Source organism: Mobula birostris, chromosome 7, assembly GCF_030028105.1.
Source record: "Mobula birostris isolate sMobBir1 chromosome 7, sMobBir1.hap1, whole genome shotgun sequence".
In the NCBI taxonomy this organism is placed as follows: Eukaryota; Metazoa; Chordata; class Chondrichthyes; order Myliobatiformes; family Myliobatidae; genus Mobula; species Mobula birostris.
Genome location: NC_092376.1, coordinates 177,015,668 through 177,118,798, shown reverse-complemented (window position 1 = coordinate 177,118,798; position 103,131 = coordinate 177,015,668). Strand labels below are relative to the sequence as shown.

Sequence of the window (103,131 nt, the reverse complement as noted above, 5' to 3'; positions counted from 1 at the left end):
AACCCGAGCCTTCCAGTGCTGGCAAAGTCTTTGCGAATCTCCTCGGCATCCTCTCTAGCATCATCACATCCGGAACCCAGGAGGAGACGCATTTATCCTGGAATCTGGGACAGACTGTCTTAAAGGGTAACAACCCCTTCAGTCCCAGTATCAACCTCACGAGGATGAGGGAAGTGGAGGGGGGTACCTGAGAGGCAAGCTCTTTACACAGAGAGTGGTGGGTGCATGGAACATGCTGCCGGGGGGGAGTGGTAGAGGCAGATACATTAGGGACATTTCAGACTCTGTCACAAGATGGCAGCACATACAGTCACGGTGGCCACTCCAGCTCCAAGCAACAGTGAGACTTCTTCTGCTGTTCACTTTCCGACAACCAAAGAATATTGCTGATCAGAAAGCTGCTTCGAGTGCTGTGTGATAGGGGTTTTGTGGGTGCTGTCGCAGCTGGCTAGGTAACTTCCCTCGCACAGAATAGTGGTGAACCCAATTACAGAGAAAAGTCACACAAAATTAGAGGGAAAAAAATCCAACGAGGCTTTATTGGATTCCTTAGCATGCAAGGTACAGAGGGTCCAAACACTCAGGTAAAATCAAAATCCAAAAAACATTAACTAGAGTTTCAGAAACTTGAGATTCCTACCAACAAAGGCAAAGCTTCACTTACAAAAGATGATGCCAAGACTGAGCAAAGGAACTTATATAGGTCTACAAGCAAGGCACAGGTAATAACAATGAATTAATAACACAAAATACTCTGCAGATGCTGGGGTCAAAAAAACACTCACAACACACTGGAGGAACTCAGCAGGTCGGGCAGCATCTGTGGAAAAGATCGGTCAACGTTTTGGGCCGGAACTGACGAAGGGTTCCGGCCCGAAACATTGACTGATCATTTCCACGGATGCTGCCCGACCTGCTGAGTTCCTCCAGCGTGTTGTGAGTGTTACAATGAATGAATAATTAGTCTAATAGGCGGGGTTGGCCTTGTCATCTCTGCTTCCCTCTGGTGGCCGGTTGGAGGTATGACAGGTGCCCCACAGTCTGGAGGAGCCGTTTTTGGTTGTATATATTTTATTTTATTGACGTACAGTGTGGAACAGGCCCTTCCGGCTCTTCGAGCCACGCCACAAGTCATCCCCCTGATTTTAATCCTAGCCTAATCACGGGATAATTTACAATGACCAATTAACCTGCTAAATGGTACGTCTTTGGACTGTGGGAGGAAACCAGAGCACCCGGAGGAAACCCAAGGGGAGAATATGTACAAACTCCTTACAGGCAGCAGCGGGAATTGAACCTGGGTCCCTGGCACTGTAAAATGTTGTGCTAACCACGACACTACTGTGCCGTACGGTCCGTTGACAATAAACTTGAATTTGAACTTGGATGGTCGAAAAACAGCGAGTGGAGATCACCCCAGCTTTCTGGTTGGCCAGGATCCAGTGGAGTCTAGCGGCCAGCTTGATAGCCAAACAATCAAAATGAGTCGGGCCAATATGAACGCGAGCACTCGGCAGAAACGTCACTCAGTTGTGCACTGATGATGTCACCTCGACTGGTGACAAAATGTTTGTGTCCTAACCTCCAGGTTCAGTGAACAACCCTACAACTTATTGTCTGCCCCCACTGTACTTTCTCTGTAACTGTGACACTTTATTCTGTGTTCTGTTATTGTTTTCCCTTGTTCTACCTCAACACGCTGTTTAATGATCTGATCTGTATGAATGCTCTATATTCTATATTTAAATCTTTTTCCACCCTCTCCAGATCCTAAAAAGAAGCATTTTTTTAATATAAATGGGAACAAATCTATTCTGACGTCAGGAGGAAGAGCCACTGCACAGGACCAGAAGAAGCTGCAGAGAGTTGTAAACCCAGCCAGCTCCATCATGGACACTGGACTCTCCAGCATCCAGGACATGAACTTTGAGGCGATGCCTCAAAAAGGCAGCATCTGGCATTGAGGACCCCCATCACACAGGACATGCCCTTTCCTCAGCAGGGGGGAGGTACAGGAGCCTGAACACACACACTCAACAGTTTCTTCCCCTCCACCATCAGATTTCCGAAAGGACAATGAACCCATGGATATCACCTCAGTATTTTTACACTATTTACTTATTTAATTTTTTTTACTTCTGGCTGTAATTTATATTTTTTATCATTATGTACTGCTGCCGCAAAGCAACAAATTTCACGACTTATGCCAGTGATATTAAACCTGATTCTGATTCTGATTTTGAGAGGAGAGCCCATGAATAATGTTTTGAAAACCACATACCTACTGGAAAGCTTTTTATATCACCCATGCCTCATCTCCCTACAATTTAAAGCTTATAGTCGAAGCTTAGAAGGATTTAATCTCCGATGCTTTAATTAATCCTTCAGTGCTCTGACTTTTAAGTCTGATTCTGACCTCAATACAAATCTTAGTCATCTTTCTTTATATTGTGCTTGAATCACAAAGAACTTTTGCAATTAATTTGGAACGGATGGCAACAAATCTTTCCCACTGCCAGAAGATTAGTTCAGAGTTAATAACCCATCTTTATAAAGCTTTCATTAATGCAAGGTATGTCTCCAAAAACCTTAAAGCGAGCACTTATCTCATGAATCAAAGGGGCAATGTTTTCTCCCTGACGGTGGTTTGCATATTGAACGAGCTGGCAGACAAATTGGTTGAGGCAGGTACATTAACGATATTTAAAAGGTACTTGTATGGCGTCAGAATCAGAATCAGCTTTGCTATCACTGACAGATGTCGATTTGTGACAGCAGTACGGTCACCATCACTATGCGCCGTGTCGTATGAAGTGCGCGATTATATTCTCCCGACCATGGCTGTTCTTAACAAGTTTTTTCTACAGAAGTGGTTTGCCATTGCCTTCTTCTGGGCAGTGTCTTTACAAGACGGGTGACCCCAGCCATTATCAATAATCTTCAGAGATTGTCTACCTGGGATCAGTGGTCGCATAAGCAGGACTTGTGATGCGCACCAGCTGCTCGTACGACCATCCACCACCTGCTCCCACGGCTTCATGTGACCCTGGTCAGGGGCTAACCAGGTGCTACACCTTGTCCAAGGGTGACCTGCAGGCTAGCGGAGGGAAGGAGCACCTTACACCTCCTGGGGTAGAGACATATCTCCACACTGCCGCCCAAATAAAATACAATAAAAAATGTGTATATATATAAATAAATAGTGCAAAAAGAGAAAAAAAAAAGTAGTGAGGTCATGTTCATGGGTTTGTTGTCTGTTCAGAAATCCGATGGCCAAGGTGTTGAAGCTGTTTCTGGAACAGTGTGAGTCTTCAGGCTCCTGTGCCTCCTCCTTGATGGTAGCAATGAGAAGAGGACATGTCCTGGGTGGTGAGGGTCCTTGCAGATTGACGCCACCTTCTTGAGGCATCGCCTTTTGGAGATGTCCTGGATGCTGGGGAGGCTGGTGCCCATGATGGAGCTGGCTGAGTTTGCAACTCTCTGCAGCTTTTTCTGATCCTGTGTGGTGGCCCCTCCACACCAGATGACGATGATGCAACCAGTTAGAATGTTCTCCACAGTACATTTGCTAGAGGTATATGGATAGGAAAGGTTTGGAAGGTTATGGGCCAAATGCAGGCAAATGGGACCGGGTGAAATAGGCATCTTAGCTTGCATGAGGCATTTGGGCAGAAGGGCCTGATCTGCTCTGCTTGGTTCTATAACTGTTCCCCTAAGTGGGGACATGCAGCTGAAACATGGCCCAGCTTGGCTACAAGGGCATTGCTCTGTCCTCACGTAGTCTGTGTCTTCCCTTTGGACTTGCAGGCAATTCGACTTGGCAGAACTGAGACCAGGCAAGGCCAGGCAGTGGGCCCGTTGCTAAGAACATGGAAGACCCGAAGTTCGATCGATTTAAGCTCTGGGCGGAATCGGAAAGGTCGTGCACAGACTGAATCGAGTTCCCAGAGCGTTACTGAACCTGATGTTTGGACGATGATGATTTAAGCACCAGGCCTAATTGGAAAGGTCAGGCACAGGCTGAATTGAGGCAGTGGGGTCCAGGCCCCACAGTATATGAGAGCGACTGAACCCAACGTTTGGACGATAATGATTTAGGTGCCAAGTCGAACTGCAAAGGTCGGGCACAGGTTGAATCGAGGCAGTGGGATCCAGGCCCCAGAGTATATCAGAGCGACTGGGCCCAACGTTTGGACGATGATCTTGGCGCGGGTCAGATTGAAAAGGTCAGGGTGTCAAGGCCTGAGGCGAGGGAGAGGCCAATTCAGCTCGCTGTTCTACACTGCTCTGAACTCGGGGTTTGTGGACGGACTCTCTTTGTGGACCAGTTCTGAATGCTATTCGCTTGTGTTTATTGTTTGCACGATTTGTTTTTTTTCTCTCTGCACACTGGGCGTACGATGGTCTTCTTTTAAATGGGTTCTTTTGGGTTTCTTTGTTTCGTGGCTGCCTGTTAGGAGACAAATCTCAAGTTCTCTAATGTATACGTACTGTGATAATAAATGTTCTTTGAAAACTGGGAAGAAAGGCAGAGGAGGCTGCTCAGCAGGTTGGAGAAGCAAGGATTCAAGATCTCAAGGCGACCAGACCAAGGTTCAGGGATCATTCAGAGCCTCTGTGAAAAACCTCTTTAATTATGAGATGTTGAATTACAACAATGCAGGCTGCTTAATTTCTCTGGCAAGATCCCCAGTCCCATCAGAAGCACTCTGTGGTTAGCTCAGTAGCCATTAAAGTGGATGAGCAGCTTTCTAACTGCTGCATTGTTTGTGCACGGTCAGCAACTTCGACCTCAAAGCGCAGTAATGTAGAGGAACTCTCTAAACCGTAGGAGCAGTGGTCGAACAGACTATCTACAGAGGCCACAGTGGGAGAGGGGGCAGACAGAGACAAGGTCTCTATTTCCTCACCTGGCTGAAGAAATTTGGTGTGTCCTTGATGACCCTCACTCGTTTTTACTGATGGACCAGAGAAAGCGTTCAGGACGCAGGGGCCCGATGAAGGGTCTCGGCCCGAAACATCGGCTCTTTATCCCTCTCCATAGATGCTGCCTGGCCTGCTGAGTTCCAGCAGCGTTTTGTGTGCGTTGCTCTGGATTTCCAACATCTGCAGAAGCTCTTGTCTTTCTGATTTGCAGAGTAGTGAAGTGTTGTTCATGGGGTCATGAATAAATTTCATGACATACGTCAGTGACAATAAGCCTGGTTCTGATTCACCCCCTTGGTGCCCCAGGAGAGTGACAGCCCAGGCAAAAGAGCAGGACTTGAAACATAAGGGCAGAATCAGGCCATCCGGCCCATCGAGTCCATCGAGTCTGCCCTGCCATTCCATCATGGCTGATTTATTATCCCTCTCCTGCCTTCTCCGCGTTACCTTTGACACCCTGAATCATCAAGAGAGGCTGGCTAAACTTGAGTTATTTTCTCGGGACTGCCGGAGGCTGAGGGGAGACCTGATAGAGGTTTACAAGATTATGAGAGGCATAGATAGAGTGGACAGAGAGTACCTGTTTCCCAGGGTTGATCTGTCTCACACCAGAGGGCATGCATTGAAGGTGTGAGGGGGTAAGGTTTTTTACACAGAGTGATGGGTGCCTGGTATGGTGGTGGAGGCAGATAAATTAGAGAATTTTAGGATACGTTTAGATAGGCGCATGGATATGAGGAAGATGGAGGGATATGGACCTTGTGTAGGTAGGAGGGATTAGTGTTTGGGTGCTTTGATTTGCTTTGTAGCTGGTTCAGCACAACATTGTGGGCCGAGTGGCCTGTTCTCATGCTGTTCCACAGAACTTATCAGCCTTCCCTTTAAATACATTCAATGACTTGGCTTGCACAGCCGTCTGTGGCAATGAATTCCACAGATTCACTCACTCTCTGGCTAAAGAAATTCTTCCTCATCTCTGTTTTAAAGGGATGTCTTTCTATTCTGAGGCTGTGTCCTCTGGCTCTAGACTCTCCCTCCATAGGAAACAGCCTCTCCACATCCACTCTATCTAGGGCTTTCAATATTCAATAGGTTTCAATGAGATCTAATGACTCTTATATAAGACCATAAATACAGCCCTGTGGAAAAGTGTTAGGCACATATACATAGCTAGGGTGCCTAAGACTTTTGCACAGTACTGCACTTGTCAAGGTGGAGCAGAAAGCTAGTTTGTAAATCTGGCAGCAGCAAAGGATGTTGGGGATGGCGAGGGTGGGCCGCAGCGGGATGGGTGTGAGACAGGTGGCAGAGAAGGAGTGCCAGGGGTGGGGTGGGTGTGGGTGCAGACACACCCAGTCCTGAAACACTGTTAAGGTTATTTTAATTGAAACAATTTGATTATTCATTATCACACAATGTCTCCCTGGTGCTTCCCACTTCCTCCCCTCTCCCTTCCCCTTTTCCCAACCATGATTCCCCTCTCCCTGCCCCCTTCTCACTCTCAGTCCACAAAAGAGACCCATATCAGAATCAGGTTTATCATCACTCACATATGTCATGAAATTTGTTTTTTTTGTGGCAGCAGTACAGTGCAATACATAAAATTACTACAGTACTGTGCAGAAGTCTGAGACACCCTAGCTATATACTGTATATGTGCCTACGATTTTGCAGAGTTCTGCAGGTGCAGAATTAGATTCACCATCCTCTGGCTAAAGAACACTCAACCTTCAGCCCCAGGATCAGGAGACCCACCTACTGGGCTACAACTGGCACAGTCTGGTTACCAACTTGAATTACCTAGCAACAGTTTAACAGTTAGGACACAAGATGTTTATTTTGTGCTTTTGCTAAGTTTATTCAATGAAATAAAAGCTGTGGAGACAGAAGAACTGAAAGACAATGCAGGTTTTTCTTTTAGCACAGATAAGCCACAGAGGATTGGAAATCTATTACACCAACAATTATTTCTTTGCAGTAATACTATCAGAGTATAGATCTAATTCTATTTTTAGTACCAGCTTTCTGGCCTAATGCTGATTCATTCAAATCTGTTCACATTATCTGATCCACTCACTTTAGGGAACACCGTGAAATCGTAGGCCCGACGTCTGTGAGTCCGCGAGTCCACTGGAGACCCAGAGGCGGCCTGCCCGGGGGTTAGAGGTGTGAGTGTGAGTGTGAGAGTGAGTGAGTGTGTGTGCGTGAGAGTGTGAGTGTGTGTGTGTGTGTGAGAGTGTGTGTGTGTGAGAGAGAGTGTGTGTGTGTGTGCGTGTGTGTGCGCGTGCGCGTGTGTGTGAGTGAGAGTGTGAGTGTGTGTGTGTGAGAGTGTGAAAGTGAGTGTGACAGTGTGAGTGAGAGTGTGTGAGTGAGACTGTGAGTATGAGAGTGAGTGTGAGTGTGTGTGAGTGTGAGAGTGAGTGTGAGTGTGTGTGTGAGTGTGAGAGTGAGTGTGCGTGAGTGAGAGTGTGAGTGTGTGTGAGTGAGAGTGTGAGTGTGTGTGAGAGTGTGAGTGTGTGTGTGTGTGGGATGTGGAGTGGGAAGGAAGGAAGTTGCTGTTTTGATGTTTTTGTTGTCCGTGCCGAGCGTTGTGGGTATGCGATGTTGGGGCTGGGATGTATGGTGACACTTGCACATCCTTAGGTTGAGATGGTTGATAACACAAACGATGGATTTCACTAACACAAGAAAGTCTGCAGATACTAGAAATCCAGAGCAACACCCACAAAATGCTGGAGGAGCTCATCAGATCGGGCAGCGTCCATGGAGACCACTGCCCCCACCTCTTGCTCTGACTCCTCATAATCTTTCCAGTCCTGATGAGGGGTTTTGGCTCGAAACATTGACTGTTTACTCTCTTCCACAGATGCTGCCTGGCCTGCTGAGTTCCTTGATGATGGTTGCTGCTTCTTTCCTTTCCATTTGAGAGCACTATCTGATATACCGTAGCTCCTGTGTCTTGCACCTTGGTCCAGAGGAACATTGTTTCGTTTACCTGTCTACGTGTGTACAGTGGAAAGACAATGAACTTGAACTCGATCTCGACCCGCTGAGGCTAGTGGTGGACGCAGACAAAGTCCTCCCCACCTCTGAGCACATTTACAAGGAGCACTGCCGCAGGAAAACAGCATCCCCATCATCCTGGCCATTCCATACCGTCATATTGATCCCCAGGATCTTCGGAAGTCAAGGATGAGGCACGGAGCCTGGTGGCTACGGATGTTTTATTGAGCCTGAGAGCGTGTCGGGGCAGCAGTGCTCGGGTCTGAGGGCGGGGAACGACCTGGAGTTTGGATGATTTAAAGTGCCAGGCCACATTGGAAAGGTCAGGGTGTCGGGGTTGGACAGGCCAGTGCCCAGCCCACAGCTCCAGGAGGTTTACTGGTCTCTGTGATGAACTGAGGCTGTGCAATGAAGTTAACGGGCTCCTGGATCGGCTGCAGTGACGACCGGCATCTTGGCTCTGGCCTCACTTTTGGGAACTTCAGTTCGGAATGTTATTTGCTTTCTTTTATCGTTCGTACAAGTTGTTTTTTTTTCTGCACTTTGGATGTTTGATGGCCTCCTTGCTTTAATGGGTTCTGTTGGGTCTCTTCACTTTGTGGCTGCCTGTAAGGAGGCGAATCTCAAGCCTGTATGTGGTATGCATACTTTGAACTGTGAACTTCGTGTTACGAGAGCAAACAATGGACAGAGAAGAATAGCAAGTGAAAGCAGTCATGGTCGCCTCATGCTCAGACTGAAGAGAACGACATTCTGGTATTAAAAATTCACCTATGAAACAGGCAGGTTTAAATGACACGACACTTTCCACAGCAAAACAGAGAAACTTCTAGAAAGTATGGAATCAGCTGCCTGACAATTACTTGAAAATTCACTGAAAAATTACGTGTATTATGTCGTCTGTCTCGGTACCGTATCCGATGCGGACTTTAGTGACCATGGTTTTCCATATAGATCTATCCCTCGTTCTTTGGATGACTTCCATTTCCTCGATGTGTAGCCACCTGGCTATGCTTTTGCTGTACATAAGCCGATGTCTTCCTCTGGGTTTGCTCCCCTCAATCTTTCCAGAGAGTGTGAGTTTTTCTAGTTCACCTTTCCGCATGATGTGTCCTAGGAATCTGAGTTGTCTTTCTCTTATTGTTGGTATGAGTGATCGAACTGCTTGGGCCCTTCTGAGAACTTCTTCATTTGATGTGTGTGTGGTCCATGATATTTTTAACATTCTCCTGTAGAACCATAATTCAGCTGCTTCTAGTCTCTTTTCCATTGCTGGGGAAATGGTCCAGCATTCACTTCCATAAGTCAGGATAGAATAAATGTAGCACTGCAGTGTTCTGTTTTTAGTGTACGTGCTCACTTTTCTGTCTGTTAATATGCTCTTCATTTTTTGGAAAGCTTCTTTCGCCATTGCTGTTCTGTATTTGATATCTGTGTCACACCTGCCATCACTTGTTATTAGGCTGCCAAGATATCTGAATTTGATGTTTGTATTTCCGATCTTGATCACGCATTGTGGGATGTTTGTCTTTCTGGAGATGACCATGCTTTCTGTCTTCTTGATGTTGATTGAGAGGCCTCTGCGATTATTTTCTGCAGCCACTATAGTGAGTAGTTCCTGAAGTTTTGTTTCTGAGTCAGCTATTAGTACGATGTCATCAGCATATCCAATGTTATTTATATTATGGCCTCCAATTGTGAATCCTTTGATGTCTTTGATACTTTTCGAGGTATATATATAATACAAAAATTAAAAGCAAGCATAGGAAAGGTAAACTACAAGGAAAAGTACACCTAATCCAACACCCTCTTCTCACTACTACCATCAGCTGCAGGAGGCACAGGTCCCACACCACCAGGTTCAGAAACAGTGATTTATTTATTGAAGTACAGTAGGGAGTAGATTCCGCACCATCCAGCAACCCCACAATTTAATTCCAGCCTAATCACCGGATAACTTACAATGACCAGATGGTGCATCTTTGGAATATCGGAGGAAACCCGAACACCCGGAACAAACCCACAGGCAGCGCCGGGAAGCGAACCTGCGTACCGTAAATCATTGTGCTAACCACTAGGCTACCGTGCCACCGTCAACCATCAGGCTCCTGAACCAGCGTGGATAACTTCAATCAGTGCCACTCTGAACCGGTTCTACTATGCCCACAGACTCGCTCTTTACAATTCCCATTCTCACTATCATTTATTTTGTATTTGTACGGTTTGCTTGGTTGTTTGTCAGTCTTTGTTTATATATAGTTTTCCATAAATTCTACTTTATTTCCTTATTTTCCTGTAAATGCCTGAAATAAAATGAATCTCAAGGTAGCATACGATAACATAGAAATACAGCAGTACAGCCATTACAGGCTATTTGTCCCATGATATTGTGCTGATCTTCTAACCAACTCCAAAATCAATCTAACCCTTCCCTCCCACATAACACTTCATTTTTCTATCATCCATGTGCCTATCTAAAAGTTCCTTAAATCTCCCGAAAGTATCCGCCTCCACCACCACGCCGACAGCAAGTTCCACGCACACACACACACACACACACACACACACACACACACACACACACACACACACACACGTCACCACTCTGTGTAAAAACCCTGCCTCCAACATTCCTCCTATACCTGCTTTCCTCCAATCACCTTGAAATTATGCCCACTCGTATTAGCCATTTCCACCCTGGGAGAAAGTCTCCAGCTGTCCGCTCGATCTTTGCCTCTTACACCTTGTACACCTCTGTCAATTTACCACTCATCCTCATTCATTCCAAACAGAAAAACCTATGCGTACTTCAATAATCAGTTTACTTTGAACGTTGAACTTTGATTCCCAGAGCCATTGCCTTTTTGCAAAACATTTTCGATCATAAGTTTGATTCAGATACGTGCAAGGTGTTGTATTTTGGTAAAACAACTTGGGGTGGACTTTCACAGTGAACAGTCGGGTCCGGGGAGTGTTGTAGGATGTTCACAGTGAACGGTCGGGGCCGGGGGGTGTTGTAGGATGTTCACAGTGAACAGTCGGGTCCGGGGAGTGTTGTAGGATGTTCACAGTGAACGGTCGGGTCCGGGGAGTGTTGTAGGATGTTCACAGTGAACGGTCGGGGCCGGGGGGTGTTGTAGGATGTTCACAGTGAACGGTCGGGTCCGGGGGGTGTTGTAGGATGTTCACAGTGAACGGTCGGGTGCGGGGAGTGTTGTAGGATGTTCACAGTGAACGGTCGGGGCCGGGGAGTGTTGTAGGATGTTCACAGTGAACAGTCGGGGCCGGGGGGTGTTGTAGGATGTTCACAGTGAACGGTCGGGTGCGGGGAGTGTTGTAGGATGTTCACAGTGAACGGTCGGGTGCGGGGAGTGTTGTAGGATGTTCACAGTGAACAGTCGGGGCCGGGGGGTGTTGTAGGATGTTCACAGTGAACAGTCGGGTCCGGGGAGTGTTGTAGGATGTTCACAGTGAACGGTCGGGGCCGGGGGGTGTTGTAGGATGTTCACAGTGAACAGTCGGGTCCGGGGAGTGTTGTAGGATGTTCACAGTGAACGGTCGGGGCCGGGGGGTGTTGTAGGATGTTCACAGTGAACAGTCGGGTCCGGGGAGTGTTGTAGGATGTTCACAGTGAACGGTCGGGGCCGGGGGGTGTTGTAGGATGTTCACAGTGAACAGTCGGGGCCGGGGGGTGTTGTAGGATGTTCACAGTGAACAGTCGGGTCCGGGGAGTGTTGTAGGATGTTCACAGTGAATGGTCGGGGCCGGGGGGTGTTGTAGGATGTTCACAGTGAACAGTCGGGGCCGGGGGGTGTTGTAGGATGTTCACAGTGAACAGTCGGGTCCGGGGAGTGATGTAGGATGTTCACAGTGAACAGTCGGGGCCGGGGGGTGTTGTAGGATGTTCACAGTGAACGGTCGGGTCCGGGGAGTGTTGTAGGATGTTCACAGTGAACAGTCGGGTCCGGGGAGTGTTGTAGGATGTTCACAGTGAACGGTCGGGGCCGGGGAGTGTTGTAGGATGTTCACAGTGAACAGTCGGGTCCGGGGAGTGTTGTAGGATGTTCACAGTGAACGGTCGGGGCCGGGGGGTGTTGTAGGATGTTCACAGTGAACGGTCGGGTCCGGGGAGTGTTGTAGGATGTTCACAGTGAACGGTCGGGTCCGGGGAGTGTTGTAGGATGTTCACAGTGAACGGTCGGGGCCGGGGGGTGTTGTAGGATGTTCACAGTGAACGGTCGGGTGCGGGGAGTGTTGTAGGATGTTCACAGTGAACGGTCGGGGCCGGGGAGTGTTGTAGGATGTTCACAGTGAACGGTCGGGTCCGGGGAGTGTTGTAGGATGTTCACAGTGAACGGTCGGGGCCGGGGGGTGTTGTAGGATGTTCACAGTGAACAGTCGGGTCCGGGGAGTGTTGTAGGATGTTCACAGTGAACGGTCGGGTCCGGGGAGTGTTGTAGGATGTTCACAGTGAACGGTCGGGGCCGGGGGGTGTTGTAGGATGTTCACAGTGAACGGTCGGGTCCGGGGAGTGTTGTAGGATGTTCACAGTGAACGGTCGGGTGCGGGGAGTGTTGTAGGATGTTCACAGTGAACGGTCGGGTGCGGGGAGTGTTGTAGGATGTTCACAGTGAACGGTCGGGTGCGGGGAGTGTTGTAGGATGTTCACAGTGAACGGTCGGGTGCGGGGAGTGTTGTAGGATGTTCACAGTGAACGGTCGGGTGCGGGGAGTGTTGTAGGATGTTCACAGTGAACAGTCGAGGCCGGGGAGTGTTGTAGGATGTTCACAGTGAACGGTCGGGGCCGGGGGGTGTTGTAGGATGTTCACAGTGAACAGTCGGGTCCGGGGAGTGTTGTAGGATGTTCACAGTGAACAGTCGGGGCCGGGGAGTGTTGTAGGATGTTCACAGTGAACGGTCGGGTCCGGGGAGTGTTGTAGGATGTTCACAGTGAACGGTCGGGTCCGGGGAGTGTTGTAGGATGTTCACAGTGAACGGTCGGGTCCGGGGAGTGTTGTAGGATGTTCACAGTGAACAGTCAGGTCCGGGGAGTGTTGTAGGATGTTCACAGTGAACAGTCGGGGCCGGGGAGTGCTTTAGAACAGTGGGACGTTGGAGCACAATGACATGGTTCACTGGAAGTGGACTCAATGGGAGACATGGTGCTGAAAAAGTCTTTTGACACACTGGTCTTCGTCAGTCACAGTATCGAGTACAGAAGCTGCTGCGCAGGTTGACTCTATGGTTAAGAAGGCATACGGTGTATTGGCCTTCATCAATCATGCAGTTGAATTTAGGAGCCGAGAGGTAATATTGCAGCTATATAGGACCCTGGTCAGACCCCACTTGGAGTACTGTGCTCAGTTCTGGTCACCTCACTACAGGAAGGATGTGGAAACCATGGAAAGGGTGCAGAGGACATTTACAAGGATGTTGCCTGGATTGGGGAGCATGCCTTCTGAGAATATGTTGAATGAACTCGGCCTTTTTTTCTCCTTGGAGCGACGGAGCGTGAGAGGTGACCTGATAGAGGTGTATGAGATGATGAGAGGCATTGATCGTGTGGATAGTCAGTGGCTCTTTCCCAGGGCGGAAGTGGCTCGCATGAGAGGGCACAGTTTTAATGTGCTTGGAAGTAGGTACAGAGGAGATGTCAGGGGTAAGTTTTTAACGCAGAGAGTGGTGAGTGTGTGGAATGGGTTGCCGGCAACGCTGGTGGAGGCAGATATGATAGGATCTTTTAAGAGACTCCCGGATAGGTACATGGAGCTCAGAAAAATAGAGGGCTATGGGTAACCCTAGGTCATTTCTAAAGTAAGGACATGTTCGGCACAGTTTTGTGGGCCAAAGGACCTGTATTGTGCTGTCGGTTTTCTATGTTTCTATGTTTCTAATAAATCAGCCATGATGGAATGGAAGAGCCGACTCAATGGGCCGAATGGCCTCATTCTACTCCTATGTTCAATGGTTTTATAAAAAATTTACCTGCAGCAGCATCTCGGGCACAGAGCATCAGATAACAGTGGTCACAAGGTAAATATGAATTAAAAAACAGTTTTGAGAGAAAAAGAACATTATTAGAACAGAAACCAAATTCATTTAGAGGGGTTAAGAAGGCAGACATCCCACCTCTCCCGGAAGTTTCGGGAGTCTCCCGCATATGAATAGTGGCTTCCTGATGCCCGCAAATTATACACGATCAATGCCTCTCATTTTTTTGAGGCCAAGCGAGCGAGAGAGAGCATGTGCACGAGAGGGAGAGAGCGCGAGAGAGCGCGAGAGAACAAGAGAGAAAGCAAGCGAGAGCGTGCGAGCGACCACGAGATAGAGAGAGAGAGAGAGAGAGAGAGAGAGAGTGCCATGGCAGAGTGTTCCAAAAAAAAGAAAATATGAAACGTACGTCACCCCAGACTACACTGAAGTGTACCCCTGCCTAATAGGGGTCAAAATAATGACAGCGTTGCTCGCTGCACTGTTTGCAACAGTGACTTTTCTATTGCCCATGGTGGGTTAAGACTGTAAAAGACATGTTGAGGTGAGTTTAACAGGTGTCATTCATTCATTAGCATAGCTAACGTTATTTAAACTAGCTGGCTAGCTGCTAAGGAGCTACTCTATTGCAGACATCCCACCTCTCCCGAAAGTTCCGGGAGTCTCCCGCAAATTGATGGTGCTACCTCCCTGAAATGAGTTTTTGCAGGGTGGGATGTCTGAGGAGGGGTCATAGTGTTACTGGACAGTGGTGACTAGGATGGTGCTGGTTGGCTCAAGAACCGAATGGTTGAAGGAAAGTTGCTGTTCTTACTCATTTACTTGGAGATGCAGTGTGACACGGGCCCTTCTCAGCTCCACTCAGCAACTCAAAAGGCCCTTCTGAATGACAACTTAACCTCCTAACCAGTCCATCTTTGGACTGTGGGAGGAAAAAGGAGCATCCACAGTCACGGGAGGACATACAAACTTTTACAGCGGACACCAGCATTGAACTCTGAACTCTGATGCCCCTGAGCTGTAATAGTGTCATATTAACCGCTCCGCTACTGTGTGCCCCTTGAACCTGGAGGTGTGGGACTTCAGGCCTCTGTACCTCCTGCCCGTAAGAGGGAAGTACACAGTAAAATACAGGAGCCTGGAAAGATTGACATGCAGGGGGATCTTGGTATGCAAATCCGCGGCTTCCTGAGGGTGGCAACATAAGCAGATAAGAGGCTTGCATTCATCGGTTGGTGCGCTGTCTATAAACATTGGAAGGTCATGTTACAGCTAAAGGTTCAATGGTTCAAAAATTCATCTTATTATTAAACTACATATGCAGAATACAACTCTGAGATTTGTCTTCTCCAGATAGCCATAGAAATCAGAAAACCATTGAAGTGGCTGAAAGAAAGACATCAACCTCCCCCCCCACATGAAAAGAAAAAGAAACAAAAACTTGCAAACCACAAACAGCCCCCCCCAACCCCTCCCTCCCTCCCTCACACAAAAGCTAACAGTTCACCCACATGGAGAAGCAACAAGAACATTGGACAGCAAACCCTCAGCCGCCAATCGGCAACAAGAAAGAATGGGCGAGAACATGAAATAAAAACATAGAACGGAAAGAGGCCATTATGAGCTACAGTCCAATCCATGAATTTCAGAATTTCGATAATATCTCCAAGAGCATTGGGACCCAGCAGTCCCTCCAAGGGCAACGGTTCAAAGCAACGGCCTCTCCGAGGGAAGTAACTTGAACCAGCGTCCCCTCCAAGGGCAGTGACATGAACCAGTGGCCCCTCAGAGGGAAGCAACTGGAACCAGCAGCTCCCTTTGGGGCAGTGACTCGAACCAGCAGCCCCTCCGCGGGAAGCAACTGGAACCAGTGCCTCTCTGAGAATCGCTCTCTCCCCTCTGCATTTGCCACAGTGTTTCTGCCTTCCTCGAAGCTTCAATGGGTGAGACTGTAGCTGTATAAAACTCTAGTTAATCCACATTGGGAGCATTGTGTGTAGTTCTGGTCACCGCATTACGGGAAGGATGTGGAGGTGTTGGAGAGTGTGCAGAAGAGATTCGCCAGCATGATGCCTGCATTTGAAAGTAATAGCTATAAGAAGAGGTTCAAACAGTTAGAAACACAAGAACATCTGATCTAGGATCGGGAGTCGGCCATTTGAGTAACTGTCACCTTCCCGTCAGCTTTGGCTCACCTGGCTATTCTCCTCTGACCTCTCTCATTAACAAGGCACCCTTCGAGCAGTGCCACAGCAGCCCCAGATTTAACCCTTGCCTAAATCACAGGATAGTTTACAATGACCAATCAATTTAACCGGTACACCTTTGGACTGTGGGAGTAAACCACAGCACCCAGTGAAGGCCCTGGTATCCACGGGGAGAACGTACAGAAGACATCAGGATTAAACTCTAAACGTCAACGCCCCGGGCTGAAGCTAGAAGAAAAAGCGGGGTGGAGGGAAAAGAGAATAAGCAAGAAGATGATAGGTGAAGTCGGGTGGGTGGGAAAGGTAAAGGGCTGGAGTGGAAGGAATCTGATAGGAGTGAAGAGTGGACCATGGGAGAAAGGGAAGGAGGAGGGGCAGGTGAGGAGAAGAGGTAAGAGGCCAGATTGGGGAATAAAAGAGAATGGAAGGGTGAGGGGGAGAAGAAGAGAGAAGTTACCAGAAGGAGGAATTGATGTTCTTGTCATCAGGTTGGAGGCTACCTAGACGGAATATGAGGTGTTGCTCCTCCGCCCTGAGAGTGGCCTCATCATGGCCTCAGAGACCGTGTTAGGGATCTGGAGCTGCAGCTTGATGACCTACTGCTTATCAGGGAACGTGAAGAGGTGATAGACAGGAGCTACAGGGAGGTAGTCATCCCTAGGCTACAGGGGTCAGAAAACTGGGTCACTGTCAAGCAAGGGAAGGGAAATGCCCGGATAGTGGAGAGCACCCCTGTGGCTGTCCCCCTCAGCAACAAATATCTTGTTCTGGATGCTGTTGAGGGGGATGGCTTGACGGGGGACGCCCACGGTGACCGGGTCTCTGGCACTGAGCCTGGCGCTGTTGTGCAGGAGAGAAGGAGGGAGAAGGGAAATGCAGTAGTCGTGGGGGATTCCATAGTCAGGGGAACAGACAGGAGATTCTGTGAGCCTGACAGAGATACCCGCATGGTGTGTTGCCTCCCAGGTGCCAGGGTACGGGATGTCTCGGATCGGGTCCTGAATATTCTAAAGGGGGAGGGTGAGCAGCCAGTTGTCTTGGTGCATGTTGGTACCAATGACATAGATAGGACAAAGGAGGAGGTCCTGAAGAGAGATTTCCAGGAGTTAGGAAGGAAGCTGAGAAGCAGGACCTCCAGGGTAGTAATCTCAGGATTGCTACCTGTGCCACGTGCTAACGAGGGCAAGAGTAGTCGGATCAGGCAGATAAATGCGTGGCTGAGAGACTGGTGTAGAGGGCAGGGCTTCAGATTCTTGGATCATTGGGATCTCTTCTGGGGGAAGTATGACCTGTTCAAAAATGACAGTTTACACCTGAACCCGAAGGGGACCAATATCCTGGCGGGAAAGTTTAATAGAGCTGTTAGGGAGGGTTTAAGCTAATTTGGCAGGGGGATGGGAACTGGAATGATAGAGCGGAGGAAGGGGAAAACAGAAATAAATCTAAGATAGTGAGCAGTAAAGATGTCAGGAAAGACAGGCAGGTGATGGGGCAAATTTGCAGCCGTTGGGATGAGTTGCAGTGCAATAAAGTTGCAGTGAAATCAAAGCAAAAAGTATCAAATACTGGACTTAAGGTGTTGTACTTAAATGCACGCAGCATAAGGAATAAGGTGGATGATCTTGTCGTACAGCTACAGATTGGCAGGTATGATATTGTGGCCATCACTGAGACCTGGCTAAAGGATGCATGCCTCTGGGAGCTGAACGTCCAAGGATACACGGTATATCGGAAGGATAGGAAAGTAGGCAGAGGGGGAGGCATGGCTTTATTGGTAAGAAATGATATTAAATCATTAGAAAGAGGTGATATAGGATCAGAAGGTGCAGAATCGTTATGGGTTGAGCTAAGAAATCACAGGGGGTAAAAGGACCCTGATGGCAGTTATTTATAGGCCTCCAAACAGCTGCAGTGATGTGGACTACAAATTACAACAGGAAATTGAAAAGGCTTGTCAGAAGGGCAGTGTTATGATAATTGTGGGGGATTTTAACATGCGAGTAGATTGGCAAAATCAGGTCGGCACTGGATCTCGAGAGAGAGGATTTGTAGAATGTCTGCGAGATGGCTTTTTAGAACAGCTTGTTGTTGAGCCCACTAGGGGATCGGCTGTACCGGATTGGGTATTGTGTAATGAACCGGAGGTGATTGGAGAGATTGAGGTGAAGGAACCCTTAGGAGGCAGTGATCATAACATGATTGAGTTCACTGTGAAATTAGAAAAAGAGAAGCCGAAATCTGATGTGTCGGTATTTCAGTGGAGTAAAGGAAATTACAGTAGCATGAGAGAGGAACTGGCCAAAGTTGACTGGAAAGAGACACTGGTGGGAAAGATGGCAGAGCAGCAGTGGCTGGAGTTTATGTGAGAAATGAGGAATGTGCAAGACAGGTATATTCCAAAAAAGAAGACATTTTCGAGTGGAAAAAGGATGCAACCGTGGTTGACAAGAGAAGTCAAAGCCAAAGTTAAAGCAAAAGAGAGGGCATACAAGGAAGCAAAAATTAGTGGGAAGAGAGAGGATTGGGAAGTTTTTAAAACCTTACAAAAGGAAACCAAGAAGGTCATTAAGAGAGAAAAGATTAACTATGAAAGGAAGCTAGCAAATAATATCGAAGAGGATACTAGAAGCTTCTTCAAGTATATAAAGAGAAAAGGACGGCTGAGAGTAGGTATAGGACCGATAGAAAATGATACTGGAGAAATTGTAATGGGAGATGAGGAGATGGCAGAGGAACTGAACAAGTATTTTGCATCAGTCTTTACTGAGGAAGACAGCAGGATACTGGACACTCAAGGGCGGCAGGGAAGAGAAGTGTGCGCAGTCACAATTATGACAGAGAAAGTACTCAGGAAGCTGAATAGTCTAAAGGTAGATAAATCTCCTGGATCAGATGGAATGCACCCTCGTGTTCTGAAGGAAGTAGCTGTGGAGATTGCGGAGGCATTAGCGATGATCTTTCAAAAGTCGATAGATTCTGGCATGGTTCCAGAGGACTGGAAGATTGCAAATGTCACTCCGCTATTTAAGAAGGGGGCAAGGAAGCAAAAAGGAAATTATAGGTCTGTTAGCTTGACATCCGTGGTTGGGAGGTTGTTGGAGTCGATTGTCAAGGATGAGGTTACAGAGTACCTGGAGGCATATGACAAGATAGGCAGAACTCAGCATGGATTCCTTAAAGGAAAATCCTGCCTGACAAACCTATTACAATTTTTTGAGAAAATTACCAGTAGGCTAGACAAGGGAGATGCAGTGGATGTTGTATATTTGGATTTTCAGAAGGCCTTTGACAAGGTGCCACACATGAGGCTACTTAACAAGATAAGAGTCCATGGAATTACGGGAAAGTTACATACGTGGATAGAGCGTTGGCTGATTGGCAGGAAACAGAGAGTGGGAATAAAGGGATCCTATTCTGGTTGGCTGCCGGTTACCAGTGGTGCTCCACAGGGATCAGTGTTGGGGCCGCTTCTTTTTACATTTTACATCAACGATTTGGATTATGGAATAGATGGCTTTGTGGCTAAGTTTGCTGACGATACGAAGATAGGTGGAGGGGCCGGTAGTGTTGAGGAAACGGAGAGTCTGCAGAGATAGATTGGAAGAATGGGCAGAGAAGTGGCAAATGAAGTACAATGTTGGAAAGTGTATGGTTATGCACTTTGGCAGAAAAAATAAACGGGCAGACTATTATTTAAAAGGGGAAAGAATTCAAAGTTCTGAGATGCAACGGGACTTGGGAGTCCTCGTACAGGATACCTTTAAAGTTAACCTCCAGGTTGAGTCAGCAGTGAAGAAGGTGAATGCAATGTTGGCATTCATTTCTAGAGGAATAGAGTATAGGAGCAGGGATGTGATGTTGAGGCTCTATAAGGCGCTGGTGAGACCTCACCTGGAGTACTGTGGGCAGTTTTGGTCTCCTTACTTAAGAAAGGATGTGCTGACGTTGGAGAGGGTACAGAGAAGATTCACTAGAATGATTCCGGGAATGAGAGGATTAACATATGAGGAACGTTTGTCCGCTCTTGGACTGTATTCCTTGGAGTTTAGAAGAATGAGGGGAGACCTCATAGAAACATTTCGAATGTTAAAAGGCATGGACAGATTGTTTCCCATGATGGGGGAGTCTAGTACGAGAGGGCATGACTTAAGGATTGAAGGGCGCCCTTTCGGGACAGAAATGCGAAGAAATTTTTTTAGTCAGAGGGTTGTGAATCTATGGAATTTGTTGCCACGGGCAGCAGTGGAGGCCAAGTCATTGGGTGTATTTAAGGCAGAGATTGATAGGTATCTGAGTAGCCAGGTCATCAAAGGTTATGGTGAGAAGGCAGGGGAGTGGGACTAAATAGGAGAAAATGGATCAGCTCATGATAAAATGGCGGAGCAGACTCAATGGGCCGAATGGCCTACTTCTGCTCCTTTGTCTTATGGTCTTATGGTCTAAGATGAGGCCACTGACCGACATGACAGAACAGGAATAGGATAGGAATTAAAATGATTGCCCACCGGGAAATTCTGTACTTGGCAGATGGAACGGAGAAACCTGATCAAGCTTGACCCCCCCCTCCCCACCCACCGGTTTATGCTGGGTCTCACCAATATAGACAAGGCTGCCTTGGGAATATTCAGGCAGACTGATAAATGGTCCGAGAACTGAGGGTATGCACCATGTGCGGACAGATGGAATTGGTTTAAATTGGCACCACGATTCAGAATCAGATCTGGTTTAATATCACTGGTATATGTCGTGAAATTTGTTGTTTTGCAGCAGCAGTACATAATAATAATAACTACAAATTACTATAAGGAATATATATATGCAAAAAGAAAAAAAGTAGTGAGGTCCTGTTCATGCGTTCATGGTCCATTCAGAAATCAGATGGCAGAGAGGAAGAACCTGTTCCTAAAATGTTGAGTGTGTGTCTTCAGGCTCCCAGACCGTAGCGATGAGAAGAGGCCATGTCCTGGGTGGTGGGGGTCTGTAATGATGGATGCCCCCTTTTTGAGGCATTTCCTTTTCATGATGTCCTTGAAGCTGGAGAGATCAGTGGAGCTGGCTGAATCAGCAACTTTCTGCAGCTTTTTCTGATCCTGTGCAGTGGCCCCTCCGTACCAGACGGTGATGAAATTAGTTAGAATACTCTCCAAGTTATATCTATAGAAATCTGCGAGAGTCTTTGGTGACATACCAGTTCTCCACAAACTCCAAATGAAATATAGGCCACTGCTGTACTTCCTTTGTAATTGTGTCAATAAGAGGGGTGATTGATAAGTTCGTAGCCTAAGGTAGAAGGAGTCAATTTCAGAAAACCTAGCACATTTATTTTTCAACATTGTCTCCTCCTACGTTTACACACTTAGTCCAGCGGTCGTGGAGCATACAGGATCTTGGACCTCCAGAAAGTGTCCACAGCAGGGGTGATTGATAAGTTTGTGGCCTAAGGTAGAAGGAGATGAGTTATACAGCTCTCGTTACATGCACATGCAGTTCAACTCTTTGAGTGATTATGCAGAAAGTTTGAAGTTAATAACTCATCTCCTTCTACCTTAGGCCACAAACTTATCAATCACCCCTGCTGTGGACCACTTCTACAAAGAAGGGATCAGTATGCTCCACGACCGCTGGACTAAGCGTGTACATGTAGGAGGGGACAATGTTGAAAATTAAATGTACTAGGTTTTCTAAAATTGACTCTTTCTACCTTAGGCCACGAACTTATCAGTCACCCCTCATATGAATTATACATGATTGTCATTTATTGTTATAGGTTATAATAATGGTGTTGTATTATGAATGAGTGCAGAGTGGAATGGGTGTACGCTTTAATGACTTGGGTAGCAATGAAAAGGAAGAGCGTTTTTATGAATGGTTGGGAAGAGGAATGGGGTGTGTTTTGATGAATGGGGTAGAAATGGAAAAGAAGGCTGTTTTTATGACTGAGCGGGGAGTTGGGAGGGGGCGTTTATATGAATGAGTAGATGACATGAAAGTTGATGGTGTTGTGGATAGTGCAGAAGGTTGTGGTAGGTCACAATGGGTGATAGGTAGGATGCGAAGCTGGGCCAGGAAGAGCCTGATGGAGTTCAATTCAGAAAAGTGTGAAGTGATTCACCTTGGAAGATCGAACTAGAGGGCAGAGCACAGGGATAATGGCAGGATTCTTAGCAGTGATGAGGAACAAAGGGAATTAGGGGCTCACGTCCACAGATCCCTCATAGATACCGCACAGGTTGATAGGGTGGTTAGAAAGGTGTATATTCTGTTAGTCGTCATTAGTCATGGAAGTGATTTCGGGAGCCACAAGGTAATGCTGCAGCTCTATAAAGTCCTGGTTAGACCACACAGGGAATTGTGTTCAGATCTAGTTGCCTCATTATAGGAAGGATGTGGAAGCTTTAAAGAGGCTGCGGAGGAGATTTACCAGGGTGCTGCCTGGATTAGAGAGCATGTCTCATGAGGACGGGTTGAGCAAGCTCGGACTTTTCTCTCTGGAGCAAGGAGACTGAGAGGTGACTTGATGGAAGTGCACAAGATGATAAGAGGCACAGATCGAGTGGGTAGTCAGAGTGTTTTTCCTTTGGTTTATATAAGGGGGCACAATTTTAATGTGATTGGAGGAAAGTATTGGGTTTTTTTTTACACAGAGGGTGGTGGGTGTGTGGAATGAGCTGCCTGGGGCGATGGTATAGGCAGATACATTGAGGACTTCCAAGAAACTCTTAGATAGGGGCAGGGATCACAGAAAAATGGAGGGCTACGTGGGAGGGAAGGATGATACATCTTGGAGTAGCACAACGTTGTGGGCCAAAGGGCCTGTACTGTGCTTTAGTGTATTATGTTCTATAGCCATGCAGGGAAAAGGGGTGCTGGCTGGATCTATGCTTCTCCTAGCTTACACTGTTCTATCATCTGCATCCATCATCACGGACCACCTGCACCATCCCATACTCCCTTCTCACTACTTCCATCGGCCTCACGCCCCACACCACCAAGTTCAGGAACAGTTATCACCCTACAACCATCAGGCTCCTGAGCAAGCGTAGGTAACTTCACTCACCCCAACCCTGAACTGATTCCACAACCTGCACACTCACTTTCCAGGCCTCTACAACCCACGTTCTCAGTGTTATTATTTTATATTTGCACCATTTGACTTCTTTCTGTAAATTGGTTGTACATCAGCTTTTGTTTATTTACAGTTTATCATAAATTCTAATGTATTTCTTTACTTTCCTATAAATGCCTGTAAGAAAATTGATCCCGTTGGTACAGTATGTGGTAACATAGATGTGTCCTTTGACAATAAATTGACTTTGACTTTGCAGAAGATTATGAGGTACAGCACATAGATAGAATGGACATTTTTGCTGTACGTTTTTATAATTTGATTATTTTAAACCACGTATACGCCCTCATCCAAGGTGATGAACTTGGAATCGATTAATTAGCCCTGGGAGATCGAGTTGACCTTGGATTGTTTCACTGGCTTGTGCCTTGGCCTCATAGATTTATTGCTTACTCAGAAAAAGGATTTCCAGGAATGGAGTAACTTGAAGACGGATTCACGGGCCGCTGGGCCAGAGAATGTTTGGAACATTATCCAGGCAGAATCCAGGTCACAGGTCACAGGACTGCACCAGCAAAGTTCAAGTTCATATTCATTGTCGGGCAAACAAACAATGCCATGAAAATTAGCTTTTTGCTGCAGCAACAGAGAACATTACAAATGTAAATTAACATTAACTTAAATTATACCTAAACACTTGAGATTCTGCAGATGCTGGAAATCCAGGGTAACACACACAAAATGCTGGAGGAACTCAGCAGGTCGGGTAGTATCTATGGAAATGAATGCACAGTTGAACTTTCAGGTCGAAACCTTTCATCAGAACTGGAAAGGACGGGGGAAGACGACAGAATAAAAAGGTGGGGGGAAGGGGTAGGAGAACTAGCTGGAAGGTGAGAGGTGAGAGGGAAGGTGGGTGGATGGGTGGGGGGAGAATGAAGTGAGGATGGGTAGAAGGTGATATGTAAGGCCAGGTGAGTGGGAAAGGTAAAGAGCTGGAGAAGACGGAATCTGATGAGAGAGGAGAGTGGACCATGGGAGAAAGGGAAGGAGGAAGCGACCCAGGGCGAGGATGCTAATTTACAGGATGAAATGATTCAATTCCTCAAGACCCTGTATCAAAATTGGTTCAATCAACATTCACTATTTCAGGTGAAGGGCCTCAACCCAGACATGGACTGACAATTTCCCTTCACAGATGCTGCCTGCCCTGCTGAGTTCCTTCAGCACTTTAGAGTATTGCTTGAGATTCCGGCATCTGCGGTGCTCTGTGTCTCTTAAAATTTCACTGAACCAGTTGCTGGTTTCATTTGTGTTAACTTTACTTTTGTGAACCGATTATTTATTTAAACATATCTTCAAAAATACTTGGTAGTTCTTGTTCCCCTTAACAGCCCGGTACAGATTTCTACAGACGTCCCGTGGAGAGCATTCCAACCGATTGCATGGGGTGAGGTGGGGGTGCCCGGTTGGCACTGCACAGGATCGGTAAAAGCTGCAGAAAGTTGTAAACTCAGCCGGCTCCATCGTGGACGCTGAGGACATCTTCAAAAGGCGATGCCTCAAAAAGGTGGCATCCATCATTAAGGACCCCATCACACAGGACATGCCCTCTTCTCGTTGCTACCATCAAGAGGAGCCTGAAGGTACACACTCAATATTTCAGGAACAGCCTCTTCCCCTCTGCCATCAGATTTCTGCACAGTCCATTAACACTACCTTGTTCTCTTTTGCACAACTTATTTATTTTAATATATATTTATAATAATTTATAGTTTTTGATGTATTACACTGTATTGCCACAAATTTCACATTTGTCAATGCTAATAACCTTTATCCTGGTCTCTCTCTCTCTGTTCTGGCAAAGAGCCTCAGACAAAAAAACATATCTATCCATCTATCCCTCTTCCTCCCCCTTTCACTCTCTCTTGCCCCCTCTTCCTCTCCCTCCGTCTCTCCCCCTCCTCAGACGCTGCACGACCTTCATCTTCAGCGTCCGCACCTCCACCGGGTGCAGATTCTGTTGTTTTTAAAGATGTTTCTGAAGGCGGGTTAGAGTCATGTCCCGCAGGAGTAAGAGTGGGGGAGGACTGGCTACGGAGATCCTGTCTCACACTCCGGGGCTGTGAAAGGGTTAAGGACTCCGTGCGTCGGTCGGATCAGCGAGCGAGGGGGCTTTCCCGAGAGAGCGAATCGCGCCGCTCCGTTCTCGTTGAGATCAACCTGCGCCGAGGGGGTTAATGGTTTCCGAGGCTGGCGTGCGGTTTGCAATCTCAATCTCCGGGTAACGCGTCTCTCCAGGTTCCAGTGCGGTGGGATTCGTGGCTGTGGATGCGGAGCGAGGAAGCCATCAGTGGGAACGGCGTAGTTTGCAAGGACAGGCGGTGCGAGCGGCTAACCGGGACCCCCTCCCTGTTTATGGAAGAGGCGGCGAGCCCCCCTCTCGCCGGGAGCCATGCTGGGGAAGGACTACATGCTCGCCATCATCATTGTCAACTGCGAGGGTGCGTCGAGATCCCTGGTGACTTGCAACACCAGGAACGCGGCACGGTTTGTGTCGGGTACCTTGCAATGAAGTCCCCCTCGCCCTCCGGTCTCCTCCAAACCCAGCGCCGTTTGCAATCAATCCAGCCCCAGAAGGGGAGGTGTGTCCAGGTAGGAGCCGAACCCCGGAGCGACGGCAGCGGGTTAACCCTGCACACCCCGGCCTGCTTCACCAGCCCGCTGCCCCGCGCCCGGCGCCGAAACGGTTAAGGTTAAGCGGCGTTTTTGGGGCCTGTCTGGGGTCTTGGAAGGGGGAGGGGTTGAACGATGCGGGGGTGGACGAGTGGCGGTGGGTGGGGGAGAGAGGCTGTTTACCCCTGGTCTGACTCAAAGGCTGGCACGTAAAGTGAGGGGCGTCGGGGTGGAGCCATCTACTGGGGCCGGAGTCTGAACATAGAACAGTATAGCAGCGGACAGGCTGTTCGGCCCACGGATGCTGTGCTGATTTTAGCCAGTTCATACTGAATGTCCTCCAGTCTATTGTCCATACCACCCTCCTCCCTCCCTTCATAAAAACGTGTCTGTCTAAACGCCTCGAACTGCCTTTTTCCAGCACCAGCTCTGGTAGACCATTCCGGGTACCTACCCCTCGTGTGAAATAACCTACTTCTCACATCCTCTCTAAACTTCCTGCAATGCACACCAGAACATGAATTTAAGGATTGTATCTGGTGACATACAGTGATAGTGTAGCAACACAAAATGCTGGAGAGATACAGTGGGTCAGGCAGCATCTATGGAAGAGAGTGAACAGTCGATGTTTCTGGTCCTGAAGAAGGGTCTTGGCCCGAAAGGTCGACTGTTTATTCATTTCCACAGATGCTGCCTGACCTGCTGAGTTCCTCCAGCATTCTGTGAGTTTTGCTCTGGATTTCCAGCATCTGCAGATTTTGTAGTGTTTGACATATGTATACTGTATGTACTTTAATAATAAATTTACTTTGAACCCCCTCTAACCTTAGAAGTATGTCCTCTGAAATTTGACAATTTTGACCCTGGGGGAAATGATTCTGACTGTCCACCCTCTAGGTCTGGGTGGTGGTGTAGAGATCCGTCTCTCCCAAAGGAGGTGTAAGGTGCTCCTTCCCTCCGCTAGCCTGTAGGTCACCCTTGGGCAAGGTGTAGCACCTGCTTAGCCCCCCGATCAGGGTCAGGTCAAGTCATGGGAGCAGGTGGTGGATGGTTGTATGAGACGCTGGTTCAGATCACAAGTCCTGATTATGTGACCACTGACACCAGGCAGACAATCTCTGAAGAGTATTGATAATGGCTGGGGTCACCCATCTTGTGAAGGCAATGGCAAAACGCTTCTGCAGAAAAACTTGCCAAGAACAATCGTGGTCATGAGACCATGATCACCCATGCAGTATGAGATGGCCCTTAATGATGATGTCATACAACATGGCACATAATGATGATGTCATGCAACACAGCACATAACAGTGATGATGATAATGACCCTATATGTGCCTCTCAGGTGTCACCTCAACCTCGGACACCTTAGTGAGAACAAGGTAAGCTTTTTGAACCACTCCTTTTAGCTCATGGCTTCTAATCCAGGCAGCATCCTGGTGAACTTCTCCACAGTCCATAAGACCAGAGTTAGGCCATTTGGTCTATCGAGTCTGCTTCGCCTTTCCATCGTTGCTGATTTATTATCCCTCTCAACCCCATTCTTCGACCTTCTCCACATCCTTCCTATAACATAGATGACCAGAATGGCGCACAATAGTCCAAGTGTGGTCTAACTGAAGTTTTATGGACCTGCAACGTGACTTCCTCACTCTCATACAGTACTTAACATGCTTACTAATGCAGCCGAGCATGACATACAATGCATTTACCACTTTCAACAAACTATGGCCCTAGATCCCAAGGTCCCTCTGTACCGCAGTGCTATTGAGGGGTCAACCATTAAATGCAACCTTTCTCCTTTCATTTGAACTCCCAAAGTGCACACCTCACACCTGCCTGGATGAAGGTGAGAGGAGAAGGATTTGCAAAGTGGCTTGAGGAGAATCTTCTTCACATAGAAGGTAGTGGCTGGATGGAACAAGCTGCCAGAGGAGTTGGTTAAGGCAGGTACAATAATGACATTTGAAATATACTGGGAGAGGTAGGAAGGGTTTGGAGGGAAGTGGGCAAAATGCAAGCAAGTAGGACTGGCTTCATTGAGCCTCGGTCGGCATGGAGTAGTTGGGCTGAAAGCTGTGTTTCCGTAATTTCTTTACTGACATACAGTGAGGAATGGGCCCTTCTGGCCCGTCCAGCCCTTTGAGCCACGCTGCCCAGCAATCCCTCTGATTTAATCCTAGCCTAGTCCTGGGACAATTTACACTGTCCAATTAACCCACCAACTGGTATGTCTTTGGACTGTGGGAGGAAACTGGAGCACCTGGAGGAAACCTACTGGTCATGGGAATAATGTACAAACTCCTTATAGGCAGCTGCGGGAATTGAACCCAAGTCACTGGAGCTGTAATGCGTTGTGCTGACCACTACACTACTGTGCTGCCCAATGTAGAATGTAGGACTCTAAGACCACTTGAGGTCTTAGAGTGATGTGATTGTTTGTGGGACAGTGCGACTGGGATAGAAGGGAGGATGTGATCAGCACGGACCAGTTGGGCATGAGGACCTGCTTCACTGTTGTACGACACTGGGACTCTAAGAGAGTTCCAGAAACTCCTGAGAGGGACATTGTGAACTGAGTGACCCCTTATTTTTAAACAGTGACTCCAAGCTCAAGATTCTCTCACAATGGAGGAAACATCCTGTCCACACCTGCCCCTCAGGACTTTGCATTTCAATTTTTGAAAGATTGGAGTGACTGGGGTTGTAAACACTGGAATTTAGAAGGATGAGAGGGGATCTGATTGAAACATATAAGATTATTAAGGGATTGGACACGCTGGAGGCAGGAAACATGTTCCCAATGTTGGGGGAGTCCAGAACCAGAGGCCACAGTTTAAGAATAAGGGGTAGGCTATTTAGAACAGAGTTGAGGAAAAACTTTTTCACACAGAGGATTGTGGTTCTGTGGAATGCTCTGCCTCAGAAGGCAGTGGAGGCCAATTCTCTGAATTCTTTCAAAAAAGAGTTAGATAGAGCTCTTAAAGATAGCGGAGTGAAGGGATATGGGGAGGGGGCAGGAAAAGGGTACTGATTGTGGATGATCAGCCATGATCACAGTGAATGGTGGTGCTATCTCGAAGGGCTGAATGGCGTACTCCTGCACCTATTGTCTATAATCGAATCCCCTCTGCCTCTTCTAAGCTAAGGTGCTGCAAACCCAGGTTATCCAGTCCCTTCTTAAGACAACTTGTGCATTTGGGTATAAGTATTCTTTGTTCGTGGACATCTGGAGAAGGCAAATCTCAGAGTTGTATACTGCTTACATACTTTGATGATCAATGAACCTTCGTACTTTTGAAGTAAAGGTTGCCCTCTTTGAACTGGTTTCAATACCTTAGCAACCATCCTGAAATAACTCTAGCAATACTGTCCACAGCAGTCTAAGTGGGACCTCATTAGTGTTCTGTGACTTTCTGAAGATAACTTCTCCCTGTTTATGTTCAATTCACCTCCCACTTAGCAATAACAATCTGTTTGCTTGTCTAATTACCAACATTCTTGTGCAAATTGTGCCCGAGGACACCCAGATTCATTTTATAAACTCTAACCAAATCAAGCTTTGATAGCCTTCACTGCTGTCCGCTACGCCCCCAAACTTGGTGTCAAGTTGTTATAAATTACTATTATCTGCAACTTGATATTAACCCTTTCACAGCCGGGAGTGAGAGGGAAGGTTTGGGTTTCTGTAACCTCTCCCGTTGCAGAAGGACATGACTCCTCTGCTTGTGAGAAAAACTAAAAACAGAATCTGAACTTGGTGGAGATGTGAATGTTGGAGATACACAGTAGGTCATGCAGCGTCTGAGGAGAGAGAGTCTGTGAGAGAGAAAGAGAGAGAGAGAGAGTTACACTTCATGTCTGAGGTTCTTTGTCAGACTGAGAAAAAGAGAAAATAGTATCAGAATTGGAATCTGAATCAGGTTTATTATCACTGACACAGTATTTTGCAAAAGCCTTAACCACATACAATATATATAGCTGAGACTTTTGCACGGTACTATATTTGTGAGGTGGAGAGAGAGTTTGTAAATCTGGAGGGAGCAGGATGTTGGGGGTGGTGAGGGTGGAGCGCTGTGGGAGGAGTGTGGGACAGGTGGTAGAGAAGGAGTGCCAGGGGCAGAGATTTGTGTGGATGCAGACACACCCAGCCCTGAGACACCAGGCAAGATCATTGATTCCAAACAATTGGTTTATTGATCATTACAGAATGTCCCTCTGGTGCTTCCTGCTCCCTCCCCTCTCCCTTCCCTTTTCCCAAACATGAGTCCCCTGTCTCTGACCCCCTTCCTACTCTCAGTCCACAATAGAGACCCGTATCAGAAACAGGTTTATCATCACTCACATATCACAGATTTTTTCTGCGGCAGCAGTACAGAGCAATACATAAAATTACCACAGTACTGTGCAAAAGTCTTAGGCACCCGAGCTATATACATGTGCCTCAGGCTTTTGCACAGTACTGTAAGACACAAGCCAGTGAAACAATCCAAGGTCAACTCGATCTCCCAGGGCTAATTAATCGATTCCAAGTCCATCACCTTGGATGAGGGCGTATACGTGGTTTAAAATCATCAAGTTATAAAAACGTACAGCAAAAATGTCCTTTCTATCCATGTGCTGTACCTCATAATCTTCTGCAAAGTCAAAGTCAATTTATTGTCAAAGGACATATCTACACGTTTGTATGTTACCATATACTGTACCAACGTGTTCAATTTTCTTGCAGGCATTTATAGGAAAATAAAACATAAAAATTGTCTGAAGTTACAAATATAAAGTAGTGCTCATGGGCTTGTGAACCATTCAGAAATCTGATGGCAGATGGGAAGAAATGGTTCCTGAATCACTGAGTGTGGGTCTTCAGGCTCCTGTACCTCCACCCTGACGGTAGTGGTAATTAGAGGGAAGTCCTGGTTTGTGAGGAAGCTTAGTGATGGGTATCACCTTGTTGCGACACTGCCTTTGAAGATGTCCTCAATGGTGGGAGGGTTGTCCCCATGAGTCTACAATCTTTGAAGCATCTTGTGATCCTGATTTGGAGCCTCCAGACCAGGCGTGATTCAACCAGTCAGAACGATCTCCATCGTACACTATAGAGATTAGAACCAGTTCGGTATCACCGAACTATGCAGAATCTGCCGAGCAGTTGGGGATTGTGTCACCACATTGTGCTCCCTTTGCCAGGGTACAGATACGCATCCTCTGAAGGAGGCAGCATAAGGTCGTGGAATGCTACAACACAGAATCAGGCCCTTCAGCCCATCTAGTCCATACCGAGCTGTTCGGTTACCTATAGGGTAGACAGTCAGAATCTTTTCCCCAGGATCAAAAATGTCAAACCTCAGAGAATACGCTTCTAAGGTTAGAGGGAGTTCAAAGTAAATTTATTATTAAAGTACATACTCACACCTGGACCATAACTCTTCATACTCCTGCCATCCATGAACTTCTTCCCTTAAGTGATGAATCTGAACCACTTCCCCGGCAGCTCGTTCAGCACTCTCACCACCCTCCGAGTGCAGATCACGCTCAGGTTCCCCTTAAACATTTCACCTTTCACCCTTAACCCATGACCTCTGGTTGTTTGCATTTACCCTATCAATACCCCTCATAATTTTGTATACCTCTGTCAAGTCTCCCCTCATTCTCTGACACTCCAGGGGATAAAATCCGAACATTCACCCTTTCTCTATAATATGGACATTGTGTAGGCAGAAGAGAGATTTTTTTAAGAGATTAGCTATCACATATATATTGAAAAATACAGTACTTTGCTAAAGTCTTGGCTATGGTGCAATAGATGTTTGCGCAGTATTCTACATGTCAACATGGAGCGGAGCGTGAGTTTGTAAATCTGGTGGAACAAAAAGAGGTTGGGAATGGTGAGGGTGGATCGCCACAGGAGGGGTGTGGGACAGGAGGGGTGGCAGAGGAGTGCCAGGGGCGGGGGATGGTGTCAGTGCAGACACACCCAGCCCTGAGACATGAGGCAGTGTCATTTGATTCCAAGCAATTGCTCTATTGATCATTACAGGATGTCTCTCTGGTGCTTCCCGTTCCGTCCCCTCGCCCTTCCCCTTTTCCCAGCCATGATTCTCCTCTACCTGCCCCCTTCCACTCACATAAAATTACTACAATACTGTGCTAATGTCTTAGGCACCGTAGTTACATTACAGTATATGTATTTGTAGCTCAGACTTTTGCACAGTGAAATGTATCCTTTGAGTCAGCGACCATCACAGCTCAAGGGCAGCTGGCAAGTATCACCGTTGCTTCCGGTGCCAATGTAGCGTGCTCATAATTTACTAATCCTCATTTAGTTAGGCTTTTAATTATCAGTTTAATTTGTTCAGCACCACATTTTTCTTTTATTGATCTGCCTGTATAAGAGTCTCTAAATATCTCTAATGTGTCTGTCTCTACCACCCCTGGCAATGTGTTCCACGTACACACCACTTCGTTTGTAAAATAAAAACCTCTGACGTCACCCAAGTGTTTCCCTCCAATCACCTTAAAATTATACCCCCTCGTATTAGCCATTTCCGTCCTGGGAGAAAGTCTCTGGCTGTGCTCTCGATCTATGCCTCTTATCGGATTGTACACCTCATTCAAGTCATCTCTCACCCTCCTTCGTTCCAAAGAGAAAATCCCTAGCTCACTCATCCTATCCTCGTAAGACACACTCTCCAACTCAGGCAGCATCCTGGTAAATCTCCTCTGCACCCTCTCTAAAGCTTCCACATCCTTCCTATAATGAGGCGACCAGAACTGAACGCAATTCTCCAAGTGTGGTCTAATCAGGGTTTTATAGAGCTGTAACATTACCTCATGGATCGTGAACTTAATCCCCCGACTAACGCTGAGGTCTTAAGGCATTGGTCAGACCTCACTGAGCAGTTTTGGGCCCCTTATCTGAGAAAGGATGTGCTGGCATTGGTGAGGGTCCAGAGGAGCCTTACAAGAATGATCCTGTGAATGAAAGGGTTTATGTATGAGGAGCATTTGATGGCTCTGGGCCTGTACTCACTGGAGTTCAGAAAAATGAGGGGGAGGATCTCATTCAAACCTATTGAATTTTGAAAGGCTTAGATAAGGTGTATGTGGAGAGGATGTTTCCTGTGGAGGGGAGGGGGTCTGGGGCCAGAGAGCACAGTCTCAGAATAAAAGGACATCTTTTTAGAACAGAGGTGAGGAGGAATTTCTTTAACCAGAAGGTGGTGAATCTGTGCAATTTATTGCCACAGACGGCTGTGGCCAAGTTATTGAATATATTTAAAGCAGAGGTTGATAGGTTCTGGATTAGTAAGGGTGTCAAATGTTACGGGGAGAATAGGGTTGAAAGGGATAGCAGATCAGCCATGATGAAATTGTGGAGCAGACTTGATGGGCCAAATGGCCTAATTCTGCTCCTATGTCATACGGACCTACGGTCTTAACGCAGGCCAACATATCAAATACAAGAGTTTCTGCAGATGATTGAAACCCAGAACAACACACATAAAATGCTGGAGGAACTCAGCATGCCAGGCGGTAACTATGGAAATAAATAAACAGTCGATGTTTCGGGCCGAGACTGTATTCATTTCCATAGATGCTGCAAGACCTGCTGAGTTCCTCCAACATTTTGTGCGTGTTACCCAGCAGATCAGATTTTCTGTTTCAATCTCATCCAATTTCTTTGAACAGATCTCCGCGCACGGCCGCTGAGACGGAGAGTTCAGGGTGAAAGCCATGGCAGTTAATTTTCCTTCCTGTGGTCCCTCTTGCCGCCCACAGCCATTTAATTGTTTGAGTGGTTGTCTGGCTCTGGCTCAGTGCAGCTGGAGTTAATTATAGACATGACATTGTGTGAGGGAGAGAGAGGGAGAGACAGGGAGAGAGGGAGGGAGAGGGGAGAAGGAGGGAGGGAAGGAGAAGTGGCATTAAGCTAGATTACTGCTGTGCTTGCAGTTGGAATGAAGAGTAGTTTCTTCACTGGGGCATATACAGAGGCTGAATAAGCTAGAGGGACAGATTGGCCTCTTGAAGATTTAAGGATTAGGAAAGAGTTATAGACAGGCAAGAGACACAGCAACAGACTCCAGGGTTTAAAGTACTGTGGTGTTTGGAAATGTTAATTTAGCAAAAACATTATAACAGTGACTGCAGCATACAAAATACACTGGAGAGTTTTGTAAAGATAAAAATAATACTGAGAACATGAGCTGTAGAGTCATTCAAAGTGAGTCTGTAGGTTGTGGGATCAGTTGAGAGTTGAGGTGAGTGAAATTATCCTCGCTGGTTCAGGAGCCTGATGGTTGAGGATTCACTCGTTCATTCTGTCCCGTGTTGTATGACGTGGTGGGTGATCATGGTCTTTCCATCACCATGATTGTCCTTGGCAATTTTTTCTGCAGAAGTGGCTTGTCTTTGCTTTCTCCTGGGTGGTGTCTCTACAAGACAGGTGACCCCAGCCATAATTCATACTGTTCAGAGATTGTCTGCCTGGGATCAGTGGTCGCACAACCAGGACTTGTGACTTGCACCAGCTGCTCCAATGGCTTCGCATGGCCCTGATCAGGGAGGGGGGGGACTAAGCAGGTGCTACACCTTTCCCAAGGGTACCCGCAGGCTAGCGGAGTGAAGGAGCACTTTACACCTCCCCTGGTAGAGATGTATCTCCACCCCACAACCCTTGAAAGGTAGTAACTGTCCCTGAACCTGGTGGTGTGGAATCGAAGGGCCCTGTACCTCCTTCCAGATATTACTATTGAGAAGAGGGCGTGGCTCGAATGTGGGGGTCTTTTTGTGCTTTGCCTGTAATGGATTGAGCTTTCCGCAGGGGAATTGAACCTGGGATGACACAGTTGAGATGTCATTTGGAAAAACCTCCTAATGATGGACAAAGATTAGCCTTATTCATTAGATGTACATCAAAACGTATGGTGAAACATTTTTGTTTATGTAAATGGCCAACACTGTGACACTGTGAGGATGTGCTGGGGGCAGCCCATAAGTGTTGCCCCCCTTCCATAGCATGCCCGCAACTCACTAACCCCAACCCGTACGGCTCTGGACGGTTGGAGCACCTGGAGGTCACACGGAGAGCACACAGACTCCTTACAGACAGTGGCAGGAATCGAACCCGGGTCGCTGATGCATTACACTTGCCATTACGGCACCGAACTGCCCCTGAGTTGAGGAACCTGTCCTCCAGGTCCCCTTTAAATCTTGTCCTTCTCACCGTGACTTCTGCTTTCTAGTTTAGACTCTTGCACCCTGAGGGAAAGACTCTGGTCACCCTCCTTATCTCTGTTCCTTATTTATATATAAACCTCAATGAGGTCACTCCCCACCCCCAAACATTTTCCATTCCAGGTTAAACGGTCCCAGTCTATCCAATCTCTCCTCAGACGCAAGTGATTCTGCAGATACTGGAAATCCAGAGTAAAACACACAAAATGAATGGAGAAACTCAGCAGGTCAGGTAGCATCTGTGGAGGGGAATAAACAGCCCAAAACATCTACCATCCATTCCTCTCCAGCCGAGTCCCTCTGTTTGCTGCTCCAGATTTCCAGCACCTGCGGAATCTCCTGTGTCTACTCTAATGCCATGGTCCAATCCCGGATCCTCACCTGCAGCAGGGGCAAGACTGCAGGTTGCCCTGCAAGACTCAGGCCCCAGTGACCCCGGCACTTGTCACTGCCCCTTCCTTCATCGTTGCTGGGTTTAAGTGGGGGAACTCTCACCCCAGCGCCACTCTCCCGAAAGGCTGCAGAAGACCAAGGTTAAGAAAGCTTATGGGGTGTTAGCTTTCATAAATCGAGGAATAGAGTTTAAGAGACACGAGGTAATGATGCTGCTCTATAAAACTCTGGTTAGGCCACACTTGGAGTACTGTGTCCAGTTCTGGTCACCTCACTATAGGAAGGATGTGGAAGCATTGGGAAGGGTACAGAGGAGATTTACCAGGATGCTGCCTGGTTTAGAAAGTATGCATTATGATCAGAGATTAAGGAAGCTAGGGCTTTACTCTTTGGAGAGAAGGAGGATGAGAGGAGACATGATAGAGGTGTACAAGATAATAAGAGGAATAGATAGAGTGGATAGCCAGCACCTCTTCCCCAGGGCACCACTGCTCAATACAAGAGGACAGAGAGTGGTTTGTGCGTGGAATGCACTGCCTGAGTCAGTGGTGGAGGCAGATACACTAGTGAAGTTTAAGAGACTACTAGACAGGTATATGGAGGAATTTAAAGTGGGGGGTTAAATGGGAGGCAGGGTTTGAGGGTCGGCACAACAATGTGGGCTGAAGGGCCTGTACTGTACTATTCTATGTTCTATAAATGCTGCGCATCCCCTTCAGGGGTACTTGTGACTGGCCAGTAAATGCCAGCCATGTCAGTGTCCCCTCTCCCAGACAGAAGCCTGAAACCATGTCCCACCAGGCTCATGGACAGCTTCCTTCCACAGCTATATGACAGAGCATAGCACTGGCGCCCTGGTAATGTCGTGTTAACGCAACACTATTACAGCTCAGGGCGGCGGAGTTCAGCGTTCAGTTCTGGGATCATCTGTAAGGAGTTCGTACGTTCTCCCCATGACCATGTGGGTCTGCTCTGAGTGCTCTGGTTTCCTTCGAAAGTCCAAAGATATAATGGTTAGTAGGTTAATTGGTCATTGTAAATTGCCCTGTGACTAGGCCCGGGTTAAATCAGTGGGTTGCTGGGCAACGTGGCTTGTCGGGCCGGAAGGGCCTGTTCCGCCCTGTATCTCTAAAAAAAAATAAAATAAATGTCCAAGACCATTTCCTTGACCTTCATTACAGCCCTTGTACTTCACTGTCTTCCTGCGCTCTCTCTGTAACTGTGACACTCTATTCTGCATTCTGTTATTGTTTTACCTTGTACTACCTCAATGCACCGTGTAATGATCTGATCTGTATGAACAGTGTACGAGACAAGTTTTTCACTGTACCTCGCTACGGGTGACAATAACAGACCAATTTACCAATTCTGCAGTTCTCAAAACCTTTGTTCTACCAACCAGCAGGCTGAGAAACTGGGGCTTGCACCCAACACCAGGTCAGTAACAATAGTTCAAGGGAAAAGCCAGGGTCCTAACTGATGCCTGGGATTCCCCCCACCACCAACCCGAGAAACCCATTTACCACCCACAATGCTACCTGCGACTTGGCTAATGTAATCAATTAGTTAATTTATTTAGAGATACAGCGCAGAACGTCTTTCTGGCTCACCAAGCTGCACCACTCAACAATACATCTATGGAAATGAATATTTTGGCCCAAAATGTTGCAAACCAGTTAAATTAGTAATCAAATGGCCAACTAAACTAATCCCTTCTGCCTATGCAATGTCCATGTCCTTCCACTTTCCTCACGTTCGTGTGCTGATCTAAAAGTCCCTAAAGATTCTGCCTCTACCACCACCCCAGGCAGCACTTCCCAGACAGCCACCACTGTCTGTGTGTTAAAAAAAACTTGCCCCTCGCACCTGCTTTGAAATTACCCCTCTCGCATTAAATGCATGCCCTCCGGTATTAGACATTTTAACCCTGGCAAAAAGATACTGTCTGTCTACTCTATGCCAATCATAATCTTATAAACCCCTATCAGATCTCCCCCCAGAGAAAACTGCCCGATATTGTCCACCCTCTCGTTATAGCACATGGCCTCTAATCCAGGCAGCGTCCTAGTAAACTGCCTCTGAGCCCTCTCATGTGATCATATTGAAAAGTACAGCAGGCTTGGAGGGCTGAATGGCCTACTCATACACTCTTCTAACAATGACCAGTGGTCAGAAGGTATTGCAGAGTGCAGGTGTAACCAGTGTCACCACGATACAGCGAGACTGAGACAATCTGTCAGTAAGAGGCAGCAAGAAGCTGCAGGGTGTGAGATGATTCATTTGGCAGGGATAGTAAAGAAGTTGCCTAGCTCTTGGAAGTGTCCATTATTTTTAGCTGTCGTTGAAAGTACTGCCGTTTATTCCATTCCAAACCCAAAGACTCAGCTGTCGCAGGGGAACAAGGTAAACTGAAGCAGATACACAAATCACTCCACTGTAACAGAAGGTGAGAAACCCAGCTAATGAAATGTCTTGGCTTGTGAGAAAGATCCCTGTCCAAAACCACATTCAGCAGTTCCCTGTACTGCAGAGATCTCACTCACAATGTGCAGCGAAGAAATCGCAGAATTCAGATTTCCACAACTTGTTTGATGGGGTCTGGGAACATTTGATCTTTCCATAAGCCCATGGCATCTACAGGCTCAGGTTACTTTGATTTTCCAAATTAAAAACCAGAACGCGCAGGGTCAACCCTGCTGGACCAGACAATATTCCTGGCAGAGTGCAGACCAGCTGGCAGAGATTCTCACTGACATCATCAACATCTCCCTGAGCAGCGCCGTCGTTCCTACGTGCTTCAAGGCCACCACCATCGTCCCCGTGCCGAAGAGGTCTTCAGTGCCCTGCCTCAATGATTACTGTCCCGTCGCACTGACATCCATCATCATGAAGTGTTTCGAGAGGCTCGTCATGAGGCACATCAAGACCCTGCTGCCCCCCTCACTGGACCCCCTGTAGTTCACGTACCGTCCCATCCGTTCAACATTCGACGACATTGCCATCACCCTCCACCTGGCCTTAACCCACCTGGACATTCGAATGCTGTTCATAGACTTCAGTTCAGCATTCAACACAATCATTCCTCAGAAACTGATTGGAAAGCTGATCCTACTGGGCCTGAACACCTCCCTCTGCAACTGGATCCTAGACTTCCTGTCTGGGAGACCTCAATCAGTCCGGATTGGAAGCAGCATCTCCAACGCCATCACGCTGAGCACGGGGGCCCCCCAGGGCTGTGTGCTCAGTCCGCTGCTGTTCACCCTGCTGACCCACGACTGTGCTGCAACACACAGCTCGAACCACATCATCAAGTTCGCCGATGACACGACCGTGGTGGGTCTCATCAGCAAGAACGATGAGTCTGTTTACAGAGAGGAGGTGCAGCGGCTAACGGACTGGTGCAGAGCCAACAACCTGTCTCTGAATGTGAACAAAACAAAAGAGATGGTTGTTGACCTCAGGAGGACACGGAGCGACCACTCTCCGCTGAACATCGATGACTCCTCCGTAGAGATCGTTAAGAGCACCAAATTTCTTAGTGTTCACCTGGCAGAGAATCTCACCTGGTCCCTCAACACCAGCTCCATAGCAAAGAAAGCCCAGCTGCATCTCTACTTTCTGTGAAGGCTGAGAAAAGTCCATCTCCCACCCCCCATCCTCACCACATTCTATAGAGGATATATCGAGAGCATCCTGAGCAGCTGCATCACGGCCTGGTTCGGAAATTGCACCATCTCGGATCGCAAGACCCTGCAGCGGATAGTGAGGTCAGCTGAGAAGATCATCAGGGTCTCTCTTCCCGCCATCACAGACATTTACACCCGACGCTGCATCCGCAAAGCAAACAGCATTATTAAGGACCCCATGCACACCTCATACGAACTCTTCTCCCTCCTGCCATCTGGCAAAAGGCACCGAGGTATTCGGGCTCTCACGACCAGACTATGTAACAGTTTCTTCCCCCAAGTCATCAGACTCCTCAATACCCAGAGCCTGGACTGACACCAACCTACTGCCCTCTACTGTGCCTACTGTCTTGTTTATTATTTATTGTAATGCCTGCACTGTTTTGTGCACTTTATGCAGTCCTGGGTAGGTCTGTAGCCTAGTATAGTTTTTGTGTTGTTTTACGTAGTTCAGTGTAGTTTTTGTATTGTTTCATGTAGCACCATGGTCCTGAAAAACATTGTCTCATTTTTACTGTGTACTGTACCAGCAGTTATGGTCGAAATGAGAATAAAAAGTGACCTGACTTGACTTGACTGTGAAATAGGTTGTTTTGCAGCAGCAGACTATAAATGCGTATATATAAAATTAAATTAAGCAGTACAAAAAAAAAGGTAGTGTTCGTGGGTTCATTGTCCATTCAGAAATCCGGTGGCGGAGGGGAAGAAGCTGTTCCTAAAACATTGAGTGTGTGTCTTCAGGCTGCTGTTCCTCCTCCCTGGTGGCAGCAATGGGAAGAGGACATAACCTGAGTGATGGGGATCCTCAGTGATGAATGCTGCCTTTTTGGGGCATCACCTTTTGAAGATGTCCAGGATGCTGGGGAGGCTGGTGGCCATGATGGAGCCGGATGAGTCTGCAACCTTCTGGAGCTTTTTCTGATCCTGTATGGTGGCCCCTCCATACCAGACAGTGATGCAACCAGTCAGAGGACCCTCCACGGTAAATTAAATCACTTACTAAATCATTTACCTGGCCCCCACTGCTTTATTTTCACCATGGATGTGCAGTCCCTATATACTTCCTTCCCCCACCAGGAAGGTCTCAAAGCTCTCCACTTCTTTTTGGATTCCAGACCTAACCAGTTCCCCCTACCACCACTCTGCTCCGTCTAGCGGAATTAGTCCTTACTGTTAATAATTTCTCCTTCGGCTCCTCCCACTTCCTCCAAACTAAAGGTGTAGCCATGGGCACCCGTATGGGTCCTAGCTATGCCTGCCTTTTTGTTGGCTTTGTAGAACAGTCCATGTTCCAAGCTTATTCTGGTATCTGTCCCCCACTTTTCCTTCGCTACATCGACGACTGCATTGGCGCTGCTTCCTGCACGCATGCTGAGCTCGTTGACTTCATCAACTTTGCCTCCAACTTTCACCATGGCCTCAAGTTTACCTGGTCCATTTCCGACACCTCCCTCCCCTTTTTGGATCTTTCTGTTTCTGTCTCTGTCTCTGGAGACAGCTTATCTACTGATGTCTACTATAAGCCTAAGACTCTCACAGCTACCTGGACTATTCCTCTTCTCACGCTGTCTCTTACAAAAATGCCATCCCCTTCTCGCAATTCCTCTGTCTCTGCTGCATCTGCTCTCAGGATGAGGCTTTTCATTCCAGGACGTGGGAGATGTCCTCCTGTATTAAAGAAAGGGACTTCCCTTCCTCCACCATCAACTCTGCTCTCAAACGCACCTCCCCCATTTCACACACATCTGCTCTCACTCCATCCTCCTGCCACCCCACTAGGAATAGGGTTCCCCTTGTCCTCACCTACCACCCCACCAGCCTCCGGGTCCAACATATTATTCTCCGTAACTTCCGCCACCTCCAACGGGATCCCACCACTAAGCACATCTTTCCCTCCCCCCTCCCCCCCCCCCCACTTTCTGCAGGGATTGCTCCCTACGCGGCTCCCTTGTCCATTCGTCCCCCCCATCCCTCCCCACCGATCTCCCTCCTGGCACTTATCCTTGTAAGCGGAACAAGTGCTACACATGCCCTTACACTTCCTCCCTTACCACCATTCAGGACCCCAGACAGTCCCTCCAGGTGAGGAGACACTTCACCTGTGAGTCGGCTGGGGTGATATACTGCGTCCGGTGCTCCCGATGTGGCCTTTTATATATTGGCGAGACCCGACGCAGACTGGGAGATCGTTTTGCTGAACACCTACGCTCTGTCCGCCAGAGAAAGCAGGATCTCCCAGTGGCCACACATTTTAATTCCAGGTCCCATTCCCATTCTGATATGTCTATCCACGGCCTCCTCTACTGTAAAGATGAAGCCACACTCAGGTTGGAGGAACAACACCTTATATTCCGTCTGGGTAGCCTCCAACCTGATGGCATGAACATCGACTTCTCTAACTTCCGCTAATGCCCCACCTCCCCCTTGTACCCCATCCGTTATTTATTTATTTATTTATTTGTTAATATATATTTTTTTCTCTCTTTTTCTCCCTCTGTCCCTCCCACTATACCCCTTGCCCATCCTCTGGGTTTTTCCCCCCTCCCCCTTTTCCTTCTCCCTGGGCCTCCCATCCCATGATCCTCTCATATCCCTTTTGCCTATCACCTGTCCAGCTCTTGGCTCCATCCCTCCCCCTGCTGTCTTCTCCTATCATTTTTGATCTCCCCCTCCCCTCCAACTTTCAAATCCCTTACTCACTCTTCCTTCAGTTAGTCCTGACGAAGGGTCTTGGCCTGAAACGTCGACTGTACCTCTTCCTAGAGGCGCTGCCTGGCCTGCTGCGTTCACCAGCAACTTTGATGTGTGTTGATTTACTAGGTTGGAATTGGTTTCTTATTGTCACATGTACTTAGTTACAGTGAAAAGCTTGTCTTGCACACCGTTTACACAGATCAGATCATTATTCGGTGCATTGAGGCAGAACAAGGTAAAGCAACAACAGAATGCAGAATAAAGTGTCACAGTTACAGAGAAATAAGGTGGAAGGCAGACAATAAGGTGGAAGTTCAAAACGAGGTAGATTGTGAGGTCAAGAGTCCATTTTAGCATTCCCAGGAACCATTCAAAAGTCTTATAACTGTGGGATAGAAGCTGTTCTTGACCCCGTAGTATGTTCTTTCAGGCTTTTTTATCTTCTGCCCAATGGTTGGCATTTACTGACCATTCCCAAATAGCCTTCAAGATGGTGGTGAGCAGTTACCTCAATCTTCTACAGTCTTTCTGGTGCGAGGTACTCCCACAGTGCTAGGGCGAGACCCAGCAGCAATGAAGGAAGGGATGGTGATGTGTGCCGCTCTCTACATATTAAGCATTGCCGCCCTGGGAAGAAGTCTCCGCTTGTCTTCTCCAGCAATGCCTCTTATCATTGTGTATACCTCTATCAAGTCACCTCTCATTTTCCTTCTCTCCGAAGAGCAAAACCCCAGCTTGCCAAACCTTCCCTCATAAGACACACTCTCTAATCCAGGCAGCATGCTGGCGAATCTCCTCTGCACCCTCTCTGAAGCTTCCACATCCTTCCTATAATGAGGTGACCAAACTGAACACAATACTCTGTGTGGTCAACCCAGGGTTTTATGGAGCTGCAACATTATCTCATGGCTCTTGATCTCAATTGCTGACTAATGAAAGCCAACAAACCGTAGATCTTCTTAACCATCCTATTGATTTGTGCAGTTACTTGGAGTGGCCTGACTTACCTATCCTGGGAAAAGACACTGGCTGCCTCCCCTATCTTGTCTCATGATGGTGAGGAGGTAAAGCCCTCCCCACCATTGAGCACATCTACTCGGAGCGCTGTCACACAGAAGCAGCGTCCATCTTCAGGGACCCCCACCACCCAGGACATGCTCTCTTCCCTCAGCTACCATTAGGAGGGAGGTACAGGAACCTCAGCACTCACATCACCAAGTTCAGGGACAATTATTACCCCTCACCCATCAGGCTCCTGAACGAGAGAGGATAACTTCACCCACCCCAGCACTGCACTGATTCCACAACCTATGGAATCACTTTTGACAACTTGTACAGTTCCTTTTTATTTTTTTCTCTCTACTTGCACAATTTGTTGTCTTTTGCACTTTAGTTGTCTGTCTATCCTACCGAGTGTGGTCTTTCATTCATTCTATTCCGTTTCTTGTATTTACTGTGAATGCCTGCAAGAAAATGACTCCCAGGATTGTGTATGGTGACATATATCTACTTTGATAATAAATTTACTTTGAACTTTATGAACTTCCACCAGGTCTTATAGACATCCAATAACTTGTATTCTGATGTTGTGTTTCTAGACAACTTGTGGAATGACCAGTCCCTGGAGATGGACCATGACCTGCCTCCGGGCTGGAGAACCATCCGAGACTCCAGTGGGACCTACTATTGGCACGTGCCAACGGGCACCACCCAGTGGCAGCACCCAGCCTGTGGCTCAGATGTTGGCCTGGCCTCTGGCAAGCTTCCGCCCGTGGTGCTGCCTGCCCTGGGGAACGAGGTGAGAGAGAGCGGGGACAGCCGTGCATGTTTGGAGTGAAGTGTGTGAGGGCTTTGTTCATGAGTAGGTGATTGGTAGAAATCTAAGGCCACTTTCAGGGTGTGGGAGCAACACCTTATGTTCCATCTCGGTACCCTCCAATCTGATGGCATGAACATCGACTTCTCCATTTTTTGGTTCTCCCTCCCCCTTCCCTCTTCTTCATTCCCCCACTCTGTCCCCCTCCCCATACCTCTTCTCCCCATCTGCCCATCACCTCCCCCTGGTGCCCCTCCTTCCCTTCTTTATAACTGCATCAATATGTTGGGACCAGGTTAGATCCTCAGAGATCTTGACACCCAGGAACTTGAAGCTGCTCACTCTCTCCACTTCTGATCCCTCTATGAGGATTGGTATGTGTTCCTTCATCTTACCCTTCCTGATGTCCACAATCAGCTCTATCGTCTTACTGACGTTAAGTGCCAGGTTGTTGCTGTGACACCACTCCTGTACGCCCTCTTGTCACCACCTGAGATTCTACCAACAATGGTTGTATCATCAGAAAATTTATAGATGGTATTTGAGTTATGCCTAACCACGCAGTCATGGGTATAGAGAGAGTAGAACATTTGGGTATGCACACACCCCTGAGGTGTGCCAGTGTTGATTGTCAGCGAGGAGGATATGTTATCACTAATCCGTACAGACTGTGGTCTTCCAGTTAGGAAGTCGAGGATCCAATTGCAGAGGGCGGTACAGAGGCCCAGGTTCTGTATCTCCTCAATCTGAATTGTGGGAATGACGGTGTTAAAATGCTGAGCTATAGTCAATGAACAGCATCCTGATGTAGGTGTTTGTGTTGTTCAGGTGGTCTAAAACCACGTGGAGAACAGTTGCCAAACCAATCTGTGGTGCATCCAGATTGGATAGTTGATGGTGTATCATTTAAAATTGTTGAGTGTCAATGGGAACATATGTATTGGTTTACAGAACATAACTGGAGTGTTTTCAGAAATCTTTTCCCATTTTGACCTGGTTTAACAGTGAAACTGGCTGTTTCCCTGACGTACCTCTTCCTAGAAATGCTGCCTGGCCTGCTGCGTTCGCCAGCAACTTTTATGTGTGTTGCTTGAAATTCCAGCATCTGCAGAATTCCTCATGTTTCCACTTTGTTCAGTATGTTCATCATCTTCCGTTTTTTGTTTTGGATTTCCAGTAACAAAGTTTGTTTTGTTGATTTTGCATTTACCACTTAATTCCCAATCTCTGCTGTAATTTACAGTCTGTAATTACAAAATGGCAGGATACTTGGTAGTGTGGAGGAGCAGAGGGATCTGGGGGTACATGTCCACAGATCCCTGAAAGTTGCCTCACAGGTGGATAGGGTAGTTAAGAAAGCTTATGGGGTGTTAGCTTATTTATAAGTCAAGGAATAGAGTTTAAGAGTCGCGATGTAATGATGCAGCTCTATAAAACTCTGGTTAGGCCACACTTGGAGTACTGTGTCCAGTTCTGGTCGCCTCACTATAGGAAGGATGTGGAAGCATTGGAAAGGGTACAGAGGAGATTTACCAGGATGCTGCCTGGTTTAGAGAGTATGCATTATGATCAGAGGTTAAGGGAGCTAGGGCTTTACTCTTTGGAGAGAAGGAGGATGAGAGGAGACATGATAGAGGTATACAAGATATTAAGAGGAATAGATAGAGTGGATAGCCAGCGCCTCTTCCCCAGGGCACCACTGCTCAATACAAGAGGACATGGCTTTAAGGTAAGGAGTAGTAAGTTCAAGGAGGATATTAGAGGAAGGTTTTTTACTCAGAGAGTGGTTGGTGCGTGGAATGCACTGCCTGAGTCAGTGGTGGAGGCAGATACACTAGTGAAGTTTAAGAGACTACTAGACAGGTATATGGAGGAATTTAAGGTGGGGGGGGGTATATGGGAGGCAGGGTTTGAGGGTCAGCACAACATTCCTGGCTGAAGGGCCTATAATGTGCTGGACTGTTCTATGTTGTATGTAATCTGTCACCACCCTGAGAGTAGTCCTCCACTGTAATGCCCCAGGCTGCTTACTGATGCTGGAGGGCTTGACTTGCAGGGAGAGACTGGACGGTGGTTGGCTGAGGAATGACCTTATAGAAGTTTATAAGATTGTGAGGAGCATGGATAAGGTGAATGGCCACGGTCTTTTTCCCACTGCAGGGGAGTCTCGAGATTGGCTCTATTTGTCACATGTACCTCCAAACATACAGAGAAATGCTTCACTTGTGTCCGACCAACAGGGTGTCGCCATACTTCCGGTGCCAACGTAGCACGTCCTCAGTTTACTAACCCTCACCGGTACGTCTTCGGACTGTGGGAAGAAACCGGAGTACCCGGAGGAAACCCATGAGGTCATGGGGAGAGTGTACAAACTCCTTACAGACAGTGGCAGGAATTGAACCCGGCCGCCAGTACTGTAAAGCATTATGCTTTCCATTACGGTACCGAACTGTCTGTGGATTGAGAAACCTGTCCTTTAAATCCTGTCCTTCTCACCGGAACTTCTGCTTTCTAGTCTAGTTTCTGGTCACCCTCCTTATCTCTGTCCCTTATTAATATATAAACCTCAATAAAGTCATCCCTCATCCTCCTTCATTCCAGGTTAAACAGTCCTCCCCACCCCCAGTAGATTGTTAACAGAATATAAACCGCACAGAAGTCATATTCAAACCTGAGTTCTGCACCTTTTAGCTGACAATTTAACAACTGCACCCCAAACCCCTCCCTTCCACACCCATGCATGAAACTTGGATGACTGGGTGAAAAATGCTTATTTGGAACACTTCGCATTAAAGTGTGAGAGGGAGACAAGGCAGCACCATCATTTCAGGAGTGACATTCGGAAAGTCTTCGTGCATTTAGTGATCAGCATTTGAAATGGACTGTAAGCAGAGTGAACATGAGTTTTGAACTAATGGGATACAAAAAAATAGTTGTTTTGGTGAAATCTGGGTGGACCTAATGGCCATCTTTCTCAAGGAGCTTTCATTGACAGAGTTATTAGATGGATTCGCGACTAACTGCCTGTATAAATCCCTCTTAATCCAAGTCTAATTGTGGAATCACTTGGAGACCATATCGCTTGCACCCTTTGAAGCAGTATTCTTTGTAAATATGCGTTCATCACTGAAGAAAATGCATAGGATCTAAGATACACAACTATAGATAGTGAATCCTTAATCAAATGAAAAAAAAGTTTTTTGTATGACTCGAGTCAACGTTACAGACAAAGCTCGATGACATAATGTTTTGCTGTGAGACTTGTACATGATAATATCCGTTTTTCAATGTTTATTTGGGAATACGTATACGATGTTGCTAGGATAAGTTAACGGTCGTGGCAATACAGAAGCATTTGGCTGTGGGGCTACCTTACCGTGAAGTTTATAATTTCTTTCTTGGAAGTGTAATCTGAAATGAGAGGTAGACAGAGCCACTTGTTAGAATGATTGCTGAGCCATAGACCAGTTATCACCAAAGTGTTGTTTGTACCCCAAGCCCAGGTCCATGTTTGTTTTAGTGCACTAATCTCCTCTCCTGGGAAATTGTTAGGTACATTATGCTAACTGCTACGCTAACGTCCTGCGAATTTATTTATTTAAATAGAGAAATAAATAATTCAAAAGATGAATAATGAGGAATCATGGACTTTAAGAAATCTGATGTCAGAGGGGAAGAAGTTGTTCGTCCTTCAGGCTCCTGTACGAATACCCAAGTACTAGAAACAGCAGGGACAGGTGAGAGGGGAAAGATTTAAAGTGACCCTTTTCACACAGGGGGTAGTGGGTAGGTGGAATAATTTGCCAGAGGAAATGATAGAGGTGAGTACAGTTACAGTATTAGAGACATTTGGATAGCTTCTTGATTAGAGTGTCAAAGGTCACCAGGAGTAGTTGGGTTGGGAGGGATAATGAATCAGCTATGACGGAATGGTGGAACAGACTCAGTAGGCTGAAAGGTCTCGTTCTGCTCCTGTGTCTTGGAGTCTTATAGGTACAGTACTGTGCAAACGTCCAGGCACATATGCATAGCTAGGCATATAGCATGTATTTGTCAACGTGGAATTAAGAGTGAGTTTGCAAATCCAGCGGAGGTAAAGAATGTTGGGAATGGTGGGGGTGGAGCACCTCAGGGGGGGTGTGGGACGGGTGGCAGAGAAGGAGTGCCAGGGGTGGGTTGGGGTGCGGGTGCAGACACACCCAGTCCTGAGACAGCAGGCAAGGCCATTTGATTATTGATCATTACAGAATGTCTCTGTAGAGCTTCCCACCCACTCCCCTCTCCCCTTCCCCTTTTCCCAACTGTGATTCCCCTCTCCCTGTTCTCTTCCCACTCTCAGTCCACAGTAGAGACCCATATCAGAATCAGGTTTGTTATCACTCACATATGCCATGAAATTTGCAGCAATACATAAAATTACTGCAGTACTGAGCAAAAACCTAGGCGGTCTAGCTGTATATATGTGCCTAACACTTTTGCACAGTTCTATACAGGAACAGGAAAAAATTAGAGGGATATAGGACGGGCTGAGATCGGCACATTGGCTAGCATGGTTGAGTTGGGCCAAAGGGCCTGTCTTCTTGCTCTTTGGCTCTGATCTCCACCTTGTTCACTGTCACAGGCTGCTGATCTGGGTCCTGTCGCTGCTCATCGCACGACCAGAGGTGGGAAGGTCGAGAGCAACATGCCAGAATCTTCTTCATTCGATCTCAGGTGAGACCTCCCTCCTGCTCAGCCGGTATCTGGGCTCCCGACTGCACCGGCTGCACGTTGGCTCAAAGAGACCTCAGGGAAAGCTGGACATATGGTTGGATTCAGATAGAGTGGATGTGGGGAGGATGTTTCCTATAGTGGGGGAATCCAAGACCAGAGGGCACAATCGCAGAAAAGAAAGAGGTTCATATGCAGGATCCCGGAATTAAGGAGCGTTTAATGTCTCTGGAGTTTAGAAAGATGAGCGGGATTCTCATTGAATCCTACTGAATATTGAAAGGCTTGGATAGAGTGGACGTGGAGAGGGTGTTTCCTATAGTGGGGGAGCCTAGGACCGGAGGGCAGAGCCTCGAAATAGAGGGAGGTTCATATGCATGATCCCAGGATTGAGGGGTGTTTGATGTCTCTGGGTCTGTACTGGCTGGAGTTTAGAAGAATGGGGGGGAACCTCATTGAAATCTACTGAATATTGAAAGGCCTGGATAGAGTGGACGTGGCGAGGATGTTTCCTAAAGTGGGGTAGTCTAGGACCAGAGGATACCGTCTCAGGGTACAAGGACGTCCCTTTAGAACCGAAGAGCCAAAAGGAATTAATTTCCACAGGTGGCTGCGGAAGTATGACTATGAGGCCAAGTCATTGGATATATTTCAAGCAGAGGTGATAGGTTCTTGATTAGTCAGGCCATCAGACGTTATGGGGAGGAGGCAGAGGAGTGGGGTTCAGAGGGATAGTAAATCAGCCATGATGGAATGACGGAGAAGACCTGATGGACTGAATGGCCTTATTCTGCTCCTATGTTTTATGGTCTGTCATCTGTCTTTCTGTAGCTCTAAATGAATTTAAAAAAAAAAAAAAAAATTTACAATACGTTCTCACCTGATGTCCACTTTTACAGGGATGAGGTAGCTTGGCAAGACGGCAGCTTTGGTCTCCAGAGGAACTCAGAGTCAAAGGTACAGACAACTTCTGCCTTGATTGTATGTCTTGGAAACAGTGACAAGGTATCAGTTTGATCGAAGCAGCATCACACCAGTATCACTCTCCCCCTCCTGCTCTCCCCAGAAAGACACACAAACACCGTTCTAACCAATTCTTACAGAGGCAGCACTGGGAGTGCCCTGACAGTGCATCACTGTCTGGCACAGAAATTGTCAGGCATCTGATCGCACGTCCCTGCAAAGGATTGTGAGGACTGCCATGAGGATCATCGGAATCTCTCTTCCACCTGTTGGAGGTATTTATCTGGAGAGCAGCAATTGCAGGGCCCTTAGCATGATCCGTCCCAACCATCCAACAATCTCCCTGACCCCCTACCATCAGGCAGGAGGTACTGCAGTGTTAGGACAAGAACTGTTAGGACGGGAAACAGCTTCCTCCCCCAGGCCGTGAGAGCACTGAACTCCCTGCCACCACCCAGGTCTCGTCATCTATGAAGTGCCAGTAGCATTATACTGTTCACCTCTTAACTTGTAGTGTATAAGACCATGAGATATAGGAGCAGAATTAGGCCATTTGGCACATCGAGTCTACTCTGCCATTTCATTGTGGCTGATCCAATTTTCCTCTCAGCCCAATCTCCTGCCTTCTCCCCCGACCAATCAAGAATCTATCAACCTCTGCCTTAAATATACATAAAGATTTGGCCTCCTGGGGCAGCCTGGGGCAAAGAATTCCACAGATTCACCACTCTCTGGCTAAAGAAATTCCTCCTCATCTCCATTCTAAAAGGTTGTCCACTCTATTCTGAGGCTGTGTTCTCTGGTCTTAGATTCTCCCACCAGAGGAAACATCCTCTCCACATCCACTCTATTAAGGCCTTTCACCCCTCAATAGGTTTCAATGAGGTCACCCCTCATTCTTCTGAATTCTAATAAATTCAGACCCAGAGCCATCAAACGCTCTTCATATGACAAGCCATTCAATCCTGGAATCACTTTTGTGAACCTCCTTTGAACCCCCTCCAGTGTCAGCACATCCTTTCTGAGATAAGAGCCTAAAACTGCTCATAATACTCCAAGTGAGGCCTCACCTGTGCTTTATAAGGTCTTTATATGTGCCTTACTATTAATTTATTTGTGGTAATATTGCTTTGCGTGTTGTGTGTGTGTGTGTGTGTGAGCTATATGTACTCTGTTGTGCGCCCTGCTCCAGAAGAACGTTGTTTCGTTTGGCAGTGTACTTGTGTATGGTTGAATGACAATAAACTTGAACTGAAAAGTGTGAAGTGATTCACTTTGGAAGGTCGAACTTGAAGGTGGAGTACAGGGTTAACGGCAGGGTTCTCAGCAGTGTGGAGGAACAGAGGGACCTTGAGGTCCGCATCCATAGATCCCTCATTGATGCAGTGCAATTTGATAGGGTGGTTAAGAAGGTGTATGGTGTGCTGGCCTTCATTATCGGGGGATTGAGTTTAAGTGCCGTGAGGTAATGTTGCAGCTCCATAAAACCCTGGTTAGACCACACTTGGAGTATTGTGCTCAGTTCTGGTCACCTCATTGTAGGAAGGATGTGGAAGCTTTAGAGAGAGTGCGAAGCAGATTTACCAGAATGCCGCCTGGATTAGAGAGCATGTCTTATGAAGATCTTATGAGGATCTTATGAGCGAGCTCGGGCTTTTCTTTTTTGGAGCGAAGGAGAATGAGAGGTGACTTGATAGAGGTGTACAAGACGATGAGGCATAGATTAAGTGGACAGCCAGAGACTTTTTCCCCTGGGTGGAAGTGGTTAATACAAGAGGGCATAATTTTAAGGTGATTGGAGGAAAGTATCAGGGGATGATGGGTGTGTGAAACGCCCTGTCGGAGTGGTGCCAGAGGCAGATACATTGGGGATATTTAAGGGACTGTCAGATAAGCACATGGATGATAGAAGAATGGAGAGATATGTGGGAGGGAAGGGTTAGATTGATCTTAGAGTAGTTTTAAACATTGGCACAACATCGTGGGCTGAAGGACCTGCCTTGTTCTACGTTCTATGTTTAACTCAGCAGATCAGGCAGCATCTAAGGAGAGGAATATTCAGTCGATGTTTTGGGTTGAGATGCTTCATCAGGACTGGAAGGAAGGGAGCAGAAGCCAGAAAAGAGGGTGGGGGTGGGGGGACATAAAGAAATACAAACTGGCAGGTGATTGGTGAGACCAGGTGAGGGGGAAGGTGGGTGGGGGTGGGGATGAAATGAGACACTGGGAGGTGATAGGTGAGACCAGGTGAGGGGGAAGGTGGGTGGGTGGGGGAGGGGGATGAAGTGAGACACTGGGAGGTGACAGGTGAGACCAGGTGAGGGGGAAGGTGGGTGGGTGAGAGAGGGGGATGAAGTGAGACACTGGGAGGTGATAGGTGAGACCAGGTGAGGGGGAAGGTGGGTGGGGGGGAGGGGGATGAAGTGAGACACTGGGAGGTGATAGGTGAGACCAGGTGAGGGGGGAAGGTGGGTGGGTGGGGGAGGGGGGATGAAGTGAGACACTGGGAGGTGATAGGTGAGACTAGGTGAAGGGGAAGGTGGGTGGTTGGGGAGGGGGATGAAGTGAGACACTGGGAGGTGATAGGTGAGACCAGGTGAAGGGGAAGGTGGGTGGTTGGGGAGGGGGATGAAGTGAGACACTGGGAGGTGATAGGTGAGACCAGGTGAAGGGGAAGGTGGGTGGGTGGGGAGGGGGGATGAAGTGAGACACTGGGAGGTGATAGGTGAGACCAGGTGAGGGGGAAGGTGGGTGGGTGGGGGAGGGGGGATGAAGTGAGACATTGGGAGGTGATAGGTGAGACCAGGTGAGGGGGAAGGTGGGTGGGGGAGGGGGATGAAGTGAGACACTGGGAGGTGATAGGTGACACCAGGTGAGGGGGAAGGTGTGTGGGTGGGTGGGGGGATGAAGTGAGACACTGAGAGGTGATAGGTGAGATCAGGTGAGGGGGAAGGTGGGTGGGTGGGGGAGGAGGGGATGAAGTGAGACACTGGGAGGTGATAGGTGAGACCAGGTGAGGGGGAAGGTGGGTGGGGGAGGGGATGAAGTGAGACACTGGGAGGTGATAGGTGAGACCAGGTGAGGGGGAAGGTGTGTGGTGGAGGTGGAGGATGAAGTGAGACACTGGGAGGTGATAGGTGAGACCAGGTGAGGGGGAAGGTGGGGGAAGGGAGGGGAATGAAGTGAGACACTGGGAGGTGATAGGTGAGACCAGGTGAGGGGGAAGGTGGGTGGGTGGGGAGGGGGGATGAAGTGAGACACTGGGAGGTGATAGGTGAGACCAGGTGAGGGGGAAGGTGTGTGGGTGGGTGGGGGGATGAAGTGAGACACTGAGAGGTGATAGGTGAGACCAGGTGAGGGGGAAGTTGGGTGGGTGGGAACAGGGGGGATGAAGTGAGACACTGGGAGGTGATAGGTGAGACCAGGTGAGGGGGAAGGTGGGTGGGTGGGGGAGGGGAATGAAGTGAGACACTGGGAGGTGATAGGTGAGACCAGGTGAGGGGGAAGATGGGTGGGTGGGGGAGGGGAATGAAGTGAGACACTGGGAGGTGACAGGTGGAAGAGGTAAAGTTTTGAATGAGGTTGTATCTGATTGGAGAGGAGATTGGATCATGGAAGAAAGGGAAAGATGAAGGACACCAGAGGGAGACGATGCGTGGATGAGGTGAAGAGAAGGGCTGAGATAGTGACTAGAATGGGGAATGGGAGAGGAGAGAAGGGGAGTGGGGAGTCAATACCGGAAGTTAAACAAATCGATGTTCATGCCATCAGGTTGGAGGCAACCCATTTGGTATGAGGTGTTGATCCTTCAACCTGAAATGGGCCTCATTGCGGCAGTAGAGGAGCCATGGACTGACATGCCGGAATGGGAAGTCAAATTGTTATGGCTGGCCACCAGGGCCACCTGCCTTTTGCGGCAGATAAAGCAAAGGTGCTTGGCAAAAGTGCTTGACAAAGCAGCTCTGCCAACACGGACAGTTTTGTGCACTGTATACTACTCACACGGGGTTTGTAGAGATTTGAGAGAATTTTACGGACCATGAGGAGGTTGGGACTTTTTCATTAGAGTACTGAGGAATGGGAGGTGTACGAAATTCTGAGAGTTTAGATTTATCTCACTCAGAACAGGTCCTCCCAGCCCTTCGAGCCACGCCGCCAACAGCCAACCGATTTAACCCTAGCCTAATCACAGGACAATTTATAATTTACAATTGATCTACTGTGGGAGGAAACCGAAGCACCTGGAGAAAACTCACACGGTCACAGAGAGAATGTACAGACTCCTTACAGAAGGCGTAGGAAGTGAACTCTGAACTCTGATGCTCCAAGCGGTGATAGCATTGCGCTAACCATTACACTACCATGGCCGCCCAATAGAAAGGGTGAATGTACACAGTCTTATTCCCACGGTGGCGGGAAATCAAGAATTAGAGGGCACAAGTTTGGGGTGAGGGGGGAGAGATTTAATAGGGAGCTGAGGGACAACCCTGTCACCCAGAGCTACACACACAAAATGCTGGAGAAACTCAGCAGATCAGGCAGCATCTATGGAAGGGAATAAACAGTCACCATTCTGAGCTGAAACCTTTCGTCAGGACTGGAAAGGAAGGGGGAAAGATGCCAGAATGAGAAATTGGAGGGAGGGGAAGGAGGATAAGTTGGCAGGTGACAGGTGAAGCCAGGTGGGGGTGGGGAGGGGGAAAGTGAGAAGCTGGGAGGGGACAGGTTGAAAAGGTAAAGGGCTGGAGAGGAGAGTGGACCATGGGAGAAAGGGAAGGAGAAAGTGTTGGAGAGGAGAGTGGGCCATGTGAGAAAGGGAAGGAGAAAGGGCTGGAGAGGAGAGTGGACCATGGGAGAAAGGGAAGGTGGGGTGAGGGATGCAGAAGGAGATGATAGGCAGGTGAGGAGAAGAGGAGAGGTGAGTATCTCAGAAACTGCTGATCTCTTAGGATTTTCACATACAACAGTCTGCAGAGTTTATAGAGAATGGTGCAAAAATCCAAAAACAAAAAATCCAGTGAACGGCAGTTTTGTGGGTGAAAATGTCATGTAATGAGAGAGGTCAGAGGAGAAAGGCCAGACTGGTTCAAGCTGACAGGAAGGTGACAGTAACTCAAATAACCACACGTTACAACAGTGGTGTGCAGAATCTCTGAATGCATGACACATTGAATCTTGAAGTAGATGTCCTACTGCGGCAGAAGACCGTGAGCACACTCTCAGTGGCCACTCCATTTTGTTCAGGAGGTTCGTAATAAAGTAGCCACCGAGTGTGTGACCCTTGGCTCTAGTCTAAGGTGACGGCTCTTTCCTCTGCTTCCTTCCAGTGCTTCGCCGTGCGGTCTCTGGGCTGGGTGGAGATTCCAGAGGAGGACCTGACTCCGGGAAAGAGCAGCATCGCGGTGAACAACTGCATCCAACAGCTGTCCTACAGCAAGTCTGAGGAAAGGCAAACAGGATCGTCCTGGGGAGAGGTGGGCGACTCTGTGACGCTCCCTTAGCGACTGGAGTGAGCAGAAACCCTTAGAGAAGTACATCAGTCACTAGAGGAACAGACCCTTCAGCCCACAGTTTCTGTGCTGACCATCTGCCTGTATCTGGCCTTTAGCCCTCCATTCCCTGCCAGTTCACGTGTCTGTCTACATCTTGCTTCCAGGCGCCTACCACTCTCTTTATACCTAAAAATATCTTGTCTTTGTAAAGGTGATATGCCTCAAACATTGATTTCTCCAACTTCTGATGAATTTTTCCCCTCGCCCTTCCATCTTCAATTCCCCACGTTGGCCCCTCTCGCTCCAAAATAGAGGACTATCCTTTTAGAATGCAGATGAGGAGGAACTTCTTCAGCCAGAGAGTGGTGAATCTGTGGAATTCATTGCCACATGCAGCTTTGGAGGCCAAGTCTTTATGTATTTTAAGGCAGAGGTTGCTAGACAGATTGGTCAGGGCATGAAGGGGTACAGGGGGAAGTTAGAAGATTGGGGCTGAGTGGAAAAGTGGATCAGCCATGAATAAAATGGCGGAGCAGACTCAATGGCCTAATTCTGCTCCTGTATCTATGGTCTTGTGGTCTATTACCTTCCCCTGGGTTCCCTCACTCCTATGGTCCAGAGTCCTTTTTCTCCAGCCCTTTATCTTTTCCACCTGCCACCTCCTAATTTCTCACTTCATCCCCTTCCCCACCCACCTTGCTTCACCTGTCAGCTTGTAGTCCTTCCCCTCCCAACCCCCCCCCACCCCACCTTCTCATCCTGGCCTCTTCCCCCTTCCTTTCCAGTCCTGGTGAAAGGTCTTGGCCTGAAATGTCAACTGTTATTCTTCTCTATGGATACTGCCTGACTTGCTGAGTTCCTCTAGCAATTTGTGTGTGTTGTCCAGTGAATCACCTTAAAGCTTTCCCTCCCATGTTAATTTACATCCTCTGGTATTTGACATTGACTTGGGGGGAGGAGGGAGAAATCCTTTTATAATGTTATAAACTTCAATCATGTCTCCCCTCAGCCTCTGATACTACAGCCAAGACAATCCAACTTTATCTAGAGATAGTAGTCGTAGTCATAGTCATACTTTATTGATCCTGGGGGAAATTGGTTTTTGTTACAGTTCCACCATAAATAATAAATAGTAATAGTAATAATAATAGTAATAAAACCATAAATAGTTAAATAGTAATATGTAAATTATGCCAGGAAATTATGAAATAAGTCCAGGACCAGCCTATTGGCTCAGGGTGTCTGAAGTTTGATGGCCACAGGCAGGAATGACTTCCTATGACGCTCTGTGCTGCATCTCGGTGGAATGAGTCTCTGGCTGAATGTACTCCTGTGCCCACCCAGTACATTATGTAGTGGATGGGAGACATTGAGCAAGATGGCATGCAACTTAGGCAGCATCCTCTTTTCAGACACCACCGTCAGAGAGTCCAGTTCCATCCCCACAACATCACTGGCCTTACAAATGAGTTTGTTGATTCTGTTGGTGTCTGCTACCCTCAGCCTGCTGCCCCAGCACACAACAGCAAACATGATAGCACTGGCCACCACAGAGTCGTAGATACAGCACAGTGACGGGTCCTTCCAGCCCAATGAGCCCGCACCACCCAGTTACACCCGTGTGACAAGACAACCTCCTTACCCATGTGTCTTTGGAATGTGCGAGGAAACCAGAGCATCTGGAGGAAACCGATGTAGTCAAGGGGAGAACGTACAAACTCCTGACGGCAGGATCAAAACCCTGCAAAGTGTGACAATATTGGTGTGCACCGTGTCACCCTTACCCTGCCTGAGCGTAGTTGTGACTGAGTGGGAGTCTGTGTGTGTGTGTGTGTGTGTGTGTGTGTCTTGGTGGTTCTGATCTCCGTGTTCCACAGAGAACAGCAAATGGTTGAAACTGTCATTTCACACTCGATGCTCATGATTCCGTGCTCTTGAGCTGAGTACGGGATTTGTGTGGGGTGCTCTGGGTTTGGAGTATTTCCGAGTACGGGATTTGTGTGGAGTGCTCTGGGTTTGGGATGTTTCTGAGTACAGGATTTGTGTGGGGTGCTCTGGGTTTGGGGTATTTCTGAGTACGGGATTTGTGTGGGGTGCTCTGGGTTTGGAGTATTTCCGAGTACGGGATTTGTGTGGAGTGCTCTGGGTTTGGGATGTTTCTGAGTACAGGATTTGTGTGGGGTGCTCTGGGTTTGGGGTATTTCTGAGTACAGGATTTGTGTGGGGTGCTCTGGGTTTGGGGTATTTCTGAGTACAGGATTTGTGTGGGGTGCTCTGGGTTTTGGGGTATTTCTGAGTACGGGATTTGTGTGGGGTGCTCTGGGTTTGGGGTATTTCTGAGTACGGGATTTGTGTGGGGTGCTCTGGGTTTGGGGTATTTCTGAGTACGGGATTTGTGTGGGGTGCTCTGGGTTTGGAGTATTTCCGAGTACGGGATTTGTGTGGAGTACTCTGGGTTTGGGATGTTTCTGAGTACAGGATTTGTGTGGGGTGCTCTGGGTTTGGGGTATTTCTGAGTACAGGATTTGTGTGTGGTGCTCTGGGTTTGGGGTATTTCTGAGTACAGGATTTGTGTGGGGTGCTCTGGGTTTTGGGGTATTTCTGAGTATGGGATTTGTGTGGGGTGCTCTGGGTTTGGGGTATTTCTGAGTACGGGATTTGTGTGGGGTGCTCTGGGTTTGGGGTATTTCTGAGTACGGGATTTGTGTGGGGTGCTCTGGGTTTTGGGCTATTTCTGAGTACAGGGTTTGTGTGGGGTGCTCTGGGTTTGGGGTATTTCTGAGTATGGGATTTGTGTGGGGTGCTCTGGGTTTGGGGTATTTCTGAGTACAGGATTTGTGTGGGGTGCTCTGGGTTTGGGGTATTTCTGAGTACGGGATTTGTGTGGGGTGCTCTGGGTTTTGGGGTATTTCTGAGTACAGGATTTGTGTGGGGTGCTCTGGGTTTGGTGTATTTCTGAGTACGGGATTTGTGTGGGGTGCTCTGGGTTTTGGGGTATTTCTGAGTATGGGATTTGTGTGGGGTGCTCTGGGTTTGGGGTATTTCTGAGTACAGGATTTGTGTGGGGTGCTCTGGGTTTGGGACATTTTTGAGTACTGTACAAGGATTTGCGTGAGGTACTCTGCTCTGGGTTTGGCGGGACGTTTCTGGAATGTTGAACTCTCTGCCTTTCTGCCCTCAGGGTCAGGACATGGTGCTGGTCCTGAGGAAGGACACGCTGAGCTTGGTGGATCCCATCGACCACAGTCTGATCCATTCCCAACCCATCATCAACATCCGTGTGTGGGGTGTTGGTTGTAACCATGGCAGGTCAGTTTACAGTGCGGAATCTCTCTGCTGCCGGGACCAAAGCAGTTGAAAGACACGAGATTCTGCAGAGCAACACACACAAAATGCTGGAGGAACTCAGCAGGTCAGGCAGCATCTGTGGAAATGAATAAACAGTTGAAAATTTGGCCGAGACCTGATCATCGGGACTGACTTCACCTCGTAACATGTAAATTGAGACTGTACAAACAGGTAAAGCACCCGAATTCAGGACAGAGCACTACAGTTATATAGTAGGTCAGTGTAGACAGAGAAATTGCAGGGGCACCATGGTAGCATAGTGGTTAGCGTTACGCTGTTACTGTCTGGGGGTGTCAGAGTCCAGAATTCAATTCTAACCCAGTCTGTGAGAAGTTTGTATGTCCTTCCCTTCCTGTGACCATGTGGGATTCCTCCGGGTGATCCAGTTTCCTCCCATAGTCCAGTAGGTTAGCAGGTTAACTCAGGGGTCCCCAACCTTTTTTACACCGCGGACCAGTTTAATATTGACAATATTCTTGCCGACCAGGTGGGGGGAGGGTTGTTCAAGTAGGGTTAAACTCACCTCAACATGTCTTTTACAGTTAGAGTTGCCAACTTTCTCACTCCCAAATAAGGGACAAAAGTAGCAGTCAAATACGGGACACTTGTGTTTACCCCGAGAAAGACTACCGTGACCATGAAGCCTTGCACGGGCACCTGTGTGTGCATGCGTGACATGCCGATTTTTTTCCCCACAAATCGGTTTTGGTTTAATCTTCCTGACTACACTGTACATACATTATTTCTACTTTATATAGGCTGTGTATTTATCATATCATTCCTGCTTTTACTATATATTAGTGTTATTTTAGTTTTATGTGTTATTTGGTATGATTTGGTAGGTTATTTTTTGGGTCTGGGAATGCTCAAAAATTTTTCTCATATAAATTAATGGTAATTGCTTCTTCGCTTCACGCCATTTCAGCATGAAAGGTTTCATAGGAACGCTCTACCTTAGTGGGGGAAATACAGGACAAGGGCGGTCCCGTATGGGACAAACCAATTTAGCCCAATATACGGGATGTCCCGTATTGTCAATAATATTGTCAATATTAAATACGGGACAGCTGGCAACCCTACGTTCGAGTTCAACAGTGTGTGACGGAATGAGGAAAGGTGCAGCTGACTCATATCGTTTCCTCACGGCCCGGTAGCACATGCTTTGCGGCCCGGTAGTTGGGGACCGCTGGGTTAACTGGTTGTTGTAACTTGTCCCGTGATTAAGCAGAAGTATTGAAGGGTGACATGCCCATCGGGCCAGAAGGGCCTATTCCACGATGTATCTCTCAACAGTAAATACCTTGGGATCAGGATAGAATAAAATAGAACTGAATCCATCTTATTGTACAAGAGATCTGTTCAACACACTGATAATAGCGGGATAGAAGCTGTCCTTGAGCCTGGTGGGACGTGCTTTCAGGCTTTTGTATCTTCTGCCTGATTATGCTGGTTGGCTTACTGAGGCCGTGAGAAGTTTAAAAGGGGAGGCTTGTTCCTGTGATGTCCATAGAACAGGTCCATAGTACAAGAGTCTGATAAACACAAGAGATTCTGCAGATGCGGGAAAGAGTCTGATGACAGTTGGGTAGAGGCTGTCCTTGAGCCTGGTGGGACTTGCTTTCAGGCTTTTGTATCTTCTGCCCGATGGGAGGGGGGGGGGAGAGAGAATGTCTGGGGTGGGTGGGGTCTTTGATTCTGCTGGCTGCTTTACTGAGACAGTGAGGAGTGTAGACAGAGTCCATGGAGGGGAGGCTGGTTTCTGTGGTGTGCTGAGTTGTGTCCACAACTCTCTGCAGTTTCCTGTGGTCACGGGCAGAGCAGTTGCTGTACCGAGCCGGGATGCGTCCCGACAGTAAACTCACGAGATTCTGCTGGTGCTGAAAACCCAGAGTAAAGTGCTGGAGGAACTCAGCAGGTCAGGCAGCGTCTATGGATAAGAACTGTGGTCCATCTGTAAAGATATGAGAGGGTTATCAGATGGGTGTAAGAGGAACGGGGAAGATCAGGACAGGGAAAGGCTTCCGGCATCTCAAGATTCAAGATTGTTTAATGTCATTCCAGTACACAAGTGGAAGGAGAATGAAATAATTGTTACTCCCAAACCGATGCAGCACAAAAAAACACAAAAGATAGAGAACACAACAAAAGGAAGAAAACACAATAAATATAAATACATAAGATAGCTTATATACATTGATTGTATGTCCATAAAGTGACACTAGGCACAGGAGTGTGTGTACAGAAGGTGACTGACAGGAAATGATAAAGTAGTGGTGGTTGGGGGTGTGGGGGGTGGGTTAGTGGGCGGAGGTGTTGATCAGCCTTACTGCTTGGGGAAAGTAACTGTTTTTGAGTCTGGTGGTCCTGGTGTGGATGCTACGTAGCCTCCTTCCTGGAGTGGAACAAACAGTCCATGAGCAGGGTGGGTGGGATCCTTCATTACGTTACTGGCCCTTTTCCAGCACCTTTCTGTATAGATGCACCTGCTTGTGTTTTCTGCTGTCTGGGTTCACAAGCAGAATTTGGGGTTGGCAGACATCCCACCCTGAAAAAACTCGTTTCAGGGAAGTAGCACCCCTGCCCCCTGCAACCTCATATTCCACCCCCTCCCCCGTCGACCTCCAAGGGTGTATGTAATACTTTGTTTAGTGATTTTGTCTAATCTATAAACCAAGTTGGGTATATGCAGCAAATGTGACATTAAAATCTGTACTTATATTATCATGTTTATTCTATTACAACTTTAAGCAAGTCTACAGGGAGTTTGGCCTCATCACGTAGGACATCAATAGTGTAGCTCCTTGGCAGCTGGCCAGCTAGTTTAAATCAGGGGTCCCTAACCTTTTTAGCACAGCGGACCAGTTTAATATTGACAATATTCTTGCGGACCGGCTGACTGGGGCGGGGGGAGGGGGGGGGGAGGATGGTGTTAAACGCGAAATGCGACCGGAATATAGGTGATAAGTCACTTGTAAGTGGCTAATACACTCAATTTCGTTTCTAAAGGGGTTTATCTAATATCACACAGCGCATATTTTCCTCGCATGAATGTAGTGATGTCAATTATAACAGTAGTCCCAAACCTCCAGGCCGCGAAGAATGCAGCGGTACAGCGGTAGCCAGAACGCACCCAGCACATCTTTAAGAAAAAAGCTGAAATAAACAAGCTAATTGATTACATGCCGGGCGGCACCTAATCAATTAGCTTGCTTATTTCAGCTTTTTTCTTAAAGATGTGCTGGGTGCGTTCCGGCCACTGCTGTATTCTTCACGGCTTGGAGGTTGGGGACCACCGAATTATAAGTCGCTTATAAGTCAATAGCATCATAACATTTTAAGTAACGTTAGGACATTAGACACACAGCACATATTTTCCTCGTATGAACATATAAAATCATTGCAACACACCAATATCGCTGAATCAGTGGGAGCCCTGGGCTTGTTTTCCTGCAACAAGACGGTCCTATCGAGGGGTGATGGGAGACAGCGATACTCGTAGGGGGTTCCTGATGTCCAATCTATTCCGCAATGTAGTTTTCATTGCATTCGTTGCAGAAAACTCCGCTTCGCAGAAATATGTTGGAAATGGAAGCAACGTTTTCAGTGCTTTCGTGGCTATCTCAGGATATTCAGCCTTGACTTTGATCCAGAATGCTGGCAGAGATGTTATGTCAAACATGCTTTTCAGCCCGCCGTCATTTACAAGCTCGAGGAGTTGATCTTTTTCCCGCGCTGACATGGATGATTCACCGGGGACATTCACAAATGGGTCACCGACCCATTCCTTTGCACGTCTTGGGTCACTGATGACCTCACGTGTGTTAAAATTCAACAGTGCGTGACAGGGAATGAGGAAAGGTGCAGCTGACTCATATCGTTTCATATCGCCAAATCATATTGTTTCCTCATGGCCCGGTGGTTGGGGACCACTCTTAGCACGAAGAGAGACCAATCAGGATGCTCGCTCTTCCTCTCCCTCTCAAAAAAAATCTATTTCCAGGATATTGTATATAATTTCTGGGCGTCAGGGAGCCACTATCGATATGCGGGAGACTCCCGGAACTTCCGGGAGGGGTGGGATGTCTGGGTTGGGAGAATTGGCTGAGGTTCTGAGACAACAGCAGGCCTGAGGAAGTTGGGGCCTCTGGAATCTTTCACCAACATCTGGTCTATAAACTGAATTTTTAGTTGTGAGTGTTTACTTGCAGTGAACTGAATATCTTGTTTCCCTTCAGCCCTGCCTTGAATTGGAATGCTTACTGGATGTTCTTTATTTAATTATTTCATTTTCTTCGTGCTGCCGTGGAGACAGGGACAGGTAGAATTTTTGACTTTCTATTTCCTTTCTCTGGCTTTAAATTGAAATGCTGTGGGTCACACCATCGCCTGCTTTTTCGTGATCTATTGACTGCTAAACTCTGCATTGGAATGGGATTTCTGGGTTTCCAGTTAATGATGAAACCAACCGTTTAAACCTTTACAAGGGATTTAAGGAAAGACACTGGGACCCAAGGGTCTGAGGTACAGGAAACAGGTTAGGATTTTATTCCCTGGAGGGTGGAGAATGAGGGGAGATTTGATAGAGATACATGATATAGATAGGGTAAATGCAAGCAGGCTTTTTCCAGTGGGGTTGGGTGAGAGTAGAACTGAAGGTCACAGGTTAAGGGTGAAAGGTGAAATATTTAGGGGGAACCTGAGAGGGAACTTCTTCACTCAGAGGGTGTTGAGAGTGTGGAGTGGGTTGCAAGCACAAGGTACCTGCATGGGAGGGTTATGTAGGGCTTTGGTCCAGGTGTGGAGCAATGGGATTAGGCAGAATAACGGCTTGACACAGACAGACTGGGCCAAAGGAGCAACTTCTATGCTGTAGCACTCTGATGAGATATCAGGGATAGAATTTGGGCAAATTAAGAATTGGATAGTTGGGTTAAGAGAGCAATAAAATAAATGCAAAGCTATTTTTAAATTGTCTAACTGTTTGCAACCTGTGGCGGTTTAATTAGCTTCATGATTTGGCTGGTTTCATCTGCAGTTCTTTAATTATCCTGTTGTTTAAAGCGTCACAGCTTTGACACAGCTCTGTCAGCTGTGAGCTCGGGCCCTCTGCAGGGAATTTCATGGGCCAGTGTAGTTTTTACTGATGGATGTGAACAATCTCTCACTCAACTTCAGCAAAACCAAGGAGATGATTATTGACTACAGGAGGAAGAAGCTGGCCATCCATGAGACAATCTTCATTAGGGGATCGGAGGTGGAGAGGGTTAATAACTTGAAATGCCTTGGAGTTATCATATCAGAGGATCTAACCTGCAGCCAGCGCAGAGAAGGCATGAGAACCCCTCTCGTTGTTTAGAAGTTTGTGAAGAATCAACACGTTATCTAAAACTTTGACAAACTACTATAGATGCACAGTGGAGAGTATCCTGACTGGTTGCATCATGGCCTGGTATGGAAACACCAACGTCCAGGAATGGAAAAACTCACAAAAAGTGGTGGATACAGCCCAGTCCATCACAGGCAAAGTCCTCCCTAGCTTTGCAATTGGTCTGTTATTGTCACATGTACCGAGATACAGTGCAGAAACTTGTCTTGCACACTGTTCATACAGGTCAGATCATTACACCGTGCATCGAGGTAGAACAAGGGAAAACAATAACAGAAGGCAGAATAAAGTTACAGAGAAAGCGTGGCGCAGGTAGATATTAAGGTGCAAGGCCATAACGAGGTCAAGAGTCCAGAGTACAATTGTAACAGCAGGGTAGAGACTGTCCTTAAGCCTGGTGGTACATGCTTTCGGGTTTTTGTATCTTACAGATTTATCTGCTGGACGGTGGCATCTCTGGTAAGCTTGGTGCCGCAGATACTTCATCTGGGACTACAAGAATCTGCAGGGCTTTGTGAAAGCAGCTCAGTTTATCACACAAGCCAGTCTCCCCTCCGTACACTTCTCTCCCCCCTCCCTCTCCCCTCTCCCACCTTTCCCCCTCCTCAAAGCTCCAAACCCTCTTATTCTCAACATACTGACAAAACTTGGGAGTGACAACGTTTGTAATTCATGAACAAACAAGATTCTGCAGATGCTGGAAACCTTAAGCGACACACACAAAATGCTGGAGGAACTCAGCAGGTCAGGCAGCATCTATGAAGAGGAATAACCAGTCCTGATGAAGACTCTTGGCTCGAAACGTCGACTGTTTGTTCCTTTATTGCCTGACATGCCGAGTTCCTCCTGCAGTTAAGTTAGTAATTCTTGTTCTCTTTCCTAAATTTACTGTCAATTCATTTTGTAATGTAATCAAAACCAGCTGGGTGAGATCTTTTAGAGAATATGAAGTTATTAAAGCAAGTTGTTCCAAATTATTGAGTAATTCTAGACCTGTGGGGTTACACAGGCCAGTGATTGAAACTTGGCTGTTTGATGCGTGTGTAGTTACCAAGATGATGAGGTCTATTTCATTGAGCACATCAAATGGTGTGCTGTCAGGAAAGTCGCATCCATTATCGAGGGCCACAACCGTCCAGGCCATGTTCTCTTATTGCTGCTGCCATCAGGCAGGAGGTAAGGGAGCTTTAGGACCCACACCACCAGCTTCAGGAACAATTATTACCCCTCAACCATCAGGCTGCTGACATCATGGATAACCTCACTCACCTCAACACTGAACTGATTCCACAACCTACAGACTCTACAACTCATGTTCTCAGTTTTATGTATCCATTTGAATTTACACAGTTTGACTACTTGTGCACATTGGTTGTTTGTCAGTCTTTGTGCATAGCTTTTCATCGATTCTGTTGTCTTTCTTTGTTCTACTGTGAACACCTGCAAGAAAATGCATCCCAGGGTCGCATATGGTGACATACGAGGGGTGATTGATAAGTTTGTGGCCTAAGGTAGAAGGAGATGAGTTATTAACTTCAAACTTTCTGCATTATCACTCAGAGTTCAACTGCATGTGCATGTAATGAGAGCTGTATAACTCATCTCACATTTGAACATTGACTTCTCTAACTTCCGCTAACGCCCCACCTCCCCCTTGTACCCCATCCGTTATTTATTTATATACACACATTCTTTCTCTCTCTCTCTCTCCTTTTTCTCCCTCTGTCCCTCTGACTATAAACCTTGCCCATTATCTGGGTTTTTCCCCCCTCCCCCTTTTCCTTCTCCCTGGGCCTCCTGTCCCATGATCCTCTCGTATCCCTTTTGCCAATCAACTGTCCAGCTCTTGGCTCCATCCCTCCCCCTCCTGTCTTCTCCTATCATTTCGGATCTCCCCCTCCTCCTCCCACTTTCAAATCTCTTACTAGCTCTTCCTTCAGTTAGTCCCAACGAAGGGTTTCGGCCTGAGACGTCGACTGTACCTCTTCCTAGAGATGCTGCCTGGCCTGCTGCATTCACCAGCAACTTTGATGTGTGTAACTCATCTCCTTCTCCCTTAGGCCGCAAACTTATCAATCACCCCTGCCGTGGACCACTTTTACAAAGAAGGGATCCGTATGCTCCACGACCACTGGACTAAGTGTGTACGTGTAGGAGGGGACTATGTTTGAAAAATAAATGTGCTAGGTTTTCTAAAATTGACTCCTACCTTAGGCCACGAACTTATCAATCACCTCTCGTATGTACTTCGATAATAAATATACTTTGAACTTAGAACTCAGCCATTACTTTGCATTTGGTATTACTGGTGTTGAGAAGCATTTGTTCCTGTGCAGGGATGAAGTTCTTTTAAATTGCAGAATGCTTCACAGAAATACTGGAGGTTGATAACTGGTTGCACCCTTTACAGGAGGGATGTGGGGGCTTGGAAGGGGTGCAGAAGAGATTCATCAGGATGCTGCCTGGATTATTTCTTTTCTAAATGGAGAAAAAATTCAAAAATCTGAGGTGCAAAGAGACTTGGGGTTCTCATGCAGGATTCCCTAAAGGTTAATTTGCAGGTTGCATTCATTTTGAGAGGACTAAAATATAAAAGCAAAGATGTGATGTTGAGTCTTTATAAAGCACTGGTGAGGCCTCGCTTGGAGTATTGTGAGCAGTTTTGTGCTGACATTGGAGAAAGTCCAGAGGAGGTTCATGAGGAAGATTGAAAGGCTTGTCATATGAGAAATGCTTGATAGCTCAGAGTCTGTACTCACTGGAATTCAAAAGAATGGCGGAAGGGTGGGGGCAGGCTCTCATTGAAAACCTGTCAAAGGTTGAAAGGCCTCAATAGGGTGGATGTGGGGAGGGTGTTTCCTATGGTGGAGGCACCTTAAGACCAGAGGACACAGCCTCAGAATAGAGGGGCGTCCATTTAGAATGGACATAAGGGGGAATTTCTTTAGCCAGCTTGTTGCCACAGGTGGCTGTGGAGGCCAAGTCACAGGGTAGATTTAAGGCAGAAGTTGATAGGTTCTTGATTAGTCAGGGCAAGAAGGGATATGGGGAAAAGGCAGAAGGTTGAGGTTAAGAAGGAAACGGGTCAGCCATGATGAAATGGTGGAGCAGACTCGATTCTACTCCTAATCTGCTCCTATACCTTATGGCCTTATGGACTTGAGGGCATTTGCTGTAAGGAGAAGCTGGGCAAACATGTTGTTTTCTCTGGAGTGGCACAGGCTGAGGGTAGACCTGATAGAGGTTTATAAGCTGGAGACACGTAGGTAGAGTAGACAGACAGTAAGCTTTTCCCAGGGATTAAATGTCTCAGACCAGAGGGTGTGCATTTAAATTACTGGAATTAATTTTGTTGATTTTGTCTGAAATATTATATTCAGTTCAGGTCACCCCATTAGAGGACGGTTGGGTAGGCTTAGGACAGTGTGCTGTAGAGGATCTCCAGGATTAGAAGGTATGAACTTTCAGGAGTGGTCGGATAAACTTGGTTGTTTTCTCTGGAGAGGCAGAGAAGAGGGGAGATCTGATAAGATTATGAGAGGAACAGACAGGGAAGATGATCAGAATCTTTTCAAGATCGTTTATTGCCAACTAACTGTACATTTACACAACCAAACCAAACAACATTCCTCTGCACCCACAACACATTTATCTCACACAGCACAAAATATTACCATGAATAAGTTAATAAATATACCTTAAAATGCATGTAGTGCGCAGCACAGGTAACAGCAAATACTCACCAGTACAGAATACATTTTACCCCAGGGTGGAAATGTCATATATGGTTGGCACGGTTAGGATGGTCAGAGTCAACCGATAGTAGATATAGATAGCAGGTTCAAGCTGTTTATGGATGGAGGAGATGAACTGCTGACAGACTGGTAAATTGGATTATTATTGTCACACATACTGAGATAACGTGGAGAATTTTCTTGCATGCCATTCATACAGATCAAATCATTACACAGGGCATTGAGGTAGAACAAGGTAAAACAATAACAGAATGCAGAATGAAGTGTCACAGTTACAGAGAAATGTAGTGCAGGTAAAGTGTAAAATCATAAATGAGGTAGATTGTGAGGCCAAGAGTCCATCTTTTCATACTGAGGACTGTTCAAGAGTCTGATAACAGTGGGGTAGAGGCTGTCCTTGAGCCTGGTGGGACGAGCTTTCTGGCTTTTGTATCTTCTGCCCGATGGGAGAGGGGGGAAGAGAGAATGTCTGGGTGGGTGCGGTCTTTGATTCTGCTGGCTGCTTTACTGAGACAGGGAGAGTGTAGACAGAGTCCGTGGAGGAAAGGCTGGTTTCTGTGATGTGCTGAGCTGTGTCCACAACTCTCTGCAGTTTCCTGCGGTCACGGGAAGAGTAGTTGCTACACTGAGCTGTGATACATCAGGGTAGGATGCTCTCTATGGTGCATCGATAATAATGATTTGTATGAACCTGTGATGTGCTGAGCTGTGCCTACAACTCTCTGTAGACACAAAGATCATTTGTGGAACCTTTTTGTTGAGTGTGTTCACCACTGAGTGTGTTTTTCTCTCTCCCCCTCGTAGAGACTTCGCCTACGTGGCCAGCGACAAGGACACCTGCATGCAGAAGTGCCACGTCTTCCACTGCGACACGCCAGCCAAGGCCATTGCCTCGGCCCTACACCAACTGTGCTCCCAGGCAAGTCCACTCCACTGTTAGCCGGGGCCATGCTGCCCTCTGCTTAACGTGGCAACGACTGAGATCCTGGTTCAATGCTGGGAATATCGGTGGTGTGCCTGAACCTCAGTTCCTTGGTCGTGCCGTTGATTCAAGAGCACATTAAAATGGACGGAGAAATACTGTATATATCTCCAAAAGCATAATTTCCAACTCGTTCAAGGGTGTTTTCTTTATCTATAGCAAAATCATTCAATCAAAGAAACATTCAGTATGGAAACAGGCCCTTCAGTCCATCTCATCCATACTGACCGAGATTCCCATCTAAGCCAGTCCCACTTACCTGCTTCCGGCCCATCTCTCTCTCAATCAGTGCCTCCCAAACGTGGTAGACCCCTACCACTAACTGAGGGGTCTGTGGTCCCTAGGTTGGAACGCCTGCTCTAAACCACTCCACTCCGTCGACCTTCTTAAGCCACATCAGTGATGGGGTCCACCATCATTGACCTAACTTAGAGCACTACAGCCAAGAAATAGGCCTTTTAGCCCATCTAGCCAAACTCTTATTCAGCCTAGTCCCATCGACTAGCACCTGATCCACAGGCCTTCATAGCACTCCCATCCATGTACTTATCCAAACATTCAGTACTCCGCAAAAGCCTAAGGCACAGGGTATATGTAGCTTAGGATGCCTAAGACTTTTGCCCAGTACTGTATTTGTCAAGGTGGAGCAGAGAGCTAGTTTGTAAATCTTGCCCTGGGATACCAGGCAAGGTCATTTGATTCCACACAATTGGTTTATTGATCATCACAGAATGTCTCTCTGGTGCTTCCCACTCGCTCCCCTCTCCCTTCCCTTTTCCCAACCATGATTCCCCTCTCCCTGTTCCCCCCCCACCCCACTCTCAGTCCACAACAGAGACCCATATCAGAATCAGGTTTATCATCACTCACATATGTCATGAAATTTGTTTTTTTTTGTGGCAGCAGTACAGCGTGATACATAAAATTACTACAGTACTGTGCAGAAGTCTTAGGCACCCTAGCTATATACTGTATAAGAGCTAAAGAGAGGGCATGTAATATAGCAAAAATTATTGGGAAGTTAGAGGATTGGGAAGTACCAAAGTGTTTTATAGATATATAAAGAGTAAAAGAAAGACGAGAGTAGATTTAGGACTGCTGGAAAATGACGCTGGAGAGGTAGTAATGGGGGACAAGGAAATGGCAGAAGAACTTAATTAGTATTTTGTGTCAGTCTTCTCTGTGGAAGACACTAGCAGAGTGCTAGAAATGCGAAAGTGTCAGGGGGCAGAATTGAGTGTCATTGCCATTACTAAGGAGAAGGTTATTTGGGTAGCTGAAAAGTTTGAAGATAGACAAGTCACATGGACCAGATGGACTACACCCCAGGGTTCTGAAAGAGCTGGCTGAAGAGATTGTGGAGGCATTAGTAGTGATCTTTCAAGAATCACTAGATTCTGGAATGGTTCCAGAGGACTATAAAGTTGCAAATGTTGCTCCACTCTTTAAGGAGAGAGGGAGGCAGAAGAAAGGAAATTAGGTCAGTTAGCCTGACTTCAGTGGTGGGGAAGATGTTGGAGTCTATTATTAAAGATGTGGTTTTGGAGTTCTTGGAGGTACATGATAAAATAGTCAGCAAGGTTTTCTAAAGAGCGAAATCTTGCTTGACAAAGCTATTGGAACTCCTTGAGGAAATAACAGGCATGGTAGACAAGGGAGAGTCAGTGGATGTTGTTTACTTGGATTTCCAGAAGGCCTTTGACAGGGTGTCAGACATGAGGCTGCTTAACAAGGTAAAGGCCCATGGTATTACAGGATGGATACTAGCTTGGTTAAGTAGTTGGCTGATTGGCAGGAGGCAAACAGTGGGAACAAAGGGAGCCTTTTCTGGTTGGCTGCCGGTGACTAGTGGTGTTCCACAGGGGTTGGTGATGGAACGGCTTCTTTTCATGTTGTATGTCAACAATTTGGATGAAGGAATTGATGGATTTGTGGCCAAGTTTGCAGGCAATAGGAAGATGGGTAGAGGGGCAGGTGGCATTGAAGAAGCAGGGAAGCAGCAGATGGACTTAGTCAGATTGGGGGAATGGGTAAGGAAGTGCCGGATGGAATGTAGTGCAGGGAAATGCATGGTCATGCACCTTGGCATAAGGATTAAAGGCATGGACTATTTTCTAAATAGGAAGAAAATTCAAAAATCAGAGGTGCAAACGGACTTGGGAGGATTCCCTACAGATTAAGATTGACTTGGTACCAAGGAAGACAATTGCAATGTTAGCATCCATTTCAAGGGGACTAAGATATAAGCACAAGGATGTGGTGCTGAGGCTTTGATAAGGAATTAGTGAGGCTGCCCCCAAAGTATTGTGAGTAGTTTTGGGCTCCTTATCTAAGGAAAAAAAATTTGCTGGCAATGGAGAAGATCCAAAGAAGGTTCACAAGAGTGAGTCCAGGAATGAAAGGATTAACAAATGAGGAGCGTTTGATGTCCCTGTGCCTGTACTCACTGGAGTTTAGAAGAATGAGGGGGTATCTCAGTGAAAACCTATTGAATATTGAAAAGCTGAGTTAGAGAGGATGTTTCCGACAGCTGGAGTGTCTAGGACCAGAGGCCACAACCTCAGATTAAAAGGGTGTCCCTTCAGAATAGACACGAGGAAGAATTTTTTTCAGCCAGAGGGTGGTGAATCTGTGGAATTCATTGCCACAGATGGCTGTGCAGGTCAGTTCATGGATATATTTAAAGCAAAGTTGATTGGTTCTCTATGAGTCAGGGCATCAAAAGTTAGGAGGAGAAAGCAGGAGGATGGAGTTGAGAGTGATAACAAATCAGCCATGATGGAATGGCAGAGATGATCAATGGGCCGAATGGCCTAATTCTGCCCCTGGGTCTTTATGTTCTTCTGGTCAAATGCCCCCAGATTCTACCATTTACCTACAGATTAAGCACAAAGTGCAGAGACCAACTAACCCACCAACCTGCACGTCTTTAGGATGGGGGTGAAACCTGGAGCACTCAGAGGAAACCCACATGGTCACCAGGAGAACGTACAAATTCCCCACGGACGGCAGCCGCGGTCAAAACCGAACCCTTGTCTTTGGCAACGGCTCTATGAGCAGGTCCTCTATGCCAGCCAAGTCTTTGGATTCCTTCTAAGTAACATATCCTTAGCAGACATCTCACCCGGCAAAAACTCATTTCAGGGAGGTAGCGCCATCGATTTGCGGGAGACTCCCGGAACTTCCGGGAGAGGTGGGATGTCTGCAATAGAGTAGCTCCTTAGCAGCTGGCCAGCTAGTTTAAATAACGTTAGCTACGCTAATGAACGAATGACACCTGTTAAACTCACCTCAACATGTCTTTTACAGTCTTTTTTTTATATTTCAAAATATACTTTATTCAAAAATAAATATATACAATAAACCATTCAATAACTTTTCATCCTTTACATACGTTTCCATTATACTCAGTAAAATACCCGTGTTTATAGCCACCCACGTGGCACTCCAGTAGTTCAGCTTAGCATCTCATTGTTGAGGGGTATACTCCCCGCCCACCGACCCCTCCCACTCCCACGGGTGGAGAAACCTATACTGTGGTCCTTCCCCACCGGGCCCTTGCGATGGCTGCACCGAGTTTCAGTGCGTCCCTCAGCACGTACTCCTGCAGCCGAGAGTGTGCCAGTCGGCAGCATTCTCCCACGGACATCTCCATGTGCTGGTAGATCACCAAGTTTCGGGCTGACCAAAGAGCGTCTTTCACCGAGTTGATGATCTGCCAGCAGCACCGGATGTTGGTCTCCGTGTGCGTCCCCGGGAACAGCCCGTAGATCAGAGAGTCCTCTGTCACGCAGCTGCTGGGGATGAAACGTGACACTAGCCCGTCCATCCTCCTCCACACCCTCTTTGCGAACTGGCAGTGTGCAAAGAGGTGGGTCACAGACTCCTCCTCACTGCAGTCCTCCCGTGGGCAGTGGGGTGCGGAGACGACGTTCCGGGCGTACAGGAGGGCTCTGACTGGGAGGGCCCCTCTCACCGCCAGCCAGGCGAGGTCTTGGTGCCTGTTGGTGAGATCTGGCGATGAGGCATTTTGCCAGATGAACTGGACAGTCTGCTCAGGGAACCACCCCACTGTGTCCATCACGTCCTTCTCCTGCAGTGCCTGCAGGACACTTCGTGCCGACCACTGCCTGATGGCCTTGTGGTCAAAGGCGTTCTCCTGGAAGAACTTTGCTACGTGGGATAGGTATGCCGGCAACGACCAGCTGACTGGGGCGTTGCGCGGGAGTGGGGCCAGACCCATCCTTCGCAGCCAGGGCGACAAGTAGAACCTGGGCACATAGTGGTACTTGGTGCCCACATACCTGGGCTCTACACACAACCTGATGCAGCCACATACGAAGCTGGCCATCAGGGTGAGGGCGACATTGGGGACGTTCTTGCCCCCGTTGTCCAGGGACTTGTGCATGGCGGTCCGTCTCACCCGCTCCATCTTGGATCCCCAGACGAATCTGAAGACAGCCCGGGTGATTTCCGAGCTGTAGGAGCGGGGGACGGGCCAGACCTGCGCCAAGTACAGCAGCCCTGAGAGCACCTCACACCTGATGACCAGGTTCTTGCCCGTTATCGACAGGGAGCGCCCTCCCCACAGTCCCAGTTTCTGTTTCACCTTGGCAGTCCGCTCCTGCCAGTTCTTGTTGCACGCCTCAGCCCTAACCCACCACAGGTCACTGTTGCAAACAGTGCAGCGAGCAACACTGTCATTATTTTTGACCCCTATTAGGCAGGGGTACACTTTAGTGTCGTCTGGGGTGACATACGTTTTATACTTTTTTTGGAACACTCTGCCATCGTGTGCGCGTGCTCTCTCTCTCTCTCGCTTGCTCGCTCTCAAAAGAAATTGAATTCCAGGACATTGTATATAATTTGCGGGCATCAGGGAGCCACTATTAATATGCGGGAGACTCCCGGAACTTCCGGGAGAGGTGGGGTGTCTGCCTTAGGGTCAAATGTGAGTTTATTGTCATCTGCCCAAGTCCAATAAAAAACTGACGCAGCAGTATCACTGGCACAGCGTATCACTGGCACAGCGTATCACTGGCACAGAGTATCACTGGCACAGAGTGTCAGATAAGCAGCGTTCAGAAGGAAAAGCATCAATTTTATAAAACTTTTACAAGGAAACACGAAAGGAACAAAGTTCACTGTCACGCAGAGTGGTCATGGTGTTGCTGTCCTGAGGTAGTGATTGTGGTTGTGCCAGTTGGTTCAAGAGCCAAATGGTAGAAGGGAAGTAGCTGTTCCTGAACCCAGTGGTGTGGGAACTCCTGCCCAACGGGAGCCGCAGGGAGACGGCATGGCCCATATGGCGTATCTGCCTCTACCACCACCTCTGATGGTATGTTCATTGCATCCACTACTCTCTGTGTTTTAAAAAAAAACCTACCTCTGAATCCCCCCTCCCCATACTTTCCTCCAAACACCTTGAAATTATGCCCCCTCGTATTAGCCATTTCTGTCCTGGGGAAAAAATTCTCTGGCCGTCCACTCGATCGATGCCCCTTATCTTGTACAACTTGAACAAATCACCTCTCATCCTCCTTCGATCCAAAGAGAAAAGCTCTATTTCACTCAGTATATCTCATAAGGCATGCTCTCTAATCCAGGGAATCCTGGTGAATCTTCTCTACACCCGCTCTGAAGCTTCCCCATCCTTCCTATAATGAGGCAACCAGAATTGAATACAATACTCCAAGTGTGATCTAACCAGAGTTTTATAGAGAGGCAACATTACCTCACGGCTATGAAGTCAATTCCATGACTATTGAATCTTGCCTGGGTGTTAGTTTGCCCAGAGTTCAGCAGATATGCAAACCGGAAGAGATGAGGGTGTCACTGAGCTATCACACGAAGTCTAGAGCAGGAGTTCCTGTCCCCTTGTGTACGACAGGCCTCTCGTGTTATCTGAGAGGTTTGTGGACCCCAGGTTGGGAACCCCTGGTCCAGAGAAACACCCCCACCCCTCACTTCACCCCAGTCCAGGCAACCCAGAGAAATCGTACAGGACGCCGGTCTCTTTTCTGTCTCAAAGCCTGAAACCTTCCATAACTTATTCCAGATCATGGCAAAACACACGATGAATGACGACTTCGCAAAGGTCCCGGGAGCGGAGAAGGACTTGTGTCAGGACGACCTGCCCCTAAAAGGTACCTGGTCTTTTAATTACTGGGGTCAAATAGCACCAGAGCAGAGACAGGTGTATGATAGTTAGGTAAGTAGATGGATACTTTATTGATCACAAAGGAAATTAGTGTCACAGTAGCATTACAGGTGCACAGACACACAAATATACAAATATTAGAAGAGAAGTAGAAAGAATAAAGAATAAGTTACCACAAACAGTCTTAACGGTTATAGGTTGACTCTTTACAGAACCTAATGGCCGAGGGTAAGAATGACCATCGAGGGTGAGGGCGGTGATGTGGGCAGCCTATATTTGTTGCAGAAGCATGGTAACACTTGTGGGCTGCCCAGCACGATCCTCGTTGATTTGTTGTGACGCAAGTGATGCATTTCCACTATTATAATAATAACAACATTACAGGATCCTGTAGAGGTTTAACTCAATCTGATTACTTAGACAGGCACAATCAACTGGCAAATATCATTCATCAAAATCTTACAAAAGACACCATAGCTTACTATAAATACAAGCCTGATCCAGTTTTAGAATCAGAGTCCTACAAATTATATTATAACTGGTCCATTATTGCAGATAGGACAATCCATGATAACAGTCTGGATATAATATTGCAGGATAAACAAGCAAGAATAACTTACTTAATAGATATAGCCATTCCAAACACACATAACATACAGAAATCAATAACTGATAAACACCAGAAATATGCTAAATTGGAATTGAAAGACGATGGAACATGAACAGGTTATACATTGTCCCAGTAGTAGTAGTAGTAGTAGTAGGCAGCCGTCGATCCCAGGGGATCATGGGTTTACACCTCTGGTGGACTGTGTCCCCTCCAGGGTGCAAGCCTGGGTGGGAAGATTTGAAGAACCGGCTGTTGCCCATGCAACAGGTTCCCCCCCTCCACGTCATTGACGTAGTCCAAGGGAAGGGCAAGCACTGATACAGCTTGGCACCTTGTGTCGTCGCAGAGGTTGCCAGAGTGAAGTTGTAAACAACATCAAACTGCCTGAGGGATCCTGGCTCCAGATTTCTTCCTCAGGGTTTACTCCTGAAACCTTTCCCATTGGTGGGTATGGCCGCAAGGCAGTGGAGGTTTAAAATCAGAGTTTTCCTTCTCCTAGCCGGGCTGCCGTCCAAGGCTGATGAGCCCCACCTGCCTGAAGCAACTGGTTTTGAGGTGCCAGTGGTCCGCCTTTGCCCCTTCTCTTGTCAGTAGAAACTGTTCCACTGGGCCCAGTAGCTAAGCCACAGGTGAAGGCCAAGAATTGGACTTGGTCGTCAGAGGCTGTTAGTGATGCCCACCACTGGCAGCACTTTATAGATAGTGGGAGCTCATCCCCACTCTTCCCCTGTCTAAGACAACCTTAGGAATCGTTCCGGTAGTATCATCCCAGAGTCACAACGTAATAGCATTAAACAAGTCTTTGCCTTGTCCTGCCCTTTACTCTCTACGGATCTCACTGTGGATCTCCTCTTCCCAGTCCACTAGAGCAGACTTGTCACTGAGTGTGAGGCCAGCCAGCTATCCTCACCTGGTTTAGCCCACCTGTTGAAGCGGTGTACCGGGGTGTGACAGCTACTTGGAGCGACAGGGGAGAGCTGAGTGTCTGGTGAGGTTCAAAGGTGACAGTGCTGCCCCAGAATGGACATGATAAGCCCCTTCACCGTTGGGTGGGGGGAGAGTTAGTGATAGGAAGAGTGTCCATGGGCAGTGGGAGGGGATTCAGTGGGGGAGAGGAGAGCTGGTGCTGGGGAAGAGTGTCCGTGGGCTGTGGGAGGTGTTCAGTTGGTTCTGTATTGGCAGGAACATACTGTACATTCCACAAACACTGCCTGCTCTTATTTTCCAGTGGATCTGCTGGAGACTGTGAGGCAGTCGACACAGACATTTCGGGTGCAGTATGTTGGATTCCTGCCTGTGGCCACCTCGAGAGGTGAGTAATTCCCTCCGTGAATCCAAAGTTCAAAGTATATGTACATTATACAACCTTGAGGTTCTTCTCTTTACAGGGAGCCACAGAAAAAGCCCAAGGAACCCATTAAAAAAGGACCGTCAAACACCCAATGTGCAGAAATCTGGGCAGTGACCCAAGAGTCGCAAAGCAACAGTTGGTCACTCTCTCCTTCCCACGTGGACCAGGGACCCCTCACTGAAGCTTTTCAAGAACAGGGGCTTAATTCCAACTCACATTTCCTCTTCAATCCCTGGAGTGTTATTCCTGTCATTGTGGATATGAAAATGAAATAACTGTTCCCAGAACACACTCACTCTTATGACTTAACCACACTTTATTTTACTTGTGCACAAGGAGACCAGCTTGGTCCCTGTCACCCACACGGTTCTGAATTCTGAGCAGAAAACTGCTATTTTCATACAGAATTGGGTTACCGGTTACGGATATTGACCATTTGATAAATTATATATGTTTGAATTCCTTACTTGCAAGATCAATTGTCATTCACAGTAGAGGTGTTCAAACTCAACAGAAACTGTAAGCTGACAACCACTCACACTTCCAAATTAGTAAGGCTTTTGTCCCCTAGTTTTTGGGTGTATTTCACATCCTCCCCATCTCATCTGTCTCCGGAGAGAAATTATGTTCTTCAAAGATCTTTCTAGAGAAGTTCTCACTTCAGGGACCCCACTCGTATAGTTTGAATACACACTCCTGCAGTCTCCCTCTCCTATCTAGTTTGTGGAGAGCAGAGGTGGCTCAGGTGGTCTCACTTCAAAGGTGTCCATTGTCTGGGTTTGAACACACACTGCCATAGTCACCCTCTCCTGCACGTTGTTTTCAGTCCTTGCCTTACTGCAACTCCCACATCCACTCCTTGTCCTTCCCATCATGGTCGCTGGGATAAGGCATGGTTTCATTGTGTTGGGTCTGAGTATTCTCCACCTAACTTTCTGTCCCCAGCTCTGTGAAGTGGTGGGGATATCAAGACCATGAAATGATCTGGAAATGGTGGCATGACCGCCAGGATGCTGATGGAGAGGTACAGTGCTGTGCAAAACTCTCAGGCACACACACATACCTGTATCCAGGGTGCCTAAGACGTTTGCATAGTACTGTATTTGTCAACGTGAAGCGGAGAACGAGTTTGTAAATCTGGCAGGAACAAAGGATGTTGGGAATGGTGAGGGTGTAGTGCCACAGGACGGATATGGAACAGGTGGCAGAGAAGGAGTGCCGGGGCAGGGGGGGATGGCATGGGTGCAGACACACCCAGCTCTGAGACACCAGGCTAGGTCATTTCATTCCAAACAATTGGTTTATGGATCATCACAGAACATCTCTCTGGTGCTTCCTGCTCCCTCCCCTCTCTCTTCCCCTTTTCCCAACCATGTTTCCCCTCTCCCTGCCCCCTTCCCACTCTCAGTCCACAACAAAGACCCATATCAGAATCAGGTTTATCATCACTCACATTATGAAATTTGTCTTTTCTTGCAGCGGCAGTACAGTGTAACACATAAAATTACTACAATACTGGGCAAAAGCCTCACGTACCAGAGCTATATATATATGCCCTCCTCACCACATCTACACGAAATGCTGTCGCAGGAAAACAGTATCCACCGTGTGGACCCGCACCACCCACACCATACTCTCTGCCATCAGGAAGAAGATACAGGCGCCTCAGGGTCCACATCAGAAGGTTCAGGAAACAGTCATTACCCCTCAGTCATCAGACTCTTGAACTAAAGGGATAACTTCACTCAATTTTACTAACCCCATCACTGACCTGTTCCCACAGCCTATGGACTCACTTTCAAGGACTCTTCATCTCATGTTCTTGATATTTATTGTTTATTTATTATTTGTTTTTTAATTCTCTATTTGTATTTGCTGTCTTTTGCACATTAGATGTTTGTCCATCTTGTTCTCTAGAATTTTTCATGGATCTGTTGTGTTTCTTTCTATTTACTGTGATTGCCTGCAAGAAAATTAATCTCAGGGTTATATATGTACATTGATAGTAAATTTACTTTGAACTTTGAAACTTCTGAACTTTGAGAGCATTCTGATTGGTTGTATCACCATCTAGTCTGGAGAAACCTGGATGGCAGGAGGCTACAGTGGGTTGTGAACACAGCCAAATCCATCATAGGCACAACCCTCCCAGCATTGAGGACATCTTCAAAGGGTGATGCATCATTAAGGACCTTCCTCATTACTACCATCGAGGAGGTACAGGAGCCCGAAGACAGACACACACACACACACACCATTTTAGGAACAGCTTCTTCCCCTCCACCATCAGAATTCTGAACGGTCCATGAACCTGTGAACACTACCTCACTATTCCTCTTTTGCACAATTCATTTATTTTGTTTTTATATTTTAATTTAGCTGCAAAATGCAGATTTCATGACAGCAGAGACCATAAACTTGATTCCGATTCAGACTCTTGATTTTCCGAGAAGGTTGTCGTTATTTTTTAGCGGGTAAATTTCCAGCGTGTGTTTAAAGTCCTCGATGTCTCTTGGTTTCCTAGGGATGTCGCTGGTTAACGAAGTGATCCAGAGTCTGTTAGATTCCTCGGATCGGGAAGCGTGGCCATCCGTACAGCTGCGGGTCACTGACACCACGCTGTCCGTCTGTAAGGGAGAGGTGAGTCCCGGTTTGAACCTCCCGATCACATTCTGCAAAGACCTGTGCCACACAGCCACCCATTTCTATGCTGTGTCGCTTTGGTTGTGAACATTTTAAAGACCTTTAGATGGGCACGGTGGGTGTGACGGAAATTATGCTCTGTAGGAGGGAGATCATAAGATACAGGAGCAGAACTAGTCCAATTGGCTCATTGAATCTCCTCCACCATTTCATTATGGTTGATCCTATTTTCTTCTCAGCCCTGAACTCCTGTCTTCTCCCCATATTCCTTCATCCCCGACCAATCAAGAATCTATCAACCTCTGCCTTAAATATACAAATGTTTGTACATAAAGACAGCCTCCCTAGCTGCCTGTAGCAAAGAATTCCACAGATTCATCACTCTTCTGTCTAAAGGAACTCCTCCTCATGTAAAGATGGAATATGAAAGTAAGCTAGCCAATAATATCAAAGAAGATATGAAAAGTTTCTTCAGATACATAAAGTGTAAAAGAGAGGCAAAAGTGGATATTGGATCACTGGAAAATAATGCTGGAGAGGTAGTAACAGGGGACAATGAAATGGTGGATGAACTGAATAAGTATTTTGCATCAGTCTTCACTGTAGAAAACACTAGCAGTATGGTGGAAGTTCCAGGTAGTAGGTCACCATGAGGTGTGTGAAGTTACCATAACTAGGGAGAAAGTTCTTGGGAATCGGAAAGGTCTGAAGATTGATAGGTAAGTCACCTGGATCGAATAGGGTTTTGAAGTGGAGGCATTAGTAATGATCTTTTCAGAATCACTATAGTCTGACCTCACTGGTTGGGAAGATGTTGGAGTCGATTGCTAAAGGATGTGGTTTCAGGGTAATTGGAGGTACATGATAAAATCAGCCATAGTCAGAATGGTTTCCTCAAGGGAAAATCTTACTTGACAAATTTGTTGGTATTCTTTGAAGAAATAACAAGCAGGGTAGGGAAAGGAGAATCGGTTCATGCTGTGGTGGTAGAGGCAGGGCAGATACATTTAATAAACTCCTAGACAGACACATGGAAGATGGCAAAATGGAGGACTATGTGGGAGGGAAAGGTGGTGGGGGGGAGATACATACAAAATGATTAGAGGCATAGATTGAGTGGACAGCTTGACAACTCTTTTACAGAGTGGAAATGGTTAATACGAGAGGGCATAATTTTAAGGTGATTGGTGGAAAGTACAGCAAGGATTTTGGTGTAAATTCTTTCTGCACAGAGTGGTGGGTGTCTGGAACGTGCTGGCGGGGATGGTGATGAAGCTGATACATTACGGAGATCTAAAGACTTTTAGGCAGGCATGTGGATGATAGGAAAATGGAGAGCTCTGTGGGAGGAAGGGTTAAATTGATCACAGAAGAGGCTAAAAGGTTGGCACAACATCATGGACCAAAGCAGCTGTACTGTGCTGTAAAGTTTTATGTTCTAATTCTCCCCTGTTTGGTGATCACATATCTGTCACTGGCTGAGATTAATTTAGTGATTAATAAGGAAGAACACATTAGAACAAGATTAAACGGAGTTCATTGTCATGCAAAGTGGTTGTAACGTTGCTATACTGAGCTCGTGATTAGGGTTCAAGAACCGAATGGTTGAAGGGATGTAGCTGTTCCCGAACCCAGTGGCGAGGGACTTCCGGCTCTGTACCTTCTGCCCGATGGGAGTAGTGAGTAGATGGAGGGGTCCAGATTCTGGGGATGTCTCTTGAGTGACATTCTGTTTGTTATTGTCCAGGAGAGGGAAGATCCGTGGTGGGAATGCCGTGTCCGGTACCTGACCTTCCTGGGAGTGGGGAAGGACCCCCACACCTTCGGCCTCGTGGTGGATACCAGTCAACAGTGCTTTGAGTGCCACGTCTTCTGGTGCGAGCCAGATGCTGGTTATGTCTCCGAGGCTGTTCAGGCTGCCTGCATGGTGAGTCTCCTAGTACACAGTGCATTCGGCCCTTTCCTTGGCGCTAGCTCTGAGCAGTTAGCGTAATGCTATTGCGGCACCAGTGGCAAGGAGGGGCTGAAGTAACGAGCTGGGTAGTTGATTGGTGAAAGAGATAAAGGGAATCTGAAAGGAGAGGGTAGAAGACCATGGAAGAAAAGGAAGGAGGAGGAGCACTAGAGGGAGGAGATGGGCAGCTAAAGAGTTAAGGTGAGAGAGGAACAAGAATGGGGAATTCTGCAAATGCTGGAAATCCAGAGAAACACACACAAAATGCTGGAGGAACCCAGCAGGTCCGGCAGCATCTATGGAGAAGAATAGAGTCGACGTTTTGGGTAGAGACCCTTCATCTGGATTATGAACCGAAACATCGACTCTTTATTCCTCTTATAGATGCTGCTTGACATGCTGAGTTCCTCCAGCATTGTGTGTTTGTTGTTCTTTAGGACCCAGTTGTTTCTGGAAGAGCTAGTAGGGCAGAGCTGGCTGACTGGCCTCGGTTGGTGAACTCGTGTGTGGTTATACTTTGTGGCAGGACGTCAGTACACGGGATCACCTGCGCCCCAAGGTATTCTAGCTGCCGCCTGACACTCCCTCCCTGCTTCTATCCCAACAGCTGCAGTATCAGAAGTGTCTGGTGGCCGCTGCTCCGCTGGCTGGCTCAAGGGGAGCCCTTGGGGCAGAGAGCACCACCGCGGGCCTGAAGAAAAACGCCGCCCCGCCACTGCCGCTCGGCATCACAGAACCAGAGGCCGGAGCCTTGGTCCCCACCCCCAAGCTGTCAGCAGCCTCAAACCTGAAGCGGGGCTTGCTGGCGCTGATCGACACGCTCCGGCAGAAGCCGTCCGTGCTGCAGATGCCCTAGTGTCTGGGGGGAGGCGAGGGAACGGTAGAGGGAGGGAGCACCAGGGGAAGGGAGCTCGAAGCTGAAGGTTTGCGGGGATAGAGAATATCAGTGGCATAGTTGGAGATGCTCCCTCGCAGCTTCCAAGACCCTGGTTCGATCCTGACCACCGCACCGTCTGTCTGTCCGTGGAGTTTGCACATTCTCCCCGTGACCATGTAGGTTTTCTCCCCGGATGCTCCAGTTTCCTCCGAACATAGAACAGTACAGGCCCTTCAGCCTGCAATGTTGTGCCAGCCCTTTAACCTTCTCTACAATCAATCTAACCCTTCCCCTCACATACCCCTCCACTTTTCTTTCATCCATGTGCCTCTCTAAGTTTCTTAAATGTCCCTAATGTACCTGCCTCTGCCCCCACCCCTGGCAGGGTGTTCCACACACCCTCCACTCTCTGTGTAAAACACCTGCCTCTGACATCCCCCGATACTTTCCCTCAATCACCTTAAAATAATGCCCCCTTGTATTAGCCATTGCCAACCTGGGAAAAAGTCTCTGGCTGTCCACTCAATCTATGTCTTTTATCATGTACATCTCTCTTAAGTCTTCCTTTGTTCCACAGAGAAAAGCCTAGCTCACTCAACCTGTCCTCAAAAGACATACTCTCTAATCCAGACAGCATCCTGGTAAATCTCCTCTGCACCCTTTCTACAGCTTCCACATCCTTCCTATAATGAGGTGACCAGCACTGAACACAATACTCCAGGTGTGGCCTATCCAGGGTTTTAATGGAGCTGTAAGATTACCTTGTGGCTCTCAAACTCAATCCCCCAACTAATGAAGGCCAACGCACCAAAGCCTTCTTAACCACCTTATCAACTTGTGTGACAATTTTGAAAGATCTATGGATGTGGACCCCAAGGTCCCTCTGTTCCTCCACACTGCTGAGAACCCTGCCGTTAACCCTGTACTCCGCCTTCAAGTTCGACCTTCCAAAGTGAATCACTTCACTTTCCTGGATGGAACTCCACCTGCCATTTCTCAGCCCAGCTCTGCATCCTGTCAATGTCCCACAACAACCTTCTACACCACCAACCTTTGTGTCATGAAGGGGAATGAAAAAGTGCATAACAACAGGGCAAGCTCCAACTCATCCCTTCCCTGGGCAAATCTTCCATTCCTCCCCCTCCTACAAGCACTTGGGAGCTGCACGAAGAGCTTGTCTTTACTGCAAGTCCCCAGGTTGTTCTCCTTCCCCTCTGCAGTTCCCATTTTTAATGGTTTGTGTGCCAGCCCTTTGAAGGTGTCTGTAATGTCGTTACATTTATGCTTTCTCTCTTGGCAGCGATGTTTGATCGGCCCAATCTTTATTGAATAAATTTCTAAAATATTAAGACAGTGACTTGCTTAATGAATTCCATAAGACATAGGATCAGAATGAGGCCATTCAGCCCATCGGGTCTGCTCCACCATTCCAGCATGGCTCATTTATTATCCCTCTCAACTCCATTCTCCTGCCTTCGCCTCGTAATCTCTAGTGCCGTCTAACCAAGAACCTATCAACCTCCACTTTAAATATAATCACTTGACCTCCACAGCCGTTCATAGCAATTAATTCGACAGATTCGCCATCCTCTGACTAAAGAAATTCTTCCTCATCACTGTTATAACTGGACTGCTCTGAGGCTGTTCCCTCGGGTCCTTGATTCATTCACTGTGGGAAATATCCTCTCCACATCCACTCTAACTAGGTCTTTCAGTATTTGAGATTCCCCCTCATTTTCCTAAACTCCGGTGAGTATAGCCCAGAGCCATTAAACGCTCCAAAAAGCAGCCAAGGGAGTTGCCCAGACCACTGCTCCTTGAAGTCCTCTGTCTGCCTTTCCTTCTCCTGCTCCCTGTTGAAGGGGTGGGGTGGTTAGGGGAAAGACTGCATGGGACAAACTGTGTTTGGGGGCAAGACAGAAGTTGCTGGAGAAACTCAGCGGGTCAGGCAAAATCGTGGAGGGAAATGGACAGACAACCTTTCAGGTCAAGACCCTTCATCAGAGGAAACAGCTTGTATGAAAAGGTTGGGGGTAAGGGGAGGAACAAGAGCTGGTAGCTGATTGGTGGAGGATCCGGATGAGGGAGGAGAGTGAAAGGTACACTTCCTCCACCTTTTTCGGATCTTTAGACCAGAGGTGAGGAGAGACTGATACTAGCTAATTCCCCTTTTTCTAGTCTAGATGAATCATTTTATCTATTTCTCTCTATAGATGCTGCCTGACCTGCTGAGATCCTGAGTGTGTGTTTCTTTAAGATTGTTCTAACCAGGGATAAGCCCCCAATACCTGTAAATGCTCCCAATGGCACGCATAACTGTTTCCAGTGACAGGAGAAGAAACAAAGGCTGGTTACTGGTGCCTTAAAACCAGTCGCTTCGGGCAGATGGGGCTCATCAGCTGGGTTGGTAGCTCATCTGGGAAAAAGAAAACTCTGATCTCAAACCTCTGCTGCCTTGTGGCTATCCACTCATGGAGAAGGCTTAAGAAGTAAACCTCAAAGAAAAATTTAGAGCTGGAGTCCCTAGGGCTGTCCCACGTTGAGTTTCACGCTGACTGGCAACTCCTGCGACACAAGGATGCAACGCCCATGGTCAATCCTGACCAATGGAAGGTCTCGTGTTGTGTATGATGCAGGTAACAGGTGAGGCTAGCTGAGGTGGGTGGGGCAGGAGGTGAACTGAGAAGCTGGGAGGTGATAAGTAAAGGGTTGGAGAAGGAGGAATTTAATGGGGGAGGTAAGTGGGCCATGGAGAAAGGGAAGGAGGAGCACCAGAGGGAGGTGACGGGCAAGTGAGAAGGGATGAGAACTTTTAACCTACTCTAAGGTCTCAGTCTAACCCTTCCCTCCCACATATGGTAACCCTTCATTTTTCTATCATCCATGTGCCCATCTTAAATGTGCACCAACGCAGGCAAGGCGTCGCACCCACCCACCACTCTCCAAGATGAAGTGAGAAGCTGGGAGGTGGTAGGTTGGAAGGGTAAAGGGCAGAAGGAGGAATTTGTTAGGAACGGAGAGTAGACCATGGGAGAAAGGGAAGGCGGGGGGAGACCAGGGGAAGGTGATAGACAGGTGAGGAGAGAAAGGGAAAGAGAAGAGGATCCAGGGGAGAAAAGGTGAGAAGGGAAACAGAAAGAGGAATGGAAGACAAGAGGAGGGAGCTAAACGAGGTAATTGTAAAGGTCAAACACTGGAGAACAGTCTCACAATACGTGCTATTTATTTACAACAGTTATACACACCGATTACAGGCAATGCCTCAAACACAGCTACGCTGGTCCCGCTACAGGGCGTGGATAATGGTTCTGTTGCGTAAACCCTGCACGTACTCTTTGGCCTGGTCCAGTCCGGTGGTCTTCTTCTCGATCGGGGGGCTGCCTTCCACCAGCTTCACAAAGTAGTGACAGTAGACCCTGTCCATAATGCCGAACATGCCCCGACCGTGGTAACGCAGACGTTTCAGGTACTGGCCCTTACTGGAGAAGGACTCGGCTGGTCATAGAGGGGAGAAGCAGACGATGAGAGGGAGCCCAAAGGGACTGTGCTCGAGGGTGGCTACCCTCCCCCTTCCTCAACTTTCACACAGTCCAAAGGTCATGAGTTCCAGACGAGAGACACAGAGTCACAGAAGCACAGAGACAGGTGAAGAGACATGGGAATGGGTGAAGACAGAGTCACAGAAACACGGAAACGGGTGAAAGAGAGTCAAAAAGACACAGGAATGGGTGAAAAGAGAGAGTCGCAAAGACCCGGGAATGGGCGAAGAGAGAGAGAGTATCAAAGATTCAGGGACAGGCAGAGAGGGAGAGTTACAGAGAAATGCAGGACTGGGAAGAAGGAGTGCCACAGAGGCATGTAGAGAGAGTCACAGATGGGCAGATGGAGAGAGAAAAATAAAGAGGTATAGCGAGAAAAGGAGAGAGGAAAACACAGGCATGGAGAACAGAGGGATGGAACGAATCCAGCCATCGCTGAAATTGATGGTTTTATTCCCCAACCAACCAGAGGTGAAACAAAACTGACCCCACTGTGCCTTTGCCAGTTTCGATCCTGCTAACTCCCCATTCCCCTCGACCTCCCCGCCTTTATCAACAGCCCCCACCCTCGCCCGGTAGCACCATTATCCTATAAAACCCAGGCCAGATGAACTGGGCTCTGGCCTCATGCCTTGAGTGAAGGGGGACACAGAGACAGCAGAATTCCCAGAGCAACACCCAGGAGCTGGGGCTTACCAACGTAGAGGTTGGATCTATATTCCAGGTTGTGGTTCCTCACCGCCATTTCCTGAGCTTCTAGAAGGACCTGAGGCAGACAGGAGATGGAGGGAGAGAGTGAGAGGCAATTGCATTATATAACGTAGAACAGTACAGCCCTTCAGCCCACAGTGTTGTGCCTAACCAAATAAATTCATAATCAAATTAATCTCTTCTGCCTACACAGTGTCCATAACCCTCCATTTTCCTCATATTCATGAGTCTATCTAAATGTCTCTTAAACGTCTCCAATGTTTCTCCCAGACAGCACGTTCCAGGCACACACCACCCCCTGTGTAAAAAGAAACCTTTCCCCTCACATCTTTGAAATAACCTCCTCTCACCTTTAACGCATGCCCTCTGGTATTAGATGTCGCAATCCTGGGAAACAGCTATCATCTGCCTACATGACTCTCATAAGCTTATAAATGCCTGTCAGGTCTCTCTGCAGTTTGTGGTAGACAGGAAACAGGCAGACAGAGAGAGAGAGCAGCAACCTGTCACTCAGGACAAACCATTCTTTCTGCTTGGCTAAAAGTTAGCATCACTTTCCAAAGCCCTTGCTCTGAGTTCTGAGAGCATAGACCACAGGAGCAGAATTGGGCCATTCGGTCCATTGAGTCTGCTCCACCATTTCATCATGGCTGATTTATTAACCCTCTCAACCCCATTCTCCTGCCTTCTCCCTGACTTGGACACTTGGACAAATCAAGAACCTATTAACCTACACTTTAAATACATAAATAACTTGGCCTCTCCAGCCATCGAGATTCACCACCCTCTGGCTAAAGAAATTCCTCCTCATGGGCCAATCAAGGCTGGGCTTTAAATCCTGGCCACGTCAGACATGCTCACGTTCCCCAGAAAAAGAAAGCAAAGGATAAATTGGAAGAGTGGAAAGACTTTGGGAAGCTGTCAGAAGCGTTACAAAGCAGCGATGAGTTAATGGTGCTATATAAGTGCGAGCTTTTCTTATGATTTAGAAGTGGGCCAACAGAGAGAATAGGATAATACTGCACAGAAACGGTCCTTCGGCTCATCGAGTCCATACCGTCCCATTTACCTGTGCCTGAATGACAGACTTCCTAACCCCTCCAAACTTCTCTCAAATGTTGAAATTGACCTCACATCTTCACTGGCAGCTTGTTCCAAACTCACATCACCCTCCGAGTGAAGAAGTTCCCCCTCATGCTCCCCTTAAACATTTCACCTTTCACCCTTAACCCATGACCTTGTGTTCTTGTCTCACCCAACCTCAGTTGAAAAATCACAAACAAGAGAAAGTCTGCAGATGCTGGAAATCCAAGCAACACACACAAAATGCTGCAGGAACTGGCCTGAAACATCGACTGTTTACTCTTTTCCACAGATGCTACCTGATCTGCTGAGTTCCTCCAGCATTTTGTGTGTTGCTCCATGGAAAAAGCCTGCTAGCTCTTACCCTATATATACCACTCATGATTATAGCTCAATCAAATCTCCCCACATTCTCCTATGTGCCAGGGAATAAAGGCCTAATGTATTCGATGTTTCCTCATAATATGGACATTGTGTAGTCTTCAGATGTCTCTTACCTCTAACATAACCTTTGCTCCCTTTTTGTCATTGAACTGGAGTTGGGCAATGGCCTGGTCAAAGGTCATCCCTCTTATCTACCAATAAAAACACAGATGTTAAATCTGGTTTACAGACAGGAGGCTCTTTCGATTCCACCTCCCGATACCCAGAACCTCTGCACCATTATGTCCAGGTCTTGCACCACCCTGGCATGGTGTTGGAATTAGGTTATTATTGTCACATAGACCGAGATACAGTGACAAACTTGTCTTGTGCACTGTTCATACAGATCAGATCATTACACAGTGCATCGAGGTAGAACAAGGGAAAACAATAACAGAATACAGAATAAAGTGTCACAGTTACTGAGAAAGTGCAGTGCAGGCAGACAATAAGGTACAAGGTCATAACGAGGGAAACTGTGTCAAGAGTCCATCTTATTGTACCATGGGAACCATTTCAATGGTCTGATAACAGTGGGGTAGAGCCTGGTGGGACCTGCTTTCAGGCTTTTGTATCTTCTGCCTGATGGGAGAGGGAGAAGAGAGAATGTATGGGGTGGGTGGAGGTCTTTGATTCTGCTGGTTGCTTTACTGAGGCAGCAGTCATGGACGGAACAGTTGTTGTGCCAAATTGTCATGTATCGAGGCAGGGCAGAACAGACAGAACAGTTGTACCAAACCTTCACATATTGAGACAGGGCAGTGGTCACAGACAGATCAGTTGTACCAAACCGTCGTGTATTGAGACAGGGCAGTGGTCACAGACAGAACAGTTGTACCACACCGTCGTGTATTGAGATAGGGCAGTGGTCACAGACAGAACAGTTGTACCAAACCTTCACATATTGAGACAGGGCAGTGGTCACAGACAGAACAGTTGTACCACACCGTCGTGTATTGAGATAGGGCAGTGGTCACAGACAGAACAGTTGTACCAAACCGTCGTGTATTGAGATAGGGCAGTGGTCACAGACAGAACAGTTATACCAAACCTTCACGTATTGAGACAGGGCAGTGGTCACAGACAGAACAGTTGTACCACACCGTCGTGTATTGAGATAGGGCAGTGGTCACAGACAGAACAGTTGTACCAAACCTTCACATATTGAGACAGGGCAGTGGTCACAGACAGAACAGTTGTACCACACCGTCGTGTATTGAGATAGGGCAGTGGTCACAGACAGAACAGTTGTACCAAACCGTCGTGTATTGAGATAGGGCAGTGGTCACAGACAGAACAGTTATACCAAACCTTCACATATTGAGACAGGGCAGTGGTCACAGACAGAACAGTTGTACCAAACCGTCGTGAATTGAGACAGGGCAGTGGTCACAGACAGATCAGTTGTACTAAACCGTTGTGAATTGAGACAGGGCAGTGGTCACAGACAGAACAGTTGTACCAAACTGTCATGTATTCAGACAGGGCAGTGGTCACAGACAGAAGTTGTACCAAACCATCGTGTATCGAGACAGGGCAGTGGTCACGGACAGGACACTTGCCGTACCAAGTGGTGATGCATCCAAACAGGTGATTCTATGGTGTATCTGTAAAAATGGGCGAGGGTCAAATTTTACAGAAATCCCATGATGAGATTGCTTGTGAAGTCAAGAGTCTACTTCACTGTACTCTGGGACTGTTTTAATTCCTATCTGAGGACCACTCAGGGTACAATAAGAGATTCTGCAGATCCAGTAAGTCCAGAATGTCACACACAAAATGCTGGAGGATCTCGGCAAGTCAGGCAGCATCTGTGGAAGGTTATAAACTGTTGGCATTTCGGGACAAGACACCGGAAGGTCGCAATTGACCTGTGTAGTTTAATTTCGAACACATTATTGGTGGCTGGAATGGAGAGCTGTAGTTATAACGACAGATTGAATAGGGTGAGTTTTTACACGCTATTCAATCTCTCTTCTTAGGCACACGTACATATAGCTAGAGTGTCTAAGACTTTTGCACTGTACGGTAGTAATTTTATGTATTCCACTGTCGTGCTGTTGCAGAACAAACATATGAGAATGATGATAAATCTGATTCTAGTGTGGTTCTCCATTGGGAACTGAGAATGGGAAGGGAGTAGGGAGAGGGGAATCATGGCTGGGGAAAGGGGAAGGGCGAGGGGAGGGAGCGGGAAGCACCAGAGAGACATCCTGTAACGATAAATAATCAATTATTTGGAATCAAATGACCTTGTCTGGTGTCTCAGGACTGGATGTGTCTGCACCCGCACCCCACCCCACCCCGATACTCCTTCTCTGCCACCTGTCCCACCCCCCTCACAAGGCACTCCACCCTCACCATTCCAAACATCCTTTGCTCCCAATGCATTTACAAACAAATTGACAAATACAATACTGAGCAAAAGTCTCAGGCACTCCAGCTATATATATGTGCCTAAGACTTTTGCCAGTGATAACAATTTTGATTCTGGAAGTCCATAATCAAAGTAATTGGTGCGGAAAGTGACAGGTACAGGTGATACTTCCCTTGATAAGCAAGCACAAAGCACGATCGTCAGCTTGCCACGAGACACATCACCATGGTAACCGTACTTCCCAGACTCACCATCTTTGCCAGGTACCACATCTTGTCCTTGCTATATTTAATCTGTCTTCTGCAGTGATAAACCTCCTGTGGATGGAGAGGAGATTGTGTAAGGTCCAAAACCTTGGCCTCGGCCTTTAGTCTCACCAACCCGCTCCCCGTGCATCACACCGTTCAGAATTCATGGTGGTTTGGTATTTGCCTTCCTCGGTAGTCCGGAATGCAAGCCGGAGGAGCCCAGAGTGTGTGGACAGAACCAGGCTTGCTGCCTGGATTGCCAGAGGTCAGGAACCTAGGGAGGTTCTGACCATGGTCCGGAAATGGAACAGAAAGGGAAATGGACTGCAAGTAGGATTTACAGATATGAAATCCCCACTCCATTTGAACTCACCAGGGCCACGGGAAAATCGATTATAGTGCTATCATGTTTGCTGTTGTGTGCTGGGGCAGCAGGCTGAGGGTAGCAGACACCAACAGAATCAACAAACTCATTCGTAAGGCCAGTGATGTTGTGGGGATGGAACTGGACTCTCTGACGGTGGTGTCTGAAAAGAGGATGCTGTCCAAGTTGCATGCCATCTTGGACAATGTCTCCCATCCACTACATAACGTACTGGATGGGCACAGGAGTACATTCAGCCAGACACTCATTCTACCGAGACGCAGCACAGAGCGTCATAGGAAGTCATTCCTGCCTGTGGCCATCAAACTTTACAACTCCTCCCTTGGAGGGTCAGACACCCTGAGCCAATAGGCTGGTCCTGGACATTTCATAATTTACTGGCATAATTTACATATTACTATTTAACTATTTATGGTGCAACTGTAACCAATTTCCTCTAGGATCAATAAAGTATGACTATGACTATAGAACATGGTGCAGATGCTGTCAAGGGCATCTTTAAGAGGTGATCCTTCAAGAAGGTGGTGTTCATCACTAAGCGCCCTCACAACCCAGGACAACCCTGTTCTCATCGCTACCATCAGCGAGGAGGTACAGGAGGGTGAAGACACACACTCAACAAATCAGGAACAGCTTCTTCACCACCCCCAGGTTTCTGAATGGCCAATGAACCCAGGGGCATTGTGATGTTGCCATAAGAACTAAATGTCCTCCCCACCTTCAGTCTCTTAAAGGATCTTCCTCAAAAGATAATTGTCAGCTTAGCTTTTCTGAACTACATTCTTAAACTGTGGAATTTAAAACAATAAGGGATGCAGACTCAACCACACATAAAAATTGCTGGTGAACGCAGCAGGCCAGGCAGCATCTCTAGGAAGAGGTACAGTTGACGTTTCAGGCTGAGACCCTTCGTCAAGACTAACTCAAAGAAGAGATAGTAAGAGATTTGAAAGTGGGAGGGGGAAGGATGGAGCCAAGAGCTGGACAGTTGATTGGCAAAGGGATATGAGAGGATCATAGGACGGGAGGCCAGGGAGAAAGAAAGGGGGAGGGGGGAATCCCAGAGAATGGGCAAGGGGTATAGTGAGAGGGACAGAGGGAGAAAAAGAGATAAAAATGTATATAATAATAATAATAAATAAATAAATAACGGATGGGGTACGAGGGGGAGGTGGGGCATTAGCGGAAGTTAGAGAAGTCAATGTTCATGCCATCAGGTTGGAGGCTACCCAGATGGAATATAAGGTGTTGTTCCTCCAACCTGACTGTGGCTTCATCTTAGTCATAGTCGTAGACATACTTTATTGATCCCGAGGGAAATTGGTTTTTGTCACAGTTGCACCATAAATAATTAAATAGTAATATGTAAATTATGCCAGGAAGTGTCCAGGACCAGCCTATTGGCTCAGGGTGCCAAAGTCTCCAAGAGAGGAGTTGTAAAGTTTGATGGCCACAGGCAGGAATGACTTTCTATGACACTCTGTGCTGCATCTCGGTGGAATGAGTCTCTGGCTGAATGTACTCCTGTGCCCAACCAGTACATTATGTAGTGGATGGGAGACATTGCCCAAGATGGCATGCAACTTAGACAGCATCCTCTTTTCAGACACCACCGTCAGAGAGTCCAGTTCCATCCCCACAACATCACTGGCCTTACGAATGAGTTTGTTGATTCTGTTGGTGTTTGCCACCCTCAGCCTGCTGCCCCAGCACACAACAGCAAACATGATAGCACTGGCCACCACAGACTCGTAGAACATCCTCAGCATTGTCCGACAGATGTTAAAGGACCTCAGTCTCCTCAGGAAATAGAGACGGCTCTGACCCTTCTGGTAGACAGCCTCAGTGTTCTTTGACCAGTCTAGTTTATTGTCAATTTGTATCCCCAGGTATTTGTAATCCTCCACCTTGACAGTAGAGGAGGCCGTGGATAGACATGTCAGAATGGGAATGGGATGTGGAATTAAAATGTGTGGCCACTGGGAGATCCTGCTTTCTCTGGCGAACAGAGCGTAGGTGTTCAGCAAAACGATCTCCCAGTCTGCGTCGGGTCTCGCCAATATATAGAAGGCCACAACGGGAGCACCGGACGCAGTATATCATCCCAGCCGACTCACAGGTGAAGTGTCGCCTCACCTGGACTCAGTTGACACTTTTAAACTCCAGCTCTAGACCAATTTATTCAACCTCACTTTTCACAAACAATTTTTTGTCTTTAATTATATTTTATCCTTCACATTTATACTTTTATCCCATTGTAAAGCACTTTGAACTACATCATCTGTATGAGGCAAATGAGATGAGGCTACATCATCTCTGTGTGAGCCAGTTGGGTCATCTACTGTATCTGATGCGGCCTCCACTAAATTAGTGAGACCCAACGTAGATTGGGGGATCACTTTGTTGAGCACCTTCGCTTCATCCGCAAAGAGCAGGATTTCCCAGTGGACAGCCATTTTAATTCCTTACCCCATTCCCATTCCGACATGTTGATCCATGGCCTCATCTACAGCCACCATGAGGCTACTCTCAGGATGGAGGAGCAGCACCTCATATTCTGTCTGGTAACCTCCAACGTGATGGCATAAACATTCATTTCTCAAACCTCTGTTATTTCCCCTACCTCCCCTTTCTTCCATTCCCCATTTTGGCTCCCCGGTTATCCCTTCTTTTTTCCTCAACTGCCCATCACCTCCCTCTGCCCCTCCTCCTTCGCTTTCTCCCATGGTCCACTCTCCTCTACCATCAGATTCCTACTTCTTCAGCCCTTTCCACCCGTCCCCCCCGAGGTTATCACTTCATCTCCCCTCCCACACCCACCAACCTCCCCCCTCACCTGGTCTCACCTATCACCTCCCAGTGTCTCACTTCATCCCCCCTCTCCCCCACCCACCAACCTTCCCCCTCACCTGGTCTCACCTATCACCTCCCAGTGTCTCACTTCATCCCCCCTCCCCCACCCACCCACCTTCCCCCTCACCTGGTCTCACCTATCACCTCCCAGTGTCTCACTTCATCCCCCCTCACCTGGTCTCACCTATCACCTCCCAGTGTTTCACTTCATCCCCCCTCCCACACCCACCAACCTCCCCCCTCACCTGGTCTCACCTATCACCTCCCAGTGTTTCACTTCATCCCCCCTCCCACACCCACCAACCTTCCCCCTCATCTGGTCTCACCTATCACCTTGCAGTGTCTCACTTCATCCCCCTCCCCCACCCACCCACCTTCCCCCTCACCTGGTCTCACCTGTCACCTCCCAGCTTGTCCTCCTCCTCCTCCCCCCCACCTCCTTACTCTAGCATCTTTTCACTTCCTTTCCAGCCCTGATGAAGAATTTTGGCCCAAAACTCCAACTTTTTGTTCGGCTGCATAGATGCTGCCTGACCTACAGAGTTTCTGCAGCGTTCTGTGTGTGTGACCACAGATTCGGGCCATCGAGTCTGCTCCGCTGTTCCATCATTGTTGATTTAATATCCCTCTCAACCCCACTCCTGCCTTCTCCCAGTAAGTTCTGGCACCCTGACTAATCAAAAACCTATCAATCTCCACTTTAAATATCCTCAATGACTTGGCCTCCACAGCCATCTGTGGCAGTGAATTCCACAGATTCACCTCCTTCTGGTCCTTGACTCTCCACAATAGGAAACATCCCCTCCACAACCACCATCTAGGACTTTCAATATCTCATTATTCCTCTTTTTCACTATTGATTTTTATTGTAACTTATAGTAATTTTTACATCTTGCACTGTATTGTTGCTGCAAAACAAAACATTTCATATACAACATGCAAAATATGAGAGCTTGGCAGGTGACAGGTCAGACAAGGTGACAGGGAAGGTGGGTGGGTGGGTGGGGAGGGGGATGAAGTGAGACACTGGGAGGTGATAGGTGAGACCAGGTGAGGGGGAAGGTAGGTGGGTGGGTGGGGAGGGGGATGAAGTGAGACACTGGGAGGTGATAGGTGAGACCAGGTGAGGGGGAAGATGGGTGGGTGGGTGGGGAGGGGGATGAAGTGAGACACTGGGAGGTGATAGGTGAGACCAGGTGAGGGGGAAGGTGGGTGGGTGGGGAGGGGGATGAAGTGAGACACTGGGAGGTGATAGGTGAAACCAGGTGAGGGGGTGGGTGGGTGGGGGAGGGGATGAAGTGAGACACTGGGAGGTGATAGGTGAGACCAGGTGAGGGGGAAGGTGGGTGGGTGGGGGAGGGGGATGAAGTGAGACACTGGGAGGTGACGGGTCAGACAAGGTGACGGGGAAGGTGGGTGGGGGAGGGGGATGAAGTGAGACACTGGGAGGTGATAGGTGAGACCAGGTGAGGGGGAAGGTGGGTGGGTGGGGAGGGGGGATGAAGTGAGACACTGGGAGGTGATAGGTGAGACCAGGTGAGGGGGAAGGTGGGTGGGTGGGGGAGGGGGATGAAGTGAGACACTGGGAGGTGATAGGTGAGACCAGGTGAGGGGGAAGGTGGGTGGGTGGGGAGGGGGGATGAAGTGAGACACTGGGAGGTGATAGGTGAGACCAGGTGAGGGGGAAGGTGGGTGTGTGGGGGAGGAGGATGAAGTGAGACACTGGGAGGTGATAGGTGAGACCAGGTGAGGGGGAAGGTGGGTGGGTGGGGAGGGGATGAAGTGAGACACTGGGAGGTGATAGGTGAGACCAGGTGAGGGGGAAGGTGGATGGGGAGGGAGGATGAAGTGAGACACTGGGAGGTGATAGGTGGTAAAAGGCTGAAGAAGAGGAATGTGATCAGACAGGAGAGGGGACCATGGGAGAAAGGGATGGAGGAGAACCACAGGGAGGTGATAGGCAGGTAAGGAGAGAAGAGAAGGGGTGAGAGGGGAACTAGAATGGGAAATGGAAAAGGACTGAACTGGGAGAGGGAGGAAAAGTTGAGAAGTTGGGGAAAATGATGTTCATGCCATCAGGTTGGAGGCTATCCAGGAAAGATGTGAGGTGTTGCCCTTCCAACCTGACAGCGGCCTCACCATGGCAGAAGAGGAGGCCATGGACCGACATTTTGGGATGGGAATGAGAATTAGAATTAAAATGGTTGGCTATCAGGAAATGCTGCTCATTTCATATGCTTGTGATGATGAAGCTGATTCAGAGACCCAGGAAAGGGCCAACTCACCACTGGCCGGCGAGGCTCGTGCGGCAGCTGTGGGGGGTAGACTTTCCGGTTCTTCCTCTCCCAGTTTTTGGCAGGCAGAGCAAGGCTCGAGTGAAAGTTCGAGTGAGGAACGATAGTGCATGATGCCTGTAACCTGAGGGGGCAGATTGGTGCAGTGTTGAACAATGTAGGTAAGCATCGTGGTGAATCTCTTCTGTGCCCTCTCCAAATCCTCAACAGAGAACATCACCGCACAGTACAGGTCCTTCAGCCCACAATGTTGTGCCGACATTTAACTTAGGTGAAGGTCAGTCTCCCCCAAGAAAACCACAACCTTGTTGACGGGAGTCCATGGCCTTGTGCGCTGACTTGTGGTGGGTTCACCCATGCCAAACAGATCAAAGAGTAGAGGCCCGACTAAGAGCAGTCCACTGGTCCTCCAGATTCGGAGGTTCAGCTCAGGGCTAGCAACCTTGACTGGAGAAAAGAATTTGTTTATGGAAGTAGCAAAGAAGAATCCTGTATCTGTGTGTGATAGTATTCCTGAGTCTCGATGAAGCAAGAGTTGAACACCATAAGACCATAAGATATAGGGCAAAAATATGCCATTTGGCCCATCGAGTCTTCTCTGACATTTCATCATGGCTGATCCTATTTTCCTCTCAGCCCCAGTCTCCTGCCTTCTCCTCGTATCCCTTCACGCCCTGGCCAATCAAGGATCTATCAACCTCTGCCTTCAATATACACAAAGACTTGGCCTCTGCAGCTGTCTTTGGCAAAGAATTCCACAGATTCACCACTCCCTGGCTAAAGAAATTCCTCCTCATCTCCATTCTAAAAGGATGCCCCTCTGTTCTGAGGCTGTGTCCTCTGGTCTTGGACTCTCCCACCACAGGAAACATCCTCTCCACATCCACTCTATCAAGGCCTTTCACCATTCCAAGGGTTGCAATTAGTTCACCCCTCATTCTCCTGAACTCTAGTGAATACAGGCCCAGAGCCATCAAACGCTCTTCATATGACAAGCCATTCAACCCTGGAATCATCTTTATGAATCTCCTTTGAAACCTCTCCATTTTCAGCATCCATTCTAAGATCAAGGACACAAAACTGCTCACAATACTCCAAGTGAGGCCTCACCAGTGCTCTATAAAGTCTTAACATTACATCCTTGCTTTTATATTCTCGTTCTCTTGAAATGAATGCTGACATTGCATTTGCCTTCCTCACCACTCAACCTTTAGGGAATCCCGCACAAGGACTCCCAAATCCCTTTCCACCTCACTTTTCTCACTCCATTTGGAAAATGGTCAACCCTTTCATTTCTTCTACCAAAGTTCATGACCATACATTTCCTGACACTGTATTCCATTCGCCACTTCTCTGCCCATTCTTCAAATCTGTCTGTCTTTCTGTAGCCTCTCTACTTCCTCAAACCTACCTGCTACTCCGCCTATATTTGCATCACCTGCGAACTTTGCAATGAAGTCACCAATTCCATCATCTAATAAAACGAATCGGCCCCAACACAGACCCCCGTGGAACACCACTAGTCACCGGCCGTCAACTAACCAAGGGTTCCCTTTATTCCCACTCTTTGCTTCCGGCTAGTCAGCCACTGTTTTCACCATCAGAGAATCTTTCCCGTAAGCAGCCTCATGTGCGGCACCTTGTCAAAGGCCTTCTGAAAACCCAAGTGCACAACCAATTCTTCTTTGTCTATACTGCTTGTTATTCCTTCTAAGAATTTCACAAGATTTGTCAGGCAAGATTTTCCCTGAAGGAAACCGTGCTGACTACAGCCTATTTTATCATGTGCCTCCAAGTACCCTGAGACCTCATTCTTAATAATCAACTCCAACATCTTTCCAGCCACTGAGGTCAGACGAACTGGCCTATCGTTTCCTTTCTTCTGCCTCTCTCCCTTCTTGAAGACTGGAGTGACGCTTGCAGTCAATTTTCCAGTCTTCCGGAACTATTCCAGAATCTAGTGATTCTTGAAAGATCATTACTAATGCCTCCACAGTCTCTTCAGCCACCTGTTTCAAAACTCTGGGGTGTACACCATCTGGTCCAGGTGACTTATCTACCTTCAGGCCTTTCAGTTTCCCCAATAACATTCTCTCTAGTAATGATAACTTCACACACTTCATGTCCCCTGCTACCTGGAACTTCCATCACACTGCTAGAGTCTTCTACCGTGAAGACTGATGTAAAATACTTATTCAGTTCATCTGCCATTTCATTGTCCACCATTATGACCTCTCCAGCATCGTTTTCCAGCAGTCCGAAATCCACTCTCACCTCTCTTTTACACTTTATATATATGAAGAAACATTTGGTATCTTCTTCAATATTATTGGCTAGCTTACTTTTGTATTCTATTTTTACCTTCTTAATGACTATTTTGTTGCCTTCTGTTGGTTTTTAAAAGCTTCCCAATCCTCTGACGTCCCACTATTTTTTTGCTCTGTTATCTGCCCTCTCTTTGGTTTTTATGTTGCCTTTCAATTCTCTTGTCAGCCATAGTTGTGCCATCTTTCCTTTAGAATACTTCTTCCTCTTTGGGATGTATATATCCTGTGCCTTCTGAATTGGTTCCAGAAATCCCAGCCATTGCTGCTCTGCCATCATCCCTGCCAGTGTTCTTTTCCAATCAATCTGGCCAACTCCTCTCTCGTGCATCTGTAATTCCCTTTACTCCACCTTAAGACTGATACATCTGACTTTTGCTTCCCCTTCTTAAATTTCAGGGTCAATTTGATCATATTATGATCACTTGCCCCTAGAAGTTTTTTTTACCTTAAGGTAAAAGAATCTTAAGAACCTAATCAATTCTGGTTCATTGCACAACACCGAATCCAGAATAGCTGATCCCCTAGTGGGCTCAACTATGAGCTGCTCTAAAAAGCCATCGCGTAAGCACTCTTAACAAATCTCCCTCCTGGAATCCAGCACCAACCTGATTTTCCCAATCTACCTGCATATTGAAATCCCCATGACTATTGTAACATTGCTCATTTGGCACGCCTTTTCTATCTCCCGTTGTAATCTGCAGACCACATCCTTACTACTGTTTGGAGGTCTGTATACAACTCCCATCAAGGTCTTTTTACCTTTGCATTCCTTAGCTCTATTCACAATGATTCAACACCTTCCGAGCCTATGTCACCTCTTTCTAGTGGTTTGATTTCATTTCTTACCAACAGAGCAACACCACCCCCTCTGCTTTCCTGCCTGTCCTTTCGATACCATGTTAATCCCTGGACATTAAGCTCCCAGCTATAATCTTCTTTCTGCTATGATTCAGTGATACCTACAACATCTGACAATCTGCAATTGTGCTGCAAGTTCATCTACCTTATTCCATACACTGCACACATTCAAATACATCACCTTCAGTCCTGTATTCACCCTTTTTTGATTTTGTCTGCCTTTTACGTTGCAACTCATCCTGTTGCCTGCAATTTTGCCCTGTCAACAGCCTCCTCTCACCTCACATTGCCTCATCTTCAGCTTCATTATCCACCTTTCCGACGATACCTCTTGCATTGAAATATAGACAGCTCAGGACACTACGTAGCACCATGCTCAACCTTTGGATTCCTGACTTTGTCTGAGATCTTACCAACATCTGCCCCCACAACCTCTCCACTAACTGTCCTGGCACTCTGGTTCCCATCGCCCTGCAACCCTGAACACCACTGTGCAGCATTAACAAACTTCACGCTCAGATATTAGTCCCCTTCCAGTTCAGTTGCAAACCATCCCTTCTGTACAGGTCCCACCTTCCCTGGAAGCCCTGAACACCACCAAGATCAAGACCAAAATTGGTTTTTAGGAATGTACGAACCACGTGCAACACTGGCAAGCTAGCAGAACGTTGGCATGTGACAGAGAACGACTGTGCCAAGCTGTCGTCATTTCACAGCACAAGCCTAAATGTTGGGAGGTGGATTGGGCCCATGAAGAGACAGACCAACTCCATCATCAAGACAGCACTTCATTGGAGCCCTGATGGACAGAGGAAACATGGCAGACCAAATACAACTTGGAGCCGTACCAAAATGAAGTCCCTGAACCACTCCTGGGGCACAGTCGAGAAGATATCCAAGGACAGAGAGAGATGGAGGACCTTCATTGCTGCCCTAACTATCAGCGGCATTATAGGCATTTGATGATGATTAATGCTTTGAAATGAATCTCAAGGTTGTATATGGTACACATAAGAAGCTTACTTTGAACTAGAATGATACTTACTTACTTTTTATGCCCATTACGGCTGCTGGTGTTTCGGATGGTAATGAAGGTCGTTCATCTCTGTCTGTCCTTGGCCACTCAGATGTCGAAAGGTTCTTCATTGCTGCTTCCATAACAGTCTTGTGTGACTAGTCAGGGTTGTTAACCCTGAGCTGAACCCCCAAACCTGGGGGACCGATGGACCACTACCCTTCTGGCCTCTACCCTTTGACCTACCCTACCAAGAGTCAAAGCACAAGGCCGAGACTCCAGTCAGCATAATTTTCCCAGTCCTTGAGGCATGCAAGCCTCCAAATCCTACAACAAGGTTGTGGTCCTCTTGGCGGTTTCTTGAAGACACCCACAGGAAAATAAAGAAATACAATAGATTCCACAAAAAAAAACACACAATACAAAGACCGACAAGCCTCCAATGTGCAAAAGAGGACAAATTGTGTAAATGTGACAGGGTCCTGAATTACCCCTATGAACTGTACTTTTAAAAGAGAGAGAAAGAAAGAGAGAGAGAGGCGAAGACTGCTTTGAGATGGTGTTATGGTTTTTTGGCAGCATGTTTACACTTTCTACAAGGATACTAGTAGCTTCCAAGTTCTTACAGACAGAGAAGGGAGGAGCTGGTTGATGGACAGTTGGTGTTCAGCGCAGTGAGATAAATAGAAGGTCAGATTATAGACACACAGACACATGGTTTTGGACACTGAATGAGCTTTGTTGTGCCCGCAGAAAAGGTGGGTTTTAGAGGATCGATCAGGCGGGAAACACGAGCTGGGGGCTCTGTGACGAGTAGTCAAAACTTTCCAATGTATCAGCAGCCTATCTGTCATAAAGGACTTACAGTACTGTGCAAGTCTTAGGCACGTGTAAAAAATTCTGTAAAGCAAAGATGCTTTCTAAATATCAAAAAAATTACTATAAAGAGCAGTAAACAATAAAAAAATAAATCAAATCAATATTTAGTGTGACCACCCTTTGCCTTTCAAACTGCATCAATTCCCTTAGGCACACTGCAGTGGAGCTTTATAAGATTGGATGGTATGTTGTTCCAAGCATCTTGGAGAACTTGCCACAGTTCTTCTGCAGATTTGGTTGTCTCACTTGCTTCTGTGTCTCCAGGTAATCCCTGACAGCCTCAATAATGTTGCCCACGGTTCTTAGGAGGCTGTACCATCTGTTGCAGAACTCCTTGTTCTTCTTTTCGCTAAAGATAGTTCTTTATGACCTTGGCCGTGTGTTTGGGGTCATTGTCCTGCTTCAGAATGAAGTTAGGACTGATCGGATGTCTCCCTGATGGTATTGCGTGAGGGATGAGAATCTGCTTGTACTTCTCAGCATCGATGATTCCATGAATTCTGACCAGATCACCAACTCCATTTGCAGAAATGCAGCCGGAAACCTGCAGGAACCTCCGCCATGCTTCACTGTTGGCTGCAGACACTCATCCTGTAGAGCTCTGCAGCTCTTCAACAGCCAAACCTCCTCCTGTTTGAGCCAAAAATTTCATACTTTGACTTGTCAGCCCAGCGTACTTGCTGCCATTGTCCAGCACCCCAGTCTTTGTGTTTTTGTGCATAGATGAGTCTCTCGGCATTATTTTCACTTTAAAAGAATGGCTTTTTGGAAGCATCTCTTCAGCCCAACGAGTCTGCTCTGCCATCCAATCAAAGCTGATTTATTATCCCCCTGAACCTCATTCTCCTGCCTTCACCCTTTGATCCCCTGACCAATCAACCTCCGCTTTAAATATACCCAATAACTTGGCCTCCATGGCCGCCTGTGGCAATGAATTCCACAGATTCACTACCTCTGGTGAAAGAAATGTTCCAAATGGAATTTGTCTTCCGAGGCTGTGTCCTCTGGTCCTTGACTCCCCCACTATAGGCAACACCCTCCCTACATCCACTCTATCGAGACCTTTCACTATTCGATAGGTTTCAATGAGATCTCTCCCCACTGTTCTCAACTCGAGCGAGTACAGACCCAGAGGCATCAAACTACAGTCCGGGTGCAGGTCGACGGGAGTAGGAAGTCTAACTGGTTGGATACGGACACGACGGGCTGAAAGGCCTGTTTCTGTGACTCTAACACACCCCTCCTACATTAACCCCTTGGCCAGCACAACTACGCAGCCTGCATTCTCACCTTGAATGGACGTGTGTCAGGAGATTCCTCACGGCAGCCAGACCTGAAACAGAGACGGAGACAAGTAAGGACGGGAGAGAGGAGCCGGCGACACTTCCTGAGCGAACTCTGCACAGACACCCACCTGGCCAGAGGGAAGTTGCCATGTTACAATCGGACACACTACCCAGGCTCGTCCAATCGCACACTCCGATTCCCCACTCCGCCCTCGATTGCAATGGCTGACTGGCTTAGACTGATGATTTATTAAATTTTATTTTTCTGTATGTGTGTGCGTGGGCTTTTAGATTAACGGGGAAAGCGGTGCGTCCGGCGTGGGCCCTACAACTGAGGGACCCAACGAAGCGTTCGCCACGCCGGCCTGGCTGGATGGGTCGGTCGCAGTTTTGAAACGCGTTTCCTCGGAGCGCGCGGGACCCGTAGCCGGGAAAGACACGTGACATTGCAATGCCCACAGAATGAAAGAGGAACTGAGCAGGGCGGGCAGCATCCAGAGAGATGATGCTCAGCTCAGACGCTGCCCTCCCCTGCTGGGTTCCTCCAGCATTGTCTGTGTGTCTGTTACTTTGGATTCCCAGCGCTTACAGACTTACCCCGGGGATACACAACGTTTGGGAGCCAGGGAGGGAGGGACAGAGAGCAAGAGGAAGGCAGAGAGTTGGGGAGAAAGGAGGATAGACAGCGCGGAGATGGAGAGGGGGTACAGAGGGAGGGGAGGGAGAGAGAGAAGGCAGAGGGATAGAGAGAAGGGAGAGGGGGATAGAGAGAAGGGAGAGGGGGATAGAGAGAAGGGAGGAGGGATAGAGAGAGGGAGGGGATAGAGATAAGGGAGGGAGGGAGAGGGAGATAGAGAGAGAGAAGGGAGGGAGGGAGATAGAGAGAGGGGAATTCTCTGCCACAGGAAACAGTTGAGGCCAGTTCAT

The 103,131-nt window shown here is 47.5% G+C and overlaps 2 protein-coding genes across 4 annotated transcripts; one reads left to right on the top strand and one right to left on the bottom strand.

Moving 5' to 3' along the window:
- The first annotated feature begins 24,796 nt into the window (after positions 1–24,796).
- apbb3 (amyloid beta (A4) precursor protein-binding, family B, member 3) lies at positions 24,797–83,266 on the top strand. Of its 2 annotated transcripts, XM_072264148.1 has the most exons (13): positions 24,797–24,839; positions 25,495–25,697; positions 43,478–43,677; positions 48,317–48,408; positions 49,305–49,362; positions 54,696–54,842; positions 58,042–58,169; positions 68,154–68,268; positions 74,390–74,477; positions 76,330–76,413; positions 78,977–79,092; positions 80,843–81,022; positions 81,657–83,266. In XM_072264148.1, the coding sequence occupies exons 2-13, from the start codon at positions 25,649–25,651 to the stop codon at positions 81,903–81,905; spliced, it is 1,506 nt and encodes a 501-aa protein (XP_072120249.1). In that variant the 5' UTR covers positions 24,797–24,839; positions 25,495–25,648; the 3' UTR covers positions 81,906–83,266. The 2 variants fall into 2 exon arrangements, with proteins under 2 accessions (XP_072120249.1, XP_072120248.1); XM_072264147.1 differs by lacking the exon at positions 24,797–24,839 and having other exon boundaries at positions 25,351–25,697.
- A 1,866-nt stretch (positions 83,267–85,132) lies between these two features.
- mrpl22 (mitochondrial ribosomal protein L22) lies at positions 85,133–102,582 on the bottom strand. Of its 2 annotated transcripts, XM_072264145.1 has the most exons (7): positions 102,333–102,580; positions 102,209–102,251; positions 95,831–95,963; positions 90,311–90,376; positions 87,757–87,834; positions 86,162–86,231; positions 85,133–85,421 (listed from the first exon to the last, which is right to left on the bottom strand). In XM_072264145.1, the coding sequence occupies exons 1-7, from the start codon at positions 102,352–102,354 to the stop codon at positions 85,213–85,215; spliced, it is 621 nt and encodes a 206-aa protein (XP_072120246.1). In that variant the 5' UTR covers positions 102,355–102,580; the 3' UTR covers positions 85,133–85,212. The 2 variants fall into 2 exon arrangements, with proteins under 2 accessions (XP_072120246.1, XP_072120247.1); XM_072264146.1 differs by lacking the exon at positions 87,757–87,834 and having other exon boundaries at positions 102,333–102,582.
- Between the last annotated feature and the right edge of the window lie 549 nt (positions 102,583–103,131).

Bases quoted from the DNA above. Each gene is read 5' to 3' on its own strand.
- apbb3 (XM_072264148.1), top strand. From the start codon at position 25,649: ATGCTGGGGAAGGACTACATGCTCGCCATCATCATTGTCAACTGCGAG. The intron at 43,678-48,316 runs GTGAGAGAGAGC...TCACTGTCACAG, and splicing joins TGCCTGCCCTGGGGAACGAG to GCTGCTGATCTGGGTCCTGT. The intron at 58,170-68,153 runs GTCAGTTTACAG...TCCCCCTCGTAG, and splicing joins GTTGGTTGTAACCATGGCAG to AGACTTCGCCTACGTGGCCA.
- mrpl22 (XM_072264145.1), bottom strand. From the start codon at position 102,354: ATGGCAACTTCCCTCTGGCCAG. The intron at 90,377-95,830 runs GTGAGTTGGCCC...CTCCATCCACAG, and splicing joins ACGAGCCTCGCCGGCCAGTG to GAGGTTTATCACTGCAGAAG. The intron at 85,422-86,161 runs GTAAGCCCCAGC...CTCTATGACCAG, and splicing joins TAGATCCAACCTCTACGTTG to CCGAGTCCTTCTCCAGTAAG.